This window comes from Strix aluco, chromosome 1 (assembly GCF_031877795.1).
Source record: "Strix aluco isolate bStrAlu1 chromosome 1, bStrAlu1.hap1, whole genome shotgun sequence".
Taxonomy (NCBI): Eukaryota; Metazoa; Chordata; class Aves; order Strigiformes; family Strigidae; genus Strix; species Strix aluco.
The window spans coordinates 6,888,187-7,032,365 of NC_133931.1; the positions used below are offsets into that span (position 1 = coordinate 6,888,187).

The 144,179-nt window shown below is 38.9% G+C and overlaps 1 long non-coding RNA gene across 1 annotated transcript; it reads left to right on the forward strand.

Annotated features, from left to right (window-relative positions):
• The first annotated feature begins 10,647 nt into the window (after positions 1-10,647).
• Positions 10,648-106,166, forward strand: LOC141932643 (uncharacterized). The gene is made up of 3 exons (XR_012625872.1): positions 10,648-10,746; positions 81,365-81,504; positions 106,119-106,166. It is a non-coding gene; the product is annotated as an uncharacterized LOC141932643 (long non-coding RNA).
• Positions 106,167-144,179: the final 38,013 nt, after the last annotated feature.

Below are 144,179 nucleotides of genomic sequence, written 5' to 3' on the forward strand. Positions count from 1 at the left end.
TTCTCCATGTAGAAGAAACTGAAAGATGAAAACAGGCTCTATTTTAAATAAATAAATGTATGAATAAATATACAGCTAGCCTTTTTTTATCTGTTTAAGCAGTATGAGAACTTAAAGATGCCTACAAACCAAATTAGTGAAGTGAAGATATAATTTTGCTCTCAGTAAACCGAGAGTGAGTCTAGGATAATTCTGTTCTTTGTGTACTTCTGCCAAGAAACTGATAATGAATGATAATTTTAAGTAGTTATATAACAGTTGTTATTGGTGGTACAAATAGAAGATTCCTATTATTTTCTTCACATTTCTTTCATCAAAAGCTTTTAAACCAGGAGTCTGATCCAAACTGCATTGCTGTTGGCAGTGATTTGGGATTATAAGAAGATGAGAGCAGCTGTACTGTGTCAGACCATTTAATACTATATCCCATTGTTGACAATGGACCAAAACAAAAGCTTAGAGAACAAAGGTGAAATCACAAAAAGAATAAAGTGACTTACTTTGTCGGAAAACTTCTTGGCTTCCATCAGTTTGTAACTCATTTTTTCCTGTAAGGTGTAGAAAACAGCAGGAGTGTGGCAGAAAGGGCTTACAAGGTGTTCTCATCTCCAGTGAACAGTTTGGGAACTGAGATCATAAGGAAACTGGACAATTTTTCTAGTTCCCAACACAAAGTTGCAGGAACAGAAACTATTAAAGGGGGTGCAGGACTTAGCTTGTAGCAACTGTGAATTTTAATACTAAGAAGATTAAATTGGCTAGTGGGTTGCTTTAAACTCATGTATAAAAATACCAGGTTAGCACAGTTTAAATAGTGTTTGAAGACATCATAAAATTAGCAAATTTTAGGTGAAAATATATATTTTAAACAATAGGAATAAATATAACATTTCAACTGCTTATTCATAGTCACATCCCCAAATGATGAGACTGTTTTGTTGATTTAATCATTAAGAACCAACTCTAAACCACAGATTTCCCACCCCCCATCTCTTTACACAGCAATACACTACCATAGTGGACTACTGAATATTTTCTTTGGCAGCTTTGTCTAAATAATTCTTCCTTGTAATTTTTCTGGTGATAAATATGAAGGAGAATAGTCTAAATAAAAAAACCATCATGATCCTTATTAAATAGCTGTAGTTTTTGCACCATAGATTTTTGAAATTAAGTTTCCTAAAATGTTGTTAATATTTATGTCAGAAATACATTATCACATTGTTTCAACTGTTAATCCTTTGTCTTTCATCCAGAGAATTGTAAATGATAATAAAAAGCCAGATAATAGTTTATGCAAACATTTTGCTTTTTAAATTAATTTAGTTAAGTCAAAATAGTATTTTTTCTTTTTTAGGAAGTGTTGAAATAACTCCCCTTGTTCTTTGGGGGAAAAAAAAATAGTTGATACTTATGTTAGAAACTGCCTCTTCAAAGAGGCCTAATGAAATTTATACCTCATGCATGGAGCTATAATCAAAAATAAAAACTTACTTTACTCCATGTCAAAGTTTGGATGTAAAGTAATATACATGCACTATGGATGCAGATCAGTGATATGAGGAGAGGCTTCCTCTTTGAAAAGAGAAAGCTAAGTGAAGATCTTGTGCTTTGTTTTCATCTACCTAATGGAAGTGTAAAGAAAAAAAGAATGGAACATTCTCAGAAGAGCAGTGACAGGACAGGAGGCAATAAGAGGCCACAAGATCTGTTTTGAGCAGGAAGTTGGACTAGCTAACCTCTTTTAACCTACATTATTGTGAGATTCTTTTAAATGGGGAGTAAATTTGTTTAGAGACACCCTATAATTCTCTAGTATCTGAAGCAAAGAAGTTTTGTTCAGTATGCAGAGAAAACAAAACCAGAAAAAAACACAGATTAAAGTCCTAAATGTGTGTAAAGAAATCACAAGTTTCTGACAATAACTGCCAAAACAAAACCCAGGGGACTTATCTCCTGGCACAGAACACTCTCAGTCATGTCTCCTGTGATAAAAAGGAGAGATAAAATGCCTCACCAATACTTATTCACACTTCTCTAAAGAGTTTTTGTTTTTTAATTTTTGTGTGAAGAAAATGTTAAGAAAAAAATCTTTCTGAAAGACCTGCATGTTAGAATGTAGAAATATCAGTTCTTACGGAAAAATGACTGTAAACTGATCTTGACTTCTCTTGCCTTTTTTTTTTTTTGTTGTGGGGGGAGGTCAGTATTGCAGTATTTTAATGAAACAGATGAGATTTTGCTTCTCTTAGACTTTCCAACCTCCCTCTTTGTGGATCAATATCAGCCTAGCTATTAAACTGTCATTTTAAGTTTTCTATGGGTATGCTGCAATGGTGGTGTTGAGGTCAATCAGCAAAGAAAAATTAGGTCCCAGTTTTCCCTGCTGCCCATAATCATTTCATAATCCAAACTACTGTGGTGATTCTCTAAAAGAAAAAGGTCTGAAATGCACTCCTACCACCATAGAGCTGATTTCTCCAAAGCTGGAAAATATATGGAATATATGGAAGCATTCATTACAATATTTGATATTAATAGTCTTTGGGACAAAATGCACTGGTTTTTTATTCAACCACCTCAAGCTTATGTTCCTCTGAAAGATAATTACAATGCATCTCCCTTTCTGAAAAGTGCCCAGGAATCTTTCGTTGCTCATGACCTAGGCATAAACAGAAGACAAGGTACACACATGGGAATCTTTTTTTTATCTTTTTTGTTTATTTGTGTGGCGTATAAGACCCCAATCATATGAAATGTTGAGTGCCTTCAACTTCTGTTGACCTTAGAATGAGATGATGTCACACATCACTTTATCACCTCTAAAGACCAGGGATTTGGGGGAGAGCATTGTGAGAGTTTCAGAACCCCTGGTAGGAGATCAACAGCACCTGAAAATTTTTAACATCTCTTCTGCTCTTGCAATTAAAATGCTAAAACCTGTTCCATACAGAAACTGTTTCTATATTAGTGACCAATTAGGAATAAAAAGAATGGGAAAAAGGAGAAGATGGTACTTTGGCATATGATAATTTATTCATGGTTAGAAGCTGATGGAACCACATTAGGGGAAAATATATTTTTAAAATGAACAGGAGAGGGATTATTTTACCATCGACTGATTCACATATATCCTTGAAGTCTGCCTTGTTAGCTGTGAGGAATTGCAGAATTTCAATATTCAGTATTAAAACACTTCACTGAGGTATCTTCATGAATGTAAACAAATACAGAAAAGAAGGTGCATTTGCCTAACTTAGAAGAACTGGAAGCCCTCTAAGAATGTCAATGTTGTATCTATTTACAATAGATTTACACATCATACAAAAGATTCAGCCAGATGGAATCATACTTACTAATACAGACAGACCTATCATTTTCATGGATATAATTGTACCCCAGATGTATCCAAGCATATCCTACGAAATCTTCCCATTATATTCTTGGGGCATATGCTCATCAATAAAGAGAGAAAACAATTGAGGATGTTTACATTGAAAGGAAGAAAAGTTACTTTCCACAGTTCATGCTGAGGCCTTGGTTCTTACTTTTTCATCCTGTAGGAAATAGAAGAGTCCCTACCCAGGCATAACAATTTATGTGATTTTATATTCTGCCAGACAATCTCTTATTCTGTGATCATTTGAATAGGCCCAGAAGAAAACTTTTCTTAAAAGAAATTATCATGGCAAAAGGTTTTGTTTTCCCTTTGGATTATATTCTAGCTTTGAAGAAAAAGATATAAATGTATTTATGGAGAAAAAAAAATATACAGCTCAGCATAAAGCTTAGGAAAACTCTCATGTAAATCAATGACATAATTCCCAATGGATGAAGCGCTGTCCTCACTAACAGTGATTGGAACTTGGGCACTGAAATAAAAAATGCCACAGTTTCACATTCAAACATCAGTGATGCAAACCAAGGACTCAGAGGGTAATTCTTTGTTTTCTTCTTTTTCCAGAGAGTGCTCACGCTATGAACTACTCACTGCTTTGGTGTACAAAACTATGCTACAATCCACAGGCAAAAATAAATATCTCATTCTACAGTTTTAAAAGATGTTCATCAGAGAACACTACAGGAATTGGTCTTCTAGCTTTACATAGGATCAGCGGCCTTACAGAAGCTGACCTATTTAACCCCAATAGCACAGAGACCAGGTCACTGAATTGTTTTGGTTCTGCCTGCAAAGATTTGTCCTGTCTTCCTGAGGAGGTTTTGCACTGGGACATAGCAGTGAAGTAGCTCAGGATGATCATCAAAAAGCAGGAACTGCGTGACTTATAGGGCAACTTCACAGGGGAGTAGATGCTTCTGTGAACAGGCTGGAACTTGCATGTGATTTTTTAAGTTAAATTTTGCTTAATAATTAGTAGCTTTGTCCCAGAGGGCCCTAATACAAGGGTTGACCATCTTATGCCCCATGTTTTTCCTTGTTGCTTCAAACAATGTGGCACTCCCAAGTGCCCTCAGTTCAACACCAGTGACATGTACAAATTGCTCAATGGTTAAAGCATTCTCTGGGGACACGTGGGTGTAGGGTTTGAGACCCTTTCAGCCTAAAAATGGAATTGTATTTCATCCTTCCACACAACCCAAATGACTGTTCAAACCATTAATGTCTTCTGTGGCAGGATGAAGTCTGTTTTTGTTCTGGAAAATTGTTCTGGAAATAGCAGAAGGATACATTGGCCCTCAGGAGGACAATCCTGTGCTAACTTTGCTTCAGTTTGAGATATCAGTTTTGGACTGGGTGATTTATGTGCCTTTGGGAGAGGAACATCAGTTTAAAATCATCTCTGGCATCAGTGTTTCCCACTACCTTGCTCCATGCTTCTCTATCCTCAGGGCCTGACTGTCTGGGTTGACATTTTTTTTCCTCCAAATCTCCGCACAGAAACAGCCAGGTTAACTGTTGCAATGGTCTCCAGGCAGGTCCAGAGGCCAAAAGCCACCTAGGCTATGCAGGTCCTATCTTCTGTGATCTTTATTTCTTTATTGCATCTAGCCTTAAGGTTTAGTTCATTAGGATGTGCTGACCTAGTCAGTCTGAGATGTCTGACATAGTACAAACCTCTGTATGAATAAGGAGTGAAAGAAGAATTTTATACCACAGATTGTCTTCATTTAAATAGCCAGCAGAGATGCAAAGCTTTTTTTTTAACTTGAAGACATTTTTGTCATTTAGTTTGCCTCCATTCTTAAAAGTAAATAATAGTCTCTCACTGCCACAACAACAGGAATGTGACTGACTGCTGCTCATTTTGTATTGCCCCCCTGTGATATATGCACGACCTGCATTCCCTGCTAGAGCTTGGTGATTTTTATAGCTAGTTTTAACATAAAAAACTATTGTGCTAAAGAGTATGGATGATATGACATTTGAAAAGCCTCTTGAGAGAAAAACAGCAAAGTGGATAGCACTGAAAAATCATTCTGAACCTGAGATAATTTGAGCAGCTCTGCACCAGTGTTGTTCCACTGCTATCAGTGACAGGTGCTTCAGACAGCACGTTTGCTAAGTATCCAAATATATCAATGGTTGTCTCTCTCCAGAGAGACAGTCTTATCTCTGCTAAGGCTGACCTGTGGAAAGGTTATTCAGAGAAAATCATCAAGAATTATATCCTGCTGGCCACCATCACACCTCTGGTGAGAATGCCAGAGAGGATTAAGAGATCTGGATGAGCTAAAAAAGCAGCAGCCCGATCCCCTCTCAGCAGATTCTGTCCCAGCACTGGCACCTGCATTACCCCATCTTTGTCCTCATCTTAATGAAAAAGGTGACAGACTTGTGGGATGCAAGCAGTTTGAAGCATCATTGGCTTGTGTCCTTGGTGGAGATGAGGCTAAAGATGCTTGGGTTGCAACACAAGCTTCCCGTGAGAGTTTGTGCAAGGGCCACTTCCCTGCCTATTTACTCCACTCTGTCTTTCTCTTTCCTGAACAGATAATTTGTGAGACAATGTCTCTTGTGCTGCCTTCCCCTGGAGGTCTAATAAACAGCACATACACCTCCAAGAGTGCAGGGACCAGAGGGGTTCTTCTCTCCCAAACACGTGTCATTTTTTGTACTTAAAGAGTACATGACACTGCAGGAACATTCGTGTGAGCAGGAGGGAGGCAGAGAGATTTCTTTAACAAGAGCAGCTATTTTGAACTTTGCTGTAAAGAACACTAAATAACATATAATTTTATAGTTTTGGGTGTCCAATAGATACGGAGTGATCTTTTTTCTCCATCTGTGAAGACAGGAATTAGGCAGTGAAATGGAGGGATAGAATTTAGTAACCAGCACTTCAGAGATGCTCAGGATACTTTTACTTAGAATATAGAAACTATTCCATGAAAAAGAGGTGAATAGCTCTTCTAGTAGCTATATAGTATATGTCCATGTCATAACGTGTCAGCTCTGTTATTCCTGTAATAATGTATAGCAGGGAGACAATACAAAACAGCTAAGGGGTAGGAACTTCTTAAGCCACATCCACTGCCTGATCAGAGAATGTAAGATCATAGGTACTTAAATAGTATTCAACTCACTAACCCACTTGAGTATCAGTTTAAAAACATTGAAGTAGAAGTTTTGTTTCTGTATTCATTAACTCCAGAAAAGAGAGACACACTGAACTTACAATCGATGTTATCTGTGTGAAAGCCAGCATCCTTAAATAAATGAAGAAGAATAATTTAAGCAATTGGAGTGAAGTTTCTGACTACTTTTCTATTAAGGAGTCATTCAAGAAGCATTATTTTTGGCAATCATGTTGCCAAATAACCTCTACTCTTTAACACTCATTCTTCTCTCCGCTCTACCTCTTCCTTGTCCTGATCTACATTGCAATCGGGATCTAAAACACACCTAGCCAAATAACTTTGCAGACAAATAAGTTGATTTTTAACTTGAATGAGTCTTCCAACTATGTTCACGCTTCCTGCATTGGGGTGTACACATCCACATGCAGGTACTGAAAAGAGATTGAGTTGCTAGTAAGTAGATCAAATGGAGGGGAGAGAGGTAAACAGACATGATTTGAGCTGCTGAAACAAATGATCCTCTAAATATGTCTTAAGGTTCATAACAATACATTAATATAAAAAAAATAAAATATATAACACTATCTACAATATTGGACTTGACAACCTCCAATATTAGCAAATGTCAAAGGGTAGCTGATGGCTGTGTAGACCTTCTTCTGGTTTGTATTACTTGCTTGACATATTTAAGTATTCTAAATTTCTGACATTTCAAAATATTTTGATTTCTGAGGCATTAATTCAGTCTTTGTCTCTTTTATATGCTCTCATTACCCTAAAAATCCATCTTGTTTTATAGACTGTGATAATGATTTTATGTGTGAGAGGGAAAGCAGAGACAGTGACAGGAAAGGGAGGAAGAAGCAACAATTTTTTACTGAATCTTTTAAATATTTTTCATTTTCTTCTTATGCCTATAGTCAGCTTCACAAGCTGGTCCACTAAGATAAAGTATGTTGTCCCTTATTGATTCAAGTACCACCTTAATTTCTGTCTGTACACTGGTTCAAGTGTAAGCAAAAACTTTATAGCTATTTACATTAGTGTTTACAAGATGTGACAAACACACAAATACCTACCAGCAGAGCCATAGACTATAAGCTTGCAGTAAGTATATAATGAGAAGGAAGAGTTGTTCCCTGATGCACTGATGTTAGTTTCAGAGAGACTTAATGAGACATACACCTGCCAAACACTGATGTGCAAGTTAAAGAAAATGGGGACTGTTTAAATTTCCTCCATGAAAATGTTCAGACTGCCTTGCTCATTGCTCATGTATAAATGTGTGCAGAAAAAAGGTGGAGGAGGATGTTTACAGAGTTATTTGATCCAGATCTGTTGCAGTGTTGAGGAATAGGACATGTTTTTTCCTCTGCAAATTGGCATCTCGGAGTCTCCTTCAAACAAAACAACTTTACATTCATCATTCTAGCATTCATTGGAAACTAGTTTCATGCTCAGCCAGATGAATTTCCTTTAGAGCTCTTCATTACTATTTGTTTCTTTTGATCATCTGTCAGTCTCAGTTATTAAATAAGGTAATAGATTTTATCACTGGGGTTCTAGTTATCAAAATCAGCAGGGCTGTAGTAATAATTAAGGGGAACAATACCACTGATGCATAGAAAGTTCTTTATCTCAAAACTGACAACCCCTTTGCACATCCCCAGTTGTAGCGTATCAATTTATTATTCTTTTTCACTATGGGGCATTGAGTCCAAGGACCATGGAAAAAATGCTTTCTTAATAGCACATGCACAATTTGACATTAGGGTTTTATTCTACCAGACAAGCTAATGGGTCATATAAGTGTCAGAGACATTACCATTTACAGTTATCCCTAACAGCTTGCTTAACACAGCACATTTTCAAAAGACATACCATTCCACTTCACAGGGAGCCTTATGCATGACAATCTGCAGCAAAAGTTATCATCTAATTAAACAAAGGTAAAATAGTCTTGATGATCCTGATAAACTGCTTGATTCAACTGCCTAAATTTAGGTCTCTAGCATAATTTTAAACATCTTATTGCACCATTCTTGGCCTCCTGCTGCAGGTTTTCTGCAAGCCCTCTGTCACATCTGCCAGTTTCTGCAGATGTCTCAAGTATTCAATACAGCAGCTGTCTTAACCCCTAATGGCTATGTTAAGATATAACTTAATGTTACTTGCCTTATAGACTGTTTTTTATTGCTGTACAGAAGATTCATGGTCTAATAACTTGAGGATAGTGTTAACATTGGTTTTCAGAGGTCAGAGGTGGAACACTGAGAGTCAGGTCCTGAGTAAACCAGCAAGGTCTGATTGTTCTGGCCAGCCTGAAAACATCTTCTTTTATAATCCTCCTCCACCAAGTCTTTCTCCTCCCTTCCGGCCTAGGGATTTAGCTGCTTGTGTTCAGGGTCAGCCTTCATATGATGCAGCTGTGCAACCCTAGAGAAAACTTTGTTTAAAACAACTAAGCTGTGAGAAAGCCCTATGGGAAGCCTTATCCAGGGCCTTCACTCATGCTTGTACCCTCTGCCCTGTTCAGAAGCTGCATTTGAGCTCCAACCCTTGCCCTTGGTCTTTGCCTGAGCTACACGGCAGCTATGACCATGCCTGGTCTTGTACCTTGCAGATCCTGACTTGCTGGCTTGAATTCAGACCTGACTCATCATTAGAACTAATGTAGTGACTGTTGCTCTGTGCTGCCCCTGGTTACTGTCACCAGATCTGCTCTGCTATTCTGGTTTAGGTGCTGTGGGACTGTACCCTTGTCTGCAAGAAGACTGTCCTGCCTGCCTGGCTGTCACCTCTGGCTCATGGCTCCCCTTCACCAGCAGAACATCCCACTTTCACTGCTCTCTGACACTAAGGATAAAGGACTTGTCTATTAAAGGCTACAGAAACCATCTAATGTCTGTCACTACCTCCTACTGCAGATTACAACAATGTATTTGCAGAACAGGCTCATGAAAGTCCTTATATCTATTAAGAAAACACAATTATTTGGGATCCTGCCATGTCTGTGCACTCTTCCTTATTTTCCTATTGCTACATGGCAAGCATAAACATGCCAGTAGGATTCAAATTAAACAATGTTAAAATATCAAGCAGTGATCTAGTGATATTTTTTCTGAAACTGAACTTGGGACTTCTTGTGACACCTTATGTTTTGCTATTCCTCTGCACACACTCACATGAGGGAAGGAAATATCACAAAGTCAAAACCTAATCCTAAAGAAAAAGGTGGGCCACTGCCAGTGCCTGACAGTGATCATGAAAAGAGACATGGTGAAGCCTAGAAAGGAGATTGACAGACCTTGGCCACTGAAAATGTAGGTCTCTTCCAACTGAACTATTCTATTCTATTCTAAAATGCACTGACTACCTTTGTTTAATAAAATCTGCATTACTGAAATGACCATTTGACCAATTGACAACGTTTGACAGAATGACTTTAACATATTATTTACATATATAAAGGCAGTTGGATTGTGCAGCAGATAGCATTACTTTCCCTGTCTGAAGATGTTAGACAATTCTATCTGCCTCCTGTCAACTCCTGAGGCAAAGGAAAGCAGTAATTTCACTTTCAGCAATGACAAGAGAAACAGCCAGGATTGGGGTAAGTCTTTTCCCTGACAATTCTGCAGTAAAATGGCAGCTATTTGTGCATTTACAAATCAAATTGAATGCCCATTATACAAGTTGCAAGTGCTCATGCCACATGTTAGCAAGGTGAAAATCCACCCCCCATAAATGCAAGTGTAATTCCTGTGTCTTTCATTCCTTCTATTACTGTGCTCTGGGAGTGACTGAGCTGCTCACTTGAGAGGAAAAATGGAAGGAAGGAGGGGGGGAAAAGGACTGGATTGGTGGATGATTATCACCCTTCACTGACAGATTATTTCTACTTAGGTCACTGAGGTGTGTACTCTCAGACAATCCCTATTCTCTGAGCAAGCACAAACAAAAAGAAATGCAGGGAACAAGGATCTGGGAATAATATGGGAGCTGCAAACTATCAGAACAACTTGCTACACTTCTTAGATGAGACACAGTAGATCTCTGAAGGTACACAAGCAGCTGACTCTTATGTGAGAGAGCCAAACGGAAGGACATTTCTCTGCTCACCCTAACAAGACAAGGTCTCTTATTTCAAACACAGAACTCACTGGAGTGACACTGACCTAGAACAGCCAAATTTTGTCTTCATGGGTACGTACCATAGCTTTTTACTTTCTGGGTTTACTAAGTTAAATATTCCAAAAGGATGTTAATGAGGTTTTCTGGTGGGTTTTTTTTTGACTCTTGATGAACCATATGTTCATCTTGTTATGACCATAACAAGACTTTTATAAACTGTCCAGGCTAACTCTATAAACACCTGATTATTTGATGGGCTGTGGATGAAAAAGCTTTGTGCTCAGCATCACTCACTGGACTAGAGAAATGCCATGACTTTATGTTCTATAACCTTACAGCCATATGCAGCACCTTTTCAAAGGCACATATGCATTCCACAGTAATCCACAGTCAACACAAGGAATAACTTCTCTCAGCACAGAGTTTTCTGTTTATGTTTGCCTTGGCTGAATCAAGGCTGCAAGCCTTATGCTAGAAAATGCATTCTTTGGGCCAGACCCCAGGGTTAAATTACACAGTGTTTAATCCAGGGTGTAGTCATCCTCTATGCACCTGACACAGTCATACTGGATAAGACTGGACATACAGATCAGTTGAACCAGGTCTTGGGCAGTTGTCTGGCAGGGATTTTTCCAGAGGATTATTTCCAACATGACATATGCTAAATGGCTAAAAGCAGTAAAAGGTCAGCAGGCCTGTCCTAAAAATATTGGCAGTCGAACTATTCAGAGAGACAGTGAGGGATCTTCAGTTAATTCCTTGGTATTTTTAAGGCCAAAGCCATGTGCAGCAGGAGACATTCCCTTTGTAATACCCAAGAGCTGACTGTCTACAAGGGAAGAGAGCAGCATTAACCACCGCCTGTTCTGAAATGTCAGTGGACACTGCCACAGAAATGGAGAGACATATAAGTAACAGGGTAATTTCTCAACAAATAAGTTCACATAACATCCCTCCAGCTCAGGATCAAAAGGAGGAGACCTTATGATACACTGGTGTTCATGTGAAGTCACTACTGCTTATTGTCAGGATTAGAGCTGCTACCGAGACATGCTCTTGGGAAAGAAACACTGTGAGGAGCCAGTGAAAATTCCTCTGAGTTTGGAGAGTTTAACCCAATGATCCTATTGCTATTCTTCCTTCCAGAGTGCACTCTGCCATCACTTACAAGGCTAATGCTTTAGATTCTGATGCTTACATCAGGGAATCTTGAAGCATTTTACAAGCATTAGTGGACTGAGTTTCACTCCACCCAAAGCAAGGCTAGTAAGTGGCATTAATTACAGTCATATTTGGTTGCTATCTCTCCATGATAGAAATGATGTCATTTTAGATGGCTTAAAGCCCTAAGCACATTTATGATGCTGTGATTCTACAAATGGGGGAAACAAGATGGATATGCTTGCCCTGAACTGCTCCTTAAGTCACTGGCAAGAGTGGGAACAGGGTGCAACCTGACACACCGCCAAGCTCTGAACTGCCTCTTTCTGTAAGTGACCACTTGCCACAAAGCAAGTACATTTTCTGTGTGATCTGAGAACACCGTTCAGTAAAAGAAAGGGAAAAAAGCAAACAACTTATGAATACCTGGGCACCTAGTTTAGATCTGCTGTTTGGCACATTTCAGGTGCTGGAACTCAGAGCTAAGACTGATTTCTGCTTTTGGACTACACAGTTTTCCTGGTCCATAGTATTGTCTCTGAAAAGTGTCAAAACCATTTTTTGACTGGAGATTTAGTGGTTGGAGTATACATGGCAATTTCAGCCTTACAAAGCCACTCATAAGCATGCTCCGAAAATAAATACAGTGTCATATGTTTTTTTATGAGCAAATGGATTTCATGAGAGCTTGGATCTCACTGGAATATCTTTTCTTACTCCTGTTGCAAAGTCTTATTCACATTTTGCCTTTAAAAATCTACTTTCTCTATAGCTACTTATTTCTGGTATGTTACCAGATTGTAAAACAAAACAGCTTTCATTACCTATCCTTCAAATTCTTTTAAACTCCTATTATCTAGCCTGAGAAGTCAGTAAAATTGTTGATTTCATCTCCTGGGGAATTTGGTTATTGCCGAGTTGTGTTTTAGATTTCTTTCCTTCTTTCTGTCTTCGAATAACTAGAACATGATTTAACAAGATTAAAATCAATGAATGCCTGTTTAGAGACCAATGCTTATTAGAGTAGGTGTCATCTGTCTTTCAGCTGAAAGTTTTGTATGTGAACTTCTGTGAATACCCCTAAGATGTTAACATCTGCACAGAATGATTCTGTGAGAGCTTTATATTTTTCCTTATTTCTTTTTCCATCTGCCTGATGCTGGAATCTGGTTCTCAGCTGACAGAAGGGGGAAGCAAGTGAGAATGAATGTCAGTCTGACAAGAATTATATCACTCTGTGCTAAGAGAAACCTCCTTGGTCTGCACTGGTGTCCCTACAGTCTTGAGCAATCTATCACATACTATACATCTGGAAAGAACTGAATCATGCAGGAGTGATGGAGACCCCTGTAACCTTTCTGACAGTATCAAAGATTATCTCCTTATTTTCAGTGTCCCCATCCCTCTTCTGTCTCTCCTCACTACTGCATTCCCAAATCACACTTTCAAGAAGTCAGCCCAAGGCAGTTGGGTCTATGCTGTCATTTGAGGCAAGGGCCTACCCTGCCATTACTCCAGTCACATAGTTCATACACAGACATGCTCACAGATCCTGTTTCACATCATTTCTGGGGAAGAAGCTCAAATCCCAGACCAGTGGCTCAGTGCAAGACCAGACTCCTCTTACTGACTTTTGAGAGGCATAGGCATAGGCAGGGCAGAGACCTGGGACTTGTCCCAAATGCAACTTTTGAAATCATCACTTTCCTTCCAAAGAAAGGTTACTTGGGACCTGCAACTTAGTTGGCACTTCAGCCAAAAATGTAAATAGCAAATAAGACCTAAAGGAGCTGAACTCTATACTTAGGTCTACATTCACAGTTCATATTCTTGTTGCCATACTCTGCAACACCAAGCTCCTACTCACTGCTGAATGACCTATCATGTCTGTGCTTTCACTGGAGTGGCCTTTCATGGCTGGGAGAAGCTGTGTGCAAAGCCAAACCTTTTCTTCTTCTTTCTCTAAAAGTTACAAAATACACAAGAAGAGACAGGTCACTGGTGTGCTGAGATCATCGGTTATCATATTTCATTGTCTCTTGATATGACTTAATCTGGCAATATGCCTTGTCTCACCAGCTTTCTGTATAAAATGATTTGCACAACACCTCTCCTGTGTGTTTCCTGATTCCAGCGTTAATTCCAAAGATTTACTTCAGTAGTAATTATAAAAATTTGTTTCTAAAAATTTGTTTCATTTCTGTATTCTCTCTTGACTGATTATTCAAAGAATTTGTCAAAGCTGGGCTGTCAATGGAGACATATTTATACCTCTGTGTGTGTTCACTCCATCTTATAAAGGAGCTACTGAAGTTTCTTCACACAATCACAGGCTGTCTAATGTGGGAAGGCACCTCTGGAGATCACCTAGTCCAACCTCCTGCTCAAAGCGGAGTCAACTAGAGCAGGTTGTTCAGGGCCATATCCAGTTGGGTTTTTAATATCTCCAAGGACAGAGACTCAAGAACTTCTCTGGGTAACCTTTTCTTGTGCTCAGTCACCCTCATGGTGGGGGTAGGGGGAGGGAGAAGAAAGTGTTTCTTCTTCTGTTTAAATGGAATTTTTTTGTGTTTCAGTTTGTAACCCTTGCCTATTGTGAGAGGAGAGGAGAGGAGAGGAGAGGAGAGGAGAGGAGAGGAGAGGAGAGGAGAGGAGAGGAGAGGAGAGGAGAGGAGAGGAGAGGAGAGGAGAGGAGAGGAGAGGAGAGGAGAGGAGAGGAGAGGAGAGGAGAGGAGAGGAGAGGAGAGGAGAGGAGAGGAGAGGAGAGGAGAGGAGAGGAGAGGAGAGGAGAGGAGAGGAGAGGAGAGGAGAGGAGGGGAGGGGAGGAGAGGGGAGGAGAGGGGAGGAGAGGAGAGGGGAGGAGAGGGGAGGGGAGCATAATCTAACGAGTTAAGACATATTACACTAATGATCAGAGTAGCTGTTTAGATCATCCGGTAGCAGAAAGTAAATTTGCTGGTATCTCATGTTCAGGCTGTCCGTTAAGGCTATTTTCCATTATTGTTTCGTCTTCTCTAACAAACATTATACCTTATTAAAGAAATATTAATATTTTCCTGCCCATGTAGTTTGTGATGCTGACCAAACTGTAAATATTAGATAGTGAATTCATTTATTATAGAGGTTCTCTTCCATTTTCACTCTTTTACTTGGTAGGTAAGGTACACAGGATTTTAGAACTGCTCTGCTACTTTGCTCTCAGGTAGTTCTGGTTTGCATTCTTTTATTTCCATTTAAAACAACCTTTTCCTGAGCTGTTTCAGTAAAAAGCCAGAGGGGTTTATTCATCCCCATCAAATTACATTTATTTAAAATTTGAGCATAAAGAAAATACAAGCATAAATAGGGACCAAGCTGTCAACTTGACTCATCATTTACAGTTAACAGGATTAACTGGGTATACCAACCAATGTGAAAAACATCTCCGAGTACTGCCACAGGATAAATGGACATATTTTAGTACGACAACCTTCTCTCTTCTCGCCTCACTCTCTTTAAATATGCATATTATTTTTTCTGCTTAATGAATTAATATAGTACTTCTTAAGAACTGTCTCAGGCTAGGCACAGAGTATTTTGTTGCTTACATGTTTCTATGATAGTATGGTGAAAGATTCTGGTATAGATAAGGGAAGACTGAGTCCTAACTACACTATGCTCAGACTTTCTTCATGGAAGAAAGTCATGACTATGAATGAAATATAGGCAGTGGAACTCATCCACAAATTTATTTCATGTAGGCCATCAGACACCCTTGAGATGATAAGAACTTCTGAGTACCACTCACCTGTGGTAAGTTTGGCAGTTATTGGGGTAAAAGGAATTGAGGGAGTTGAAATCAGTTATTTGTACTCTTATTTACTGGTAACAAAGTATTATGTCTATATTATATCTATAAATAGATACTATATTTCAGAGGATACATTTTTACTTCAAATTAAGTATCTTGTTGAAATCAACAGATGATGTTCTATGATTTTAATGGGATTTGGCACCAAACTAGACCATTTTTAACATGCATGGTGCTCTGACATAGCTGTCAACAAATACAGTTACGTGCACGACTGTTTGACTTTGTGCACTGTTGTTACTTTTTTTACTTCAAATATTTCTGTAAAAAAGTGTGGGGTTCACCCCAAAAGTCTATTCTAGCATAGTGTCCTTCTCTCTGAAAATGGTCTGTAGCAGGTTTTTAAGGAGGAAAAACAGAAAATAAGAGAAATAGAAAGTAGGGAGTTAGTTCTTGCAGTGAAAGAGAGATTTTGCAAATATGCAGACTAACAGAGCCCTTATACACTCCTCAACATCTGATAGTCTTCCTTGTTCCCTGACAGTCTCAGTCAGGTCTGTACTATACAACCTGTGCTATATTTAAAGGACATACCAATATGACAGTGTATGGGTACTTTCAAAGCCAGCAAAAATAAGCCCAAAGTATTGTTGCATAAAATACCATCCATTAGCCAATGCCGTTGATTACAGGTGTTTCATATTTCTGAAGAAAAGCCTAAACAAGGCCATACTGGGTTTTATTCTCTGCTTCAGAGACTTAGTCAGAATTTTAATACAATTGCATCTGTGCACAAGGGTTGACAATATATCTTTCTCCTATGATAAAAAATCAAAACAATTTCCTTTTCTTTTAATTAAAAAATCACAACTAGCCTGAGTGCTTAGCCATATTTAATCACTGTGTTCCTTATTAGGACAGCAAATGACAGAATGTTTGTCGCCAGATGGAGGAATTATGATGATATTCCTTCAAGTTCTCCCCACACTGTCTCAATGCCTCCTTTGAGGAGCTAATGTTTTTCATGACTTACGACCTTGAATCTAGACATTCCTCTACAGACTGAATCAGTAACGTATATTCTTTCCCTTTGTTGGCTTCCTATATCTAGGAGCACAGATGTCTCTCATTCTGCACCTGGGCAGTAAGTAGGGATGTACCCATTACCTGAAAAGAAAAGAATGCAGAAAGTCTGGAAGCCATAAAACGAGCTGTTAAATATCAGAAAACACAGATTGTCAAATGGAAGCCTTTCATGAGAACATTTTAGTTTTAGTGTCAGAATATGAAATCGCTGAATGAGGGAAAATGCCAGAGGTGAAATATGTATGGGACTTACACAGTCTCACGGGCTATGGTCTGAAATCCCTCCTCTCCTGATTCAGACCAATGAATTCCCACATTCACATGCTGTGCTGCCATTTGGAGGTACCTTGACAGGATGGAGAGCTGGACTGATGGGAACATTATAAATTTCAACAAAGGAAAAAGCCAAGTCCTGCTCCTGGGGAGGAATAATCCAATGCAACAATACCTACTGAGGGCTGACCAGCTGTAAAGCAGCTTTGCAGAAAAGGTTTCACACAATCCAGCAATGTGCCCATAGTAATAAAAGTGCCCAACAGTCTCCTGGGCTGCATTAGGAATAGCATTGTCAACAAGTCAAGGTACTGATAAGACCTATCAGGAGAGCTGAGTCCAGTTGTGGACTCCAAAGTGCAAGAGACACATGGACGTACTGGAGAGAATACAGTGAAAGTGCAAAAAGGATGAAGGGACTGGAGATCTCTCCTATGAGGAAAGGCTGAGAGAGTTGGGGTTGTTCAGCCTGGAGAAAAGAAGACTTCGGGGGGATCTTATTAATATGGATTAATATTTGAAGGGAGGGTGCAAAGAGGATGGAGTTAGGCTCTTTTTAGTTGTGCCTAGTGACAGGACAGGAAGCAATGGGCACAAACTGAAACACAGGAGGTTCTTTTTTAAAATGAGGAAACACTTTTTTACTGTGAGGGTGACTGAACACTGGCAAAGGTTGTCCAGGGAGGTTGTGGCCTATCCATCCTTGGAGATATTAAAACATTATCTGGACACAGTCCCGAGCAACTGACTGTAGGCGGTCCTGCTTGAGCAGGGAAGTTGGACCAGGTGACCTCCAGAGGTCCCTTCCAACATGAGTGATACTATGCAACTTCATCACTGTAAAGAACAGGAGGTTTTTTTCCCATTCATTATCTTAAGTATTTTCATTTAACAAGAAAGTTTTTCTTGTAACAGCTTGGTAAGGATATAGTATATCTTCTGGGTGTCATTATGTACATTCAGCTCATATTTTGATTCACAAATAAATGTTTGATCATCACATGTTTTTTTCCTGAAAAGTATGAACCTGGATATTCCTGCAGAAAAGGTTGTTTCCTTTCTGTTCCTTCTTACTGTGTTGACAATCTTGTAGACTTTGCTGAACCCCGACTAGGCACTTACTACATTCTGCAGCGACATCCTGCCTTACCGTTGGAAAGATCTTCTTCTCTTGCAGAGATATAGCTCTTTTTAAAAGAGAGTATCTTGCCATAAGAGGTTTTGCAATACAGACAAAATTTCATGTTCAAGAAAGCAGCAGGTTTAAAAGTAAATAGTTACAGGACTTAGCAACAAATCCATGAGGCCGCTTTTAAGAAGCAATGATAAGCACTGGGAACAGTGACAAATTAGAGAGCTGACTCTGAAATAACAAGAGGAACCAGACAGAGTCTTGTTGCTGGAGGAAACTGGTGAGATTAGTCAGCTATATCAACTATGGTTACATTGGTGAGAAAGAAAAGGTGTCTGCATTTACAAAAATCATCTGGATTTTTGGACATCATTAAGCTTATGGAACCCTTAGGATTTGCTCATCATTTATAATCACTTACAACAGGAACTGACAAGTCTTTCTCTGATTTCAAGAGATTATATTAATATTAACATCCTAACACTGAAGAAGTTTTATATTAAGTGATAAATTTAATCCCAATACTTAATGATGTTTTATATGAAGTGATAAATTTAAAGAAAGAAGTGTTAACGGACATTGTAAAGTCTTCAAGGACATTTTATTGGATGCACAAGAAGCCATGATTTCATAAACACAGACAATCTATCATTACACAAAAAAAGTCTTGATTAAAAGAAGAGGTGAAAATTACTATTCTAGTTTAATATGCAATATGATATGGAAAAGTAACCGCTTGAACATAATGAATTCTAATAGAAAATTTAAAGCAGGAAGCTGATAAAGAAAGCGAAACAATCACTGAAGTTTAAATGGCCAAGTAAAAATCATGGGTCATGGCCCAGTAAGTAGGCATATTACAATGAAGGTGAGCTCCTAAGTGATATATGCATCCACCGTTACATTTGAATGGAAGTATAAGAGATAGGGATGCACAACAAGGAAAAAAGTGTAGTATGTATTTTTGCTTTGCATGATGCTGTGAATAAAACAGAGAGCATAGCATTTCTAACAAAGGTGGTTATAAGCAGGATTTGCTGAAAATCAACATTTTCAAATCCAGAAACTTATTTATTCTAAGATCTATTTTAAGGAGCTTCCTGAACAAGAAACAGTATTAAATAAATAAATAAATGAATGAACAAACAAACAAATTAATAAATTGGAGTCATGCAACTTCTTGACTGAAAGACCACCAGCTTAGTTTATATTTTTAAGTAGGACAGAGAGATCTTGCAAAAACTGAAAACTGCTTACTTAGCTTAACTTCAAACCCAGGGAAAATAGTGTAATGATAAAATGGTTATCCAATACACAAAGGAGCAAAACCCATGATTACTGGCTATGCATGTGGCTCATCAAATAAGCCTGTCATTTTCCTGATGATAGTATAACTGCCGAAAATATTTTCTATGAAAATCCAAGAATAATGAGACTGTTTTATATACCAAGAGTAAAAGAATTGGGTTTGGTTCACCTGGGGGGAGAAAAAAAAAGCATTCAGGTTACAAATATGTCTGGAACTGAATATCACTATATCTGGGAATAAATATCAAGATGACAGAAGAACTATTTAAGATAAAGGAGAATCATGGGACGAGAAAGCATTATTGTAATTAATAAACTCAGGCTAGAATTTAGAAGAAGGCTTTTAATCATAACAGTAATGAAGCTGTGATACACCAGGCTAATTGTCATAGTCAGGCAAACATACTTGTTTGTTTATAGAACAGTCTATAAAATATATTACATAACATCGTCATTTGTGATAAAATAAAACTGTGTTCAATGACACGGAATGTCTCTTCCCATTCTATGCTTCTATTATTCATCCATCTGACCAAGATGAACATATTGATGTAGCACACTTGAATTTCTGCACAGCATTTCAGAAAGTACTACACAATATTTTACTTTCCATGGAACAAATAAAACATCAAATGGATTAACATCACTTACTGTAGCAGCTGTTAAAGGGAGTCATCCATGAACTGAAAAACTCTCCTGGTTTGAGTGAGTGGTGGGTTTTTTTCATAGCAGGGGAGGGGGCTACAGCGGTGACCCCCTGTGAGAAGTTTCTTGAAGCTCCCCCAGCTCCAAGTTGGATCCCCCCTTTGCACCAAGGCTGAGCCAATTAACTGTGCCTATGCAGTAACATATTTAAGAAGGGGAACCTGGGAGGAATTGTGGGAGTTGTGAGAAGTTTCAAGGAGAACATCTGTGAGAACACTGAGGTCAGTGGAAAAAAGGAGGAGAAGGGGGGAAAGAGGGAGGAGGTGCACCGGAGCAGAGACTCCCCTGTATCCCATGGTGAGAGGACAGGGCCACCCCCCACCACCCATGGGGGTCTATGGCGGAGCAGATGCCGATTTGCGGCCTGTGGGGGGCCCCACGCCAGGACAGGTGACTGCACCCGAAGAAGGCCAGGACCCTGTGGGAAGAAGGCCCCACTGTTGTAGTTTGGTGCTGTGAGGATTGCAATACGCAGGGTGACCCACACGCCTGTGGGAGTGACTCATGTTGGAGTTGGTTTGTGGAGGACTGTCTCCTGTGAGAGGGGACTGCGCTGGAGCAGGCAAGGAATGCCAGAAGTTCCAACCCCGCCCCGAGGTGGAAGAAGCAGCGGAACTGACCGCACCCCCTATTCCCTGACCCCTGCACTGCTGGTGGGGAGGAGGTAGAGATATCGGGAGCAAAGCTGCGCCTGGGGAGAAGGGAGGGATGGGGGAAGGTGTTTTCAAGATGTGGTAATGCTTCTCATGGCCCTACTCTGTCCATTAAGTGTTGTTGTTAGTGTCTGTATTAAATTTATGTTCTTTTTTCCTTCCCCTAATGAGTTTGGTTTTTGCGTATGCCTTAAAAAGGATGACATCATCCCTCCCTGATCTTATCTCAATTTTCTGGGTCCCTTTGCTTCCCTCCTTCTCAGCGCTGAGGGGGAAGGGGTGAGTGGGTGGCTGCATGGTGTTCAGTTGCCCTCTGAGCTCAAACCATGACACCAATTTACAATGCTTATAGTAAAGATCTCAATGATTATATAAAATAGTTACAGATAAATCTTGAAGACAATAAAAAAATAGATGAGATGATAGGTAAATAATGAAGAAGACATACTTCTTCAACACAATATTCTAAAGTATCTTAAAATTGTTTCCCAATAATCAACTGCTCAGTAACATGTACAAGAGCAGAAAATTCATGCTGAACTGACTTGATGAGGGACCTTACAGTGGAAGGTAGTAAATCAGAGAAAAAAACCCTTTTGTTCAACAATAGAATATCATCTCAACATGCTAGCAGTGAAGTGCTGCAACAGAAAGGACTAAAATCATCTTCATAAGTAGAAAAAACAGGACTGTCAAACAAATATGAAGAAATTGTCTTTTCTCTGTATACAGTGCTGTGGTTCAGACTTTTAAAGGATGCAGAAAAATAGTGGTGCAAGAAGGAAGATGGCAGGAGGACAGCAAAAATGCTCTACGGATCATATTTTATGTTGAAAAGCTTTAGGAGCTCAGTCTATTCAGCTTATTAAAGAAATTGAGTTTAGCACTGCATCTAATAATGAGGTGAGTGCAGAGAAAAATTCAGAACAGGATTCAGCGAACAGTGAGACCAGTTTAAGTTTCTTACATCCCTGTGTTGAAAAAAAACAAACCAAAACAAAACAGAAATTAAGAAGCACAGATTCCAAGCAATTAGAGTAATCAAGCACTGTAATAGTTTACAAAGAAAGACAGTGAGGTCAGAGGGACTAGTGCTAGTAGAGGTTTGAATACACGGATGTACATTACACAGTTGTGTACATTGATACAAGGTTTTACCGCCAGGTTGTCCTCAGTTAACTGGAGCTCTGTGAGACCCTGATGCACACTGAAGTCCCTCCTTGTACTTTGCACGAAAATGATCCATATTGTATAATTTTCTTATGAAATTTTATTCCACTACAATATAAACCTGATATTGATATATTCCCAAGGCAAATATTTCTTATAAACCTGCTTTTCTAGGTTCCCTTTATTTTAATGGCTATAAATTAATAGTCTGTGATTCATTACTGAAGGAAACCTTGAACACAAATTAACTGCAAGCCTACTTTTTCTGGTTTTTTTTCTCTATCTAGACAATTAACTCAGATGTAGGTATCTGCAGTTTCTATGTCTAAAGGTGATTAAGATGTATCCCATTCCAGGGAATTAATCTTTCTTTCTGGGTCTACATCTGGGTACAGAGGACAAAAACACAACTATTGTGGGATTGCAGTTGGAGAATTTTGTGGATTTAAGGCATGCAAAATTAAATTCCAGGACTTCTGCAGGAATTTAGAATATGCAAGGGGAAACTCACACCCAGCAGTTAAAAGCAGCTTCCATATTTAGGCTGAGGTGCTGTTGGGAGCTACGTGGGGTATTACAGTATATGTTATCAGTGGGTAAAAGCTTGAGACTAGTTCTTAATTTCTGAACTTTATAGCCTTTTGAAGAAGGTTAGATATCTTTCTATACATTTGATGATATAATCTCAGTTCTGAAAGATAAAATACCTATTACTTTGTACTCAGGAGTCAGAGTCAATGGTCCTGTTGGATACTTGCAGTCTCTGCTTCTTCTCTTTCCCTTATTGATCCTTATAGAAGTTTTACATTTTGTTGGTATCCTCATATCTCTTACAGTTTGGGTTTAAAACAATGACCATAAGCGTTTTTGTGTTTCCATTGGTAACTGACAGAAGTCAAGAAGAAATCCACATTATGCAAAATAAATTATATTAGATTAATTAGTTGTTCAGGGATTTTTTTGGTTGGTTGGTTGGTTTTGTTTTTTCTAACATCAAACGGAGAGGTTATGTATCCTATAAGTAGTCAGAAAATTTCCTTCAAATTGTTCATTTATCTATAAATAAATATAATAATAGTAAAGATTTGCAACTAGGGAGGTATTTTCCACACATTAAACTAACAGGGACTCTGAGATTTTCTTGCTTTGAGCTGTCACATCCCGCTCAGATGAGGGAGACAAGTGACTCAGATTCATAAATCCCCAACAGAGTGGACAACGGTGAGACAAGTCTCAAAATCCAAACATTTATTAACTTCCCACAATGTACTAATTGGATACATAACTGGCTAAGTATATAATGAGTTGTGGCAAGCAATACAGCATGCCTTGCATTGCTTAATGGTAGTGAAGGAAAAGGGGAAAAAGGAAAGGAGGGAGATGGAGAGAATAGAGGAATAGAGGTCACCGGTCTGGGTTCCTGCATCAATCCCGCCAGCGACGGTTGCGGGAGGCATCCGTCTTCTTCGCTTCACTTCACTCTCTGGGCCCCCCCTTGCCTTTCCTCCACCTTGATTTATACCCACTTTCCTTGGGTCTGTCCCCTAGGTTGACCCGCATACCTACATATCCCATGTCTGGGGAGGGGTAAGGTGTTTCATGGGATGATGTAATTAGCATGATCTTGTTAGTCTTCATTAGCATATTCAGGGGTGTTAACTTTAAGATGCATTCCGTGGATAATGAAGCAAAGGTCATTCACCGGACAGATGGCCCTTGAAATCTGACCAGGTGCACCAGAGCAGAACTGTCCTGTCTCCACAGGGCTCCCCCCTCCAGCTACATCCTGTGTTACTGGGGCAGTCTTATCAGCTTTGATCTCCACACTATCCACCCCGTGACTATAGTTTTGTCACTTGCAAGTGTTTGAGAGATTCCTTATCTCGGAGGGCCTCCAACCCCCTGGCTAACTTTTATCTCTTTCTGAGGCTGTTTTTCTCAGTCCGTGTTTCTCTCAATCCTGTTTTTACAAGTTGTCTCTCACATGGGCAAAGAGCTACTTTTTTTTATATCTGTCCTGCAAACCCTTCATCATACATGAGGGCCTAGTTTCTCCTTTTCGCTGTCTGTATTATGTCATGGACAAGAAAGACTAAATAACAACCTGTAGTGTAACTGGATACTTGGGTTTATTTAAGAAGCAAGGAGGCAGAAGTTTTGCCCTACTTGATAATCTAACTCGCTCACTCTCCCCTGCAGTGTTATGCTCACCAGGTCTTAACTCCCCTCCCCTGCAAGGAGATTACTGCTGGTCCATGATGCTCAGGCAGAAAGTCATATTGGTCCAAGCAGCGCTGCTGCTTGCAATCACCAGTCACGGACGCTACTGGCCAAGGTCCCTGGGCACACTCAATGTCTCATCTCCACATATCTTCTCCATCTCCCAGACCTCCTCCCACTTCTAGGATGTTTCCTTCAACCAGAACCTTCACCTTCTTACTGCTGGATACCGTCTTTCTTTTTCCCCCCTTCTTTTCAGAAACACATCTTTTTGGCACCACTTCTTCTTTCCAGATGCTAAACACCTTGTTTTCTGAGTCTAAAGAGTCTAAGAGCAAATCACAACATGTGATTAGTCTCCTCATTGGTGGTTCTTTCTCATGTCCCAGCAAGTTTGGGACAATATTGACATTTGAACTTTCAAGAAGCTTTCAAGAGGAAAACTGAACTAGAAGATGTTGGATGTCAGAACTCAAAAGTTTCTTGATGAGTGAAATCAGACTAAATGATGAAAATTACCTCAAAATCCGTGTATCTATGAGCATACCAGATGTTATCTCACCAGGTAACTTTCTTTTGAGATGCAAGGTCTCAGAATAAGCAGCAGAAAATCACATGAATCTCTGCTATTTAATCGCAACATTGTTTCCCACAACAATGATAATTATTTAATTTCTTATTATCTATTATCAACTCCAGATTTTTAAACATTATTATCTGATTGTGTTTTCTCTCCTTTTTAAAATTCTTTAAGTTTATTAACTTGCTTTTTCCCAATGTAAATGCAATGTTATTTCCTTTGCCTTCTTGCTTCTTCTTGGTGAGCTTTTATATTCTTTTTTTGCCTTACTGATGTTTCCAAGATCTTTGTGTTGCATTTTTCATAAGTTCCTGTAACATCATCTTTGCATAATCACTGGAGTTTCTACAAAAGAACTCTAGCATATCAGCACTCCTCTAATCATGTTCTTGTTATGTTGAAATTGATCATTATGCAGTTTTCGTGTCTCCTTTGGATGGTTTTCCACACAAAATTATGTTTATATAAGCTGATTTTCAATAAAAGGTCCCATTAGAGAATCATGGATTTAGAGAATAGTTGAAGTTGCAACAGGCCGTTAAAGATCATCCGGTCCAGCCACCAACAGTGGACACAGCACACTAGATCTGTCTCACTACACCAGAGGGACAATATCATCTCCCTTGACCTTCAGCAAGGGCAAACTATGCCTGACTAATCTAGTGGCCTTCTACAATGGAGTGACTGCATCAGTGAACAAAGGAAGAAGTACTGATGTCATCTACCTGCATTCCTGTAAGGCCTTTGGTACAACCCCCCCCAACATTCTTGCTAGTAAATTGGAGAAATAAGGGTTTGATGGGTGGAGTCTTAGCTGGATAATGAATTCGCTGTATGACTGTGTCCAGAGTTACACTCAATGGCTCAATGTCCAAGCGGAAACCACTAATGAGTTGTGTCCCTCAAGGGTCCGTACTGGAACCAAAACTATTTAATAACTTCATCCACAACATAAACAATGGGATTGAGTGAAGTTGTAAACTGAAGGAGGGTGGATTTAGGTTAGATATAAGGAAGAAATTTTTTATGATGAGGGAGATGAGACACTAGAACAGGTTGCCCAGAGAAGCTGTGAATGCCCCATCATTCGAAGTGTTCAGGGTCAGATTCAAAACCAGGGTTTTGAGCAACTTTGTCTAGTGAAAGAAGTCCCTGTCCATGCCAAGGATGTTGGAACTAGATGATCTTTAAAGGTCCTTTCCAACCAAAACTATTCTATGATTCTATGACTTACTGGCAATGCTGTTCCTAATACAGACCAGGAGGTAGCTGGCCTTCATTGCTGCAGGGCACACTGATGAATTACACATGTAACATGATGTCCACCAGGACTCCCAGGTCCTCTTCTGCAAAGCTGCTTTCAAGCTGCTTAGTCCTCAACCTGTACTGGTGCATGGGGTTATTCCTCCTCAGGGGCAGGACTTTGCACTTACCATTGTTGAGCTTCATGAGCTTCCTGTCAGCTCATTTCTTCAGCCTATTCAGGTTCCTCTCAATGGTAGCACAACCCTCTGGTGTGTCAGCCACTCCTTCCAGTTTTGTATCATCTGCAGACTTGGTGAGGATGCGCTCTGATTATGATCTTAAACAGTATTGGTTCCAGTACAGATCCCTGGGGTACCTCACTAGTAACTGGCCTCCAGTTCAACTGTGTGCAGCTGATCACAACCCAAGAGTTCACCTCTCTTTCAGTCCATCTCACTATCCATTTCTCTTGTTCTTATTTCATAGTTTATCTAAGGCTGTTATGAGTGATTTTATCAAAAGCCTTGCTGAAATCAAGATAAATGACATTTACTACTCTCCCCTTGCCCACAAGACAGATGCCTTGTAGAAATGTATCAGGTTGGTCAGCCATAGTTTTACCCTCATAAATCTGTATTAACTACTCCCAATCACTTTCTTCCCTACACATATTTGGAAATGGTTTCCAGCAGGATTTGCTCCATCATCTTGCAAGATATTGAGATAAAGCTGACCACTCCATTTCTCCAGATCCTCCTTGCTATTCTGCAAGACAGGTGTGATATTTGTTTTCTTCCAATCCTCAGGAACCTCCCCTGATCATAATGACCTTTAAAGACAATCAAGAGTGGACTTGCCATATCATTGACTGTCTCCCTCTCTGTGTTAATTAGTATACAAGCACTTCAGATGGGTCCCCAGTCATGGAGATTTCCCTGAAAAGGTATGAGAGCTTCCCCCACATTGATGTCCTGTAGGAACTTCATTATTGGTGTGCATATTCTTCAGTGGGGACCCTTCAACCTTGTTATTGTTTTAAATGTCTCTCTATTCCACATGACACTGCACGTTTTGCTTTCTAACTCAGTCCACTCCTTCCTCACTTCTTTGTGGATTATCATCTCCCTTATCCCATTATATAAAATAAATTTGGATCAACTCATTCTACTCTCCATAGCAATTTAGTCTTTACTGCTTTACTTAGTGCAGTTTATGAAGCATACTACAAACATAATACAGGAGCTCTTGAAATACTCCAGCAAATATGGCATTACTGTGTGAAGTGGAGGCAAAATGTTTGATTTTTTCTTATAGGGCTGTTCTCCTTAGAGCTTGCACATGTTGTCATCACATACAGTTGTTGTAGTGGGCAAAATGAATTAGCCATTATATACATATGTTTTTAATTCCCCAGAATGATGATATTCCAGATAAAACACTCTGCTGACAAAGCCAAGTAAGTACTCACCTGAAATTCCAGTCATTGCAATGTAGGAACATGAAAATAATGTTGTGGCAATGTAACATTTTTTCAGAATCCTTTCAACGACCATTGTAAAGTTTACCCAAAAGTGTCCTATAAAAGTCGTAAATGTTTTTTCAGATAAACCAGTGCTTACAGCTCTGTTGATGTTGGGGGTGAGGGGACACATATCTACTTAGTTAGTTAGTTATTTTTACTACCACCCATAAAATAAATAATGAATTGTGCATCAAGAAGCCTGGAAGAAAAATAATAACACAATCTTTGCAGGAGAGTTTTTGTGTTTATTGGTTCTTTCAGTTGTGCTGGGGAAGGAAGAAATAAACATGTCAGGTTTCATCAGAAAGTCTGCACTTAATCTTAAAAAACACACAGTACAACACTCAACATATCAAATCCACTGGAATTTTATTTCATAATCTTCAACTTTTACAGAAACAACTACTTTATTGTTCTTTTGTTCTGATATGAATTGACATAGCTGTTTGGAAAGGGTCTTGTGCATTTAATGGATACCCAACAGGTCTGATGTAAGCAGACTTCCATAACATTTGCTACAAACTTGGTGCCATTTACATCAAATCCAGCTTTATTACTGCCTCAAATTGTTTTATGTACTCTTAGCTTTATTGTTATTCAACTTTCCCATGTGTTCAGTTGAATCTGCAACTTGTGCAGTGGTGGACAATGATAGGATCTGGGAAGTTACAAGAAGGAATTTTAAGGCTAACATTTCTTTTAAGGAACACAATACAGGGCAGACTGATGTTGATCACTTTCTAACCATCCAAAACGAATTTCCCATCCATTTCAGAAATGGGTTTTTATTATCAACTCGTCATCAGTCCTTGCTGACACATGTGTCAAGCCTTACCATGCAAGCAATGTCAATACTGTCAGTAGGACCTCTTATATCTCTAAAGTTGGGCATGGGATTAAACCCTTTAGTTACCCAAATGATGCTTTTCTTCCAGATTTCATTAATAATAAGCACTATGAAGTGGTATACAGAAAAAAAAAAACGATTTAACTTCAGCTTATTCCTAGGTCTTCTTGCTTCCATTAACCTCAGCAAGGCTTAATTACTGTTGGTAATACACATTTCTGCAAGAGCACACTTTGTTCTCATGAATCTGAATGCTCTTTCAAAGGAGGCCTATATAATTATTTCTGCTTTACAGCTGTCAAAGCTAAAATATAAGAAAGGGAAAGCAATTTGTAAAATCACAGTGCAGCAGTGTCTGTCCAGGTCAAGCCATGTGTTCTAATATCAGGCCAGTGTGCCCATCATGTAGGATGTCTTCCCTTTTGGGAGATTTTCCTTTAATCTCCAGTGGCCTGCCCCCATTCAAGAATGCATCCATGGGGCATAGCTTATAAAACATTATAATAATAACTGGAATATCACAATTTGTAAAGAGAAATCTGATTAAAATGCTTGTATGTAAGAAATGTATGTTTCAGTATATTTTAATAAAAGATATCTTAGTCCTTTTGCTTCTTACTATAAAGAGAGCACAGAATTGTGTTTATTAAGCAAAGTCTGCTCCAATTTTGTGGTTTTACAGCCAGCTGAATCAATCTATAATAGGAACTCACTCCAAAAGGGCTATTCCTGCTCTCTCTCTTCCTTATACAAGCATACCAGCCCTGTCTTTTATGTAGTTCCAGTGATAATACTCCTGTGAAATCACTAACTCACAACTGATCCAAAAACCAATTTTTTTGTTGTGTCTTTTTCTGGGTTATCTTTCAATCAGATCAGCAAATTTGGCCAACTCATTTGATATTATGAGATAGGCAGAATCTAATAATTGAACTGTCCCCTGAATTTCCTGCCTGCTTATTCTTGTATTCTCCATCAAAGACCAACAAGGATCTTCTTTTGGTGAGGAATTGTATGGAGGTAGGAAGAGAGGCTGTTGTGAATTCTCCGCCCACTTGCAGGATGACCCATCAGTCTGTAGGAGAGGCTCACTTCACTTTCACTGAATGACACAACACACAGATACAAGCATACACAAAGGCTAGTCAAGAAATATGTATTAAACCACCACTTAAGTAGCAAAACAACTGATCACAGAGCAAAACCAACAATTGCATAAAGAACTGCACTGTGTGGAAGTGATGCTTTCTGCTGGGCACTTAACACAAATGAAAAGGATGGAGATAGGATTCTGACAGATTACTCTTTCTGCATCAAAGGGCATTACTTTCAAGTTCAGATGCTCTGGTATGTTATTATCCTACAAACCAACCCTTTTCACTAAACTTTCCACATGTTGCTTTCTGCTCATGAAAAGATAATGATTACAAAGGCACACTGCAGTTACACAGACAGCATTAGAACCAATTAGGCAAAAACATACTTGTTATCATCTCTTGAATAAGGATTTCACCATCAAAAGGATTTGTAGTTTTCAGTAGAAGAAAATATTGATCTGTCGCTTCAGCGTGCTCCAAACAAAGGGAAAGAGCTACAGACAGAAACATCTGATCAGGCAAATAACCTTTTTGTAGCAACAGAATACTGTATCTGTATTTGGTTCTTTTGTTCTTAGACCTGTGCTATTAGATGCCACTACCACATCCTGATGTAATTTTATCTGTAATTTTCTGTTATATAACCATGATTTTATAGTGTGTTATTTAGTATATATTTATACCGATACAAATTCATCTGCTTTTGCAAACTCTTGACATAAATATTTTTTTAGAGTAGCAGGAGGGTTCTTTTTATACAATTCTCTTGGATAAATACACAGCTTGAAGATTTCAAAGTTGTCTTACTGTGATAAAATAAGAACTACTGTAATCTGTGATTTTTCAGATGATGCTAAGAATGATGCACACCTCTGTCCATCTAACACCTTCATTCAGGCTTCTCAATCTCATATTTTTTATCTGGATATAGAAAAAATATCACAATCCTGATGGATTTTTATCCCATGAGACAGGACAGTGTTCTTATCGCATGTCTACTGATGAGTAACTGAGGAACAAAAAGACTGAAAGGAAGATCTGAAAATAAGATATTTGGTATTCTGTGACATTTTCAAAGATGTCCATGTCTTATTTAAATCACTAGGCACATCTTTACAGCTGTAGGTGTTCGATACCTTTAAACATCTTTTCCTAAAAGGTTTGTCCGAAGTCACAAAAAAGTCTGCAGAGGTACAAGAAATTTAATCTAGGACTCATAAATGTCAAGTTACTGTTTCATAAATAGGACCAACCTTCCCAGTAAGAACAGTCAGAAAGTGAGAACAGTTGTGTCAGCTGAAGATCTGTTTGTATTGAAGAGATGCCCCAAAGGTGACTTAACACAATGCTCTGATATTATACTCTTCTTTGTAACCTCAGTGATTCAAAGTCAAGTTGGCTGTATGCAGCATCTTCCAGACAGATTGAGTCTTTTGCTAACCCCCTTCAGAGACAGCCCTCCAGACACAGTGGTCAATGTTAGTATTAATACATAGAGATTGTGCCCTAAGGGATGTTTCATATATAACCCTAAATCTGTGATTGAAAGCTCAAAGACAGACATAGTGGTTAACTGCATCATCATAGAATGGTTTGGGTTGGAAGGGACCTTTAAAGATCATCTAGTCCAACTTCTCTGCCATGGACAGGGACATATTTCACTATATGAAATTGCTTAAAGCCCCATCTATCCTGACCTTGAATGACTTTCAATGATGGAGCATCCACAACTTCTCTGGGCAACCTGTTCCAGTATCTCACCAACCTCATTGTAAAAACTATCTTCCTTATATTTAATCTAAATCTATCCTCTTTCATTCTAAACTTTTGTCCCTTGTCATATCACTACAGACTGTGGAAGAAGTCTCTCTCCATCTTTCTTATAAGCCCCCTTTAAGTATTGAAAGGCTGCAATAAATTTTCCATGTAGCCTTCTCTTCTCCAGGCTGAATAACCCCAACTCTTAGCCTTATTCACAGGAGAGGTGTTCCAGACCCCTGATCATTTTTGTGGCCTCCTCTAGACCTGCTCCAGCAGGTCCATGTCTTTCTGTGCTGGGAACCCCAGAGCTGGATGCAGTACTCCAGGTGGGGTGTCACCAGAGCAGAGAGGGAGAATCACCTCCCTGAACCTGCAGGCCACACTTCTCTTTATGCAGCCCAGGATACTTTTGACTTTCTGATCTCAGTTTCAGCTCATGTCCAACTTTTTAACTATCAGTACCCTCAAGTCCTTCTCCACAGGTCTGCTCTCAATTAATTCATCACCCAGCCTGAGCTGATACTGCTCAACCAAGGTGCAGAACCTTGTAATTGGCCTTATTGAACATTGTGAAGTTCACATGTACCCACTCTTTAAACCTGTCAAGCTACCTCTGGATGATATCCCTTCCCAAGTGGATCAACTGCACCACTCAGCTTGGTGTTATCAGCAAAGTTGTTGAAAGTCCGCTCAATCCCACTTCCGTCACTGATGAAGATAGTAAACAGTACTGGTCCTAATATGGACACCATTTATCACTGATTTCTATCCGGACATAGAGATGCTGACTACAACTCTTTGACTATGAGCATTCAGCCAATTCCTTATCCACCTAACAGTCCATCAATCAAATCTGTATCTCTTCAATTAGAAGCAAGAATGTTGTGGAGGACCATATCAAAGGATTTACAGAAGTCCAGGTAGATGACATCTGTAGCTCCTCTGTTACTCACCAACTCACTCTGTCATAGAAAGCCCACCAGATTAGTCAGGCACAATTTGCCCTTGGTGAAGCCATGTTGGCTGTCTCTAAACACCTCCCTGTCATCCATATGCCTTGACATAACTTCCAGGAGGATCTGTTTCATGATCTTACCAGTCACAGAGGTAAGGCTGACTGATTGGTAGTTCTCAGGGTCCTCCTTTTTACCTTTTTTTAAAAAATGGACATGATATTTCCCTTTTTCCAGTCACTGGGTGACTTCACCTGACTGCCATGACTTTGAAATATGATGGAGAGTGGCTTGACAACTACATCTGCCAGTGCCCTCAGGACCCTGGGATGCATCTCACTGGATCTCAGGGATTTATGTATATTCAGGTTTCTCAGGTGGTCAAACCTGATCTCCTATGATGGGTGTAACTTCATTCTCCCAGTCCCTGACTTAAGGTCCATTCACTTGAGAGGTGTGGAAGGAGCAATTGCCAGTGAAAAATGAGGTAAAAAATTTGTTGAGTACCTCATCCTTTTCCATGTCAGTTGTCACCAGATTCCCCGTCTCATTTATCCCGAGGGTACAATTTATTTTTTCTTCCTTTCCTGACTAATGTACCTGTAGAAGTCCTTCTTATTATTCTGCTTCACATCCCTTACCAAATTTAACTCCAGCCTTACCTATCCTGATCCCATCCTTACACTCACAGACATTATCCCATATTCTTCCCAGAATGCATGTCCCTACTTCCACTGCCTCTTCATTTCCCTCTTGTGTTTCAGTTTGACCAGGAGGTCCTTACTTGACCATGCTGGTCTCCTGCCTTCCTTACCCTATTTCTTGAACTTGGGAATTAAGAGTTCTTGTGCTTTAAGGAAAATGTCTTTAAATAGATGCCAGCTCTATTCTGCTCCTTTATCCCTGAAGGCAGTTTTCCAGGGAGACCCATCCACTAGTTCTTTAAACAACAAAAAGTTCACTTTCCTAAGTTTCAGAGTCACATCATACTTGTTGCTTGGCCTATATCCCTTGAGATCATGAATTCCATGAGGGCATGATCTCTCCACTATCATAATGAGATACAGTGGGCTTAGGAAAGCAAATCTTGTTTGTGGCTGTTCTAGAGAAGTTTCTGATAAATATGAACTCAGATATAATTATACAAAACACCCAGAGAGATTATTCTGATGAAGAGCAGTACATTAATTAATTACATTACGTTAGGGAAGTATTGGATGTGATTTCTGCCTTCGGGACAAAATGTTCATGCAATCTCTTGCAATCAGACACATTAACAAAAGTTCACATAAAGACTAAATGTCACATTATAGGAGAAGACAATTCTTCTGGGAAAAAGCTGGGCACAATTCTTTTTGACTCTGTCACTGGCTTAGAAACATCCCAGGAATCCTTTCTTGCATACATTTTATCTCCGTCAGCCAAGAAGGGGTAATCTCACCCCTGAATTCAAGCTCTTCTCAGGATCAACATAACGTACCATTATTTTAAATACCGTTCAGGAGCACAGGTTTGTGGGGATAGGCAGTGCAGCATGATGTGGAGACACATATTATTTATACTGATGGCTAGCACAAAGCCGTATGACAAAACCTTTGCCATTCACATGATCAAATGGCTTAAACTATGAGGCCAGTTTAATCCTATTATGCATGGTATATCCTCTGCCCTCTAAAAACATTTACACATTTAATTTCAGTCTGCTTTTCCAGGCTCCTGGTAAGTTCTTTCTAGAGTTGCTGATGTGCTTTATAACTTGTAGTTGTCATTCCTTCTAAAAAGACTGTATATATATTTTCTTAATCTTAAACAAGTTATAAGATGCTTTTTTTTTTTTTTTTTCCATTTTTTTGTGTGCCTTGAAAACTGGTAAAAGACTTCACTAATGAAATTTCATAAAGGTCTTGCAGAACAGCATAATTGTATCTCTCCTCAGAACTGCAGTACTTCATTAATAGATACAAAGCATGGGAATGACCTTTCTTGTCCAAATGTTGTCAAACTTTTTGATCACATTCTAATAAATTGTTGTATGAAAATCCAAGCGATCACTGAGCTCTGTTTACTGAGACATATCCCATACATGAAATAAACTGGAAGGGAAAACCAGACACACTACAGAAAAACAATAGTCTGAATTCACCTTGGGAAGCACAAAAAAAACCCCTTACGCAGGTAAGCATTCCTTCATTTGTGTCCTTAATGAGACAATAAAAGATCTAGAAGAGAAACAAACAACTGCATACAAAAACTGAAGGATAGCAGGAAAACAGTGTAATAAATAGTGTCACCAAATGTACTCTTATTTCCTAAGTTTAAAATATTTATTTATGTTTTGCTTTCAGTTCTTATTTTCTCAGACATACTTCACCAGTACCTCAGATGAAGGTAATAATAATTCTTTCACATTGAGGATTACAATTTGTCACTCCTCCTAGGCCAAGTGAAACTTTAACATTTTCTAAGGACTAAATTGTCATCTATGAATTCTTTATTTTCCCATTACTAAGCGTGTTGATTTTGTGTGTTGCAGGGTTTTTGTAAGAGGTGGGGGGCTACAGAAGTGATTCCTATGAGAAGCTTCTTGAAGATCCCTCAGCATCAAGTCAGATCTGCCTATGGCCAAGGCTAAGCCAATTAGCAACAGTGGCTGCACCTCTGTGATAATATATTTAAGAAGGGGAATTTGAGAGGAGTTAGAGTTGTGAGGGAGATGCCTATGCAAACACCGTGGAAGAAAGTGGAAGAAAGGAGGAGGGGGTAGGGAGAGAGGTGTGCCAGTGCAGAGACTGCCCTGCAGCCTGTGGTGAGGGGGCAGGCTGTCCCCCTGAAGCCCACGGAGGTCCATGGTGGAGCAGATCTCCACCTGCAGCCCATGAAGGACACCATGCTGGAGCAGGTGGATGCCCAAAGGAGGCCAGGACGCTGAGGGAAGCTTGTCACAGAACAGTCTACTGCGGGAAGGAATGCAGCCCACGGCAGGGACCCACGCTGGAGCAGTGTGTGAAGAGCTGCAGCCCTGTGGGAAGGGCTCACATGAGAGAAGTTCGTGGAGTACTGTCTCCTGTGAACTCACGCTGGAGCAGGGGAAGAGTGTGAGGAGTCCTCCCCTTGAGGAGGAAGGAGCAGCAGAGACAATGGATGATGAACAGACCGCAACCCCCATCCCCTGCCCCCCTGCACTGCTCAGGGTGAAGGACGTAGAGAAATCGGGAACAAAGCTGAGCCTGGGAAGAAAGGAGGGGTGGGGGAAGATATTTTTAAGATGTGATTGTATTTCTCACTGTCCTACTCTGATTGATTGGTAAAGTAGTGGTGGTGGTGTTCAAATTAAATTGATGTTCTTTTTTCCCAAACTGAATCTGTCTTTTGCCTGTGACCATGATGGGTGAATCATCCCTCACTGTCCTTGTCTCAATTCTCAAGCCTTTTGTTTTATTTTCTCCTCCCTGTCCCTGAGGGGGAAGGAGTGAGTAAGCAAGTGGCTGCATGGTGCTCAGTTGCCCTCTGAGATTAAACCCTGACACTAAATTGGATAGATTTTTTTTCTTTTTTTTTTTTTTTTTTCATTTACATGTTTATTTCTCATCTGCTGTTTCTTCATCAGGGAGGGAAAGAGCACTTTCCATATTTCATGTCAATGTGTCGGCATTCTGCTCTGTACTTGTGCTTCAGATATGTGTCTTGTGACAAATGCATGGACCACTTGGAGGAAAAAAGAAGACAAAATAGAAACTTTTTCCCAAGCATAGAGCAGTGCTTGAAAATGGGACATGTTCTAAGGACTCAGTGAAGCCTGATAGGGACTTTGTTTCAGCAAAATGCAGTGAAACCTTGTCATGTTAGTGCAGTACTCACATGGACAATGCCCTAAGAGGAAAGATTTATTGGTTCAGTCACCATCTCCTGTTTATGTACCCATAGCATTTTAAGGGAACAAGTTAACACCTCCTCCCAGTATTTCACAGTGCTACGTGGGCATGGTGACACACTCAAAGTCAGCATGGAGTTCTTCCCTCATGATATATACTGTCTGGAGACAGGCAGAAGGAACTGTGATTGTTTTAAAGTTGTCACTAAACATCTGCTGTTACAGAGAATCACTTATAATCAGTTGAGATGAACAGTTACTTGTCCACAAACACAATTTTTATTTTTTTTCTCCATTGAGTTCACAAAAGTCCCTAAAGATGAGGATATGTTGAAGCATGCACAGCAATAAAGATTTTAAATGTACTAAAATACAAAAATGTCTGAATCCAGCATTTTGGCTCAGTCTGTATATCAATGAGAAACACTGGCCAAACTCATTCACACCAGATTCCAGTTACAGCCTCTGACTTACTGTTATCATGCAAGCAAAGATGAAGCTAAATCTTGTAAAAAGCAATGTACAGTTCCAGTTATTTCCTCATCCCAAAAGAAAAACCTGGAGTATCAGTATGCAACCAATGTATTTTGAAAAACTGGTTATTATATAAAAACATCCTGGCTGCATCCAGTGTTTTCATGCACAATCTTTCTTGTTAACTAATAATGAATTTAACTATATATTAAATGAAAAATACATCCAGGTGCCCCTATCCTTTTCTGGGTCTCTATTTATAAGTGATAAAAATGTTCTCAAGTGTTCTCTTTGGCTTAAAGTACTAAAATGTTCTTACAGTATGTAGTTTAAATGAAATGAGGCAATAATTAAATAAGTGCCAGTGAGACTGCAAACAAAACAATGTTTGGGACAGTTGGTACCACCTTTGCTTGCATGGTATGATAACAATATCTTCTTCAACTAAAAAAAAACCAAAAAGGCAAGGCCAAAGCTTCCAAACAAAACACTTCAACTACTGATGGACTGAGCATCAGCTTGTTACTAATTGGTTGTCTGTTCCACACAGCCACAGAAAGATATTTTGTGTGCCAATATGACACTTTTCAGGGGAAAAAAAGTCCTAAACCAATTTAAAAGCTGAATGTTCTGCTGTGCAACCTATATTTTGAGATGTTTCCAACACCTCCCATAAAAAACAGCACCTTCTCTTGGCAAATGTTCAGTAAAATGAAGTGATGATCTCTGTCTATTTAGAGCAGGAGGGAAAGGATGTGCAATGAAAGGGGGAGGGATATAACAGATACAAAACAAGCAGGAAAATTCTGGTTGCCTGGTACAAGGCTTAGACTGCACAGTGAAAAGTTTGTGCACTTTAATACATAAACCCATATATTTATTTCTGTATTCCCTTTATATTGAAAATAATGCTGTTGCTTAGGTAGTGCCAAAGTAATGGATAATATGAAAATAATCCAATGCAAACTTCATTCTGCCCTTAAGAATCTGATCTGAAGTGACAAAGGATAATATCTGTCTGCTTTTCCATTTTAGACCGTCCATGCAGCAAATCAACAATTAGCCCTTAATAACAACAGTTGAGTTTCTTTGGGAGCTACAGACAGATGACATGTTCACTCTGATTCTGGAACTACTCCACTCCTCTCATCCCTTCAGCCCTATACTGTGTCCAATCTTCAATAGGTGGTAGCACATAGATAAACCATGCTGTTCTCCAGTAGTCCTGATTTTGTCTTGTCCTGTAAGAAGGAAATGACATTAGACCTTGTACTGGGTCTGGCTGGGATGGAGTTAATTTTCTTTATAGCAGCCCCTGCGGTGCTCTGTTTTTGATTTGTAGCTAAAACAGTGTTGATGACACGCTGGCGTTTTGGATATTGCTGAACGGTGCTTGCACAATGGCAAGGCTTTCTCTTTTTCCCACTCTGTCCCCCCAGTGAGTAGGCTGGAGGTGGGCAAGAGACTGGGGAGGGAACACAGCTTGGACAGCTGACCTGAACTGGCCAAAGGTCTATTCTGTACCATATGATGTCATGCTCAGCAATGAAAACTGGGGTAGAGGAAGAGGGGAAGACGGGGGTGGATGGTGGGCACTTGATTTCCAAGGTGGCTGTTTCTCAGAGAGAGGCTGGGCATGGGTCTGATGGTGGGAGGTGATGAGTGATTGCTTTTACATCACTTTTTATATCACTTTACTTTTTCTTTCTTTCTCTCTCTCTTTTTTTTTTTTTTTTTTAAAAATCTTTTCTTCACTTATTAAAGTGTCATTATCTCGACCCACAAGTTTTCTCACTTTTGTTCTTAATCTCGCCCCCATCCTGTGGGGAGGTGGGAGGGAGAGGGGAGTGAGCAAGTGGCTGTGTGGGTGCCTGGCAGCTGGCCAAGGCCAACCCACAGCAGACCTATACTTCAGAGAAGTGTAGATTCACAATTCAAATGGAAATCAAAATAGTCAAATTCCCCACAGCCACGGGACAGTGTGAAGAGATTGCATCATACTGAGAAACATGAAGGCATACAGGGTCATGTGAGCAGTGTGAAACCATTGATCAACCTTGTATGACTTATTTCAGCAAGTCATTTTCTTAGTGAAGGTGTTTGTTGAGACTTTGTCTTTATGATTCCAGTCCAAAGTTCATTAAAGTTAGTGGAAATCTTCCAGTTACTATCTATCTTGCTACCTTAAATTAATGTCTTACAGTACCAATACCTCTTTCGTCTCAGACAGAGGCAAGAAGCTGTGAAATAATGGAGCCACAAGGACCTTCCTCCTGTGCTGGACTGTGACTAATTATCAGAGGAAAATTGTGTAGCCAGGCTAGGTAGTGGTCAAAATGGTGGAGTCAAAGGTCTGAATTTGTCATAAACTTCCTCTGCAGTTTAATTAGATTTGTGAAGTTTGTGGGACACTAATCATGCAAGCAGGTACATCCACAGCACACAAAGGCATTCTGCAGAGTAAAGAGATGAAGTGTTATGAAATGAGCACTAATGGAAGATACTGGGCAACTCAGATACAGGCAGGATAGCAGAAGACCCTTTATGTTTGCATTTAGAGCCAAGGTATGTTCTGTGAAGATGCCAATAACTGCATTTTCTGAAATCTTTTCAGAGCCTGTGAAGCGAACTGAGGACAAGACATCTTATCCCAATGTAAACATCTGAAATAAATCCAATGCACTGTACATATTCCTGTCTGTGAATGTCCAACAGGCAGACTAACTGAAATGTGGAAACATACGTTGTGTAAGTCTAGTTAGGGAAAATTAATTCAGCCCTGGGGCTCAATTCAGTTGCCCACACAGAGGCACTTAGTGCCATTTGCTGTGCCTGAAGGGATCCGAAAAGTCTAGATTCAGCTGTCACTCCTGAAAGTCATGGGTTCATATTGACTAGTACTATTTGGATGTCTCAGATAGATACCCGAGCACACTTCAGATTACACTAGGTGCCTATGTTTAAGCAACTGAATTGAGACCTGAGAGCCTCTAAATCCACTGACATCCGTGGAAGGACTACTTCAATCAAACTCTGTGGCAATGGGATATGGCTCCAAAATTATCTGTCTTGATACAATCACTACCCAACTTCCTGACCACATCATCCAGCACACACACATAATAGAGTGCCTTTAAATGGAAATGGTGCCCAAGGGAGTACAAATGACTAAAGCTTTCTGTCAGTTCAGACTTTCTTTGGAAATCTCTCAAATCAGAAAACAGCCAGTGATACCAAGCCCCCATTGTTCCTGCTGGTTTCATAGTGTTAAAATAATCCTTCTAGATTAAAATCAGCAACTCAGCTTTTTATTTGTAACATAGTGTTTCATATATGGCATTAGAAAATAGGAATTGGCTAACTTTAACTGAAACATAAGGTGAGGGATTTCAATTATCTTACTTCCATGCTTGCAGCAATATTTAGAAATCTGTTGTATATTGCACTTACACATAGCAAGTATAATTTGAATAAATCTGTTCCCATAATTAACATACTTTAATTAGAGCAGGATGTCATATCAGTTGCTTTTTTTGCACTATGGCATAAAAGTCTATATTTAATCTTCCTATTGTTAACTATAGCTAGTCTGTAATTATTTATGTCTATAAAACCTAGCATTGTGATGGGGAAATTTAAGAAAATCAAGTTATCTGAGTTCAGAAAATAGTAATTTGTTTTACATGAAAGGAAGAAAATCATGAAATTAAGATGCACAAGAAGATCAGATCACTGCAGCTCTATTGATTTTAATGGAGCTTTACTGTTTTACAGGAGTGGATCTGAACCTTCATGTTTTGTAGTAAGACTAACACAGTGGCATACAACACATGCCTCTAATTATATATTGACATTCCACAAAAAGAATATCATTACAGAGGAATTAATCACTATGTAGAGAAATGCAAAAATCTCGTATCTGCAGATACAGCCAGAGATGTTAGGGTCACAGAGAGGTTTCTTTTATATAGCGACTTTATACATTGCTGTAGAGAGTTTTATTCTGTACCTAAAATCAGTATTAGTTATGGATAGATGTGACTGGCAGATAATTACAACTGTATACTTGAAAACTATACAATATTTCATGCTTAGGTGCAAATATATTGATACTCTACCGGGCTTAGATGATTTTTATAAAGGAAGACTCTGCCTGAGTTAACACCTTGTTTCTGGGATGTGATGGATCATGGATGGTCCAGATTCCTTGTCTCCCATGTACCCAAACTTGGCACCTGTTAGTTTAGAACAAGGTGTGGAGGTGATTGCTCCAGTCTGTCACAAAGCCATAACAGCACCTCTGGCAGAGGTGGAGGCCCCAGAGGTTGAAGGGACTCCCAGATCCTTGCCTAGACATAACCTGTAAGAACCAGCACGACTTTTCAAGCAGAGACTTGTGGACTGAATCTGGCAATCCAAAGTGGCTGTTGTACAATTCTGGCCCATTCTTTCTTTCCACCTTCAATGGAGAACCTGGTACTGCATTCGCTGTGTGATACAGAGAGAGGAACTGATAATTATAAGGACATGGTGACCCTTCTGCAATGTAGCATCAGGGACAGGAATCCAGATGTTCTCCAAAACAGGCTTGTGCGTGGTACCTTATGATTACAAGGGGTCTGTTATACCCATATTTTCTCTAGACCACCTCAGCTGCAAAGTGTACCATCAGCTCTGACCCAAAAGAGTGTCTCCCCAGGACACCTGCTTGTCTAGAGCAACGTTAATCTGTGCTGCAGCCCTGGGAGTGCACAGGAGAAGTTTGATACATCACTGCCTGCAAAGGGGAGAGGGCACAATTACTCCTATATACACGGGAGCACACTCTGCAGTTTAGAGTGCCATTTACTCTGTTCACACTTTTAGAATATCAATACCTTCCCTTGTAAAACTAAAACAAGAAAACATCTGAGGTGCTCTGAATGAAACTGATCCTAAGTCATTTAAAAGGTACGCTACTCAACTGCATACTCCACATCCATGCCAGATCTATTAAAGTAAAAGACAGCTTACAAACAGGCAACACAAAGTTAATTCTGTGATTATCTAGTGCAAAAACTCAAATGCAACAGTATTTCTCCTAGTAAAACTACACCAATAACTCCACAGAACTGCTGTTTTAAAAAAGAAAGCCTATGATCATGTGCCTAAAAGAATTTAGACATGTAATTGCTTCCTTAGACTTATTTTGTACTATGAAAGTGATTGCAAAGCAGACTCTAAGAAAATGTAGGTCTTGATCTCTCTCTGATTGCTAACCCCCTTAAGAATCTGGTGCAGCTGTCTGACTGAGAAATCACTATTTAATTCTAGCAGAAGGATATTTTCCCTCCCTTTGGTCAAAGGTGTCAATGTACCACAATGAAAAACATATGAACTATTAATCTTTCATTTATGCTCTCAGTGTGACTGCCTGGATAATACATTACATTTTTTTCTTTTTAATACCATTTCCAATTGATAAGCTATTACCTTTCTTCCAATGTGACTGGACCTATATGATTCTGTTTATTTCTCTTTGGGACAGAGTAGAGATAAAAGAGATCTATGGCGGACCAGATAAAATATCCTTTTACTGCCAGGAGTGACGAATTCCTCTGAATTATCATTTCTGCTGAAATGAGGTATGATTGCAAACCTTCTAAGTAAACAAGATAAAGACAGTATTAAAAGCAAAACACCTGTTCAGAGAACAAAAGATTCTTCTATGAACCTTTATTTCTTTCTTATTTTAGGGTGTTTGTTATATTGGATATTTCTGCAACTATACAGTGATATTCCCTGAACACACTTGGATGCAAATATCAAAGGTTCAAGCTATGTATAAGAGACTCTATATTCAATCTCTTTGAAACAATAGTGAAATGCCAGATTTATTAGGAATGTAGTCATAAGTAGCAGAAGGGGAAAGCCCTTGAAGGTATTTAACCAGACATACATGAACATGAAGATTAAAGTTCACAGTGAAGTTGCAAAGAAACATGAGCCTGCTCTGCTGCTTAGCAAAAGCAGGCACATTTCCTAAAGTAATTGCACAGATATTCCCCTAGCTATAGTCACAGAAACCTTATGTTTTAAACTTGGATTAGGAACACCAGTTAACAAAAGTAGTATCACTATATTTCTCTACACATTCCTCAGTTTTTTCACACTTGCTGTTGTCACCTAGAATTCTGTCATCACCTGGAGGAAAAAAAAAAAAAAAAGAAATCTTCAGTCTTTAGGTTTTTAGTAACAGAATTATATTAATGTTACTCTTCTACTGCAGAGTGGCAAAGCTAATGGCATTCCCCCATTGGCTTATCTCACATATTCATAGAAACCTGAGACAGGGAAGACATAGTAGGAAATATACTTAATTCCCCTGACAATGAAGAATTGTTCTCCAAAGTATATTTTCTGCTCTGGACAGAAAAAAAAAAAAAACAAACACAAAAACAAAAACAAACAAACAAAAACACTGAATGCTTTGGTGTTTCCACCATTTCTCTTAGGAATTCATTGTAGCTTTCTTTTAAAAGTGTTTTCTCTTGATCTGTATTTCTTAATATTCAGTCTAAACTTTTTCCTCTTTCTTTTTTTTAAAAAATCTTTTGATTGCTCTGACTTTCTCTGTAGTATCTAAACATTTGCAAATTGGATCAATGCTTTGACTGTAGAGATAATTTCTCTGAAAATGGCAATTCAAAACAAAATCTCTCTCTGTCTTTCTTCACTCCCCAGCCCTCCATTTATCATGAGTTGTAAGAAAGCACATGTCTTAGAGGTGTTCTTTCTCCCCTTTCTATGTCTGGTTGACATGGATAATATCACACATTATTGTAGTGTATTTGGTATTAGAAGTAATCTTGCCCTTATTTTCCTGTCTTCTTGGGTAGGTATTTGAAGTGGTATAAAATGTTGACCAAAAGTAAGAGCTCCAAGGACATCATTAAGCTGGCAGCAGAGTCCATGTGTATGTCTTCCAACGCACACAAGTGTGGGAAAGTGATGCTTTGGCTGCTGGGTCAGGAAACGATTATCACAATGGAATGGGAGGAGAGGGGTTATCTGTTCTCTGCTCACAGTGACCGTATCTCTGATTTTAGTTACTAAAGTAGATGAGAGATTCCTAAGTGAAACTTCTCTCCAAATACCCTAAGATGGATCTTAACTCCAAGACAAAGGTGGCAAATTTAATTTCATATCTTTTAGCACACAATAAAAGAGGCAGATCTGGTTCATCATGAGCAGTTACTAAGGTTCAGCTGGTAAATGATCAACACTTTCTTGTGTGTCAAAGCCCCTGCAAACTCCCAAAGGCAGGGAGATGGGAAAAGTTTCCCTTTTGCAATGGCCTGCTCTGGGGATGAACTACATGTTTCCCTTGCTCATGCTGTGTCAACTGTGCTTTTCCCTCATGCTCATCTGAACTCTTCAACTTCATGCTACTTCCTCTGTGGAGCTCTTGCTCTGACCAGCTGACATGATGCTCATGTCAGCATCAGCTTGTCAGCCCCTCCATCTCTTTTGAAAGTAGATAGATATGTATCCTGGAGGTAGATAAGTAACATGAGATATGGAAATCTTCTGTTTCTTACTCAGTGTCATGAATCTTAGATACACCGCTGTACCTATCATCTAGTAAAAATAGGTATGAACTGCTTTGGAATTAGCTGGCCTGTGACCCAAGCAGACTGGACCGAACATCAGAGAAAATGGTGTGACATTTGGGAATGGACAGGCTAAATGGTTGCTTCTGTCTTACCAAGCTAGTTTCTCATTAACTTGGATGTGTCTACACTGCACAGAAATAACAGCAGCAGCTGCCACATTCACATATCCTACAGCATGGTAGAGAATGAGGATATCTAATAACTCTGCATGTTGATTCTCTTCTATGAAAAAGCAAATGCAGTTTTCAGGGTCTTAGATGCTGCTCTTTGGCATAATGATGACTGCATGTAGATAACAGACAGTAACTCCAAAGCCTTAAAAGGCAACCCAGTGGGATGTTCTTCAAAGTTAGGGGGAGGAAGGGGGGACATTCTGTTGTTTTAACCTACAGAAGGTGACAGCAAAGCCCTCTGAGGATATCTTAATGTGAATTCAGCAGGGAGAAGACTTTTTTCTAAAAGAAAGAACATTTTCTTGGCGTTCTTGGAACAAAACAAAATACGTGGGGGAAACTGTGACTGCCAAGAGTGATCAAATCACCCTGCTTTCAGAGACAAGCAAACTGTTTCTGACAAAGCTTCAGGAAGAGTGCACTGGAACTCAGAAGTACCCCAAGCCTGATGGCTAAATTTCCTACCACATCTCTGCCAAGCAGACTTTCGCAGTCAAATGAATAATAGAGGAGGATAAGAATTTAGAGATGTGATGTATCAGAACAGTGTGAATTTTAGAGATGCTTAAACACTCATACTCTGAATATGAGCTGCTCTGATGACTGCTTGAATGCTACTGGAAACCAGTACCCACAAAGTCACCACAGAGAGTCTAATCCATGCCCACCCATAATATTGCGGTGAGAAAAAGTTACTGAGAGAGGCAGAGAACATTTGCGTGATCCTGATTAAATTTCTATCCTGCGTGGGTCAGACTTGGTTGTCATAGCAGAGATGCCAACAAAAAAGTCAAACATCTGCAGGTTCAGGTTTTCAAAATCATAAGCGTATTGCAAAGATCATTTCCCCATCACATTAAGACATGAAGACTTCATGCCACTAGAAATGAGCAAAGTTTTGGAAACAAAAAACTTTTCAGAAACTTCCCCAGCCTTGTTGCAGTCTTTTTTTTTTTTAAGTTTCAGAACTTATTAGAACTCATTTTTCTCCTGGTACGGAATCAAAAAGAACATTTTTCACTTTTGTAGTATTTGTGGTTGTACACAGAAAAACTCTTACAATGACTGTTGAATTATTTGTTACATAAAAATGGGGTTCACCACACTTAACTTCACTGGACTGAGATGATTTAAACCAGTCCTCTAGGCTCCTTCTACTCTGATTAGCTTATAAAAGCTATTCAGAGAGATGTTTATATTCAGTAAGATGAAATACTTTTTGGGTCTGACTAGTGAAAAAGCCTAGGTAAGTTGCATGAGGCAGTTATCTAATGTCAAAATGAAGTTATTCAGGTGAAATGTAGACTTTCTGAAGGATGTGAATGCTAATGGTACAGAGCTGGTACTGCATGAGCAATATCTTGCAAGCAGTATTAGCTCAGACACATCACGAAGCTGGTAAATCAGTACCAGTTTTGTGACCTGAAATAGTACATTTGTACGTCAACACACTTGATATGCCAGTTTATTGATGGAAATCTTATGGGTCTTTAACACATCACTTCACTATGTAGTGTAGACGTGTTAAGAGATCAGATCTGTTATATATAAAAATTTAACTTAATGTAAAATATTTATATAGATATGAGTAGATCCCAAGCACTGCAGGCTCAGCTCCCTTTGAACTCAGTGGTTGCTTGAGAGAATATAGGACAGTATATATTACATAAAATGAGGAAGGGATAAAATCTGAATCTCGCTGTGTGGAATTGCCGTACCTGAGAGCAGATAAGAATGACAGCACCAGCCCCTTCCTCCCATTTCTCCACGCAGATGATGGTTCTGCATCGGGGACTTGTTTGAAACTGTGTGGTGAAAGCAGCAAAGCTTCCTCTGCACATTCTTCATGTATGGGATGGATGAGATATTTCATTTCATACATCATTTACTGTTTGCTGCAGTTATTTCACAAAGACCTATTTTGACTTTGCTAGAAATGTGAGAAAGAGTTTCCAAGTTTGGAAATTTCTGCAAACAAGCTGAACTGCAACTCCAACCGATGTGAGTCATCAGAAACCCATTGACTTCAATAGTGTGGTATATTTATGTTATTTGTCTACGGAGTGTAGTTCTGAACTCACTGAAGCTGTGTTAACATGGTAGGAGTGAGATTGGGAATAAGACTATTTTTTTCTACCTGGAACTGAATTTCATAGAATTATATTTTACATTCTGTATTTTAACCAGTATAATCTTATCAGTGAACATTTTCACACCTTTCTACTGCTTTTGTACGTCTCTGTGAAATCTTGTCTCACCAACTCAGTAACATAGTCCTTCAAAAACTTGGTGTAAATTATCTGCTATGTGGAGCAAGAGAGAGGACAGTTATATGCAGGAGGTTAAACTTAGTACAGTTACTGATCAGCAACTTTCAGAAGCCATTTAGGATCAGGATATCATTAATAAACAGTACTTTTTTGTATCCATTCCCAAAATGGACTTATGTTTGAGACAAAAATAAATATTCAATATGTTCTTCCTTTTCCTCTGTTATCCTTTTTATTTGAATTACAGGAAAAAAAGCCTACAGTTCACAAAGTATATGAGAGATTAATTCCTTTCATATCCTTGGGAAGGGATAAGGGAAGAAAGTAGTACCTGTTAGTCTGGTCTATCCACTCATGTACCATACAAATAATTTCCTGGGAAAGTGTTTTTACCTCTTCTTTCCCTGGTAAACAGCCATATAAAAATATTGGAGGAGGTGTTTAGATTGCAAATGTCTTAAAATGAAAATAAATTGGGATATTTATTGATATCAACATTGAAAATTAATTTACAGCAATGGTCTGAAAGATCTGCATGATGTGACTTGCTGTATGTTAGCAAGTCACTGGTCTTGATACCTGATGTGGCATTTCCCCTTTTTGGTTCTTAAGTATGAAACTTCTAAATTTACTTTAACATCTGAAAGTAATGACAATTTTAAAAATAACCTGACAGTTTCCCTTTCACCCCCGTTCTTCAGACTAAAGCTGTTTGAGAGAGAGAAAAAAAAAAAAAATTGTGTATTTTTCTGGAGCAGGAAAAAATCCCAAACCAGTTTAATTCTCATGATGAACCTTGTTACATTCTTCCTACACTCATTATTTTGAAGAGGAAGCTGCAAAAATAAAAGGCTGGACAGTCAATCTCCAAATCTCTTCAAGCATGATTATGTATGTATTTACAAGCAAGCAATGCTGCATGAACCAGAAAACAGTAAGCGCGTTGTAAATCCTCCATCTGCCTGGGCTTGAAATAAGGACATTGCAGAGCTCATCTGCAGATGGATGTTGCTATTTAATGTGATTTTCAACAAACCATTCATTAAATTCATAACTGCACCTGATACCCGTTAATGTGTTCCTGCTTACAAGTTCTCTCAAAATAAGCTGTTCCACAATTTATGGAAGATTTACACACCCGATGATAACAAACTGCAAGAAATGGAGGATTGATGATGTAGGGGGGACATTTACTGTAGATTTCTGAAACCATGGTGAATAGTTGATGATATATTTAAAAACCAAAATAGAATGGATGTCCAATCTTCTAAGTAGCTTTGACCTTCCCCTTTCAAAAAAACTTTGATGTTGGTCCAGGAATATGCAGATAACAAGGAAAGTGGAAAAAAAATGCATTCTCTAAATAGCACTCTAATTTCAGGAACCTGAAAAAGGCTGGTCTGACCTGTTGTATGTAAGGAATTAGAATACTGATCAGCAAAAGAGTACTTCCAGGGGAGTGTACAAATCTCAGTACTTTCAGCTTTCAAATTTCAACAGATCTTTTCTCATTTCAGGTGGTTTTAATTACCTTAACACTATTTTCAGATTAGACATTGAATAAAATTAAAACTGGAACTTAACTTTTGGGTTTTTACTAAATATCTTGTTAAATCCACAGTAAGCCAACTACTAAAATGCTAATATGTACACTGATAAAGTGAAGACATATTAAAAAAAAATAATCTTATTTCATCTCACCTTTGTGAATGTTTGGACACAACTAAATAAAACATTGGAGTTTATTATACACTTAAAGTTTTGAAGTGTTGGAATCAAAGTAAATAATAAAAAAAAAGTCTGAAAGTAAAGGATCAAACAATATAAATTCTGTCATCCCTGTTGTGTTTAAAGATTTCATCTCACTCTTCATTTGTATATAGCTTTTCTGCACATTGACAAGAGCATGAGTATAGACTATCACAATTGAGAAATCCCTGCCTTTGAGATTTATCATTTCAAGTGTATAAACATCAGACATTTTCAGGTCATTGAGCTGATATAATGTTTCAACATATATTGCCTATGAATAATCACTGTGCAAAAACTCATATCACACCTTGTATAACATGAGAGAATTGTCCACATGAAGTGATACTTTCTTGGACTTCTGTCTTTGACATTTCCACCTGTGTATAGTTTTCCTCTTCCTTCTCAGCTGAAATTTCTCTGTGTTTTACCAACTGTAGTCACATGATTGTCACTGATAAATAAGTGAATTCTCCCCAGTGCATAACCAAAGTTCTGGTTTTTTCACCTTCTCTGTAAGGGTCATTTTGCTCATCTCCTTAAAGAGCCTGCTGACAGACCAAAAATATTGCAGAATTTGGCTGCCTTAAATGGTGAGTGGCAGCAATCCTCAGTGCACAATGTTATTACCTTGATCCCATACCTACTGACCATTGATGTGATAAACCCAGTAACTGTCTCTTTTTTACAAAATTACTGAAGCTGTACTTGTGTCTGAGATCCATATAACTTGAAATCACATAGTGAAGTCACATGGCTGTGCCACATTTGAGCACAGATCTTCCAGTAATGCTAATCTGACACTTCTTTCTTTTAATTTCTGTTCCTCTGCCTTTCTATTCCTGTCTATACTGCCCACAGTCAGAGAAAAGTTCAGGAGAATATAGGATAGACATTCCTAGAAGCACGCTGGAATCACAGTATGGACAACTGTAGAGTCTATGGGCTGTTGTCTGATGTCCCTCAAAGGGAATGCTAAATATCAGAAAAGCTAAGTGACTTCGCAACAGAAGTACTACTGTAAGTTGTTCTACCTGTGCTCCTATGGTATTGACACCCAATCATACACAATCTAGTATCTCTTTAATCCTAATGTGGCTTCAAAATTAGCAGATGAATATCAAAATTATGATTATCTTCTCAGAAATATGTGCTAACAATTGCAATTTATTAGTTGTGGTCAGTTTTGCATGCGCTTAATCTGGATAGTTATATCACTCTAGACCTCCTCAGTGCAGGAAGAAAGGATCTACAAAGGGTCATATTCATAAGCCAAGGAGACCTAGTTGAATACCTGACCTAGGAGATATCAGTGTGTGAGAACACAGTTTGATCTCTACTGACTTTGCTGAGTAGATGACAGCAATGAAAATTTCTGATTCTTGTGTCTCAGGGCTTTACCGAAGTCCTTATTTTTGTCAAGGTCAGTAAAAGCGCAGACACCTTTTTAGTGAAGAGTTTAAGGTTTCTTGGTTTATGATTATTCTTATATTGTCTTATCATTATGGTAATGATTCCTTATCATTATTCTTTTGACAGCTATCCTTCGTAACAGAATATTGGAACGGGGAAGATCTTGTACCTTCCCAAGGAGACCACAATCTGTAAAACTGCTTAGTAAAGAGCTGTCCACAAAGCATTAAACCAGCAGATTTAAACTTAAGGCTTTCATTCAGCACACCCAAAGACCATTTACCTGAGATGCCTAATTTACAAGCCTGTCTGCTCTAGTCTCCTTATTAAAGTTATCAACCCCAGCAGCTGCTTGGCTTTCTCCATAGACTAGAGGAGAGCTCAGGGTGTCTGTTCTCAGGTCAGATGACACAGTTAAATGCCTGAGAAATATCCAAAGGTGCTAGTGACACCACTTATCTCAGATTCTTACATAATCCCCTTTAGGCGTCAGGGCTTCCTTGGCTGTAGCTGATTCATATCTCACTAGGAGTTTGTCCTGGTGGGTGGCTGTGGGGACATTTTGTTCTTTGTGCCTTCCTTCCTTCCTCCTCCCCCTCCCCATCACACTTGAATTCTCTGGCAATTCAGCTGCGATATCTCTTCGTAGTGACATCTTCCCAGGGACAGAACATGCTGTACATATTTGCAATGTATTTAATAGAAATCAACGTTCACCCATATCATTACAGCAGTTCTGGGAGCAGGCTTTAAACAAAATGCTGAATCCCAAATATACAAACCTGCTTCACCCCGTGGCTTTTGCATTACAAATTCTTCCAGCAGCTGTGAGAAAAAGAGATAAGATCAGATTCTGTCACTTGCACCAGATTTCTCTTGCCCTTCAAATTGAAAATTCCAGTCATAAATAGGTGTGGATTCATATGTGAATATGAATTTCTATACAAATGCATCTAATGCAGCTCCCCCTTTATCAAGATGCCAAAACCACAAGTAGGTTGAGGGATCATACTTCTAGGAATATTTTCTTTCCAAAAGACATTGCTTATGTGATAGATGATGCTCAGAAAGGTTTATTATTTTGTGTTATCCTGTGGCACTCATAATATGATTTTCTTCTTGCTAGTGTAAAAGTATGAGGCACAGAAAACTGAAAAGGTGCTCCAGGTCCTTGCAAAAATCATTACTCAGACTGAAACCATCACTTACACAGACTTCATCACTGCTGCTGGCATGATTATATCCTCCTAAAATAGTGCTTAGAGACCTCCAACTGAAGGCAAGTCTTTATTATGGTAAATGCTGGACACACTTACAACACAAATTCATCCATAAAAGAGTTTATAATCTAATTGATAGGAGATTGTCAGAAAAATGAGTGAAAAGTCATGTTACGATACAGAAGGTAGATAAACAACAAAAACACAGTGCAAAATAAAAGAAAGGTGCTCTAAACACAACAGAGACAAAATGTGTGTGTCAGAGTGTGCTCTAAAGATTGCTGAGAATGGATTACTCCAGCTCCTCTATTTTAGGAGCTATTTTCTTTAGATGCCTAATACCCTGCTGCTACCTGACACTAAGTCACCACTTTTTGGGCAGAGCTGAGCATCTAGGCACCTACCTAAAGCCATCTGGAAATTCAAGTGCCTAAATCACCTAAGGTCTCATTTTGCTAGGCTTGCTCAGGTCACAGCTCCCACATTGCTGCCACACTCAGCACAGGATCCAGCAATGCATGCAACTTTGGGCGAGATCTGCTGGTCAGGGAGCAGCAAGGTCTGGCTGCTCCCTTAGGGACATGGAGCTGAGAGCCAGAGGTGTCCCTGACACATGCAATGCCCTCACCCATGGGGTGCATCCTGCCAGGTGCTGGTAACAGGGTCCAACAGCAGTGGCAGACACAGCAAGTGATGAACCAAGTCTGAGAACGACCCAGTGAGCACAGACAGGAGCTAAAGGAGATGGAGCCAGAAACAGGAATGGCAACAAGGCTAAAACAGAGGTCCAAAGGTACATCCAATGTACTAGGACAAAGGAAGGACTAGAGATGATTTACAAAGCACACACAAGGAACCTATGCAGGAGACAAGCTGCCTACTGCGTAGATTCAATGTCCATGAAGGATGCAGGGCCACAGGCAAGGCTGCAAAGAGGTGGACTGACAATATAAGAAAATCCAACGACTGGGTGACCAGGCCTAAGCTTAAACAGTATGCCTGGTCCCAAGGGCAGATGGTGCAGGTGATGGTTCCAGGAAAGGTTGGTCAAGGCCATTGAGTGCTATTACTGTACTTAGTGTGCATTTGAGGTTAGGAACCCAGACAACCAAGGTTTCTTTTATATTCAGTAAAGATGAGTGATTGTTTCTTAATTAAGCTGAATCATCACCTTCTAGAGGTACTAATTCTCTCCAGAAAGTTAATCCTAAATTCCTAAAACCCAGAACCTGAGATTTATGCTGTCTTTTACATAACAGCCCAGTAGTTACAGTATTCTTCAGGAACTGGTAGACCTGGGGTATTAATTGGAATGGATATAAGATATCCATATTAAAAGACTACTCTAACCAATAGTTTATGCACTACTGGGAGTTGTAGGAGCTACTGACATCAGATCTAAGATGCTCATAAGAGGTGAAGCTCAGAGGAGCTTGATTTCAACAATATGACTCAAATGTTCTATTTGGAGGACATGTCTGCTCTCCTTTCTGATTGATAGGCCATGGCAGAACAGCAGAGAAGGAGGGTTTACATTTGTCTTGTTCTGGCTACTGCATTTGAGGTTAAGTGGGATGTTTTCACATGGAGGAATGTTGTACCTTCCCAGTATGTAATCATGGCTGGAACTCAGAGGTAACAGAAAGATGTTTTCATAGATGACCATGTAGTTTGTTGTAGTTCAGTAGGTCCTTGGAAGTCTTAGCTTGAGACCAAGACTTAAAAAAGAACCAGTCTCCCAAAGACATGTGACAGGAAGGAGACTTGTGTGTGATTCTTTCACTTTTTGATGTCTGACAAGGGAAATTTGAATTTCTTTATTTTTTATGAATCACATTTTCCTTTGTTTTCAGATAAAACAGAACTTCACAGATCAGAATCTTGGTTTGTCCTCTTGGTATGCTCTTCTTAGAAAGACAATCAAAGCCTCTCCACACAGGGTTTTGGTTATTGTGGGGTTTTGCCCCAAATGCAGACTAAACCTCTTTTCCCCTTCTCCTTCACTTCTTCTTTCTGTCCTCCTGTGAAACAGTGCTACAGCTCAGGCATGGATATCCTACTCAAACATTCCTGTAGTCTCCTTCCGCCTTTACCCCAGTCTGGGCTTTAGGTGTTCTATAATGGAAGTTAGATATCTAAATACCTTTGTGGATCTCCACAGAGATGTCTTAAATTCCCTACATATATCAGGGTCTGATGTCTCTTTTGCATAAAAGCATATTCTTTTCTGGGAATCTAAGGCAATTTTTCCTTTATTTTCTGCTGTTATTATAGGCAACTGAAGAAAACATGTTTCAAAAGCTAACACTCCCTGTCATTTATTTCAAAAATACTGTATTTCAGCCACCTATTAGTCTGAAGAAAAATGTAGGCATTAGTGGCTTGTTTTTGTTCTAAATCAGTTATTTAATATACAGCTGCACTGTAGCATGTTTATCGGAATTTAGTGCCAAGTCTGAAATTACTTCAGCTTATACAGCAGGAGTCTACTCTTGTTTACACCAGTTTACTCCAGTATAACTATGTTCATTAGAGTGGAGTTGCTCCTGACTTGCACCTGGACAAACGAGACAAGGATTAGGCTGGGATGCTTATTGCTACGTTTTACTACAATTGCCTTCCAATCCTTGCACTAAGTCTATGTTTAATAGTATTCTCTTTGATTAAGATTAAGTCATGGATGCAAATTAAACATTAGCCATCAGACCCATTTGCAAAACATGTTAAAGAATTTATGAAACTGTTTTCTATACAGAAAACAATGTGTTAGAAATAGTGTCTTTTATTTACTGCTCTAATGGGTTAGTTCCCTTCTAATTGTTATTCTTTCCTGGATCTAACTACGTAATTGTTGCAACTCTTTGTTGGAGGACAAATGGTAGAGGGTGGGAGGAAAGAGTGGGAAAAGGAAACTATATAAATTAAAAAGTATACTACTTCCTCCTCTCTCCATTAGAGGCTTGTAGACGGTCTTCCCCTTAGGGAATTCAGCTTAGAGGTGCTGCCTATACCTGTATCTAACTCGAGCATGCATAGGACCAGCAGATGCTTGGCTATGCCCATGTGAATAAAACAGGTTGGCCTTTGGAATACTGCCTATTGGGAATGGAAACCGGCAAAATTTAATTTCTTAGTATAGACAGAGGTTAAAATTGCTGACAGCACTAAAAGCTGTAGTTCCCTTCTACATCTTTACTCTCAAGGGTGTGAGATGAAGTTTTTGCCTCTAGCAACAAAGCTTCCCATGAAACTACACTAGTAAGAGAAGGGAATCTAGGTAGTGGGATTTAGAGATAGCCCTGAAATTTGCATCCCACAAGTTATCCTTATTTCTGCCTTTTTCAAAGGGCCTGACCCTTTCATACCACACCAAACATTGCACCCTGAGGATCATGCAGCTGTAATCCTCACATTTTTGGACAGAACAGATATCCCAAAGCCTGCACCAGGTAATTCTGTGTGGAAAAGAATCCAAATCATGTTTAGTTAAATTTTTCCAGCTATTTTTTTTACATAAAGGGGAAAAATGGTTTTCAGGTTTAGTTTTAATTTTTTGTTAATAACCACACTTTCTCAATATAGAACAAGAAATGGTAGCTGGGTTTTTTGTTTCTTTGTTGTTTGTTTTTAATATGACCATTTTCAAATAGAGATAACTATTTTTTCTGTAATTTCCAAATTGAAAACATTGGGAGGTACATCCCACCGGATTGGAATAATTTTCTTTCTTTATTTTCCAGTAAGGTTCCAGTTCTAGAACTTGTGACATTTTAAGTAAAGAGTGGAGAATAGAATCTGTTAGAAAAGTTATAATCTTCAATTATTTAGGCCTAAATTTTCAAATGTTAATCCCAAATACATGCAATGGAATATGAAAGGGAGATACGTGAATGGTAGGACCAAAGAGGGGAAGGAAATATAAAGTAAGGCATAGAGAAAATATTTTACCTATCTATATGACATCAGTGACATCAGGTGTAGAACTTCAGCCTGTTCAATTACAGGGAGGTTTATCTTTTTGGTTTGGTTTTGGGTTTTTTTGGGGTTTTTGTATTTTGTTTGGAATTTTTTTGTGAAAATACATTCTGTAAATTCCAAAAGTCTCTTCCAAACCCTTGTGCAAGTGTTTTAAAATCAGTTGGAAAGAGACACTGTAAGCCACCTCAAAGATAGTCTAGAAACACAAAGAAAACAATGGACAAAAGGAAATTCTAAAGGAAAAGACTGCACTGAAAATAAAAATAAATTTAAATTGGCTGTGTGAATTTTCCAGGCTGTCAGAGGACAACCTTATGGCAGAAATGTTCTCACATTCTTTCAGAAACATTCTTTCAGAAATCTCAAACTGTGATGTTGCCATGTGCTATACCTCTGAGCAGCACAACTGGACAAGTCTTTCTAAAAATGGGAGAAGCAAATTCACGGAACTGAGAAGGTACCACTGTTATTTTGATGGACATCTTGGATATCTCATGCTATATACCAAGACTAAGGCAAGTTATGCTACACCACTGTCAAAACAGGAAAAAAACGACATGGCTGTGTTAAGGTTTGTTCTTGAAATCATACAAGACGATTAGTTGCTTAGTCTTGTGACTTTTGCAGAAAACTAAAACTTATCAAAGACTGAGATGTAAGCCAGTTTACAAGCTCATAGTTTTCCTTCAGAAGCTTTATCTTCAAAGCACAAAGTTATAGCTGCCCACAAGGACTGAAATAGTTAAAACATGTCTTTTCAGCTTTGTTTCTCATTGGTTGCAAATGGGTAGCTGATAACCCTCATTGCTGGTGCTAATCTGACTGCTACCCTGTAGATTTCTTGTTTCAGCTACCACCTGGTCTGGCCTGTTTAACACCCATAGTAAAATCCCACCTCATCACACTTGTACCAGTGACTCCACATGGTCTTTTGCAAAAAGATGCAAGCTCATTGCAGTCACTGTTTGAGAGGTGTGTTATGTTAAATTGGGCAAATGGCTTTCAACACAGATGCACTGCTTCCAACTTCTTTGAAGCATACCACAAACTCACATCTGCCTGCAAAAATCTGTGTAGCAATGACCTAAGTGCCGTATGACCAAGCCTTGTCTTGCCATTGCCTTTCAGATTTAGCTGGAAATCTTGAAAAGATGGAGAACCTGCCATTCCTCTCAATACTTTGTTTCTTGTGCTAATCATCTTTATTATGATTTTCTGATTGATTTCTCATTTGCATTTGTTTGGATTTCACTTCCAACAATTGCTCCTTGTTATGTCTTTCTTTGCCACATGGAAGACTACTTAAGTACTTTCTATTTCCTCCCTCTGGAGGTATTTATGAACCTTAATCAAGTTGCTTCTCAGTTTTCTTTTTTTTTTTTTTTTGATAAATGAAACAGATTGCACTCATTAGATTTGTTTGTTTTGTCCAACTGTTGTTTTTATCATAAATTAGACTTGTAAACTTTCTAGGATACTGACCATCTTTTGGAAATATTTGTGCATGGTATCTAGCACAGCAAAGCCTGAATTCCAAATGGAGACCTTGTGTTTTATGACAAGTTATTAGTATCATTTCAGTAAAGCTGCTGTTGAAATCCTTTTTTCCTTGGAATGTATGGCAGTGTGTGTGTCAAATTTTCTCCTTCACCTTATTTTTCTTAATCCTACAATTTCACTGCATTATGTCTTGTGATAAAAGCGCTTCCATCACAGCCAACTATGAGAGTTTTTGGAATGGACTGCATATTAACTCAAGCTCAGTTCAATTCAGTGAAATAAAGTCTATTAACTGATGATGGTTTCGATTTCTCACGGATTCCATTCTTAACTCATTTAAATCATTCATACTTCTCCAGGTGTAAAGTGCATTTGTTATAATTTAATCACTCTCCATCATAGTTTTGAGGAAATTAATTTCATAAAGACATTTTTCACCTGTTAAAGGGTATATTTTTAAAATATCCTTCTATAAGTCTTCATTGGATATATGCATATGTTTTTATATCTCTATATAAGCTGTTGACTACATGAACAGGAAGTGGTTAATGTTTCAGAGTGGTGCTGTGGAGATGGCATTTTCTGACCTTTAGTTGGTCATTCTATAACTAGAGATAAACCTGTGAATTGTGCACCTGGGAAAACTCATACAGTAGGGAACAAAGAACAAATTACGAGGGCCATACTCTCAGTAGATGTAAATTTACTTCTTCATATAAATGGCACCATCTCTATACCACCTGAGAATTTGGAAGAAATTACTAAATGTTTGCTGGACAGCTTTTTAAGATCTTCTCATTGCCTTTTAAAATCACATAAGACTAAGACTCCTGCAAAAGACTAACCCTAAATCATATGCAGCAATGATTAGAGTCTCAGGGGAGATCTGTGAAGTGAAATTAATCTGTGAATTAGCCTTTGTGCAATTTAAAGTCAAATACATTAACTGACTCAGAATTATATGGGTAAAATTTGCTTGTGTTAAGAAAAACACTGTGCTACTGTGCCTTACAGTCTGACTTCAGCATTTATGGAAACAGGAGACAACTGGTAGGAAAGGAAAAACTCTAAATGTCTTTACGTTTCCAGAAATGACTGGAAGTTTCTCTGTTTGTCTATGCGACCTAGGACACCAAAGAGATTAGGGTGAGGGCCTGGATCTTCATGAAAACTCAGTCTTTTTAAGATAAAAGTTTTGTCAGCACTTAAGGGATCAAAAACATTTGTCACTATAGCTCTTCTGCTCCACCAACCCACATATTTTGTGGGTAACAAGTAAGGAGAGAGCTCAGCTGCCTGTATGGGGGTATCATTCTTTTCAGGAGGAGTTACATTACCAGCATGTAAGCAGGGTCAGATTTCTGGCAAACTAGAAAGAAAACAAAAACAGAATATGGAAATGTTTTTAGGCTGATCTTTAAAGTTATTTTATTAGGTTAGTCAGACCAACCATGATTAAAAATAGAAAGAGTATAAAGGAAATGATCAAGATGATGTTACAGCAAAGCATAATTGTGCTGCTGAGAGAAAGCCTTTGAGTGAACTGCAGAAGCAATTGAAATCTTTGGTTCAGCTAGTATACCATATACTGACTGGTGCTTATGGTTTCAGTCTAATAAAATAAAATTTACTGTGTTATTACTTTACTTTTTCCTTGTAGAAGTTTTGTCTGAAAGGGTATTTATATTTTTTCTTTTTTTCAGTGAGTTATGCATTGCTTTGGAGTGAAGGGACATAAAATAAAAGTGACACTTTCATAAATGTTCTCTTTTAAAATTTTTAAAACTAGAGCACGGAATAGTAATATTTAAGATAACACTCTGTGTGTAATGACACAGTTGCCGGGTCATGTAGACAAGTGCATCTTCCTTACTCTCAGTCTTCTGCAATTATGTAGGCATATCTTTCTAAACCATTTAAATAAAATTTTATTGTGAATTTAGTGATTGTGACATGAATGTAATGAATTCTGAAAGCTTAATCTGAATAAACATGCAAGTTTAATGAATTTGTATACTCATCCAGACTGTGAGCACTAAGAGAAACCATACATCCCTAAACAAAAGATACACATTTTCCAGCAAATCTATTTTTATAACCAGAGTTGGGTATTTGGGGGTGAGTTGCTAGTTCTGTACTGATTTCTTCTTCAATTTTTGACTGTCTCTATGTGATTCAGTTCCTCTCATATTAATTAGTTGCAATGGTTATATTTTAAGTTACTCTTTATTCACTACAAAGCAAACACCATTTAGTAGTGCACTAAATGTAACCTTGCCCCCTCCCTCTCTTCCTGTCCCCCTCTCCCCTCTATTTAATATTGCCCTTTCTCTCTTTTTAATTTGTTTTTCAAGCCCTTTCAAGCAGACAGTATCTTGGACTCTATATTTATAGAGTGCCTAATGGAATGGCCTCTCAGTTCCTCTAAAGTTTCTGTAATAAAAGTGTTATTAAAATGCACAATTGTGTCCTCTCAGTTGTATGGCATACAGACCTCATTTCCTCCTGCTTCCAAAGCTGACTGACCAGGAGGAATAAACATATTTGCTTCAGCCTATTTGTCTCTTCTTTATGGCACCCAAACCTTCACATGAAACACTGAAACAAATGAAACTCTGGTTTCCAATGGCTTCGTGTACTCTGGTTGCACTTACTGGCTTTTATAAAGATGCCTGACTGATTCTTTGGGACATTCAAACTGTCTGACTTGTTGCTGCCAAATAAAGGTTGAGCTCCCATGTTCTTCCCAATGGCATATTCCAAACACCTTTTTCATAAAATTTCCAGGAGCTAGTATCTTTGGAGTCTGTGTCCTTTTAACAAGTCTCATTTCATTTGGATGGTAGATTCCAAGAATATTTTGGAGGGAGATAAGAGTCACAGACAAGATGCACATATATCTCATACATATTATTCTCAGAGCACCATACTGATAACCATGCAGCCACTGACCCGCTAGTTCTGACAGTTCAATGAGTGGACCTTGCACAGTTTTACCCAGACCAGAGCCCCATATTTTTTCATTGTGCATTTTCTCTCATTGTTCATAGTTTTCAGATTGGGATGGAGATTCTGGAGATATTTTTACATTTTGCTTTCAAATCGAGGTTCTGAAGCCATGCATCTATTTTGGTCCACAGCTACATATAAGTACCCAAACTGGCAAAATTCCAATTACTTTTCTCTTTTGCAATTTATTAAAACAAATATTTATATTCTTAAAGCTTTGCAAGGAAACAAAGTATAAGAAAGTGTTAGAATTTGCCTGCCGCCTTCATGTTATGTCTGTAACTAGGCCATCCCTCTGTTTTTGTTGTCTTATAGGAGAGACTGTTGTCTGTCTGTTAGTCATGGGATGACGGTAATTTATAATTTTTAATACTCCTTTCAAATTGTGCCCTCTGATTCTCAGATATCTAAGAATTTGCATCAATGCTTTTATTATTCTCTCTGCAGAACATTTCTATTAGTTTAAGGACCCTAGTAAGACCTCAGTAGTTAACTGCAAAAAATTGCAACTGAAACAGACAGAGGCGATAGCTAGCCAGTCTAAGCCATGCTGTGCCAAATGCATCACACCCTAGAAACTAAGTAATCCTAGACCAGGCCTGAAATTCAATACAAAACAAATATGCAATGGAAAACTATAAACTCAAGTTATAAAAACTGCATGATTTACAGGACTCCATTTGACCCTGTTAGAACCCCTAAACTGATAGGTGATGGGAAAGGAGGAGAATGTCCTCTAAACTACATACACAGGTTAACAAACGGGAAACAATAAAGGAAGATGTAGAGTAACACTGGCTGCTTCTTCATACTAAGGATGAATTCTGCTGTGCTGTATAATTTCTTAGGCCATATGTAGTTTCTTCCTGCTTGTTTAAAAGACCTGTCAGTTAATGATTCAAAATACTAAGGACACAGTAATTAATGGGTGTCTCCGATCCTTTGATTAATTATATAGCAAAAATGATCAATCAGTGCTGAGTCTATGACTCTTGTTATTCTCCATTTTGCTTTCCTGAGAAAATGCAGAGGAAATGTTATCACTTTCTCATGGCTTTTCATTAACTTTTCTTTTCTGCATCAAAACTTAGTGGTGCACAATTGCATCAACTTGAAACAGCTTTCTGGAGCTAAGGGTTATCCTTTAGAACTATTCCTAAGAAATCATTTCAGTAGACGTCTGCAGGTCTGGCTAGAAACATAGGCACTAAATTTCCGAAACTGGAATTTAAGATTTGTCAGCTCTATGAGATAGGGTTCAGCTCTAGATGATCTGGCCATTAAATCACTCATATGAACAGAGGGCCTCCAGCCTAATAGTAGATACTGAAACCAGGTCTACGTTGTTCAAATGGATATAAAGGAAAAAAATCCTGTAAGGACATGTAAGTAGAAATGATGATGAAATTAAAAATAAAATAATATAAAATTTATAGGATAAGCATTCTGTGAAATACTTCACTGCTGAATTTATTTGTAGTCTTAATTAAGCCCCATTAAAATGACATTTGAGCCCCTAAGAAAGTAAATGAAACTTATTTCTTTGATATTTGGGCTAGTTTTTGTTTAGTTAACAGCATTGTGGAGGCAAAGGAGAATGACCTGAACCTGAATGTAGAGATATACTCAGGATCCTGATAATAAATTTGCAGTACATTGCACTGTGAGATACTGAGGTACCCTTTCTTGTTCTAATCACAGAAGTTGGCTATCAGTAGTCTGGCCCCTTAGCAGCTTGCAAGCAGATCTATAACATCTTGCAAGTTCCTTCAGAGTTAATTATTGAAAAATTATAGGTTATTTTGAGTTTTCAGTGTTCCTGGATTTGTAGTGTGCACATTCTACCACACTCCAAGAAATTCTTTGATAGAAATTATTTTAAAAATCTTATTCAAAAATTTGAAATAATTATTTTTATTCTCAAGTAAAAAAAAAAAAAAGGTAACTGTAAAGAAGGTTTTAGTTTCCTTATATGTGATGCATAAATGTCAGTTTGCAATAGTTTCTAGGATACCAGTTATATATGTGAAAGATTCATTACCATAAATGAGAGAGAGCAGTCTTCTTTAAAGCCCACATACATACAAATGTCCAAGCACCAACATCTACCAGTTTGATTTGTTTTGTGACAAACTGGATTATCCCTTAGGATAATCACTGTCCCTCCTATAAATTAAGTATATTTTAATAAAACATTCCAATACTGACATTTGAAATAGCCACCTTAAAAAACAAAACAAAACAAAACAAAAAATGTATGGGTGTTTTTATAATGTTATTTCTATATTTAATCTTCTGGTAAGTATGCATACCACTAATACATCCTTGAGCTAACATGAATTCTTGAAGCACTTAGGCATGAAGATCATAGGATAACTCCGGTGTGAAGGAACCTCAGGAGATCCCTAGCTCAAACTCCTTCTCAAGGAGGGTCAGTTACAGGGTCAGATCAGGTTTCTTAGGGCTCTACTCCATCTGGTCTTGAAAAACCTTCAAGGATGGAGATAACACAACCTCCCTAGACCACCTGCTCTACTGTCTGAGTTTCTCAAGGAAAAAATTTTCTCCTCATATCCAATCTGAATGGTTTTTTTTCAACTTATGCCCACTGTCTCTCACCCTTCCACCATACACCACTATAAAGAGCCTCCCCACAGTGTACTGGAGACTGCTGCCAGACCCCCTCAATGCCACCTCTTCTTCAGGCTGAACAAGCACTTGGTCCTCAGACTCTGCTCACAGGTTGTGTTCAAGCCCCAAGCATCTTGGTGGCCTCTGCTGAGCTTCCTGCAGTTTACTGATGTTAGATCAAAGATTCTGGAAGTCAAATTTCCACTGACCTCAAAAGGGCTGCAGTTGGATCACTCCCTGTGTGAATATTTTCTTTTGGACTATTTTGCTACAGATAGATTACCCTGAAGTCATTTTTCAGGGTTAGGAGTACAGACTATACATGTTACTGTCCAAATCATGAAAGAAGGCAGAATCACAAAAGAGTGGTTCGGAAGTTCACTCAGACAAAAGCAGTGCATTCAAAGGAGGTAAAGGGACGTTTTTGTTCATGGTGGTATTTTTTGTATTCTTGCAATATCATGTTCCATATTCACAAATGCATGAAGATTTTTCACTCATCTGCTCCCCAGCAAGTATTTTTCTGGCCCTCCAAATTATCTGTGTGAATCAGTAGCATAATCCAGAGCTTTTTGTGCTGACAGATAAAAAATCCTGCAGTTTACACCGTGCCTGCCTTCAACAGCAAAGCCACATATTCCTTTGTGTGGAAAGAGTAATCACTGTAAAGGTAAAGTGTATGCAATTTCCTAATGCCAAATTCTATATAGAGAAAAATACTACTTTGCTTTGTGCTTTTCAGCTAGCTGAGGCCCTCTCATATGACAGGCCATAATCAATAAACCATGTGCCAGTTGTTCTGATTCTGTATGTCAGGTCACATCTCTCCATTTCAGTTTCCAGTTTCTTACGGAGTATTCACTTGTATTCTACTGTCATAACTTTCCACCTCCTTAGCATCAATTTAAAAGCTGTTATTTTTAGGCCGTAGAAATTGCAACCCACCTGCCCCGCTCTCCTCAAAAAACTACACCACTGGCCATATTCAAAGCAGGGACATGGCAAGAGGTCAGTCCTCTGCCTGAACACCAGTCACTGTGATATACCAAGGAGGCCAAATCCTCCATGTCCACACCTTGTCCATAGTGAGCAAAGAGATGACATGATGACAACTTGTCAAGTAATAAAGATTGTAGAATTTCAATAAAAGGTCCTTATGTTGGCAAGATGTTTATTTATTTCTGTCTTCCATAATCTCAATCACACAGCTTGACATCTCTAGTCTTGCTAAGGAAATTCCTGATTTGTCAAGCTTCACGATGCAGACTGGTTAGACGGCCAGAGTGGGAATTCTCAGAATTATTTTATGTATCAGAAAACTGGACTGTGTGAATCACTCCAGCCTGACCTCGCATTCCGCAGGTTGCTCCAAAATAATAAGTCAAGACCATTTAAATCCCTCCAAGGGCCTGCTCTATGTGCTCTACTCTTTCCTTTCTTGTCTCCAGAGTTCCCGAAGTAACTTCAGGAAATGTCTGTCTCCTCTCTACTCAATTCCCTTGGTAAAGGAGGGATGCTAGTAATTGCTTATAAATTCCCTTGGTAAAGGAGGGATGCTAGTAATTGCTTACAGCTTAGTGGTGTTTTGAGTACTGGTTAATATTTTTGTGTTTTCAGATCATAAAGACATACACATATAGCCAGATACTGCAGTTTTTAAATATTGTAACCAGGGACTTTGAAATTAGTGGCATATTTATAAACAACACTTTTCACCGTGAATGAACATTCAGACAGCAAAAAAACTTGGAGGAAAGCCTTTTTCTGGATCCTTCAAGGACTGTCCTTAAAATAACGTTCTCAACTGGTGAGTTACATGAACACGTTTACCTCCAGTGCCCTTAAGTGACTATGATGATTTAACTTTCAGCTCGAAAACTTGGGATATTTGTGGCCATCTGGCTATTTCTTCCCTTTTTCTTTATCCTATTTATTTGTTTGGATTTCGAGGGGTTGTTTTTTTCTTTTTATTCCCTCTGTACAGTTTAGAGCTCACTTTATATACAGCCTGTCTGCCTCCATCTCTTCACCCTCCTCTTCTATACTGCATCACATCCTTCTTCAAACTCAGTTTTCCTGCCCTGGGTTTAACTACAGGCTTCCATCAGTCAAGAAATTGAGTTTTGTAGCTCCAGCAACTACCACAGTTGGCTCAGCTCTTAATGTTTGGCTTTTTTGATGTGTCCTATTAAGCAGAAAGAAATGGTACATTTATTTTTTGAATGGTTATAAACAAGAGGTTATTTTTTTCTTTTTTTTTTTTTTTCCCTCTTGAAATCTGTTCCTTTAGGGCATATAAGATTCTTTTTAATGTCACAAAGCGATGTATGTGTGCTCATAGTAAAGGTATTTTGCTCTTATTTTACCACAGGTTGTTTTCTAGGTTTTTTTTAATAAAATAAAATAAAATAAAATAAAATAAAATAAAATAAAATAAAATAAAATAAAATAAAATAAAATAAAATAAAATAAAATAAAATAAAATAAAATAAAATAAAATAAAATAAAATAAAATAAATAAAAAAATAGCCAGAATAGATTGGGAAAAGGGGGTTAGCGCAAAATGGAAATTCCCTAAAGAAGTGTTCCTCTATCTTCCAGAAACATTATTTTACATGCCTACACAATATAAAGAGCCTGTGGAGGTGTGGACATGTTTCTTGCCATAAGATGTCAAACTCATTTTCCCTAAATTAAGGGAATTTATTTAAGCATTGAAATATAGTGCCTTTTGAGATAATTTAGGAAATCCAAGACCCCTACATGATCCTGGCCAGTGTGACACTGCATTTAGAGCAGATCCACATTATTCTGAAACAGCAGCTGGTGGTCACATGAGATATCTCTAAAACACAAAAATGACACTAGATGCTACTGTGGGAACATAAATTTCTGCCCATCAGTTAACCTTGAATGTGTCTTTATGTAAGTTTGCCATCCTGACTCCCATTACATTTGAGGGATATCCAGAAGTTTAGTTAATACAGTAATTGCAACTTAGGACGAGATCCTCTGGATAAAAAGATGTATTTCAGAAGAATCCTCAATTTCATTGTCTCTGCTGGCCAGGGTGCTGTTCACTCTAAAGTAAATTACTATGACTTTTTTCTCATGAAATTACTACACCGTGAACTTTCAAATTTAATCATTTGGCTCCCACCTAGACTGAGGCTACAGTTGATGAAAGCTTCCCAAATGTATGTGAAGTGTGACTGTTGATAGGCATTGTTCAGGGAAAAGAAAATACCAAGGAGTTGTTGAGCAAAGAAATGAAGGAAAAGGGGTTTTCAATGAAAAATCTTATAACTTCTTATGGTCTTTGTTTTGTTTCTTTTGACACGCCTACATTTTCTGCCTTATCCTGTTTTCCTGCTCAGCTGATCATCAAAACAAAGATGCAGAACAGGACCGTTCTGCACTACCTTGCAGTATGTACTTGCTCAATCCTTCACAGATTATTTAGCAGTGCAGGAGTTCCCCACCTACTTGAGACTGTTGCTTGTTTTATGCTGTAAAACCGCTCAGACTGAAGAATGTTCCTCTCAAGCTCTTACTAGCTGTAGGGGTGGAAAGAAGGGGCTTCGTTCAGCTGAGGAGAATTTCCTGTGCCTACCTTTGACAGGTCTCTGTCTTTTTCTCTTTCTTTTTTCCTAAAAAATTTCAGGAAAATCTCTATATCACATGTGTATGCTTACTGTGTAAATCTTTTTATTGTTGTTAAAGCCATTACTTACTCTCTTCAGCACAAAAGCTAATCAAACAAGTGAACAAAAAACCTTTTTTTGTTTAGGTGCTAACAGTAAAAAGCAAAATATATTAAGTACTGAATCCTCTTCTTCATAAAAAAATCTTCCCATATGATGAGCACCCTGAAGCTGTGAAGATTAAAAATGCAGACTGGGTGACCTGAAACTCTTTTAATTATAGCTGAAGAGCTGCAGGCAGACATAAACATCTTCAAGCCAAATAGGGTAATTTATAACATTAAGGTTACATCTATGAAATACAAACATTTTTTCTTTTTTTTTCCTAGCAGATATACCCAGATACTTCACATTTTGTGTTGCATGAAAGAAAAATAATTTCAGTTTTATTTACCACTTTTAGATTTAAAAAAAGATAGGGCTACATCTTGCCATTGTGGTATGCATGCAAAGTACATAACAGTCCTCAGAGTATAACACAGTATTGAATTAATATGATACAGGCAATTGTACAGAGGCAGCAGACAGCAAAGCCCAAATTTTTAGGACTCTATCAGTTCACTTGATAGGAAAGCTATGATTTTGCTAGCAGTGGTCACTGTGTGGCTCATTCTGTAATGTACAGACTCATCTGAAGGCAACGGCATTTATGATAAAAGAAGCTAGTGACCAGTATGGGTGAAAAAATTTCTGATGGCATTGTTTTCTACCAGAAGATTTGAATTGTACTGTCAAAATGTAATAATTTAAATATGCTAAATTATTCTAAAGAATTGCTAGAAGTTAAAATAATAAAAACAATATGCTATGTTATAACATGAAAAGTTAAAACTGTGAATTTGATATCTAGTATTTGAAGCTTACCAAAAGGCAACTTTGTGTACTGTTTGAGATGAAGTACTCAGAATCATAAGATAAAAGCAAAATATTGCAACATAAATTCCTCCCTGGAAGTCTTCAACCTGGGTTGGATGCAGCTTTGAGCAACCTGGGCTAGTGGAAGGTGTCCCTGCCCATGGCAGGGGTGTTGGGACTAGATGATCTTTAAGGTCTCTTCCAACAGAAACCATTCTATGAAATGTTTCAAGTATTAGATCTCACTCTTTAATCAGAATCATATTCTTAAGTAACTAAAAGGGCCTTAAAGGCCATGATTCAGCTGAAACAATAGAAGGCAAATGTTGTTTTCAGGGACTCTTCATTAGTTTTCTGTTTTGAAGATCCAGCAGGTGATTCTTTAAGGGGAAGTTTTTTTAGAAAATTTGTACTTAACAATTGCTGAACATATGGCTCTTTTTTGACTTGTTCCCCTTCTTGTCCAAATTACTAGATGCCTCTGAAATATAGATCCTCACATTTGAAGAAGCATGGTTCATTTCTAACATTAGATGCTTAGAGTAATTTGGGACAGTGCAATGTCTTACACTAGTTACACTGTCTGCATTAGGTCTGGCCTTCAACTGTGATATAATCAACTTCAGATGACTTTTTTTTCTTTCTTCTGTGACCTTCCATTACACAAAAATGAATCAGTAACCTCCCTTACATTTCTATTCATCCTGTAAACAAAAGGCTGTAGAATGTCTCTTTTTGCAGAATAAGTAAGAGGGATTTGTCACTGATGAGCATTAAATTCTAAATCACTTTTTGCCATTCACATGATCTGAAAACAACATAATCTGAGATCACTGTAATGTTCCAGAATTGCAAAATATTCTCTGTGAAATGTCCTCTTCATATTCTCTTTTTCACTAACACAAATCAAAACTTTACAATGGAGAGTACTTTATTGTTCTATATTTAAAACTACTATAAGACAGAGATCTCATTTGTCCATGCAAATGACCAAACCATAAACTGATCTATGTCCCATTAATATTTCTGAAATGGCAAAAGAAAAAAAAAAAAAAACAGTAATATAGCTGGCGTTAAACCTGGAAATGAAGGAAAAATTTTTTAATTAGCAGTTATGAAACAGCTCAAAGATATTTAATAAAAACAAAACAAACAAAAAAACAAACAAAAAAAACCAAACCAAAACAAAAACAAACAAAAAACACCCAAAAAACCAACCAAACAAAAAAAACCCCAAAGAAACCAAACAAAAAAAACCCCCAACAATTGAATACCATAGTGGCTAAGTTTTGAACAGCAGACTCCTAGCGAGTAATTCAGAACTCTCTGAAGAACTTCTGACATCTGTGTGAAAACCAAAATACCTCTGAGAGTCTACTCGGAAATATCTTTATTCTGAGAGAGACGATACAACAGGCAAGCCAACGTGAAACACAGCCAAATGACTGAGGTCTGAAAGCTTAAACTTTCTGGAACTTACACACCTGCAACTAAAACTTACTCTAATACCTGCAGCACAAACCCCCTAGGTATATATCAGCAACAGTTCTTCCAAAGGACTGAGAAAATTTCACTCCTCTCCCTAAAACACATCAGCAAGCAGCAGTACCATTGTTCAACTTTATGTCAGTCTATCTTGATTTTTTCTCTCAAGCTCTGTCTTCCCTATTTCCCTGGATATAGGCAAGTAAGCCTTACCATATTAACAAGACTCACTTCAATATCTTTTTTTTTGTTTTAACTTGCAGGATAGCACATGGGAAAATGCCACCATAAAGCACCCTGAAGAGTAAACAGGGCAGTGCAATCTTCCAGCATCCAAAGACAATGACATCTGATTCTCATTCTATAAAATTGCAATATACCATATTTCACACTTGCAACTTAGGTTACCTAAAGACATCCTAAAATATTATTCATCTTCCAGGCTGAGCACTAGAAATGTATGCTCAGCATTATTCTCACCAAGGAAAGCTACAAAACTATTTTAATAAGGACAGCTTATTTACAGACAACCTGGGTTTTTTTAGTAAGTTCCCACATCTTATTTATTCTAACTGTGTTGGTATAATCTAATCAGCGCTATGCTTCAAAATGTTTAATTTCAGTTGGTAGCTCAATATGTTCTGTAACTCAAAACACCTTCTCTGATTTACATATTGTCAGCAAAAGGCCCATATGTGTATTTACACGGTCTGCAAGACTGAGCCTGCAACCTAGATGTTGATATATTTCCCCAATAAGTAGAAGACCTGCCTTCAGTGAGCAATTCAGTCTTACCACTTAGTCCAGTACCCTTATTGTTTATGCTGTTTCTAACTGTACTAGGTGCCTGTAGTGTTGATTGTGTATAATGTAACCTGGCAACATACACTGACTAGCAATAGCCTCTGAACCTGCCTTGTGAGATAGACTACTGTGAGAAACACTTGTGGGGTCAGAAAAAGAGTGAATAAGAAAGAACCTGACTCTGCAGTTTAGTGTTTAGACAGAAAATCTGGGACAGGGCAGAGCAGGTTTCCAGTCAGGCATGAGTCTAAGTCCCATTAGAACTTAAGTGCCTTATTCAATCCAAACCTTAATTAGAAACTGTCCTTACCAAATGTCAAAATGTTCCTTTTCTCTTCATAAAACATTAATGACCACTAGAGATAGAGAAAATGGGCATCATAATTCCCCTCTGTCAAAGTATCAGGACTCCAGTCCACATGGTTTCCTCTGTTCTAGCATGCAGGGGGACTTGCATACAGAGCTCAAACAAGGTAAATACAGTCTCTGCTTTTTTTTTTTTTTTAATAATGCTGAACACCACTTCTGAGTTACAGTGAGAAGTCTCAAATACTAGAAAAGGAAATGGTACTACATGCACCAAACACAATAAAAATAACTAGTTCCCATGAGGCTCTCTCTGAACCTTATGAATTGCTTGTGGAAATAATATTAAGCACCTCTACCTCTATAAACATGGCCTTAGTTACAAGCAATTTTACTGTAATAACAATGTCAAGAAAAGCCACTGTGATTTCATAAAATAGCTTTGCTGCTATTAATGTGTTAACCTTTTTTTTTTTTTTTTTTTTTTTAAACATTATAGCCTTGAAGGCATAAGAAGTAGTAACTTTTTCAAAAGGGCAAAAGTTGCTGAAGGACTTCACTTCTGTTGAATTCATGCATCATGCTCCATGCATTAGACCCTCAACTGGTCTAAACTGAAACAGCTCCTTTCAAATTATTTAGTCTGGCTAATTATCTGGCTTGTATGGTTAAAATTTTTAAAACCACCCACTAATGTGGGTAACTCACCACCATTCTCACTGACTAGCAGGAGCTGCAGTTAGTTGCCGCTCCAAACAATAAAGCTTTATAAATAGTTTAATATTGAATACCGAAGTGCAGGAACAATGAAAATCAGTGAATACTTTTTGAAAACTTGACCTATTTGATTCAGTGACAACCTCCAGAGATGATTTCTATGTAATATAAAAGACAGTGATCAGTTTTCCCATGGGGTGAATAACATATTAAATTGTTTTAACCATCTTAAATGTGACCAAAAAAATAATCAAGAGAAAACTGCCCTTTATAGTGAGGTAACACTATTCCCCCCACCTCCTTTGAATTAGGGAAAGAGGAAGTTTTTAAAGCAGTTATAATCGAAGGTCTTTTAAATATAGACCTGAACACCTTTTTTTTCAGAGCATAAATTTTTCACCAACAATGTTAAAACCGCTTTGATAATTTGACTTTGATTCATGGAATAATTTCATTCAGGGGTAGGGAGAGAACAAAAACACAGTTCCCAGCTGAATTTACAAAAAAACTGGAGTGGACATTTTTTCTGTTTTATTCAGTGGCCAAATGAGTGCTGACCAGCCTGTGAGGGACCAGTCCTAGTTCTCTGTAAATGGTTTGGTGCTCTTCTCCCATTACTCCTAAGAAAAATGCTCCAACCACCCTGTTTTTGTTTATGTTTCCAGTACTTTCTCTTGAAGCTGTACTCCTTTGCATGAAATACTGTCTGAAAAAGGGACTGAGATCTAGGCAGTTCATCCCTCAGGATGGTGTCTTGACCACCAACATACACTGCAGAATGAACAGTAAAATAGTCATACAAAGCCTTACAGCTCTGACAGGAAAGAGTGAAAGGCACCTTTCTTAGACATCTCTAGCTTATGGGTCTGGGGTCTGTTGAGGACAGCACTATACAAGTCCTCTGTCTGAACCTACAGAAGTGTTTGAAACAAGCTTTCTTGTGTCCTCACAAAACCTTCTGAAGTGTCTGACTGTCCCTCAATCTCACCTAATAACTCCGTCCCATTTGCAATGAAATATTTAAATCCTAATTGAGTCAGAAACTTATGCAACAGATTCATCATCACTTGAGATCATGAGGTTGACTTCCCTTCTAGAACAAATGAGTGGAGAACTGGATTTCTCACTTTCTTAAAAAAATGTCTTAAGAAGAACATCATGGGCCACCACTGGCACATTACAGAGTCAACTTTTTCTTCTCCTGATTTTTACTATGAATGTTCATCTATGAATTATTTTAGTTCAACTATGAACTATTTTACTTTCAGCTGTACAGAATATTTTCCCTCATTCAACTATTACGTATTTGGCAGGAAAACACATATTCATGCATGCATACATGCACTTCAGTTTGGATGGCATGAACTTTTTTTGTTTATTTGGTTTTGACTCAACACTGAAATGATAGAGTAATCTATTCAATATCCCACTGAAATTAGCCTTTTCAAATTAAGGAGACATAGCTAATTAAAACAAAAAGTTTTGTTAAATATAATTTGATGTATTAGGATCTTTTTTTGACCTTTGATTATTCAGGATGTTCTCAACAGATGAATGCCTGGCTCCTTTGAGAGACACTTAAAACCTGAAATTGAAAACCATAGCTGGCTCTGACTCTCTTCTGGCAAAAGGACACATTCAGTCATTTGTGCAGGAAACGGTCCTTTGCTTGGCTGGTCCTCAGGCTGTGAAGTGAACTCCAGCAGGATCCTGGGCCTGTCACAAGCATCACTATTACCATTCCTCGCTGAAAGAGCACAACTTGCCATCTCTGACAAGCATGTAGACCAGAGGGCACCTCAAAACAACAATTAGGAAAAAAATAAAATTAAAACAAAAATAAAAAATTAAACAAAAATGAAAAAAAAGCCTGACTGAAAGAAGAGACTACACAAAGAATTTTTCCCCCTGGATAAGATTGCAGTGGAACTAACTCCACGTAACAGATGTTTGTTATGGCACTTAATGTACTATGGGAAGGTACTCAAATGCCTGTGCCTTTGCACAACAATTGTAAAATATTTCTTGTCATGCTTGGAGACTTAATAGTATTAAAAAGTCAGAGCTATCCAATGCAACAAACCAGCCTGGTCTGATTTTTGACAACTTGTTATTTCATATGGTGCAAATAATCATAAAATCAAATGGCATCTACTTATAATTTTATAGCAATTGCTTCTATAGCACTTGCCAGTTTTTCCATAGTAACTTCATGTATAATTAGTACGTAGTCTTCAGGCATAAATAGCTCTCTAATTAGTCTGTAATCTGTAATTATAATGTGCTTACAGACTAGTTATTTGCTTATTTGGACTTTATTGGTAAAATAAAATACCTTCCTGATAAAACATTTGAAGGAGAATTATGTAGATTTTGCGTTTGGAGATCATTCTTAGAGACATCAGGAGAAAGAAAAGAGGATGTAATACAGTTATTGAAATTAGAAATTGTTTATTATTTACTACATTTTTATGACAATGCATGATAAAAGAGGAGATGTAGATTAAGAAACAAAATCCACTGAAAGGTTTACTGAAATCATACAAAAGTAAGCAGACACTTTTCAATTTCTTAATAACAAGGAGCTCTGGGATGAGAAACAGCAAGCAAGAGTATCAATACAGTGTTTTCTTTCAGCTGTTTCTTTTGGGGTCTGGCCTTTTCTTGCCTTGCCTTCCCTTTCCTCTTTCCTTTCCCCTTCCCCTTCGCCTTTCCCCCTTCCCTTCCCTTCCCTTCCCTTCCCTTCCCTTCCCTTCCCTTCCCTTCCCTTCCCTTCCCTTCCCTTCCCTTCCCTTCCCTTCCCTTCCCTTCCCTTCCCTTCCCTTCCCTTCCCTTCCCTTCCCTTCCCTTCCCTTCCCTTCCCTTCCCTTCCCTTCCCTTCCCTTCCCTTCCCTTCCCTTCCCGTCCCTTCCCTTTTTCAGTGAACCATAAAACCAAAAAGAATAATGCTAGTTGATAATCAGATAAACATCCCACTGGCAAGAAATGCATGAGCTACTGGATCTCAGGAGAAGAAAACCTCAGGTGACTGGATTTACTCAAAGATTTCTTACCTCATATAACAGTAAATCTTGGATAAGATAGCTAGTACATTATATTCCAGGAGGACAGTTTTGTGGCAGCTTTAAAATTTTGATATTACAGTAGTTCTAAAACACTTTCAACTCCCTAAGATTTTTTTTTTTTTTTTTTAGAACTTTTCTGAGGTATTTTCAGAGTATGCAACACGAATAATGCTACTTTTTAGCATGTTGCTTAACATGTTTGCCTGTATTTCTGCCATGATGCAGTCACAAATATTGCTAAATCCGCACCTTTACCGCTTTTAGTGGTAGAATCTGATTACCACGCATTGATACAGAGAGGAAAATACCATTATTCTCAATCTGGTGAAAACCCATTACAAGAGATACTATTTGACCTGGAAATGGTCCATAGTTTGAAACTCGTGAGGTTTCAACATTCCTTTAACATCAACTGACTGATTTGCCAGATTATTTTCCTTCCTTCTCACAAGAAATGTATCAGATTGATAGAACAAGAAGAAAGATAAAATAAGTAGTATGGATAAAATAATTCCCTTAATTTTAAATAGAAAATCAGAAATAAAAGCAAAGCTGGAATACAGGTTGAAAGATAATGAATAATTCTTTATATCAAGTTAACTCCAGAATCTGATGTGCCTGTGAATGGGTGTGAAGTATTAGGTTCATGCTCCCCAGGGAGGTGAAAGAATTTCTTGATAGGGAGAATTTCACTAGTAAAGCTAGGTTCTATGCTAGAAGATCCAGACAATTAACAAGTTTAAAAAGGCACATGAAATAAAACAGCTCTGGAATTGGAATCACTGTGAAAAAAAGTCTTACTTTTTTCCTCATTTCACAAAATAGCTGAGGTTGAAAGGCACCTCTGGAGATCATCTAGCCTAACTCCTATGCCCAAAGCAGGATCTGCCAGCACAGGTTTCTCAGAGCCACATCTACTTGGGTTTTTAATACCTCCAAGGATAAAGACTCCAAAGCGTCTTTGGGCAACCTCTGCTAGTGTTTGATCACCCTCACAGTAAAAGCTTTTTCTTACATTTAAATGGAATATCTTGTATTTCAGTTCGTCCATTGCCTCATCCTGTCACTGTGCACCATTGAGAAGAGTATGGTCCTTTTTGTCTCCCTTCAGTCCCCTTATCAGATTCAACTCCAGATGAGTTTTGGCTTTCCTAATCCCATTCTTACATGCTTGAATAGTCTCTTTATTTTGTTCTTGGGTAATAGCCTCTTTCCACATCTTGTACGTTTCCATTTTGTGTTTGAGTTTTGCTGGAAACAACTTCTTCATCTGTGCAAGCTTCCTCACACTTTTGTTTGATTTTCTGCTTGTCAGGATGGTCCAGTCTAGAGCTTGAAGGATGTGATCCTTGAAAATCAACCGGCTCTCCTGGGTCTGATTCTCTTCAAGGTTGTTTCCAATGGAATTCTTCCAAGCAGATCTTTACAGTGGTCAGAGTCTGCTTTCCTGAAGTTCAGGTCACAGTCCTGTTTTTTTTACTAGCTTTCTCCTCTCCAGATGCTGAACTCAACTATCTCATGATCTCTGTTAGCAAGTGTGAGGTCCAGCAGTGTCTCCCCTCAGCAGTTCCTTGATCATCTGTATCAAGAATCACTATCTGTATCATGAATACACTCCAGAAAACCTTCTTGATTTGTTATGCTCTGGTGTATTGATCTATGAACGAATATTGGGGTAGCTGAAGTCCCCCATGAGGACCAGAACCTGCACACATGAAACTTCTTCCAGTCATTTGGAAGATTAAATTGATGGAATGTAGTACAAAAACAAATGAACAACATACTAAACTGTAGTACATATCATACTGGCATGAAATATGAAATAATTGAGGTATTTTTGTTAACTTACCTAAAAATCTTACTTTAAAAAAATCCATTATGTGGAAAATTACTGGTTGTTATAATTGGGTTTGATCTCAAAATGAGTTAAAAAATCTGAATTTCAGTTCTGATCTTGTCATTACATTTTTAAAAGGCTGCAGAATTTTATTTTGAATATGCTACTTTATACTGTAGTATAAACACACAAATAAAAAAAGAACATTTTGATAATAATGAAAAAATGTTCTATATTGTGGGTGGTAATAGAACAATTCAACATTAAATATTTTATTTTCTTTCATTCAATGTCATTAAAGAAACAGATATGCTTATATAGATCATTTGGATTTTATTAAATATGAACTTTTCAGAAAAAAAATAATTACTTTCCTTTTGAAAAGAAAATGTCCATTTGTATTCAGTAACAATTGTATAAAAGTTTAATTATGGTGACCAACACTGTCACTGTATCTATTCATAGTGGTCAGATAATTTTGGCCCACTGACCAAAAACCACAGTTAAGATAAGGAAGAGAAAACAGAAGGCAAGCAATTTTAGGTTCTTGTGCAGTATTCACAGACTGCATGGATGAATGTGGTATGAATGTCAAATAGAGGATGATTGTACTCCCTCATGAAGTTGCACACAGGCATTAATTCCCCGTTGTTATACCGCATGACATGCACTAGGATTGTCTGACTCATGAAGAAGACAGAGTCAAATCAGCAATTCTTTCTGTCTGCCTGATGAAACTATAGTTAATGTCTCAAACATCCAGTAAAGAACTTTGGTAAAGGAGATGGTGTCTGTGGACACGCTGGGGTTGTGCAGGCAATGGCAGGAAGATGTGGCAAGAGGAGGGGGTCCTATGGAGGTGGGACCACACTTTTCTGTGGCTGAACCTCCCTATCTTGAGTGACTACATAAAGAGCCTATAGAGAAGCCGTTTTCACAACACATGAGCTGGGAAGAAAGGTCAGATAACAGTCACACCTACAAGGAGGGGGAAGTAACTGCCAATGACCCCCCCAGGCCCACTGAGACATTTCCAGAAGAATCTGAAGGTACAGACTACACATTCCAAAGCAAAGAGAATTCTAGAAGCATAGAATGTGCATGATGCCTAATTAGCCCAATGAGTCCAAGTGTCTGCCTAGAGGAGGGGCAAGGTATTGTAAAAGGATACAAGTCAAAGCCCCTGGTGGCTGCACCCCTCCGGAACTGGACCCCTAGTCTGGCTGGACCAACGCTGGAACCAAGACTGGTGAAATCTTTCTTTTTTGTCTTTCTCTCTCCTTTGCTGCCTCTCTAACTCTCTTTTCTTCTCTTTATCTCCTTTTCTCTCTCATTCCCTATCCCTGTATCCCTGCGTATAAGGCAATGATTGTCTGGGCATATTTAAGTTTTCGGCTTGTTGGTGTATGTTATGGGATCTGCCACTTGTTGGCGTATGTTGTAAGGGTTGTGGTTTATATGACGTTTGCTGCTTGTTGCAGAGATTGCAAGGCTTACTGACAAAGTTTCACGCCAATATCCGTTGTGAGCAAATAAAAATAGCATTTTGTGAATTGAAGAATCCCTGGTGTCATTTCACCTTAATCCTGACCTGGGAACCCGTGACTCTGAGTCGTTGTCCTGAGAAACTGGGACTTGACATGCCCTCAAATTCTTCTTTCAAAAACATCCCTGCATGCAACACTGCAATCTGTCTGTGTTTCCAAGAAGTAAGGGTTAGCACAAATAAAAGCTAAGAGGACAAAATACCATTTAGGGGTAAAGGGAAGTTGCTACAAATATACTTGAAATTGCTAATGTTACAGGGATCTGTAAAGTAGGATATTCAGTTTTAACATTAACCATCACTTGTGTTTTACTAGCTTTTATTTTTCCCGTATTTTACTGCAATGTATATAATTTCATTTATACTTTTTTCCTAACTACCCTCTGTAGTCATTACCCACTTGTAAGATGTTTTGAAACCTGTAACTCCTTGCCTATTGGAGATAAGACAGGCCTTGGACAGTCTGAAAAACTCCCTGAGTGCATCCCTGATAGCAGAAATCTAAAAAACAAGTGTCTAAGAAGATGTCAGTGTCAAGATAAGAGACTGGAAACTGGTCTAAACTAACCCCTTTGGAACAAACAGGAGCTGAAGGACAGATGAGGTAACCTTATGACCATATATGGACATGAGAAACCTAAAGTTCAACTCCCAGACAGTGTGAGGAAGACTATGTGGACTACTAAGGAGGGGAGAAGACCATCACTCTATTTTTACTACTCATGTTCAGACTATGTAAATGAATTCTGAGAACCCATTAGCATAAGACTGCCTTTTCTAGGAAATCTGATGAATATGTATGTGTTTTGTGTATATTAGTCAGAGTGTTTTGTTAGTAAGTGCGGCACTCATGGTGGAGTGATCCCCAGTGCTGCCCAGCGCTGCTAATAAAGAATACCTGCTTGACAGTTATACTCAATTCTGACTGTTGAGTGAAGCTCTTTGTTTTAGGGGTAAATTCATAGAATCAAAGAATCATAGAATGGTTTGGGTTAAAAGGGACCTTAAAGATCATTTAGTTCCAATCCCCCTGCCATGGGCAGGGACACCTTCCACTTGACCAGGTTGCTCAAAGCCCCGTCCAACCTGGCCTTCAACACTTCCAGGGAGGGGCCATCCACCACATCTCTGGGCAACCTGTTCCAGTGTCTCACCACCCTCATAGTAAAGAATTTCTTCGTTATATCTAATCTAAATCTACCCTCTTTCAGTTTAAGGCCATTACCCCTTGTCCTATTACTACATGCCCTTGCAAAAAGTCCCTCTCCATCTTCCCTGCAGGCCCTATTTAAGTACTGGAAGGTTGCTTGAAGGTCTCCCAGGAGCCTTCTCTTCTCCAAGCTGAACAACCCCAACTGTCTCAACCTGTCCTTATATGGGAGGTGCTCTTCATGACCCTCCTCTGGACCTGTTTGAGCAGGTCCATGTGCTTCTTATGCTGAGGGCCTCAGAGCTGGACACAGTACTCCAGGTGGTTTCTCACAAGAGCGGAGTAGAGGGAGAGAATCACCTCCTTCAACCTGCTGGCCACACTTCTCCTGATACAGCCCAGGATGCAGTTGGTTTTCTGGGCTGTGAGAGCACATTGCTGGCTCATAGTCAGTTTTCCATCCACTAATATCCCAAGTTCTTGTTGTCAGGGCTGCTCTCAATCCATTCTATGCCCAGCCTGTATTTTTCCATGAGATTGCCCTAACCTACATGCAGGACCATGCACTTGGCCTTGTTGAATGTCATGAGGTTTGCATGGGCCCACCTCTCAAGCCTGTAAGATCCTCTGGATGGCATCCCTTCCCTCCAGCATGTTGACTGCACCAGACAGGGTGCACTCAATCCCACTGTCCATGTTGCCAACAAAAATGTTAAACAGCAGTGGTCCCAATACTGGCCCCTGAGGAACGCCAGTCGTTACTGGTCTCCACTCCGACATCAAGCTATTGACCACAACTCTTTGAGTGCAACCATCCAGGCAATTCCTTATCCAATGAGTGGTCCATCCATCAAATCCATGTCTCTCCAGTATAGAGACAAGGATGCTGTGTGGGACAGTGTTAAATGCTTTGCACAAGTCCATATAGGTGATGTCAGTTTTTCTTCCCTTATCCACCAATGCTGTAACCTCATTGTGGAAGGCCACTGGATTTGTCAGGCATGATTTGCCATTAGTAAAGCTATGTTGGCTGTCACAAATCACCTCCACATTTTCTATGCGCCTTAACATAGTTTCCAGGAGGATCCACTCCATGATCTTGCCAGGCACAGAGGTGAGACTGACTGGCCTGTAGTTGCCCGGGGCTTCCATTTTCCCTTTTTTAAAATGTGGGTTGTATTTCCCCTTTTACAGTCAGTGGGAACTTTACCAGACTGCCATTTCTCAAATATGATGGATAGTGGCTTAGCCACTTCATCCACCACTTCCCTCAGGACCCGCGGAAGCATCTCGTCAGGTACCATGGACTTGTGTTCCCTCAGGTTTCTTAGATGGTCTTGAACCTAATCTTCTCCTACAGTGGATGGCTCTTACTTCTCCCAGTCCCTGTCTTTGCCTTCTGTGTCTTGGGTGGTGTGACTGGACTCCTTGCTGGTGAAGACTGAAGAAAAAAAGTCCTCAGCCTTCTCCATGTCCCATGTAACCAGGCCTCCCTTTTCTTTCTGGAGAAGGCCCACATTGTCCCTAGTCTTCCTTTTATCACCAATGTACCTTTAGAAGCTTTTCTTGTTGCCCTTGATATCCCTGGCCAGATTTAATTCTATCAGGGTTTTGGCATTCTTAACCTAATTCTTATCTGGCAAAAAGAGAGGGGAAAATAGAAAAAAAAGAAAAAGTCATCCTAATATTTATCTAAGACAGCTCTTAAGACTTCAGGTAAAATCTTCCTTAGGATCCAACACTAAAGGTCTTTGTCCTCCATCTTTGTTGAGCTAACATAAAGACACTTTACAGATTTCAGAATCTCCAAAACAAACAGCCCTGAAATAAGGAGTCTTGAAAAGTCCAATTTCTTTGCTACATGCATCACTTGTGTAGATGATTTCCATTAAAATGCAATTAAATAAGCAACTAGACCTTTTTAATTTCCAAAGTTCAAGAGATTTAGGTTTCAGGGCAGCCTCACACTGATTTTCACATCTCAACTCATCAGAAGAGCCTGAACAAAGCACCTTATGGATGAAAACAGACTGAAAAAACCACCTTCCCAGGCTTACTAGAGCTGAGCTACTGGACAGCTAGAAATAAAAAAAAATTTAAGATATGGATGATGAGGAGGTAAGCAAGAGCTTCTTCAAGTTAGGATGTTCAAACAGCATATGAACCAACTGTGAGATGTCACAGATTACTGATTATGTTTATGTTTTATAATTAGTTTATCAATGTATTAAACACTGAGTGGACAACAATGAGAGATCAGTCTTCCTCACTCTTAGAAGAGTTACATACACACCAGGCTTTACATTTCAACCTCTAAGTCAATGAAAATTTATGTGAATGTTTCTTTGCTATGGTCCAGCTTGGAGGCTTAGAGGAAATACTGGTCTCAGTTTGTCTTAAAATATCACATTGAAAATCGCTGAAGGAGTTCAGGTATCCATGAATCTGGAGATCATGGGACAGGACAGGGCAGATGTCTTGGTACTTATTCCAACTCATGCAGCACAGTAAGGGTACCACAAAGAGAACAAGTCCAATGTAACAAGTCCAATGGGTCTGAAAACTCTTGCTTTCATTGTGTTGTCTGGACAGCTTTTCTATGCTTTCATTTGAATGTTCTTCTGTGGCAGGGCAAATAGATAAGATTATGGAAGTTTAATGTTTTGTTGGAGAGGCAGGACCACTTCTAGGGATTTCATATAAATACAAAGCTACCAGAGTATTTAATTTTTCAGGCTCCTTGGATTAACCTTCATCACACCATCAATTGTTTAGTCCACAACTCATTCTCTATCCACACAAGGTTTGCTTTTTCAGAGATGTATCTTTCATTTCTAGAAGTGAGAACCTTGTTTGTTATGAAAAGCAGTAGCTGTCATACTTTCCAAAAGAAAAAAGGAAAATCTGATTTATAATGAACCTCATGTGATACTATGAAAAAGAAAAAAAAAAAAAAAAGGAGTCAAGGGCAGGCTTTCATACATCATCTGTATGAAGAAAAAAATAAATTCAAAATTCACGCAAGTGAGTTAAAAAGCTGCCAGCTCATTTAAACCTCCAACATCTTAGATCAGTTCTGCAAGCGAATCACAGTAGACTAGCAGGCTGCTATTTGCTCCATCCTTAAATGTTATTTAAAGCTGCCTACGACCAGAGCTCCAACTCTCAGAGATTTAAAAGAAGGAGCATGAAACAGCTGTTCATTCTTCCATTTCCAAGAAACACATTTCAGATGATCCATGCTTTCATTTAAAGTTTAAAGTCCTAGAATAAATACGCCTTGTAGGCTAACCAAAAGTTAATTTGCTATCAGTTGCCAAGGCAGCCACTTGCCAATGCTCCCAGTTTTAGCAAAATGCTGGGCAGAAACTGTAGCAAAAATAAGGGGGAAGTAGAACTGGGATTCATGAATAGCATTACCTCAGAGAAAAGCACCATTTCTGAACAGACCCTGGTACTAATCCATCAGTAAGAAACAGAGGAGTTCTAAAAACACCTTGGAATTACATTTATATGCAATTGTGTGGAACAAATCTAATTATATTCACAATTATAACACTTATTTTTAGCAGCAACAAACTGCTAAAATGCATAATGTAAAACACAGCACAAGGAGTGAGAAGTGAATTCAAAGACTACAGGAAAAAAAGCTTGATCTGAAGTTAAAAATGCAGAGAAGGAAGAAAATTATGAATTTCAAAACATTGTTTGGAGGGAGGTTCTTTGTTTTGGGTGGCTTTTTTACCTTTTTTTTTTTGTTTATTTTCATCACCAGGTTTGTGAATTATTTCGCTCAGTGAAAGAAAATTTTCCCTACAACAAGGAGGGGTTGTATCACTGAAGGAAGAGTTATACCGCACAGTTGGATGAGAAAATAAGACCACAAGAAAAAGAGAAAAACCTGTCGAGTCACTGGTAAGGAACACGTGACCAGGAGGCATCACAAAAGGAAGTTAGCACAGGTTTTGCCATGCTTGAAAAACACATGCTGCTTTGTCACAAAACATGGGTTTTATCTGACCTAAGAGCTGATGTAACCTAGTGCTGCTGACTTTGTATTTAAGAGATGGGAACTCCAAAGGCACCTTGCTTGCTTTAGGCACCTGTTAAAGGATGCTATTATTATTTTCAAAATATTTCTGTAGTTTCATTAACTCTAGAAGGAGCCTATGGAATTTGCTTACACTGAAAGCTTAAATTTTAAGCATCTATAATTAATTGAATAAAATCTTACCTTTTGCATGTACTGAGGAACAAATCTATTGAGAACTGAACTTGCAGAAGAGCATAGAATCATAGAATCACAGAATCATTCAGGTTGGAAAAGACCCTTGGGATCATCGAGTCCAACCATCAGCCCTACTCTGCAAAGTTCTCCCCTACACCATATCCCCCAACATCTCATCCAAACGACCCTTAAACACATCCAGGGATGGTGACTCCACCACCTCCCTGGGCAGCCTATTCCACTCTCTAACCACTCTTTCTGTGAAGAATTTTTTCCTAATATCCAGTCTAAACCTCCCCTGTTGGAGTTTAAAGCCGTTCCCCCTTGTTCTGTCACTAATCACCTGTGAGAAGAGACCAGAACCAACCTCTCTACAATGTCCTGTCAGGTAGTTGTATAGAGTGATGAGGTCTCCCCTCAGCCTTCTCTTCCTGAAACTGAACAGTCCCAGCTCCCTCAATCTCTCCTCATAGGATTTGTTCTCCAGGCCCTTCACCAGCTTCGTTGCCCTCCTCTGCACTTGCTCCAGCACCTCGATATCTCTCTTGTATTGAGGTGCCCAAACCTAGACACAATACTCAAGGTGTGGCCTCACCAGTGCAGAACACAGCGGGATTATTACCTCCCTACTTCTGCTGGTCACACTATTTCTAATACAAGCCAGGATGCCGTTGGCTTTCTTGGCCACCTGGGCACACTGCTGGCTCATGTTCAGCTGCTTGTCAATTAGAACCCCCAGATCCTTCTCTTCCAGACAGCTCTCCAGCCACACCTCCCCAAGCCTGTAGCGATGCATGGGGTTGTTGTGGCCCAAGTGCAGGACCTGGCACTTGGCCTTGTTGAAGCTCATCCTGTTAACGTTGGCCCACCGATCCAATCTATCCAAGTCTCTCTGTAGTGCTTCCCTATCTTCATGCAGATCGACACTCCCGCTTAACTTGGTGTCATCTGCGAATTTACTGATAATGCACTCTATGTCCTTATCAAGATCATCAATAAAGATGTTGAACAGAAATGGTCCCAACACCGAGCCCTGAGGAACACCACTTGTGACCGGCCACCAACTGGATTTAGCTCCATTGACCACCACTCTCTGGGACCGTCCATCCAGCCAGTGCTTGACCCAGCAGACCGTTTGTTCATCCAGGCCACGGGCAGCCAGTTTTTCTATGAGAATTCTATGGGGAACTGTGTCGAATGATTTTCGAAAATCCAGGTAGATAATATCCACAGCTTTTCCCTCATCCAATAGTTGGGTCATTTTGTCATAGAAGGAGATCAGGTTTGTCAGGCAGGACCCACCTTTCATAAACCTATGCTGACTAGGCCTGATCCCCTGATTGTCCAGTATATGACTTTTAATGGACATAATATGATTTTGGCACTCGAGATGACCTGCTCCATGACCTTGCCTGGCACCGAGGACAGACTGACAGGTCTATAGTCTCCTGGATCCTCCTTTCTGACTTTCTTGTAGATGGGTGTCACATTTGCCACCCTCCAGTCCAATGGGACATCCCCAGTTAGCCATGATTTCAGGTAAATCATGGAAAGCGGCTTGGCGAGCACATCTGCCAACTCTTTGAAAGGTGTAACCCATCCTGTCCCACACACTTGTGTGCATCCAAGTGGTGTAGCAGGTCTCTGACCACCTCCTCTTCAACTGTGCATGAGGTAAAGTAGCTGCCTGAACTATTCCAGCTATATGTCAGCTGGTTGTATCCTTCCACAGCCATGTTTAAGCATTCATGTTATCCTAACATTGCTTACTACTCAGTACCTTCTACAGCAAGCAATGATATCTGTAATATTTTGGAAGGCTCTTAGGAAGGCCACAAGGGAGAGAGAATTAATTTCTTTCATGATCTTGATAACATGGTGTGGTGGTTTGACCTTGGCTAAATGCCAGGTACCCACCAAGTCGCTTTATCACTTCCCCCCCTTTCCCCTTTTTTTCTCAATAGGGCAAAGAAGGGAAAGAAAATAAGATAGGAAAACAAAACAACCCTTGTGTGTAAAACAACAGCAGTTTTAGTATAAGCAAAGCGAAGCAAAGGTCCGCGCGCGGAAGCAAAAAAAAAGAAAACAGATTTATTCTCTACTTCCCATGAACAGGCGATGTCGGGCCTTCTCAGGAAGCAGGGCTCCAATACGCATAGTGGTTGCCTCGGAGGACCAAGGGTGACCCCACCCCCTTCCTCCTTTCTCCCCGCTTTATACTCGAGCAGACGTCATATGGTATGGAATATCCCTTTGGTCAGTTCGGGTCAGCTGTCCTGGTTGTGTCCCCTCCCAAGATCTTGCCCACCCCGTCCCACTGCGGGGAGGAAAATGTCAGAAAGAGCCTTGGTGCTGTGTAAGCACTACTCAGCAGTAGCCACAACACCAGTGTGCTATCGACACCCTGCCAGCTCCCAACATAAAACACAGCACCATGAGGGCTGCTACAGGGGAAAACCAATTCTGGCTCAGCCAGACCCAGTACACATGGAAAGTCCTGTTTTATGAATAGTACTTATGCCCTGTCCAACCCCTCTAAATTCTTGTGCTCTGAGGGGCATGGAGGGACTTCTTGCTTGTCACATCAAACTTAGCCTCTTCATATCCTGGCAGCCAATATATGCTTCAATGCAAATCCAAAACCACAGGGTATTATCTCTGACAAAACCTTCTAATCCAGGAGTTCTTGCATCTATAGCAGAAAGTAATTTAAACCTGACAGAGTGCCTGCAACACATCAACAAAACATGGTTTACAATTAGTTGTTGATTTCCATGGTGGTTTCTCAGGCTCTAAGACCATAACCCTATCATGGAAATGCTACCTAAGAAAACCTCTGAGACCCAAAGTAACTCCACACACCATGGTTGCTGGCAGTCCCTGAATGTGAGAGGGCAATCTGTATGTATGCGGCTCTCTGGGTCACTTCCAAAGTACAAAGTACAACTTGGAAACAGATGTTCCCATTGGCAACATTATGAAATCCTCAGCAGCCAAGTGAGTGGCACCTTTGCCTGAACTTGTGGAGATAACAAGTCCACATTGAGAAAACAAAGCCTCCTGCCACAGTTACCATAACACCTGATGTGATGTCACCCCTACAAAAACAAGTTTATCCAACTGTACAGAGCAGGACCAAAGACATCTGCACTAGTGTAACGAATTAAAGTATGTTTGAAAGAACAGGTATTTTAATTTTTGTCTACAATGGCTATTCAATCCTTGCAAAACTTCCTCATTTCCCCCTTCCTGTTTGATTCCCGAGGAGCGATTGAAGGAGCTGGGACTGTTCAGTTTGAGGAGGAGAAGGCTGAGGGGAGACCTCATCACTCTCTACAACTACCTGAAAGGACATTGTAGAGAGGTTGGTGCTGATCTCTTCTCACAGGTGATTAGTGACAGAACAAGGGGGAACGGCTTTAAACTCTAACAGGGGAGGTTTAGACTGGATATTAGGAAAAAATTCTTCACAGAAAGAGTGGTTAGAGAGTGGAATAGGCTGCCCAGGGAGGTGGTGGAGTCACCATCCCTGGATGTGTTTAAGGGTCGTTTGGATGAGATGTTGGGGGATATGGTGTAGGGGAGAACTTTGCAGAGTAGGGCTGATGGCTGGACTCGATGATCCCAAGGGTCTTTTCCAACCTGAATGATTCTATGATTCACATAGAAAATGGCATTTCTGACAGACACGGAAACACTGGTTGAAAAGGACATCAAGATTCTGCTCCACAGTTGTTCTTTGATATGTAAGTTTGCAGGAGTAAATATGCACTTTGCAGTACTGCTGAGATAATACTTGACCGACTGAGAAAAATAAGGTAGACTTAGCTTATTATTCAGTGTAAATAAAGGTAGCACATTCTGAATCTGTGCAAGTCTCAGATTAATAAAATGCTTGTAGTAGCATAGACAGTAAAGAAAAAAGAGATGGGATGTTGCAAGGGTGAATGAATTGTGGTTCATGAACATTTTGTGTGTAGCTCCTGACCAGGATAAGACATCATGACCTGTTGGCAGTAATAGCATGAGGTCTTCTGGGTAAAAAGGAGGAGATCAGCTAGATAAAGGCTGTTGAAGGCAAAAGGAGTTGAAAACCCTGGCAATTGATGGTGTATTCAACTTCACAAGAAAGCAGTGAGAGTATCTACTTCCTCTAAGCCAATGTCACCCTCCCTTTAGTGGAGTGAAGTGTATCATAGATCTTATAAAGATCTTGGTATGTGACTCTGATTCTGTCAGGATGGTTACAAATGACACACAGCATAGACTCCCAACATGCTTGAAGCTAACCTGTAATATAAAGTTAGCACTGTTGAGGATACGTGTGATTCTTCAGCCAGTTCTCCAGACAGTTTAAGTCCAAAAAGTTGAAGCAGTAGCTGAATTTATAAAATAAAACTGAACGTAAAGCACCAAAATAGTAGTTAGGAAGTAAAAACGAGGTGGTTACCAAGCATATTTTACACAGATTCTACTCCATTTCAAAAGTTACAGCTTCTGAAGATCTATAATTGAGCAATTATGAAAGAGAGAAAAGAATGATCATTTGAGTGTAAGTGTTACAGAACAATGATAGGCCATTAATTGAAACACTAATTACCTTTCGTAAGTGTTTTATGAGGCAGACAGCTTCTAACATAGTGCTAGAAGCAACACTCAGGGCATTATTTCCATCAAAGCTTTTTGGATGAACTGCACTATTGTTTGTAGTTTATCTAACCTTAAACAGTGTGCAAATTTGGATACATTTTTCTGTGGAGCAATCTCTCATTTTTATCTTGCATTTACTTCTCAATGCAGAAACTGTTTCCTACCTCTGCTACTCACAATTCTTGGAAGTTTACTCTGACTGTAGTGTTGTTATGAATACGGAACTTTAGCTGGACTAGAAAAAGGTAGCCTAGGTGAGCCTACTCACGTAAACATACCTACTGAAAAGAGTGAGCCTAGTCTCATGAATAAGTGTTTGCCAGTATTCCCCGTGGAGGTTCCAGAACTGGTCCAATGAAGGCAAAAAGACCTCCTGAAGATAATTACTGATATTTAATGACAATAACATTAGGAGACTCAAGACGCTGGAATTAAATGTCTCCCTTGCAGATGAAATAACATATGGATATGATTAATAGTGTTTATAAAAGCAACTTCATAAAAAAGAATTTATTTGGCATTTCAAAGATTATTTTTTTAACTGTGTATGCTTCTTTATGATAGAAATAAATGATACATGTTCATTATAAATGAACTTACACATTTAACTCATGAATTGTCTCTTTGTTTCTGCTAATACACATTGCTCTCTTCGAGACTGGGAAGTTTGGCAAGCAGTAGTCTTGACATCTGACTTATTATTACATTTTTGGTGGTCTTTGTCCCAAGGCCTTTAATGTTGAACCCAAGTTTGGCTCATATGAAATCTGTTTCTTGGAACCATAAAGATGGACAGATGCTTTGGACCCCTTATTTGCCTATAAGGTTTTCTGTGCATATATATGCAAATTAGTGTTCTTAGTGTAACTATTATGAAGTTCTAGCATTGTTTAGAATTACATTTTCTTTATTCTTAACAACTACTTGTTATTTTGAATAATCATATAAAAATACCACTTATGATTATATTTTACTCTGCTGACATTAGGGACTGCAAATCTGGTGAACCTGGTCTGGGAAGCTCTGTGCCTTAAGGACTGGTCCAAAAAACATAGTGATTTTACAGAGGAATAGTCATCATATATTGCTTGATAAATATCCAAGGTCTCACACAGGACAAATACTTAGTCTCATAGATAGGTAATGACTGAGGAGCTAGCAGGGGTATTAATAACATCTGACTGTGGAACTAGCTAGAGGAATAATTTCTTCTTAGCACAGTGTTTATTCTTTAAGTGGAAGTTGCATACACACCTCATAAACCAGATGCACTGCTGTGGAATTAAAAAGCGGTTTATATCAAGAATGCTTGGCAGTAAGGCGATACTGGAGAAGATCCTGATATGACCTATAATGGTGCCAGGAACAGCATTGCTATGGTATTTACCCATACACCACTTTTAAGAGAACAGTGAGATAAGGATATGGCATAATTTTCTTTGATTGAGGGAGTTGACACACACGTTACACACACCCCATAATCTACAAATGTGTTTTACAGGCTCAGTGGCAAGTGTTGAAGGTCTCAGGACTCACCTAGCAAAATAAATGAGCAAGAAAGGACCTGAGGCTGGCCTAGCAACAAATTTGTTTCACCTGATTTGAACCTAATTTATTGATAACACAACCAGACTGAGACAGTTGTAAAGACTCGCAACAAGTAGGAGAGAAACAGAAGTGGAAAAGAAGGTACTGATCTAACATGGCCAAGGAGCAGACACAGGACTCAGTGAACATCACCAGAACGTGAACTCCTCCACAAAAATATGGAAGATGAACTTGAACCCTAACTTTGCTTATTTGTAGTAGACACAGGGTTGCTTTAACATATTTATGGCTGTTCATCACAAAATCAAACCTTGGATGTCTAATATGTCACTCTGTGTTTTGAAGGCGGTTTGCAGTAAGTCAGACTACCTATTAGTAAATTCATTCTTCCCACCTTCTTTATAAAACAACTGGAGAGGGAGCAGAAAATATTCACCCAATTGGCAGGTCTGATTGGTGAGCTATCCTCTTTTACTATTTTTTTTTTCTGTTTCATTTTTTACCAATAATAATAGTTACTGAATTTTTTACAGGAGTGCTTAAGGAGGTTAGATCTAGACCACTAAACATGTTTAAGCATGGTAATGTTTACCTTCTAAGGACCCTAAGCTCTAGTGGTGTGCTGAGCTGCACCACACCATAGTAATGGGGTAAACAGATTTAAAGGGGGTTGACTCTGGACTCATCTTATGAGCCATCCTATTAGAGCCAAGGCAAGACAACCTTTCATAGAGAAAAATGTGTGAGAAAACAATCTCAAATTACAGTAGTGTTAAAAATGACAAAATTTAAGTGATGATCTACTAAACTTGTTAAAAGGGTATTTCTATGAGAAAACAACGCTTTAAAAGAGGCAAAGTTGTAGACATGCTTGAGGAAAATATTTTGATCACAGTGAAAGAAGAGGATTTGGTGGCTTCCTTACAGAGATACGCTGTGGGTAATCTGATAATTCGTAGAGTTTAGCACTATCTGAATTGCAGATTTGGATTCTGAAAATAAAATAACTCAGAACACATTTTTTCATTGTTTTAATTGGAAATATGAGAAAAAAATCCTAACACCAAGGCTGTTTTCTCAAACTGATATTTCTCATTACCTCATGTTTTTGAATCATTGGAACACTCTGGTGATGGAATTTGTTCTGCATTTATGATGTGGAATCTCACCTCCTGGATGTGAAATAGTATCAGAAATAGCGTGGCCAGCAGGGACAGGGAAGGGATCTTGCCCCTGTACTCGGCACTGGTGAGGCCACACCTTGATTACTGTGTTCAGTTTTGGGCCCCTCACTACAAAAACGACATTGAATGACTCAAGCGTGTCCAAAGAAGGACAACGAAGCTGGTGAAGGGTCTGGAGCACATGTCCTAGGAGGAGCGGCTGAGGGAACTGGGGTTGTTTAGTCTGGAGAAGAGGAGGCTGAGGGGAGACCTCATTGCCCTCTACAGCTACCTGAAAGGAGGGTGCAGAGAGCTGGGGATGAGCCTCTTTAACCAAGTAACAAGTGATAGGACAAGAGGTAATGGCCTCAAGTTGTGCCAGGGAAGGTTTAGACTAGATGTTAGGAAACATTTCTTTACAGAACAGGTTGTTAGGCGTTGGAATGGTCTGCCCAGGGAGGTGGTGGAGTCCCCATCCCTGGAGGTGTTTAAGAGTAAAGTTGACTTAGAGCTTAGGGATATGGTGTAGTTGGGATCTGTCAGTGCTAGGTTAACGGTTGGACTAGATGATCTTCAAGGTCCTTTCCAACCTAGATGATTCTGTGATTCTACGTGGAACATAACTTCATTCTAGGAGAGGATCAAGCATATTCTGGTATACTGAATGGTTTCTTAATGAGGAAAAAAAAAAAAAAGAAAAAAACCAGCAAAATTAACATTTCATCTTTGAAAAGTGAGTTTTCCATTGAAGAACTTCTCAAATGATCACCAGACCCACAAGGTGTTTTAACCATAGAGGTTGTCCTTATGTGCTACTTGACTGCAGCACAGATAACAGGCCCTGTCCCAATGGGTATAGCATTTATTACCTCGGCATTTATTAATCTGCTTAAGCAAGCAGAATAAAACAATCATCTTTTCATTGACATCAGTGAACTCTGATAAGTCCTCAAGATCATCTGTGTTGTAAACTTCTTCACATAGGTTTGATTCCTTGATCTGCCTAAGGTTACCATTAGGCAAAGAGTCTTTTCTACGCATTCAGAGTGCAGAAGAAGAGATTCCTTGGCCTGCACTCTCTAGTCAATCAAAAAGAAATCTTGACAGGTCCCATGAAGACCAGCAAATCAGATGCTGTTGAATCAAATACTCCTAAAGCGTTATACAATCTTCTGACAACATGAGCTTGATAAACACAAAAAGCCCTAGAAGAATAGTGTATGTAGATGGTTAAATTCCAGATTCTGGCATCTCATCTCCGCTCTCACCAAGGAAACATCTTAATGGCCACTGGCTCTGATGAGCTGGTGCTCACACAACAGGAGGTGAGAGAAAGGGAGAGAAAAAAAGCACAATGAATCAAGCACCTCATCAGTAACAGGAGGCAGACAGAGCCAAGGTGTGACATATATCGCAGTTCTGCTTTTGCAAATTGCTTTGCTAATTAGTAGTCAAACTAAAATAACAGATTCTATGAGTTTTACCACACTTCCCCATAATACACACATCCTCATAATACAGTTGTATTGTGCTTCTCCAGTGTCCTACTGAGATGAATGGGAAAAGCCAATCCCACTGTACTAATTTAAAACACAGGGAAATGCTTGACGCAAGGATTACAGCCAAATAAATCTGTGCTGTGTCAGGGTCAATAGGAGAGGGAGGTATGTGAGACTGGGAGAGAAAAGGATATAAGACAAAGAGAGAAAAGAGAATCATAGATTCAGAGACTACAAAACCCTATTGTGATCCAGTCTGACCCATGTAACACAGGTGATAAAATTTTACCTGGTAGTTCCTGAATCAAACTCAAGAGCTTGAAGCTGAACTACCAAAGATAGCTGAACTATCCTTTAGAGATATAATCAGTCTTGAAAGAATTGAAGTGAGGGAGAACTTATCTCAACTCTTGGTTAAAGCAAGGGAGAGCAGAAAAACAAAAAAGGAAGAGAAATAGCCCTGCAGTGTAGGAACACTGAAGAACTTCCATCAAAACATGGATCTCCTGAAAAAAGTGGTTTGGAGCCAGACTTCTCTCAGTGAAAGGCTAACAGGAAATGAGCACAAATTGAAATACAATTAATTCTGTTTAAGAAAACACATTTTTACTGTGAGGATAGTTGAATTAGTTGAATACTAGAACTAACCAGCCCAGAGAAGCTGTGGCATTTTCATCCTTGGAGATATTCAAAACTGGACTGTATGTGGCCACAAGCAACCTGTTCTAGCTGACCCTGCTTTGAACAGGGGATTGGACTGGACAATCTCCAGAGGTCCATTACCACCTTAATAATATTGTGATTCTTTGAGTGAAAGGATATCTAGTTTGTGAAGGTATCAGGTTAATGTTTATTCAGCATAAAAGCAAAGACAATAGACAGAAAAAAATAATAAATCACACCTAGATACACCAGCTGACCCAATCAGGAGACAACACGGTCTCATGGTCTCAGATCAGAGGTTGAGAGGCTATACTGGGTTTAGGTGGCAAGGTTTTGGTAGCGCACAGCTGCAGGGGTGGCTTCTGTGAGAAGACATCAGGAACTGACCCCATATCAGACAGACACAGTTCCACCCAGCTCTAAGACAGACCTGCTACAGTCCCATCAGTGATGTTGGTGGTGCCTCTGAGATAACATTGAATCACAGAATCATCTAGGTTAGAAAAGACCTTAAAGATCACCTAGTCCAACCATTAACCTAACACTGACCGTTCTAACCGTTCTCAACTACACAACATATTTAAGAAGGAGGCAAAAATGTTGTGCAGCAGCTGTGAAATAGAAGCGATAAAATATGAGAAACAGCCATGCAGATACCAAAGTCAGTGGAGGAGAGGAGGAGGTGCTCCAGGAGTTGGAGCAGAGATTCCCCTGCAGCCTGTGGTGCAGCCCATGGTGAGGCAGAATGTGGCCCTGCACCCATGGAGGTCCATGGTGGAGAAGATCTCCACCTGCAGCCCGTGGGGGACCCCACACTGTAGCAGGGGGATGTGCCCTGAAGGAAGTTGCAGCCTATGGAAGGAGACCCACGCTGGAGCAAGTTTTCTGGCAGGAATTGTAGTCCATGGGGGACTCATGCTTGAGCAGTCTGTTCCTGAAGGACTATGTTGTGGAAGGGACACACACTGGAGCAGCTCTTGAACTGCAGCCTGTGGGAAGGACCCACACTGGAGAAGTTCATGAAGGACTGTATAGCTTAGGAAGGATCCCCATGCGGAAGCAGGGGAAAAGTGTGAGGAGGAAGGAGTAGCAGAGACAAGGTGCTATGAACCAACCACAACCCCTGTTTCCCATCTGCTGCACTGCTTTGAGGGGAAAGACATAGAATAGTCTGGAGTGAAGTTGAGCTTGGGAAGAAGCGGGAGTGATCAACAACATGATATACTTTTGTTTGGTTGTTTTTTTTTTTTCTCATTATCCTACTCTGTTATTAATAGGCAATAAATTAAATTAATCTTCTCTAAATCAAGTCTGTTTTGGCCATGACAGTAACTGATGAATGATTTCCCTGTCCTTATCTTGACCTACAAGTTTTTTGATCTTGTTCTCTCTCCCTGTTCTGCTGAGGAGGGGGAGTGAGAGAGCAGCTTGGTGGGCACCTGGCAGCCAGCCAAGGTGAACAAAGCACAGGGACTATTGAGGGAACCACTCAAGGTATTGAGAGGGTTCAACCAGCACCTCATGGGCTTTAATGTCCACCAGATTTGGCTTCCCTTAGCAGTAGGTGTGCACCTCTGAATTCGGAATAGCTACCTGAACATGTTTGTCTTAGCAGTTCCCTGGTTGCTTTGTATATACTTGAGCTATAGCTTATGCTCCAGCTTTTTCAAAAACAATATGTTTGAATGCACTGCAGTCAAGCACAACAATGGTAAGAGTATGGAACAAATGCAGCAAAGTCTTTTTCTGGAGCTCATCAAAATATTTGCAAGTATAAAACATGTAGCATCAAATCAACCCATTCTGGGGGTGCTCAGCAGAGCACAACCTATTTTCTTTTAATGTGTGTTGGTATCAGCAGATATATGGCACAATGAAGAGCTGCAAAGATATACTCAACCTAGCTCTGCAAGATGGAAGCCACTTTATTTATCCACAAATTTTATCAATCACATTTATTCTGGGCTGACACACTTCAGTAAGAAGGCTGGAACCCCTTCTTCTAGGCTTTCTTGTGAAGAGGTCATCTTGCTGCCTCAGTATTGTTTGCAATCACCCACACAGGCACCATGTTGTCACATATCTAGTCTGTATATATACTATTCACCCTCATCTTCAAAAGTTTTGAAGGAGGAAACCACGTAGATATATTATATTCCCTCACACAAGATCACTAACAGTTTCTATGGTTCCTAGAACACAGCAGCCAGTGATTTAGCTTCTGTCCCAGCAGTGCAGAGAACAGCATATTTTCATTGTTGCATGCTCCTCCTGTGCTCATTTTTCCTCTCTTGAAGGACAGTTGGTCTTGAAGGGCGATTGTTTATGTAGCTTTTGTTTTTGCAAGGTGGCTGACTTGTTTCTCTTCTTCACATAAAGCCCACTTCTTTGTGTATCATTCTTCTGAAGAAAAGTTTTGTTATTCATCAAAACAACAAACTAGTCTTCTACTAATGTCAAAACCATGAAAGAATTCCTTTGTGAGCTTCAGGTTTAAGCTCCTTTTTTCTTTTCTCTCTATAAGTCTTTTACTCTTTCCTGCATAGAAGTTTATTCAAGACTGTGCTATTTCTTAGTCTGGTGGTCAGAGTGGGACCCTATGAGTTGTTTGTAACTCAATTCTCTTACTTTCCAAATAAGTGGTTCAATCACTGTTCTCTAAACAGAGGCACCCAGGGGTTTGTTTGCTTCTTTTTACTAGCTGGACCTAGCACAGTGGTTTTCCATTTCTTGATTTGTGGAATTCTGTGTCTGAGAGCCTTATAACCTGCAAGAGAAAAGTGACCTATCAGACTTGTGTTCTCTTTACAGGCACTGACATTTCTGCTTATGAAAGGTATAGCATTCTACACATCAGAAACAATTAAAACCAACTTATTTAAACAGCTCCTTCACCAGCATGTAAAACCAATGAGTTTTCCTCCAGAAATACCCAAGTTCTTTATACTGTCAAAGGCAAGAGTAAATGCAGAGTCTGCCAGAAGAATTTTGCTGGACCACATGCCCACTGTCCAGACATTGTGATGTTCTTTAACTTGAGCCCCGAAAATAATATTTTGAATAATACCTCAGAGAGAGGAAATTTTAGTGCTTAAAAGTATGTGACAACAGACTTTGATGCCTCACAGAATGAGTTGCAGTTCAGGTGCTATAGCAACCACATTCTTTTGTGAGTCTTGTTCCCTCTCCTTTCCACAGTGATGCCAGAATGGAACTGGAATGGTAGACTTCTTCACTTACACCTCAGGGAGAGCCTGTAAGATGAGTGACTGCACAAAACCAGAACAATGCTTGTGCTTTGCGAATAGTATGAACTCTGTTCATTTTGATAACTTTACAAGAATATACTTTCAGTTTTAAGGAAAAAAAATAAAAGCTTACAAGGTCTCATAAATCACAGACCAAGAGAATGGCTTTGCCTCTCACAGACAGATGTTCTTTATACATAAGCCCATCTCTTTGAAATAGGACAGGGAGAGAAAGAAGGATTGGCTTTTACATGATGTCTTGACTGTTCTTCATTACGGCATCTTCAGGGACCTGCTTCACCTGCTAATCAGAATTACATAACATTAGGGATGTATATAGGCAGCATCTTTTTCACTCCTCTAGCCATGTATAGACATGGAAAAGGGTTACCATCCTCCTCTGTCATGATTTGACCTGCTAGTCTTGCACAGTGCTAAAACTGAAGTGTTTATTGGTCCTTGTTAGCACAATATTGGAGCACCTAATAAAGTTAATGGTTTCTGTCTCCAAAACAGGAATGAAACAGAACAGAGCCATTAACTGGTGACTAGGAACAGAGCACAACAGCTTGCCCGGCATTGTATTGGAAGTCTGCTCAAGAGCAGAGCCTGGAGTCAGACCCTCAGCCAGCTGTTTGGCAGATACCTGGAAAGAAATTAAGCAGCATTTTTGAAAGATAGGGTCAAAAAATCTGTTCCAAATCACGCTCCTCAAAATCTGTGACCATAGTTACAAAGTCTAGGTCTGAGTGTCCGATATCATTCAGAAATCCTCAGTAGGCTGGGAACCATTGCAAAAAAAAAGTAATCTGTTGAAATAAGTCATCATAAGCAATGACAGTATAAGGTAACAGGTTAGATTTTGGTGCTCTATGTGTCTGCTGCACTTGGACGGACTGTGTCTCAGGTATTCAAAGGACAAAAAAAGATATGTTCTGGATTTAAATGACCATTATTCAAGTCACTAGTACAGTGAGTGTTTTATGCATAATTTTTTAAGTGACTGTAATCACTAAATGAATTAGGCTATAATGGAATTACAATCCTTTAAACAAAGAGGGGGAGAGGGCATCCTTCTTTAAAAGCCTGGGAAGGAAATTAAAGGTTGCTTATTCAAGAATAACAGCACCTAGAGAGAAAATAACGAGAATTAGATCCATTGTAATAAAGTATCTCTGAAATGTTCATTAAGCCAACTATGTTTTCACTCTTGTTTATTTTCTTTAATTTCTAAATTGACCTCTTTTCATGATCAGGCAGGAGCTTTTTAAAAAATCTATTAACCGAATAAATAATACCATATAGGAACTTTTTAATTCCATCTGTCCAAATCAGTTTAAATTCAACAGTATTCCTCAGAATGCCTAAATGTACATGTGAATGTTTTATAAGATATCATAGTGGACAGTGTATGTATAAAAAAAAGGCTGCCTTTGCTGGACTGAGTCATGAATGTTCTTTTGGTTTTGTTGTGCTTCTGAGAACCAGGAAAGGTAAGTGGGTTTTGTTGTTGCTGTTGTTTTTTCCTCATTTTGTTTATCAGGTGTTTTTGGGAGCTGACCAATTACAGTTGCAGCTGTACATGAATTTAAAGAGTCTATAAAAAGTTCTTCTGCTGCCTTCCTGATACATTGCACCTGATATATAATAGTTTATAAGCCTAGTTCCAGTCTCACATGCTGCCTATATTTCTGCTGTAAGGAACCCTCTGAATTCATATGTTCTCCTGCATTGACGCTGCTCAGTGAAAACAACTATTTGTTTATTTTCGAACTCATGAGGTCTCACTCTGGCCACAGTCCCCCAGTGTTTCACTGTCTTTGATGCACTGGTCCTCACAGCCAAGGAGTCAGAATGAGTTGAGTCCAATTAACAATATTTCTTCTTATATTGGAAACTAAACTTAAACTATTATTGTGAAGTTTAGTTGGACTCAAATGGGAATTGAATTAAGATGTTTCTAATTACAGTTGATTCGGAAGCAGAACTTCTACTGAATTGGAAACCTTACTAGTTCAACTATTTGCCCTTGACACTTTTAGAACCGGAAAGTGCTGGAATTGCTGTTTTAATCAGAAATGACAAAAATAATAAGTAGCCTACTCAGGGCAATACTAAAAATCTGCAGAATAAAATCTTTTTTTTACATGCACTATAAATGCTTATAAAACTGAAATTTTTTCTTTCTCAAAAAGATCTGAAACTCATCCTCAGATAAACTGTCTGATGTGACTAAACAGAATTTTGCCCAGCAATGGTAGTCCCAGTTGGATGCTTCACACTTTTCATATATTTGCTTCAAAATAAATAATGATACATGGATAGACATTGAAATCAATTACAGTAGAGCTGATAAAATAACATGCTTTATGTTTCTACAGGAAATTTTAACTGTTTTGTGGTTTTCTTTTCAATAAATTTTTGGATTAGGGTTAAGGAGGGAAATTTAAATCAAATCCAGAACTAATTCTTTTTTTCCCCTTCTTTCCTTTCTCTGAGACTGTTTATGTGAGAAAAGAATTTGCCTCAGATTTGTTATTATAAAAACTCTAAGTTTTAAATGGCAACTATCCTGTGAAAGTAATTTTTACTGTCATTGAACATGGCTGTCATTGATTTCACAGAGCAGTGGATACAAACCTTGTATTTTCAATTAGTGAAGGCTGTGGAGATGGGACTACAGTAGAATTATAGAATGGTTTGGTTTAGAAGGGACCTTAACAACCATCTAGTTCCAACCCCCCTGCCATGGGCAGGGACACCTTCCACTGGACCAGGTTGCTCAAAGCCCCGTCCAACCTGGTCTTGAACACTGCCAGGGAGGGGGCAGCCACAGATTCTTTGGGCAACCTGTGCCAGTGCCTCACCACCCTCGCAGTAAAGAATTTCTTCCTCACATCTAATCTAAGTCTACCCTCTTTCCATTTAAAACTGTTACCTCTCATTCTATCACTACGCTCCCTGATAAAGAGTCCCTCCCCATATTTCCTGTAGGTCCCATTCAAGTACTGGAAGGTTCCTATAAGGTCTCTCTCGAGCATTCTCTTCTCCAGGCTGAACAACCCCAACTCTCTCAGCCTGTCCTCATAAGGGAGGTGCTCTGGTCCAGTCCCTTGATCATCTTCATGGCCTCCTCTGGACCTGCTTGAGCAGATCCATGTGCTTCTTATGTTGGGGGTCCCAAAGCTGAACACAGCACTGCAGGTGGGGTCTCATGAGAGAGGAGTAGAGGGGGAGAATCACCTCCCTCAACCTGCTCGTCACACTTCTCTTGATTCAGTCCAGGATACAGTTGGCTTTCTGGGCCGTGAGTGCACATTGCTGGCTCATATTTAGTTTTCTGTCCACCAATACCCCCAAGGTCTTCTCCTCAGGGCTGCTCTCAATCTCTTCTATGCCCAGCCTGTATCTGAGCTTGGGATTGCCCCAACCCATGTGCAGGACTTTGTACTTGGCCTTGTTGAACTTCATGAGGTTCACACAGGCCCCCCTCTCCAGCCTGTCCAGGTCCCTCTGGATGACATATCCCTTCCCTCCAGTGTGTTGACCGCACCACACAGCTTGGTGTCATCGGCAAACATGCTGAGGGTGCACTCGATCCCACTGTCCATGTCACCAACACAGATGTTAAACAGCGCCAGTTCCAATACCGACCCCTGAGGAATGCCACTTGGTTACTGCTCTCCACCTGGACATCGAGACATTGACTGCAACCCTTTGAGTGTGACCATTGAGTGGTCCACCTGTCAATATCCACTTCTCTCCAATTGAGAGATAAAGGTGTCATGCGGGACAGTGTCAAATGCTTTGCACAGGTCCAAGTAGATGACATCAGTAAAGATAAAGGAGTTTAAGTGGTCAAAAAAGCTCTTTTTCCCAGCAAACTGAAATTTCTTAATGTAACCAATTAGTACAATATATACCCATCTATCTAGATATCTATGTAGTACAAAGATATCTATGTAGGTAAATTCTGGAAATATGTGCTGGCAAAATGTGTTATTTTAAAAATGAGATATGAAGTGTTATTCTTGTCAGTTAAGGTCATTGATTTTCTTTGATTTGCAGTAATGCAATTGGAATGATAGTTTCATCCATATATCAATTATTTTCTAAGTCCATTCCATTTCCATTGTGGGTTTGCATCTGTCTTTTCATTAAAAATAAGCCAAACAACAGTGCTGCTCAGGGGAGAGTGTCTCATCAACTGAGCTTCACAATTTTTTCTCTCATAATTTTTTGTGCATTATTGTTGTTCTTTTAATTTGCTTTAGATTTTTCCCCTAACAAAAATTTCCCAGTGTATTGGGTTTGCATGGCAAGATTTTGGTAGTAGGGGAGCTATAGGTATGGCTTCTGTGAGAAGCTGCTAGAAGCTTCCTGTATGTTCACTAGAGCCAATGTCAGACATCTCCAAGATGGACCCACCACTGGCCAAGGTTGAGTCCATCAGCAACAGTGGTAGCACCTCTGGGATAATGTAGTTAAGAAGAGGGAGAAAAAAACCCTGCCCAATGGCAACTGCAAACAAAGAAAGCATTAAGACTGTGTGAGAGAAACAACTCTGCAGACACCAAGGTCAGTGAAGAAGGAGGGGCAGGAGGTGCTCCAGGCACCAGAGCAGAGATTCCCCTGCAGCCCGTGGTGCAGCCCATGGTGAGGCAGCTGTGCCCTGCACCCATGGAGGTCCATGGTGGAGCAGATCTCCACCTGCAGCCCGTGGGGGACCCCACAGGGGAGCGGGGGGATGCCCGAAGGAGGCTGTGACCCCATGGGAAGCCACACTGAGCAGGCTCCTGGCAGGACCTGTGGCCCCATGGAGAGTGGAGCCCACGCTGGAGCAGGTTTTCTGGCAGGACTTGTGACCCCGTGGGGGACCCACGGTGGAGCAGTCTGTGCCTGAAGGACTGCACCCTGTGGGAGGGACACACACTGGAGAAGTACTGCAGCCTATGGGAAGGTCTCATGTTGGAGAAGTTCATGGAGGACTGTCTCCAGTGGGAGGGACCCCACCCTGGAGCAGAGGAAGAGTGTGAGGAGTCCTCCTCCTGAGGAGGAAGGAGTGATAGAGACAACATATGATAAACTAACTGCAACCCTCATTCCTCATCCCCCTGAACTGCTGGAGGAGTTAGAGAATTCAGGAGTAAAGATAAAAAAACCTGGGAAGAAAGGAGATGTGGGGGAAGGTGTTTAAAGATTTGGTTTTATTTTCTCATTACCTTACTCTGATTCTGATTGACAAGAAATTAATTTTCTCAAGTTGAATCTGTTTTGCCCATGATGGTAATTGGTGAGTGATCCCTCTGTCCTTATCTCGACCTATATTTTCTCTCCCCTATCCAGCTGAGGAGGGGGAGTAATAGAAGAGCTTTGGTGAGCACCTGGAATCCAGCCAGGGTCAATCCACCACAATAAGATAGTGTTAGAAGAATCCTCATATTAGATTTTTGTCTGGGTCTTTGAAGTCAAATGCAGTCTGATGTTTACCTCTAAGTCAGATTTATATTTACCTCTTACACACATGTTTTTTCCCTGCTGTTTCTCAAATATCATTTCTTGCCTTTTCTCCATTCAAGAGGTGTGCATGTGTATGAGTGAGACAAGCTATTAGTCTGATCTACAAAGACTGTTACATCTGGAGGAAAAAAAAAACAAAAAAACCCCAAAAAAAACCAGTTTCATTTGTTCTGGGTGACTTTCTGTTAGTTTCCTTGAACACATTAACACTGGTTCTCTTGGAATGGACTTAGGCATTCCCTTTAACTGTGTTGTTACCAAACAAATTGTTTTCAATAAGTTTAAGAGAGTCCTGTTAGGAAGAAGAGGAGCACACAAAATAAAATAAAAAAACATACAAAAAAACTCCCCACAACAAAAACCTGTGCTTAAGTTACTGTATTTTCATCTTTAGAAGGCTGACAGATATTTCACCTAATCATTTAACAAACTGCCTTCATAACAGTTCTGTGTAACGGGGATGAGCTGAGGGTGCTGTGGGAGTCTTAAATCACATTTTCATTGCTTTAGTCAGTCTGAATTGGTGCCCAGATGTTATTAGAGTCTAGTTCTTTGTGTGTTACAAACAAAGATTAGAGCTGTGCAAAACTCAACCTTCACAGCATTTATACAAAGATTTTCTTTACTTTCCTTATTTGTGGATTCTCTACTTTCCCAGATTTACTTTCTGTCTGACATTTCAGTTAGGGAACAAGTGGTAGGATAATCACTATAGTATCTGGGAAAAAGGACCCTTTCACTCCCTTAGGGGTCAACAGTGTACTCAAGACTATAAATAGAGAAACTGTAGGCACCAGAGAGGACTGAACCAAGTCCCATGCATTTCAGCTAAGGAAATGACATGGCCACAGAGAACCTGTAGATGATTGTATCATTTTTTATGGACATCTAAGAGAGAAAGATATGATCACATTTCCCAGGCCTATTACATCTATTTGGAAATTTTCAGTAGAGACTGGGTGGGGTTTTTCTTTTTCAAGAAAGTTTTGGTTTTCAGAAATTGTGTTTTTATTGGTCAGAAGTGTGACTTTCCTTCAAAAATCCCAACTTTTCATCAAAGCATACCCAGATCATCTTACCTGAAAGAATTCTGGGGGGGAAAAAAAAAAAAAAGAAAACTGTCCTAGGAGGAGAAGGAGAGGCTGACAGATAATGAAATATTTTCCTCAAAAGATTAAGGGAAAAAAATCCACCACCTTCCTGTTCTTACTTGCCTCTTGTTCACACATAGGAGTACAACTCCCAGCTCATTCTCTCTCCATACCCCAGGACCTCATTTATTTCCAGCAGTGCCCTGTGGACGGTCACCAGCTTTGGCACTCCTCCATCCAATGCAAAGCTCAGTGGATTGGCCTGATTTGTGTCTGCTCAGACTCACCTGGTTCTGAGTGAAGTAAACCCACAGTAGGAGAAAGAGAGTGTGAATTTATATCACAGATATCATTTCAGATACTTGCAAGTCCCTTCTTCAAAGAATCATGTTAGAAGTGCACTCTCCAGGTCCTGCCTATAAAAGTGTCTTTGACAAAACCCTTCATATTCCCCTCACCTGATGGATAGTATCTCATCTAATGGGAGAGAATAAATTTGGGAGGTCTGGGGAGACTGTATATATTAGTGCTATATGACACCTTTATTTTTATCTAGATCTGAAGAAAAGAGAGACAGCAATATCCTTTGATGTAATACTGTCAAGATTTAGGGAAAGAAATTTATAAAAAACTAAAATTTGTTGAAGCAAGGAGCCTCTGTTTGATATATGTTTATGGAACACCTACTATGATGAGTTGCCTGTCTGCTGCTTAAGATCTTGCATTCTTGTGATTTTAATAACAGTTAATTGTAATAATTTGTACTTTATCTGAAAAGTGAGATGCCTGGGTGTGGTGAGTTGACCTTGGCTGGACAACAAGCCACTCTATCACTCCCCTCCTCAGCAGGACAGAGGGGGAGGAAATAAGATGGAAAAAAAAGCAACTTGTGGATCAAGATGAATGCAGTTTTAGTAAAGTAAATACAAAGGTTGTGTGTGGAAACAAAGGAAAACAAAAGATTTATTATCTACTTCTCATCAGCAGGCGATCTCCGGCCCCTTCCCAGGAAACAGGGTTTCAGTACATATAGCAGTTGCTCTGGAAGACAAACTTTGTAAATAACAAATGTCCCCCTTCCTCCTCCTTTCTCTTAGCTTCTATTGCTGAGTAGATGTCGTATGCTATGGAATATCCTTTTGGTCAGTTTGGGTCAGCTGTCCTGGTTATGTCCCCTCCCAAGATCCTGTCCATCCCCAGCCTAATGGTGAGGGGGGAGTGTTAGAGAGACAGCCTTCATGCTGTGCCAGCACTGCTCAGCAGTAGCCAAAACACTGGTGTGTTATCAACACCTTTCTAGATACCAATACAGAGCACAGTGCTATGAGGGCTGCTGTGGGGTAAAATTAACTCCATCTCAGTCAAACCCAATACACTTATCATATGCATGAGTTTCTGCTTTCACCTTTCAAAATTATTTATAGTAGAGCTGTGCATTTTCCCATGAAGTTCATGAGTGCCATGCATTTCAAACCCACAAGTTGGCTGCTTTGAGACCTTTAGCTTCTATGTCTCATTTTGATCAGAGGCAGGTGTCTGTAGAAACAACACCCAGCTTTGCAGCTCAATTGCCTTAAGGCTGATTAATCCAGAAGGAGTGCAGACAGCTAAATACCTTATTTACCAACTTCACTGCTGACTGAATGTAAGTCCATGATGTCATAAAAAAAAGATGTTACTTTACATAGTGTTACAGTTTTGCAATATGCAGACAAACAGTGATATAGTAAAATAATAAAATACCATTTTACTTCCTTGGAATGCAGAGCAGTGATTTACATATTTCTGTTTATAAAAATAATATTGAGGGAATAAAAAAAACAAAACAAAGAAACTTTAAAATGTTTCAGGGATGTTCAAAGATGTCAAAGATATCCCTATTGGTGGATAAGGAATTGGCTGGATGGTCACACTCAAAGGGTTGCAGTCAATGGCTTGATGTCAAAGTGGAGAGCAGTTACCAAGTGGCATTCCTCAGGGGTCAGTATTGGAACCGGCGCTGTTTAACATCTGTGTTGGTGACATGGACAGTGGGATCGAGTGCACCCTCAGCAAGTTTGCTGATGACACCAAGCTGTGTGGTGCGGTCAACACACTGGAGGGAAGGGATGTGCCATCCAGAGGGACCTGGACAGGCTGGAGAGGGGGGCCTGTGTGAACCTCATGAAGTTCAACAAGGCCAAGTACAAAGTCCTGCACATGGGTTGGGGCAATCCCAAGCTCAGATACAGGCTGGGCATAGAAGAGATTGAGAGCAGCCCTGAGGAGAAGACCTTGGGGGTATTGGTGGACAGAAAACTAAATATGAGCCAGCAATGTGCACTCACGGCCCAGAAAGCCAACTGTATCCTGGACTGAATCAAGAGAAGTGTGACGAGCAGGTTGAGGGAGGTGATTCTCCCCCTCTACTCCTCTCTCATGAGACCCCACCTGCAGTGCTGTGTTCAGCTCTGGGACCCCCAACATAAGAAGCACATGGATCTGCTCAAGCAGGTCCAGAGGAGGCCATGAAGATGATCAAGGGACTGGACCAGAGCACCTCCCTTATGAGGACAGGCTGAGAGAGTTGGGGTTGTTCAGCCTGGAGAAGAGAATGCTCGAGGGAGACCTTATAGGAACCTTCCAGTACTTGAATGGGGCCTACAGGAAATATGGGGAGGGACTTTTTATTAGGGAGCATAATGATAGGATGAGGGGCAACAGTTTTAAATGGAAAGAGGGTAGATTTATATTAGATATAAGGAAGAAATTCTTTACTGTGAGTGTGGTGGGAAATTGGAACAAGTTGCCCTGAGAAGCTGTGGCTGCTCCCTCCCTGGCAGTGTTCAAGACCAGGTTGGACCAGGCTTTGAGCAACCTGGTCTAGTGGAAGGTGTCCCTGCCCATGGCAGGGGGGTTGGAACTAGATGGTTGTTAAGGTCCCTTCTAAACCAAACCATTCTATAGTTCTATGAGTCTATGATTCTCTGCTTCTATGATTCTATGATTCTGTGATCAGAAAGCAACTAAATTCTCCTAATCATGTGGGCTTTTAGAGCTCAATTAACTACAAGGACAAGATTGGTAGCTATGTAAGATGTAAAGCTATAACTAAGCTTCCTCATGTAACATACCATTTCCCAAATGCTCCTGAAATATAGCCATTAAAACATTACTCAGACATAACCACTAAAACCCCAATAATCGCACTCCATGAACCTGTTTTCATTGGTGCTGCTCTTTCAGGAAGAACAACTGACATTTGTTTCTTTCAACTCTTACTACTACAATTTGGACAGCATTTCCTTGGAAATATCTTCTTTCTTTGAAAACCATAGACATTTATTTTAACTTCGAAGGTGTAAGCAGCACCCATATTGAGATTTTTCTTAAAATCAGGTGATTATGTGGTCTCTTAATCACTTCCTCTTTGACTTCTCTGAAATGTGTTAAAGGCTTGAATTCCTGCTTTCCCCTATTGTCCTCCTATTTCATTTTCTTATAATTATTACCAAGCAGTGTTTTAACCTTTACAGTAAAACAAAATTTAGGAATATATACTCTCTAGTCTGTGCAATAATAATGTGAGAAGCTGTCCCACGTAGAAACAGCAAATTTTTTCTCCTTTTTCACTCTCGCTCATCTCACTGTCAGCACAGACTGTTCTACCCATGTATTTGCTGGTGTGTGGTAGGTAGCTGCCCCAATGTTTGATTAAATATTGTTGTAGTAAAGTTGAGAATTCCTCAGAAATAAATTGTGAGCATCTAGCTGAAACAAAGTCACCAGGTAACCTGAAGGAAATGTGTTTTACAAATCCCTTCAAATTGCTTTTTCTACATCAGATTGTTGTCATGCATATTACTTCTAGCCATGAAGAGCAATCATCAGCCACTGCAGAATATGTAGCTTTTTTGTATCTGCATTTATCTTTCTCCAAGACCTCGTCATTCAGTTCCAGGTCTGACATGTTATAGTTTCTGACAAAGCCAGTAGTTATTTCTGGAGTCAGATGATTACTTTCCAGTTCTATGTCTTTATATTAAGCTGATGGCCAAGAATATCTTCTTGAAATCATATTAATATTTGTGTTAATGATATAATTTCATTACTACCTTTTTGCCATAGGACACAGCTATTCTTCAGTTTCCTGAATTAGAAAGTTCTGAATTGCTTTTTGGTTATTTAATGTAACCATCTCTAAAGTTTGTAATTATTTAGCAAATGGAATTTTGTTTCTGGAGCTGTTAGCTGTTCTGGGCAAGGCATCCAATGGTGACACAGAAATAATTTCCCCCTTAAATATTTGCTTGTGCATAAGTAGAACCAGGTCTGTACACATATATATAGTTACTTCTAAAATTTAATACAGTATCATTTATGTATTCTGGCCACTATCAGCAATGAAATGGCTACATCTGTCCTCAGTAGCTTCACCGGTCATTTATGATATGTAATGAAGATTTTTTTTTTCCCCCTGAAGAGATACTAGAGAAATTAAATTAAAAAAAAAAAATCTTTATGGACTTTTTTTCCTTTTTTTTCCTCTTTTTTCTATTGCGAAGTAGTTCTTTCTCAGCTGCTGGTGCTGAAACCCACTTCCTATTTTGGGGGCGTTAAAATCAAACTGATTGATGATGATACATATAACTGGAATGAATCTTCCATCACATAACCAAAAATAGTACTAGCACCAAGATATTTGGCAGTGATTATACATTCCTAAAAGACGACTTTTTTTTTAATGGATTTATCTGTTTTATGACCACGATGCCCCAAGTAAAAATTTTGACTATTAAAAAAAAAAAAACAACTTTCCTATATTTTAGAACTACATCCTTGCAACTTTTTTTGGAACTTCTTGATTTTACAAATGTTCTTCAAAATTCTTTCTGATTTATTCAAAAAGCCATTTTAACTTATCCATTATGGTTTTTCAGCTATTACTCTTTGGATCACAGTGGATTCAATGGCTATACCTTAGGGTTCTCATCATACCTAAAGAACCTCATCAATTTATGGATGTGTTTTGATCTGTGCTTCAGTATGTCTTCCAGGTAAGCTTGGGAGGTGTCTGTTCTCTGCTAGCTTGAACAATAAGTTTTGTGGTTTAGATATTTCATATTGACCTGTTTATGAGCAGTCTCATGGTGGTTTGGGATTTTTTTCATCATAGATAGAAATTCCCCCAGAATTACAGAACAGTGTGAAGTAATTGCTTTACATTGCAATACAGTACTTTACGTAACTGGTCAGAGGCTCTGCTACTAGATAGTGCTGTTGACCCCCAAAAACCTGCCTGGACAGAAGCCAGGCAAGAAACTGAGGAAAAGGAAAGTCCTTGTAACAAGTGGTGCATTACTTTCTTTTAAGATATCATAAACTAGACTGGAACAGTTTGAAAACTGCAGTGTGTAGGAGGAAAGGTGGAGCAGGATCCATTGCCCACAGTAGACCACACAGCTCCTCTGTCAAGATGTCAGAGGGAAAAGAAAGATGTCAGAGAGGGAAAGAAAGAGGGAAGGAAGGAAGGAAGGAAGGAAGGAAGGAAGGAAGGAAGGAAGGAAGGAAGGAAGGAAGGAAGGAAGGAAGGAAGGAAGGAAGGAAGGAAGGAAGGAAGGAAGGAAGGAAGGAAGGAAGGAAGGAAGGAAGGAAGGAAGGAAGGAAGGAAGGAAGGAAGGAAATTAAGAGAAAAAGATGTTAAGGCAGGAAGGAAAACCTGAAAGGCTAGAGGGCATGCAGGAAGGGAAGAAAGCAGGAAGGAAAAGTTTTGTCCTGGAAATGATAAGAAGGAGTTTACAAGAGCATGGTGACACCTTGCCAAGGTATCTACACACTTCTTACAACCTCACAGTTGTCTACAAGTCAGTGCCGTGAGCCTCCTGTGTAAAGAAATTAACTAGAAATTTAATTTAGTATAATCTCAATTAGATTAATTCTTGTCCTGTAATATTTTTTTTTTTGTTGTTTGGGGGTTGAAGAGCATACAGATTTTCATCCATTCAGCTTTGTGTCTGATGATCAAATATTCCATGGATACATCCTTAGCTGGCAGGAACCTTAGGAAATGTGCAAGACATTCATACAAGTTAGGTGTCTTTTTGTATTTTTCGAAGATCCACAGAGAGAACAAAGTATTATTGCAGATTATTATGGTAAACTTGCACCTATCAAGTGCAAGTTAATATACGTGCGAGTACAATGTTCTACCACCATGCTTTTGCACAACCATCAGTTGATACGTTGTACAGCTCTGCAATATGACCTTGTTTAAATAAGAATTTGCTAGTCACATGTTTTGAGCAGCTGGGACAATAAAGGGATGTGTTCTCATACATTTGGTGAATCGACAGTGATGTTTATGTACATACAGGCATGCCTAAAGACATGTGTAAAGAAAAGGATCCATAAAAAATTGAATTATTTATTCTTTGCCTTTCATTTAGTTTTAACATTTCAAAATGAACCTCCCCAGTAAGAAAGCAACACTATATCTTGTTCTGGGTTGACAGATCATACCTTTTCTTAATTAGCTCATAGTAAATTATCATCTACTCCCTTGACAATATTCAACAAACCTTTTCATGTAATATTAATAAAACCTGCATTTATGGACACTGGGATTGGTCTGAAAACACTACACAAACAAGACAACAAATGAAAAAAGGCTACATATCCAGGAAATTAATCACAAAGAATAATTTAGTCAGTTACTGTCAAATGGGTTTAAGCAAAAGCCAGAAGGAAAGGCTAATCTAATGATTAAGAAATTGATCTGTGATTATATTTCTATCTCTGGCAAAGGTGTCCTCTCTGCCCTCATTTGACCACAAAGAATTTAATTTCTCTGTCTTCAGACTGTAAAATAGGATGATGTTGTCTTTTCTGATTTTCAGTTCTTTGGTGTTATGTCCTGCTTTAACTTGTTTTTCTTGAGGCTTTTAGGTGTAATTTAAGTAAGCAATCTTGCTCTAGTCGTCCTCCAACTGCCACATCATCTACCAGTCCTTCTCTGTTCACAAAGAGGAGATCCAGCAGGGCACCTTCTCTGGTCGGTTCTCTCACCAGCTGTGTCAGGAAATTGTCTCCCACACATTCCAGGAATCTCCGGGACTAGTCCCGCTCTGCTGTGTCGTATTTCCAGCAGATGTCTGGGAAGTTAAAGTCTCCCACAAGAATTTTCTCCTATAGTGAAGTGCCTATAGAATATTTCACCCACCTCTCTGTCCTAGTTGGGTGGCCTAGAGGGGAAGGGAAGGGAAGGGAAGGGAAGGGAAGGGAAGGGAAGGGAAGGGAAGGGAAGGGAAGGGAAGGGAAGGGAAGGGAAGGGAAGGGAAGGGAAGGGAAGGGAAGGGAAGGGAAGGGAAGGGAAGGGAAGGGAAGGGAAGGGAAGGGAAGGGAAGGGAAGGGAAGGGAAGGGAAGGGAAGGGAAGGGAAGGGAAGGGAAGGGAAGGGAAGGGAAGGGAAGGGAAGGGAAGGGAAGGGAAGGGAAGGGAAGGGAAGGGAAGAATTATTCCTCTATAGGCCAGTCATAACTCCGGTACTTGACAATTTCACCTGACATGAAAGACATTTAGTACTTCTATTTAACAAATGTTTGATCCAAATGACACCACTGCAAGTGGTTTTATTTGTCAAAAGCCAATATGTTTCTAAGACAAGAACTCAATAAAACTAGAATTTCTAACAGTTGAACCCTATAAATAGACATCCTGGTTGTGTGTCTTTGCACTGTGTTTCTGAAAATGCTACAGCAAATTAATCTGTTGTTATGGTGCCAAAAGCCTTTCTTACTCAGCAAGAGGCAGCTTAAATCATGAATGTTTTTTTCTGGGACACCTAAATGCTGAAGAGAACAATGGAGATCAGAGGTGTTTAAGGACAGGTGTAATTCTTTTGTAGACTATTAATCCTGTCTTCAACCAAAATTAAAATTGACTCTATGTTGAACTCCTAATCTCAGTTCATGTTTAAACTGGAAAACCTGAGTGAGAAACAAATTACAAGAGTAATCTGTGGAAAGACTCATGCATGACTGCTCTGATGAAGCAGGTTTCTCTAGGCAGCCTGAGGAAACTAAAACAAACTAGATTCCAAAGAGATTGGAGGCCCTTAGAAACACTCTTTCACCTCTCTGCACTCACTTGCCTGGGGGAAGAACCCATTGCTTCATAAAGATTCATCAAAGCTCCTCAGATTCTTAGCTCCACAATACTACCATTATACACTGCTTGTGTATGAACCCATATGGATTGCCAAGTGCAATCAACTGTCTGTCCCATGTTGTGACTAGTTTTTATCTCCTCCTACTTTCCACTGTCACCTCTCCTCACTTTACATGGACTTACTTGGAGCTGCAGTGTGGTCCTTCCCTTTTTTGTCCAAGGGAACAAAAGATTTGCCCCAGCCTACCCTGTAAGGAGGAATAAAGCTGGAATACAGCAACGTCAAATTCATCAAAACAAATGGACCTATCATTCATGTGTTATAGACAATGTTTTAAGAGAAGGCAGGAGGATCTCAGAAAGTTCAAAGGACTGATCAAATCACATGGATTTAATCTCTTTTGGAAGCGTGACTTGCTAGCATCTGATCCTGACTGGCTCAAGCAGTGGAGTTCACAAGGCAAGGTTCACTCTGGCTGTCTCACAGCTTGGCTTTGAATTCTCTTGCCTTCTTTCTGTCTGCTGATCCATTTCTCTGAACCCAAAGTTGTTTCATGGGATAGCTTTTAATGTCACTTTGAAATTATTTTCACATGTTTAGAGGCCACAAGTTTAATTTTCCACTATATGGAATTTGATTAATTTCATAGTCCTTCTAGTAAAATACTTTTTTTCCTTCGTGTTTTTAACCCAAAACGAAGTATACCCTGCTTTTCTTCCCCTGTAAAAAACACTGATTTCTTTCTCCTTGTCTTTCCTATATCTTCTTAGAAGAAAATCATATGATATACATGGTCAGGGTAGAAGGCTGTAGAGCATTTTACATAGTTATGGACTACAACAAGACATCTATTTCCCTGGCAGGGGACATTGTTCATTTTTTTCTCCCTTGGTCTTCTGGGACTAAGTCCAAGCATAAGCACTGCCTCTTGCTCTTGATAAGAAGACATAGCTGTGATCCACCTGTTACAAAAACCCCTGTCTCTATGTTCTTGTCACCTGTGTATCAAGTGTAAGATACTGCCCTTCTTGCTTTATGAAATCTTTGTTTCCTGCTGTCTCACTCAAAATAATCCTCCATCTTGGCAAAATCCATTTTTGTGCCATTCTCTTTTATTTCCTGGTTGTTAGGAGTTTTTGTGAGGGTAGATTTTTCCCTTAGAAATGACTGAGATATTTTTTTATACCCTTATATGCTGCAGTCCTTCTCACTATTACATTTCACAAAGACATAGACAAGTAGTCATGACACAGAAAGTAGAATATGAATTATGCTAATGCATCATATTGCTATGCAAAGTAAAGCCATGTGGTTGTTAAAGATACTGGACTCAAAGTAAGATGTCAAGAGGGAATTCTACAAAAAGACACAGACATTCCTCTGGGTTCGTTGGAAACTTCCAGCCTTCCCCTTCAACTTTGCTTTCGGTGGCAGCTATTTTGCAGAAATAAAGTGTTCAGACTGAATTGGTGAAAGAACCTTCCCATAAATAACTTCTGAGCAAAGGAGGCCAAGGGAACTCTCCTAATTGAAAAAAAAAAAAAAAAATACCCCTGACCTGTTGGACAAATAGGACTGAAATGAACTCAGATTGTAGAGCCAGCTAAGCCCAGAAAACATTGGTCATGATCAAGTGGGATGCTATTGTAATCAACAGTGTCAAAAGCAGCATTCAGATCAAATATTAAAACACTCCAACATCCAGAGTCAGAGTGCATTAATAAACCATTACAAAAATGAAGGTGAGAACACTTTCTGTGCTGGGAGTGAACACAAAACCAAGCTGAGATTTATCAGAAATACCCTTTTCCAGTAAGCAGTGAATGACTTCACCAGGCATTCTGCCTTCAAGACTTAAGGTTACAGCCAACTCTGTTCTCAACAGTCCCAAAACCAATGAATTCTGCCAGGGGATGTTCAAATCAAAGTTTTCCACTGCCCTTGTTTGTAAGCTGAAGACTAGCTGGGAAACTCAGATTCATTGCTAAATGAATCCGAACTCCAGGTGTGCCATGATCCTGAGAAGCTGCTATTAATATTTTTTTCAATGAAAAATATCAGTATGAACTAGATTGAGATCACTGAATGCTTCCCCTTGGCTTATTTCTGTTCATTACATTAAACTGGAGTTTTTATAACCTATTAAATGGCAGCAGATACTGCAGAAATACATGCAGACATATACAGACAAATATATACACAGATTTTATGAGAAAGACAAAAGGAGATTTTCAATTCTTTATCAGCTTTGAATGTTATTTGAAGGTAATTATGTGCCATATCAATAAAGTTTAGCAGTAACAAAATAAGAAATAGTGTTGTATTAATCCATTCACCAGCAGTAGCTCTAAACTTGAAGAGAATGTTTAAAACATCAAAGTGGGATAAGGTCAATGGGTCAAGCTACAAATTGCAAATTTCTGATACATCTTCAGTATGTTTTATAAGGTGGCCTTTGTGCAGTTTGATACCAAATGTGCTCATTATCAGGAAGTTATAAGCAGAATTTGCCTGGTAAAGGTTGAAAGGTTGAGTTTCAGAAGCTTTATGCTGCAAGCATTTTTTTAGCTTCTGCATTTCTCTGCATACCTGGAAGGACTACTACCAATGCATAACATTTTCAAAAGATAAGAACAATGACAAAGTCAAGCACTGCTTCGCCAATAAGTAAATTACTCTTGAAAAATGATGCAGCTGTAGGACACTTGTACTCCTTAGAGTGTGAAGAATCAACCTATATCCTCGTCAAAGGATCATTTTGGCTCATCATTAGAGTTGACATAGGCCAACAGGCTAAAGGTATCTATTGTCTGGTTGTTGTTGAGTTGACAGATCAAGCCAGAGAAATGCAGGGAAACTTATTTATTCATTTGGTGTCTGCAAAAGGAAAATCTATCTGAAAAAACTGTTTCCTTGTGTCTTTGTTTATATATTAATATCATTGTATGAAAATATTCCCAGAATCAATACAAATCCTAAGGACATTCCTGTGAAACAAGATTGGGTAAAGAGAGTGAGAAATCACCAACTGTTTTGTTTTCTTGGCCTGCAAATGCCCGACCACTGACAGTGTTTTGAATTCAGAGAGAAATGGATAAGTTGCTGCCTCTTCTCCTCATTCACCTAGGAGACACCATTTCTGTCTGAAGAACCACCCGTGGCAATTCTTTCTTAATTTTCTGGGCTACCTCCAGGTATGCTACCTGTCCTGCTATAACTAGTCTACACGGGCTCACTCCACAGTATATACTAGAGTTTAAACCTAATCTGGTGAGATCTCTGGTACTCATATATTCAAATCTACTCATATTTTAAAGCAAGATCATACAAGGATTTTTATTCAGCAGACTGTAGTCGTGTTAACTCTGGAACAAAGTGTTTTTGTAATGTGCTACAGTTATTACACAAATGGCGTGGCATTTGTTTTATGTTCCTTTAAAATGGTAAGACATCTATTTGTAAGTGATTAGGCTTGATGTGGCAAAGCCAAAGTGACATTCTTTGGCTTTTGATACTTGAGAGAGCTAATAATTTCCTGCAATAGTTTTTCCCTTTTTATCTTGCAGCAAGGCCTAGTTCTCAGAGAATTCAAAGATGTGCATCATCAAAACTGCTGAGCATAGTCCTGTTTTCTCTCACTAATGCTAGAAGGGCTACATCAGATTCAATTCAAAAAGTCAGACCAGTTTCTTCACAAGTGTGAACAAACATGTTTAAATTTAAACATGCTTAAGAACATGCCTAAATTTATACTTAAATTTGTCATTATTCTCCAAAAGATTAAACTCTAGCAGGTATTTTTATTATACTGTCATGTTTTCTTGAATCAGCTTTTAAAGACCAATTTGTTAGAGAAGTTAGTTGAAGAGTAATTTCTGGTAAATACCAATAGTAGAATATCTTCTGTCAATAGTAGGAGATATTCAGTACATTTATAGGCCTTGTGTTTTCAACATCCTTAGAAGCATTTTTAGAACTAATAGTAACAGTAACAGTAATTAATAATAATAGTAATAGTAATAGTAATGGTAACAGTAATAGTAATAGTAAAGTCTATTTTAATCTTACATTAGCATTTTGATGCAGGATGTTTAATACAAGTCACAGTGAGACTAAAAGGGAAACACTCAATTCAGATACCTAGTTCCAGAAGAATCACTCTGTACCAGGCATGTCAACTTTTCCCGTCTTTTAAATCCATTGCTAATTCTGTGAGATTACATAAATTAGACTTTCCTTAATTGGCAGTTGCAAAGTAGTCTCCCTAGGAACCTTTCATCTAACAGAAGATTTAAAATTCCATTAATAGCAATGGCAGCACTGTAGCTAAAAGAAGGTAGGTTTGTCTGATGTTTTGTCTAAAACAGTCAGGGTAATTGATGGTGAGAGAGAGAGAGGGGGTGAGAGAGAGAGAGAAAGAACACCCATTATCTCAGTGATTGATATAGGCCTTTTTCTAATTACATCAGCCCTTTCCAGTGGAGACAGGTCATGGTACTTATAGATCTGCAGCTACAGGTTTAAAAGTATTTGACAAATAACCATAATTTAAAATACAATTATTAAAAAAGATAAGATGGATGCTGTACAACTTTTTCTGCACATGTAGGACAGCAAAGGAAGAATGGAAACTTTTCCACAGTTGTGAATATGACAGGATTATATTTGGAGCTCTCTTTCACCAACATTACAAAGGGGGAGCTACTATTTTAAAATTGAAAGGATTTCACCAGAACTATGTGAGATGATCTAAATAATAAGAACGTAAAGATAAATTGAATGTAAGTCCTTAGTCTTTATTACAGGTTATTGCAAGGCAAGGCAAGGTTCCTAGGCATATAGACTTACAGTTATAACTCCACAGAGTGAATGCAAAACTACATCAAACCAAACATTTCATCAAGGTCAACACAACTGACGTAATGAACAAAAAAATGTAACCTTGCAAAGGGTGGAGACTGATATTCAGAAATGTTATGATCTCTTATATGTCAGATCTCTGTATTCAGAATCTGAAATAAAGGATCTCTCAAAAGCTTGGCTATTACTGAAGGTAGTTACAAAACTGTCTTTGGTTCCAACAGTCCTCTTCCCTTGAATTCCTCATAACTATTATTTAAATAAAAATGGAAAGAGAGTTAAATGATTTCACAAGCTGATGAACACACATAACTCTATGGGTTATGGTCTATGAACCCTTTGAACAGCCCATGAAGTGAATAATAGATGACACAAATGAGAACATAGCCTGCAAGAGAGTAACATCTCCCACTACTGGCATGTTCTTTATTTCTGGTTTTCCAGTTTGGGCTCACTCTTCAAGTTAGGCATGAATCAATTTGGGGGAGGAAAGGATTTTCCAGGGAACTATTAATCATTCCCAACCAGAAAAGACCAAAATGGCTGGAGCTGCTCAATTTAAGGGAGAATAGACTGGATGGAGACTATGTAAAGAATTTGAAATGTCTGTTGCTACAAAAGGTTGCTAAAAAAGAAAGAAAAAACCTGGTGTCTATGCCTATGGTGAATAAAAAAGAAGCAGTGAAGTTAAACTGAAGAGGAAATGATTCAGGAATGGGCACCAGGAAAGGTTTCAAGAGGGGTGTAAAATGCTGAAACAAATTCCCTGAGGATGTTGTGGAGTTATCCTTAAACATCTTAAAGAACAATTTTGACAACATCTGTCAGGAATAGCACTTGTACAGTTCATCCCACCCTAGGGTACAAGGAGGAACGTGACAAATTATTGAGTTCCTTTCTTAGACTTATTTTTATTAATAAAATAGGCAAAATACTTCATAGAATAAGATTATTTAACTTTAAACTTCATAAGCTAAAATTCAAATGATCATGGTTATTACTTAAGTTCACTGACAGGATCTCTCAGAGTTTTCATAGAAATTTCCAGTTATGTTGCTCTTACAGATATGTTTAAAGAAGATAGAAACATCAAATACAGTAGATAAGCAAAGGTCATTCGTTTGCTGTGTTCTTCCTGTTAGAAATGAATATTTTATTCTTAACTCTAAATGTTTTGGTTTTCAAGAACAAACACCAATAGAAAGCTTATTTAAAGCATATTATTTATTTTGTCTTTGGGGAAAAAAACCCCACAATTCTCTCTTCCCCTTAATCCCTTTTCCATATTATTTTGTCCTTAAGCAACATGAGGGTATTATAGCTTGGTCAATTTTGGTTTTGTGTGTCTGGGTATTTTTGTATAGAAATTGAAAAATATAAATGAAGATCCCGAAAACTTTTCCCAATAAATGTTATCTAAGAAGTATTTCCTCATGGAAACATTTTCCAGCTCTAATAGTTATTATTCCCATATAAAGGACATTCAAACATTCTGGTATGTTGTGCACATTGTAAAAACTCATAAAAATGCACAGCTCAAAGTGACTTTCTAAAGTAAAAGGAATAAACGTTTATTGGCCATGTTATGATTTTAGTTCATCAGTGTATCTAAATGTGAATATGGTATAGAACTCAGGATGAAATTTATTGATTTGTCTTTCATCTTAAGTGACAATTTAAAAGTGGACTGTGCTCACTCTTAAGATCAACCCCCTAGTCTACACTGCGCCTTTTTAAGACAGCTGGGGTATCTCATGTTCAGGATGCTGTGAAAGGCTCATGGAAGACCATACCCTTCTGGTGCCACAGCTGAAGGCCAAAAAAGATATTCTGGAGTTCTTAAAATGTGAATTGCACTTGAATTTCTCAATCATCCTTTAGGAAACTATGTTTCTTTTCAGTTCTCTCTGTCCTATATACAACACAAAGCTGTCACTGAAGTTTTATCAGCTGATCTTTTTCTTGCATCACTGAACACATAGTGGAATTCATAAAGTGGACGAACTACAGCCCACAGACTGATATTTTACAGCTAATTTTTAAGTGACAGCTTGGCAGTGTCTTACTTTGTAGACATAGACAGATCCTCAAATCTCAAGGCTGAAATAGTTCCTCTTTGCAATTAATCATCAGGAATGAGACGGACTTCAAATTCCACCACTTATTTTAGGTGAATAGTGAGATCAGACCAGCACATACCAGAAAGAATACATTGTTCATCCTTGGTGAGAAAGGCAGGTGACAGAAGATACACACTTTCCGTAGAGAAATTGCCCACAAAACAACCTGCCCAATTCTGCTGTTGGCATATATGACAATGAACTCCTCCCATCTATTGCAAAGAATCAAATCCAAACTTGCTGTTTAGGTTTAGGGTCTATTAGGTATTTTTTAATTTGTTTAAACGACTCAGTCTACACACAGAATGGTCACTATCACGTTTTACTGTAGCTTGTTCCAGGAAACTATGAGCTATCTAAAGATCTAAATGATAGTGAAGGGGAACCTTAGCAGTGGTTCAATGCACCCTCTTGCCTCTATACTTGGACTTTCCCCTTCTGAGAGAGAAAAAATATAACAGACAAACTGGAAGGAATTTAGGAGGAAAACAAGTAATTAAAGCAGTACCATATATGGAGATTTGTGGAATGAAAGTTCAAAGACAAATAAAATTGAACCCAGGGCCATAATAATTTGAATCTGCCTGCTTAAAATCAGAGGACCCATACCACATCTATCATGTGAAAGAGCAGGATTTTAAAAAAACATAGGTTTCCCATGACGTCCATTAAATTCGTGGTTTTGTTTAGGTTTTTTTAAATGTAGGATTAAATGTTCAGAAAGAGGATAAATGAAGACTAAGAAGCATTCGTAAGAGCATAGCCAAAACTATCATCTTAGTAATGAGAAAGCAGAATTATTTAATTCAGGATGAAGAGCAGGGGGAAAAAAAAAAGATTTTTAAAAAGTCTGTTCTGTTCATTCATTTGTTTTCCAAAGAAAATTATGTAAACATCATTATTGAAGCATTTAAAGCTGTTTAGGAAGAAAGATTTAAGTAGTATATTTTTGAAAGAAAATGAAGTATCCTTCACATTAAACTCTCATTTTGATGTAGATCTTGCCAGGGTCAAATGATTACATTGGTACAACTTGGAGAGAACAAATGTTAAAAGCAATGAAGCAGAAGTACTTGAAGGAACATGATGTTTTTATTGCCCAAGTATGTTCACACAGTGGCTCTCTGCTTTTGAAAATCTGGACTTCCCACTTGATTCACGTATCAATTATGAATGATTTTTGGCCTTTCGTGACTCAGAGGATGATGTCCTAAACATGTATCAGAGCTTCCTAAGCAGGATCAGGGCCAACTTCCTTCACTCACATGGAATTATGGACTTGTGTGTGAAATTATAATGCTTGCAAATATGAGTTGTGCTTATGACAATTCCTAGCATTTTAGTGTATCATTTTAATCCTTTTAAAAAGCTTTCACATTTCTTTCTCTATTAGACATATGCCACACTTCGTCCATCTCCAAAGAGGATTATAAATATATAAATCAATCCATAGAATGCTATCCCAGACAGAGAGCTCTGAATTTTTTATTCTGTCTCTATGCACTTTGTCACACTGGGATTCCTACAGTTCAGGAGGAGGAATTAATAGGATTTCTACCAGTTGCACTTGTTTGCAACTCATTTTTAGAAAAATAACCAGCCTTGACCCAAGACTGACCCTGAAACAGACCAGAAAAAAAGAAAAAAAAAAAAAAAAGAAAAAAGAGTAGTGGAGTTAAGACTAAGCTGATACTGTACAACTGACACAATGCAGCACAAACAAAATAAAAACTTAGACCAAGCCTTTGTCTCAGCTGTGACACATCTATCATGTAACTTGAGACATTCAAAGCATCTGGACGAAACCCTTAACCTGGTTTGGTTTTACCTGTTTCAGTGTTCTTTAGAATACAATAGACATTTAAAAACAAATGTGCAGCTTTATGCAGCATGTTTCATTGCAGTAATTCAGAGCAATATTCATAAGTGGAGATCTCAAGAGTTACCACCTACACCATTTTTGTCATTGTGTTACTCATGGAATACTGACAGCAGAGGGTGGTCCATATATAAATATGAACATATTTATACATGTGAAAAAAAAAAAAAGAATCAAACAGTAGCAACTCAGACCTATTTTTCTTTTCTGATGGCTAAAAAAATCTTGTGAATACCATCCCTGTGAATGAACACAGTGCACAAAATGGTCCAAAAACTTTTAGTTCTATAATTGATAAGTTAAAGATAAATCTATTTTTAGGTGGTTAGGTGGTTTTTTGAATTGGGAAGAAGAGAAGAGAAGAGAAGAGAAGAGAAGAGAAGAGAAGAGAAGAGAAGAGAAGAGAAGAGAAGAGAAGAGAAGAGAAGAGAAGAGAAGAGAAGAGAAGAGAAGAGAAGAGAAGAGAAGAGAAGAGAAGAGAAGAGAAGAGAAGAGAAGAGAAGAGAAGAGAAGAGAAGAGAAGAGAAGAGAAGAGAAGAGAAGAGAAGAGAAGAGAAGAGAAGAGAAGAGAAGAGAAGAGAAGAGAAGAGGGAAATTATGATCTAGCTTGAAGTATCAACATAATAAAAGAAAACAAAATTGAACTTGGATTCAGGGATCATGAACTCAGGTTGTCCCAAGGGCTACCAACTATCACCATTGCTTAGGGAACTGTATTATTTTTTGGTGTATTATTTTTTATCTGGCCAGTCTGCTTTAAGAGAGTATGCAAAGCATTCTTGTCTGTTGTGTTGTTTGACAAAGAAAAACTCCTAAATCCTCTAGCGTTTGCTGTTTATGCAACTGCTTTGCTCTGGTCAGTAGCTTCTCATAGATATTATTATTTTAAAAATAATTTCCATTTCGTTCCTTTTAAAAAGAAGGGAGATCTGTTCTTGGTGTCTGTGGGATGAAGTATAAGTTACATGTCCACATATTCATTCCCAAAATGCTTAGTATTTAAGGACTGAAAAAAGTATTAGTACTTAAGGGAAAAGGACACTTTCTCAGAGGAGGGCCTTAGGTGTGAATATGAAGCCTACCTTCCAAAAAAACTATTTGACTGCTTGACTAGAGATTTTGCTGTTAGCTTTATCTCTAAAAATTTTACTCTCTCTACTTGAAATTGGGTACTTCAAAGATTAGGTGATTCAACAGGGAAATTGTTGACAAAGGCAAAAAGAATAAGAAAAACTGGCTATCAAATGAGTACAGAATATTGTTCTTTAATTGAAAAGGGCTCCCCATGTTGCTTTTCATGCATATCCATCTATAACCGGGAAGATATTTAAATGTATCAAGGTGATTTGGAGCAGGGGACTCTATTTAAGATCACCTGTGCTTAATTGGCAAACAAATTATCCTCTGAAAATAAACCATCAGAGCTATTTTGTATTAAACTGTATTACTACACTGCATCAGACAATTTACTTTTCAAATTGGTAACCTCTGTCAAAATCGGTCTGATTTTTACGTATCTTGTTAAAGTTTCAAAATTCAAAAGTTTGAATACCTAGAAAGATCAGTCAGTAATTTTGCTTCTTTTTACATCAGAATAAGTATGTTACTCTTTAAAATTCATTGTATAACCAAAAAAGAAAGTATCAGGAATGCAGCCTGGCAAGATGGTGCTACTTGATCTCATTCCTCCTTTAAATGACTATCATGTGAAAGACAGGAATGACAACACAAAATAAAGAACTTCTATTTTATTTACTGAATAGACACAACAATGTAACTTCAAAAGCACCTTTGAAAAGGCTAAAATATTCATTGGATTTGGATATAGATTCTGATTTTCTTTCTGACAGAGTAGCTAGGTGCAAATCCAGCAACTTCAGAGGAGAGGAAATTATATCAGAATGTGGGTCCCAATTCTGCATCAGTCATCTATCATTGACAGATAAACCAGCCATAAGGATTTCTTAAGAAGACTCTCTTCAAGCTCATTTTCAAGAAAAACAGTTCCAATAGAAGCTATTTTTCAACACTTGAAACAAACCTTCATTCTGAGGTGAAAAACATATGATAAAATATTCACAACCAGAAATGTATGTTTGTGTACAGTTGGGCACGAGTGGTGTCCTCCAGGGCTCGGTTTTGGGGCCACTCCTGTTTAACATCTTTATTGATGATCTAGATGAGGGGATCGAGTGCACCCTCAGTAAGTTTGCAGATGACACCAAGTTGGGTGGGAGTGTTGATCTGCTCGAGGGTAGGGAGGCTCTGCAGAGAGATCTGGACAGGCTGGAGCGATGGGCTAAGGCCAACTGTAGGAGTTTCAATAAGGCCAAATGCCAGGTGCTGCACTTGGGCCACAACAACCCCCAGCAGCGCTACAGGCTTGGGGAGGAGTGGCTGGAGAGCTGCCAGTCAGAGAGGGACCTGGGGGTGTTGATTGACAGCCGGCTGAACAGGAGCCAGCAGTGTGCCCAGGTGGCCAAGAAGGCCAATGGCATCCTGGCTTGTATCAGCAATAGCGTGGCCAGCAGGGACAGGGAAGTGATCTCACTCCTGTACTCAGCACTGGTAAGGCCGCACCTCAATTACTGTGTTCAGTTTTGGGCCCCTCACTACAAAAAGGACATTGAATTACTCGAGCGTGTCCAGAGAAGGGCAACGAAGCTGGTGAAGGGTCTGGAGCACATGTCGTACGAGGAGCGGCTGAGGGAACTGGGGTTGTTTAGTCTGGAGAAGAGGAGGCTGAGGGGAGATCTCATCGCCCTCTACAACTACCTGAAAGGAGGTTGCAGAGAGCTGGGGATGAGTCTCTTTAACGACATAATAAGCAATAGGACAAGAGGTAATGGCCTCAAGTTGTGCCAGGGAAGGTTCAGACTAGATATTAGGAAGTATTTCTTTACAGAGCTGGTTCTTGGACGTTGGAATGGGCTGCCCAGGGAGGTGGTGGAGTCCCCATCCCTGGAGGTGTTCAAGAGGTGGGTTGACATAGCACTTAGGGATATGATTTAGTTGGGATCTGTCAATGTTAGGTTAACGGTCAGACTAGGTGATCTTCAAGGTCCTTTCCAACCTAGATGATTCTGTGTTTCTGTGATTCTGTAAGACTAGTTTAATGTGAATATATAAATGTATATGTGTGTGTATATATATCCTTTAATCATTATTATAACTGTTCAGACTTTCTTAACAGAGGACAGGAACCAAACTAGGAAATGAGATTCACAATATCTTGTGAAATCTGGCTTCTGTCTAGAAAAGTCCATAAAATTTCAAACAAGTGGAATTGAACAAGATCCAGAAGTGTGAACTGTCAAAATGCATTGATCCACTCCCCTCTGAAGAAGCCAGTACTTTTTTCAGTACCTCTATGACTTGTTTAAAAATGTTTACCTTTCTAGTACTTCCTTTCAAATCTCTAGTTTTGGTGACCCAGAAGGTAGGAACATTTTCAAGAGCTTTCTGTGCTCCCAGATCTCCATTTTCCTACTCATCCATCATCTTTTTAATTAAAAAACCCTCAAGGAATGTTAAAGGAACCTCTAGTCCCCATCATAAAAGTTTAGACCAGGTAAAAGACAAACTACCTCTTCAAAACACTTATTGCATGAATAAGAAGAGGCAACGTTTTTTCAGCTCTGCAAGAATATTCAACCTGTTCTGTGCCGGACACAGCCAGTCCCAGCCAGCTCCAACGGCCCCAGCACAGGACACAGCTGAGCCCCTCAGCCAAGCTGGGGGCGCCCGGGGGAAACCAGGTTTCAGCAAGGGCCAAAGGCGGCCCAGGCAGAGGAGGAGGAAGCCAAGGAGGGAGCAGCAGCAGAGGGACCCGAGGCCGGAGGACGAGGAGGGCAGGAGGTGCTGCAGGCCCGGAGCAGGGATCCCCTGCAGCCCTGGAGAGACCCCGCGGGAGCAGAGACCCACCCTGCAGCCCGGGGAGGGCCCCACGCCGCAGCGGGGGGATATTTCCTGCAGGAGCTGCGGCCGTGGAGAGCCCAGGCGGGAGCAGGTTGTCCCTGAAGGACTGCAGCCCGGGGAAGGGCCCGGCTGGAGCAGGGACACGGGGCAGGAGGGAGGAGTGGCCCAGAGGGCTGCGAGGGACCCACCGCAACTCCCAGCCCCAACTTTTCTAGATTTTCCTGGGTTCTTTCTAATTTATATATAGTTGAGTAAGGGGAAATAAGTGCCATTTATGCAGTAATATAGAGGGGCTTATTCATAGATACTCTCCACTACTGCTGTTTAGCGGCTGACAAGGATGCATGCCTTGCTAAGGGGGACAGTTTGCTTTCATGGAAGCAATTAGTCATATTCCATGACCCTAATTATGCCTAGGATCATGATCATATTCATGCAATATTCAGATTAGACAAAAGATATAAGAAGTGATTCTCTACTAAGTTACTGTTCTTTAGGTCCAGTAAGTGTCTTCTAATTAACACTTGTCTCAGTGAAAGAAAAATGAAGTCCGTACTTATGCATCTACCTAGATTAGTTTAGATTTGCTTAGATTAGGGGAAATTGTCTAATGCATATGTAAGAGCTATGAGTAGAGGGCCATAGTATTACTAACATATTGCTGTTAATAAATCCTCTTCTATACTTAAACAAATTAAACTCTCATCAGCTGGTACATAATAGTTCCATTGTCATTGACTTAAAAAGTAAAATGACCTGATAGCAAGAAGACACTTTCACTACTGTCATTACCTGCTATCGAAAAATGTGTGTTACTTGTAGGCAGTAGAGGGTTCCACTTGCAATTAAATTAGCACTAGTGGACATTTCACCCACATTCAGGGAGAACACTGGAGAGGGGGGAACATACAGATTCTAATTTATCGCAAGCTACTGGTTCTTTTTGAAAGAGACAGGTTTAAGCTATTCTTGTCCATTTTCTGAAACCCACAGGAGCTTGAAAATTATCTGATCATCTAACTGAATGATTTATAACTCCCTTTTGGATCCACACAAGGATTTGCCCCCAACAATTAATCTTTCTGGATATAATTGGAGTTAAAATTAAAACTAAATTATTCCTCAATTCATTGGGATGAACTTGGCATGGACTTCTGTAACAGCTTCAGGTAGCATACCCATTAACAATGGCACATGATACTATGTTTGGCTGGCCAAAAATGAAAATGAGGGAGGGAAAATTAACAAAAATAACAGCATTCTATCGAGTCATCAATACCTTCCAGCTGCTCAGTTCTATGGTAGCAAATTGCTGCAGTAGCAATTATCTGATATTGGTAAATGAAGCTATTCTTGAGCCCCAGTGGTATAAAACAGTGTAATGCAAAAAAAGTCACTAACGAAAGTAAATTTCTGCTCCCCATTCAAACCTAAGACAGAATCAATGTCCCTAGTAAGGCTTAGAATGGATTAGCAGAGAGCCAGACCTGTTCACAGACCACAGGAGACCCTTTTGGGTACAGAAGGAAAAAGCTTTTTTTGGCCAATGGCCTGACTTCACATTTACAGAGAATAAGCACAAAGTGTAAGTCTTTTCTTGAAAACCATTAGACCCCTTGGGTGCTTTGCAAACAAGATTTCACAGCAAAAAGCACAAACCAGCGTGGCAGGGTTAACACTTAAAACAGTCTCTTTGAAAGCGGGACTGCTTTTCTTCCCACGGCAATACCCTGTGAGGAAATCCACCCCAAAGTTTCATTGACAAATTTTACTGCTTAGCTTGCTAAGTTTCATTTGCCTTTTTTTCTTCCTCTGGGGGATTTTTTAACTCAAGACACCATAGACAGAATCCGTTTGCCAAAATGTGCGCATTCAGTGACATTTCAGATGCATGAAACATCCCTCCTGACCCCTGGCTGAAGCTCCAGAAAGACACAGGCATCCTAGAGATCTGTTATCACAGTTAGTGGTCTCAGGCAGATATTTTTAGGATTGAAGTTACTAATGTTCACGTTTCAGCCATGTCAGTCAGAATATTTATGACAGAATATTATTTAGCAGAGGAAAATTTCTAGAGGAATGTTAATTCCCAAATAGACAAGTGTGCTAGCATTTACATTGAAACACTACTTCCCTCATTTTACTCACTAGTGAAATGGAGTTAAACTTCCCCATATTCTGCAGGATAAATTCCTTAATGTCAGTGAGCTCCTGGGATCTGTAAGAACCAGAGGTATACTGGTATAGTTTCAGCTTGCTTTATTCAGACTGGTTCCTGACTGGTCCGTAATGGTTTGTTATAGGAATGTTGTACTACACCATTCAGTGCCAGCTGGGATAACTCTGAATAAGCTGTTACATCTGTGTAGGAAAACGTGACATGGGTCAGAAATACTAGTCTTAGCTCTGGAAGCTGTAGAGCTATTCCCTCTGTATATCATCCAATGTTATCAGAAGGGATTTTTGTAGAAAACATAGGGGTGTCTGTCCAGTGCTGCACTGTATGTTGTAGTGTTATGCTGAAAGACCCATATGCCATCACTTGGAAGTAGAGCAGAGCATTCTTTGCAGCACTAGCATCATTACCATGTGGTAGATATACTAAGTTTTTTTATTCCATTTCTGCTGCTTTCATTGTTTGGATTTGTAGTTTTGTTGCTCTTCCCTCCCTCCCCACCCCTTACCCTGCATATTCAGAAACCCCACTGGGTTTCAGATGTGCCATAATCTCTTTTTTCTTCAGTCGTGCATTTCAGTACAGAATACCATCCAGGAGGAATAGACTGCTGAATGAACCTGCTGTTGACATTATATCTTCTGCTTCATGACAAGACAACACAAACTCCTGCTGTGTAGTTTGAGCTACATCCCAGTCCTGAAGAATAGAAACTTCAGATATAAGCGTACTAGAGATGAAGGACTTCAGCTTTACAATAAATTTTCACATCAATTTTGGTCAATCTTCATGAAGTTCAATTATTATCAGTGAGTACTGTATTTCTAGAAGCATGAGAGGATTACAGGCCCATAACAATGGGAGCAGGACCCAACTTGTATAATAAATAAGGACATTAATAACCAAAGGCTTCTTTGAGACTGAGACTCATGAGTCTGCTTTATGAATACAAATGGCTAATCCTGAAAATATGGAGGTATCCTTATGAATATTTTCTTACTAGTAACCTCTCTGTGGACAAGACTTCTGTCTCACAGAACCTATCACCATTAGAACAGCTCTCCTTCTATGCTCTCCATCATAAAACACATTGAAAACTAAATGGGAGTATGGTTGTTCTTTTACCCAAAGAAATATGGTGCTGCCAGAGAGCTGAAAGGCAGCAGCAGTGGAAGCTTCTGCTGGTTTGCTGTGTATTATAATATGTATGTTATCAATAAATAGGGCAGTCTGTAGCATTGTCAGTAGGACATTCATAAAACAGTCATAAACATGAAATAATTACTCCTGCATCACAGGGCTCAGACACCCAGACGAAGCTCCCTTTCCATTACTTCACGTGCTGAACATGTTCGTAATAAGAAGAAGCCACATAGAGGTAGCTGCAAAGAAAGTAAAATAGACTAGTATTCCTACCTTCTTGTAAGAGTGGAGAATGATAAGGCAAGTTTTAAGAGTCAACTCTGCAAAACAGATTTGTGCAAACTGTGTCCAGATCAGTATATAAATTATTTGTTCCATGTCACACGTGAAATTTCAGATGGACTTGGTAAGGAAGTTTAGCTCTGTTGAAGGTGTTATTTGGTCCCTTAAAGAGCACTGGAGCATTTTGGTTCCCTTTGTCATACTTGCTGCCTGTTGTCATCTAAGAAGATAAATGGAGCAGGTTGGCTTTACTGAAAGTTAGTTTTCTGGAGAGGGCAGTACTAGAAATGGCCATCAGAGGTCAGAAGATAATCCTTGATCCTCAACACGCCTGAGAAAAGGTGATCCTTATCAAATCCTGAGTAGATTTCAAATTGGAAAAGCTTCTGAGGTAAATAAGATGTACCTTTTCTGAGGAGAGAAAATGAACTGAGGAAGAATCTACCTATATCTGTTGCGATTTAGGTGTTTTTCCCCTTTTACTGCTCTAACAATGAAGGATTATAGCAAAGCTTTACCAAATAATGAAGACATATGACATAAGGGAATGAAAACTGCTCAAATTGTCAACACATTTTGTTTTGCTGCTCAGTATAAATCTTTTCTTTGCAGATGCAGATGTTATTCATTATGTTGTAGATAAATTCAGAAATGTGGTTTACACTGATTTAGCATTGTACTTAATTGGTTTTAAATCTAATGCACTGCAATAAGCCTTAAGTGCTACTTTGCTGTGAAATTTAAAAGTGAGCAGTACTGTAATTTTGCTTTGGTAGGATTTCTCTGGAAGCAAATACACTTCATTTCAACAGTCTCTCACTGGGAATAAAACAACAAAAAATCCCCTTAAAAAGTAGCTTTCTTAAATTACCTCAGTTTCTAAAAGCTCACATTTGAGGACTGCATTATTTGTGGGGTTTAGGTCTGTGAGACAGGTACAATAGCAAATCTGGAATCATGGCATTTAGCATTTCGCTCCTGATAATGCAAAAAAGCATCAGACTATCAGCAAGTGACAGCTGGTGTGCCAGAGCAACAGGTGTCTTAGAAGCACAAAGGAAAGCAATACAAAATAATGCTGATGTTTTGCAGACCCGAACACCATACCCATATCTTCTGCTGCCTAGACCTGGACTGTAAATGCAAGACTACTCTTGTCTACAATAATATATAGTCTCTAATTGAGAGCAAATATATTTTTTTCAGGTTGGATTTTTGTGCTATCACCCCTTCTACCCACAGAATATACTTTCCATACCCCTGAATTCTCAAGGATATTTATTTTAACTACTATTTTTCAGAGGATAACTGTCCTAAATATGTGTCATATAGCTACCAAATATACTAATAAGGCAATCCAACTACAGCTCTGCATCTGTCTTCCTGAAATTCTCAGAAGAGAGTATTCTCTCACATCCCAGTCTTCTCACCTCATCCTCCAATCTGATCTTATTTGCCAGCTTGCTCATATCCATTTTCTCCAGTCTGCGTCACTGTTTGTATCTGCCTCCCTCACTTTCCAACATTATTCCTAGCTGCTGCTATCAAAACGCAGATAAAGTCATATTCAGTAACAGCACAGTTCATCACAGTCACATATTAGAAGCAGTGATTATTCAAGAACAGGAAAACACATAGTTTAAACTTTTTAGTTCATGACTGTGAGTTAATGAGCAACACCTAAGTAAAAGTGATCAGCTACTGACCTCTGTTAGTGTGCATTTTGAACATATATTATTGATCATCTATGTTACAAAAAGGTATATGCTGATTAGAGGCAAATGTTAACAATGAACTCTATGATTACTAAAAATTATTTTCTTGGGAGCATTATAGGCCTTTTGTAAATATGCTTTTTTTACATGATATCCCACAAAAGAGGTATAAAAATTTTGAGCTGTTTTGCAAAAGGGTCACTTTTTCCTTCAGTGAAAATACCTAGCATTCTTGGATTTGATAAGGGATTTCTAATGGTACTTTGCAAAGTAATCCTAAGGGAATATTGACATTAGCAGTTCATTGATACAAGATTAAGTACTTAAAGCAAAGGCACAAAACAGGGTGTGTATCAGTTTCAACCACAGGCTTTTTCCATGACAACATCCGTGCCTTTGCAACATATCTCAGTGCCTTTCTTCTCTTCAAATTTTTCCATGCCATCTCTAAATCAGTTGGGAAATATCTGAGAGAAGAGACAACTTATCCTTGTTCTACCCTTAGGACAATCTCAGAAAAATCGTGTTCCTTTAGCAATGACAACTCCATTTTCTTAATTCCCAGAGAAAATACTGTGGGTGGTACCTCTTGGGCAGCATATATTAGAGATGTTAACCTATTAAGAGTAATTAGGGTACTTCACATCTCTGTGAGTTACAGCTCTTGTTTGTCACATCTTCAGCAGATGTTGCTGCATTGGTTATATTCAGCACAACAGTAGGAACACAATACTTTTTATTAAATGAAAGCTGATATTTAAGACGTTATTATGAGCTGGAATTTTCCATATGATACGGTAAATTTTTTTAGTCTTATCATAACATGAAGGTATATATGATTTGTTAGCTTACATTAAGCCAGTATTCTTCAGTGTTTGCTTGTTATCATTGAAGAGATTTACATGGTAGTGTTATTTAGACAGTTTGATTATTTGCTCCCTTTTCTTTTTTTCTCTGTAGTATCAGTGCAACAGCAAATGAGACATATAAGACTAGTCAGACACAGTATTATAGGGACTACATAGGGAAATATATACTTGAGCATGCTCTGAATTTTAGGGTATCCTTGAGATTCCCCTCTCCAATAACACAACTGGTTCCCTCTAAAATTAGCCGAAAATGCACTCCTGTGGGAAGGCAGTATGTGTGTGTCTAGAGAATATACCCTCAAACCCATCAATGTTTGTCATAAAATGTCTTGAACATAACCCATGTTTTGGAGACCCACTACTGCAAACAAAGAACAGATCATCAGATGAACTCTTCCAGAATGAATGATTATACCTCAGATATATAGAAGCATAAGAAATAAGTATCAAAATGTCTTTTTATTCCAGGAGGAACTCATACTACTAGCTTTCTTAATGCCAGTAGGAATTTTGCCATTGGCTTCAGTGGAATCAGGATTTAAAGCTCGGACTTTAGGTTAAAGTTCCCCTCAGCTGTTAGTAGTTCTGAAATTCTGTGGTCTACATTTTCTTTTCTTCGGGTCCATTAGGATCATCTGTGACAAACGTGCTGAATCCTCAGTAAATCGTGTTTAAAGAAAAGGATGTTGTTGAACTGATCATTTACAATGATCAAAGTTTTTAGAAACAGGACACTCTGTAGCCAAGCTTTCCAGCTTTGTGAAATATACTCATTTTGTGGAGGGGACCTAATCTTATTTGGATTTTTATGTCTTGCAGTGATTTGAAATGCATGTATATACATTTAATGGAATATGTTGGATACTAATTCCAGACACAGTAACTCATGTTAATATGCAATATACCTATCATTAGTTCTTGATATAGAATGGAAATAGTTTACTAACATTTTCTTACAAAATCATCAAAATGTACTATGCTGATTAATCACATTTGCACTTTGATATGTTCCTTTTACTTGTTTTTACAGTATAGTGCCTTCACTGCTATTCTTACAAAGAATACCGTAGCAAGATGTCTACATCTTTCTGCCAACAAGCACTTTAAAGATGACACAGGTACAGTCTGATAGATGTAAAGAAGATATTTTCAGAGGATAATGCAGATTTTCTTAAGCTCCAGAAAATCTAATTGTTAAAGAATTTGGTAAAAACAAATAAAATAATATTCATGACTAAAAATGTATGGTTATTTTTTCTAACAGAAATTACCATAGGGCAAATAATCATTATCATTTCAGATTTGGGTTGGGAAGAGTGAAAGGAAGACACTTTTTAAAGAAAGACAGGTTTTCGTGAGCAAAAAAACTTTAACGAAGAGCAAAAAAACCTTGACAAATCTACCTCAGTTCAACTGCATTTTTCTTCTCTTGAAGACTTTAATGAACCTGGGGCAGCCAGTCAACAGAAACTTGGTGCAAAACCTATCTCACTCATCCGTGCATCAGCCTGTAAGTGCTGGTGGGGCTAAGCCAAGCACCTAGCTATCAGTAAAATGACAGCTTCACTCATGAGTTTCCAGGATTGATTGTGGCCTCAAAGTTGCTTCTGCTTCAGACCTGGTCAGCAGTGAGCACAAAAACATGATTCCCAAAGCACAATTTATTGTCTGGTTATTCTTGCCAAAAAAATAGAGCAGAAAGAAGTTTTAAACTTTCCTTATATATGGAATGCAAAAACTCTCCTGATGATAAATGAGATCACTGCTGTGGTAGTCAGCTTTTTCTTTCTTTTTCTTTTCTTTTCTTTTCTTTTCTTTTCTTTTCTTTTCTTTTCTTTTCTTTTCTTTTCTTTTCTTTTCTTTTCTTTTCTTTTCTTTTCTTTTCTTTTCTTTTCTTTTCTTTTCTTTTCTTTTCTTTTCTTTTCTTTTCTTTTCTTTTCTTTTCTTTTCTTTTCTTTTCTTTTCTTTTCTTTTCTTTTCTTTTCTTTTCTCTTTCATATCCTGGAAGTGCAAGAAACTCCTTCAAATGTTCAATAGCTATTTATGATTTTAACCTGTTATATACCCAGCCTGGAGCAAAAGTCATACTCCTAGATTACAGTAACAGGTAAATAATCAACTAATGGTGGAGTGCAACTCACACAGCATATTACTTTAGTTTTTGAGCAGTCACAGTAAAATCGATGAACTTACTCTCAGAGTAAATTACAATTCAGTGTAATGGCATATGGCCCATAATGTCTTGGAAAAGTTAATCAACATAATCAAAATTCCTCTCTCAGCAGGAGTATCATTTGTCACATGATAGAAAATATGGGAGGTCTCTGCAATTACAGAATAAGTACCTTAAACTATTTTTATCAACAGACATAACTTTTATCAACCCCCCAATTCCTCACTCTCTATTCCAAAAAGTTCTTTGTTAAAAAGAAGTGTAAAAATTTGGATTTCTACCAATATGCAACTGGATCAGACATTCAAACTCATTTCTTATAATATGCCCAATTTTATCTTTCAAAATTTTCTCCTTCAAAGGTGTATAATTACAATAGCTAACATAACACTCATGCTAATTTATACCATAAACACAGATGATCTGTCATAGAGCAATTTTTGCATAACACTTCTTAGAGAAACTCCTAAACTATTAAAAAAAGTGTGAGTTACACATGCCCACTTGCTTAAAATAGACTGTGTAAAAATTAATGTGCTTTAGCTAGTAGAGTGGAACATTACTGTCTATTATTTAGAATGCAATCCTGGTTAGAGGCAACCTCTAGAAAGTATATGGAAGAGGAACTGTTGTCAGGTTTGTTAATCGGGAGCTTAACTGTGTTGTCTGAAAAACAAGATACTTGAGAAAATGAGCACAGTGTATTTATATATACGTGGACACATTTTATATATGTGTATATATATGCACATAACTTATATTCATATAGAGCCTCTCTGTCTTCCCCTAGTAATTACATCACAAACTTCCTAATGAATATACTAAATTTCTTTGTATAAATACTCTGAATTTTAAATATAGAATATGTGTCCACTTTCCACACTCAGTGGCCCCACTGCGTTTGGCCTTTTAGAGCTGCAACACTCCACTCTCATCCTCACACCTCAGAGAATCTGGCTACCCTGTTTTAACATCTGCCTGACTGCTTTGAATTGCAAGAGGGAAGCTGAATGTTTGCTACTCATGCACAGTAAGACTCCTGTCCATCTGTATGTGAATTCTCAGAGAAACACGACATAACATCTGATGACACCTCTCTGCCTTCTTTAGGGCATTGCAAATACAAGTGCACTGTGCTATACGTGCTTTTCTTTTTATCTTCTGAAAGAGATCAATCTTTAATCAAACAATCATTCACAGAGGTGAATGCTGAAGCCTCCACTCAAACTCTGTTCAGGAAGTTTCCTATATCTACCCTTTACCCATACCTTATCAAGTTACTGTTGAAGTTGACTGAAAGGATTATATAAATCATGTGTTTGATCCATGTGTTTTGTCTTTCACTAGGAAACTGCAAAGAAAAAGGAGAATGAATACTTTCACGGAAAGGGACAACCTCTGTAAAGAACAAGTCATCACAGACGGTTAGATTGAACAGCATTTAGGCACCAAACCCCACACAGCACAGTCAGTATTCTTTACTTATAACACTAACAGGGAATTATGTGCCTATGTAGGAAAGTAGATGCCTAGACACATTCAAGAGTCAGTGAAATTCAACTGATATTTGAAGGAAATAGGATTGAGAATTAAAAATAAATAGCGAGCTATGCCTTCAGAACACGACACTCGTGGCTATATTCCTCCTATTTTTGACAATGAAAAATAACGTGGCCAGCAGGGACAGGGAAGGGATCTTACCCCTGTACTCGGCACTGGTGAGGCTGCACCTCGATGACTGTGTTCAGTTTTGGGCCCCTCACTACAAAAAGGACATTGAATTACTTGAGCGTGTCCAGAGAAGGGCAACGAAGCTGGTGAAGGGTCCAGAGCACATGTCGTACGAGGAGCGGCTGAGGGAACTGGGGTTGTTTAGTCTGGAGAAGAGGAGGCTGAGGGGAGACCTCATCGCCCTCTACAACTACCTGAAAGGAGGTTGCAGAGAGCTGGGGATGAGTCTCTTGAACCAAGTAATAAGCGATAGAAGAAGAGGTAATGACCTCAAGTTGCACCAGGGAAGGTTTAGATCTAGATATTAGCAAGCATTTCTTTACAGAATGGGTCGTTAGGCATTAGAATGGGCTGCCCAGGGAGGTGGTGGAGTCCCCATCCCTGGAGGTGTTTAAGAGTAGGGTTGACATAGCGCTGAGGGACATGGTGTAGTTGGGAACTGTTAATGTTGGGTTGATGGTTGGACTAGATGATCTTCAAGGTCTTGTCCAACCTAGACAATTCTGTGATTCTGTGATTCTGTGACAACAGGTTTGTGTTTTGGGCTCCTGCCTTTTGACCAAAGAGTATTCATTCTCATATCTGGAAGTCTGATTTATAAATTGCTAAGATGGGATACAGTTGACTGGCTAAATGTGGATGCCTACAGTTTAGTATTCTGTAAGTCCCTTTTGAATTCCTTTTTACTCAGAGGAGATCTGGTCAATAAAGACAATGTTGTTTGTGGTATAAATCATCCTATATTAAAGTAAACACTAGTATTTTGTCAGAGGAATCGCACGCTTAACTCACTGAGTACAAGGACTAGAGTTGCCCATATACAGACATGTATCTTCAAAATATCCTCCTGACCTCCATCTGCCACTCCAGAATGTCCTGTATCATATGTGCCAACACAAACATTTCAGGCACCCTCGAGAACTCCCAAGTGACACCAGGTATGACACTTGCCAGCCCTGTCACTGGTATTCCAAGTACTCTGGTAGACATGTTCTTTTTGACAACTGAATCGAGTCCTAAAATGGAATTTATTTCACCTGACTTTAAGCATGTACAAGCAGGTGTTCAAATCCCAACTGGTTATCTAGACACACATAATAGTCAAGAGAGCCTGACTTTCCCTGACACACTTTGGTAGTGGCCAGGAAGGAATGTTCATGTAAATAAGCAACAGGAACTGAACTGAAGGGGAAAGCAATTGTATAGTTTGTGATATTTCACAAATATAGTCTCAAAACAAAACAAATGATTATAATATTTGCTTGTACTTCACATCTGAGAAGACTGTGATTGAACTGGGCATAAAATTGTGTACATTTAAAATTCATGCAATGCCGTCAAGGTCCTGAAGACGGAGAGATCAAGGGGCAGACATTTTTGTCTATTGCATTATTTAACTCACACTTTATACTACGCAAAACAGTTTTCCCTTCATCTTGCTGGAACCTGCAGCCCCTTTGCTAGGGCCGCCTGACACATGCCATGTTAATGCAACAGCGAAGCCACAGCAGCATGGTAGAACACCACTCTTCACCAAATTTCATTCATCCCTGAAACATACATAAATAATATGGAGAATGACAGTGTGTTGGAAAGCATGCCACCAGCAACAAAGACAGTACTTAGGAAAGTACTTTGAAAAGATAAGTTAAATTCCTAGGGGAGGGGAGACAACTAATTTAAGGCATGCAAATGTTAGGCGACTCTGTTGCTGAAGTATAAGCTTATGGTGATTTAGATTGAAGTGGCTAGCACTTGGAATATATTAATCTCCCTCTTCATTGATAATAATCTTACAATGAATGTCTGATTTTTAGATGATTTAAGTTTTATGGTCAACTTCTGCCATAAATCACAAAAGATTGCTTTATGCTACAGTCAGAAGCTATGTAAACATCACAAAAGTAGTTTGGATTCTGCTAGACCAAAATTAGGTTAAATACAAGTACTTAAGCTTCTGTTAGGCCTTTGGCAGCAGTATAAGCTCATATTTCAGCTTTCTGTGGCCAAGTTTCTTATTTATAGAATGGAGATAAAACTTCATCCATTTGTTAAGCCAGCAGTTTTTTATGGACAAGTGGTAGTAATAAGTGAGATCCTAGACTGTTCCAGTTATTTGAGATACATTAATTTATTGTCAGATTAAATAAAACAAAGTAACAAATCGATATACATTGCATAGGGGCTGAGTAAATTGCTCATGACTTCACTAGCCAAACTTCCTGTTATAAAACAAGGGAGATTCCTGTAATATGCTTAATGTTTCTCTAGTCATCAGTTCCCACCTTGCTTCTGTTCAGCCCCATGCTGTGTTTTCACTTCCCAAATTGCAATATTATTAACACCTAGCTGACTATATTTAGATGTCCTTGTCATGAAGGAATCCAAGCAAAATTAATGTCTGTCAGCTTTCAACTCTTTCCTTGAAAAATTCTCCATCTGTGATGTCTGTTTTCTGTGTCACAGTATCATTCATGTCTTTGTTTTACACTGTCCCACATCTTTGTTTACAAGATTCCTCCCGTGGTAATCAAGAATTTGGCTCAATTTACATGTCTTTGTATTTATATGGGAGGAGTGAGAAAGAAAAACAAAAATAGTAAGAAAGAAGAGAAAAAAGGACAATGCAGTGTGTGACCTCATTATTTAAACAAAACAGAGTTTACTTATACAGAATGATGTACATTTGTTCTCATTCAGGTCCAAATAAATTACTGTTTTCTTAGTCTTCTCTAATGACATTATATGTGTCAATGAGTGGTCTCTTATATATTTGAACAGTGGAAATACAATGAGAACCAATCTCTACAAATTATAGAATTATCAATTGTCATAAAACATAATTTAGTAAATTCAGACCACTTGTGTTTGACTATATTGCTATGCTTTAAGCTCGTACTTTAGCATATTCCTGCACTTGTTTGAAGGGTTAGCCCATAAATTGGAAATGCGAATTTTCCATATGTTTCAATAATAAAGATTTTTAATGTCATGTATGTTTGCTTCTATCACAAGCAGGTGACTTAAAAAAGATTGAGATGTGACCACAGAATCTGTGTCTCTTTAACCAGAACCTTGTAAAAAGAGCTAGACTGCTTTTAAAAACACGAATCCTGCTTTTTCTTCCCCCTGTAATGTAGCTTGAGAAATGCCATGGGTATCTCAAGTGATCTTTGCAAACCTAACAGTGTCACAGACATTACTCTGGTGCCAGTGGGATAACAGTACAGATCCATTATTATTTACTTAGGGGACCACAGTGAGGTGTCTGGGGCCAAGCACTTCTCTACATCTCTCATTTTGTTTTCTGAAGTTTAAAGTAAGGGAGACTGTGTATTGGTGATGAGTATACTAGGAATCACAGTGTGCTTAGCTTTTTCAAATGATAGGTAAGATATGCTCTAGCTGGAAAAAAAAAATCCATAAAAGAGTTAACTGTCAGATGTATAGAGAAATCATTTTGTCTTTTTACAACACACACACACGCACACACAACTTCACTTAAGGAATTAAATACTTGATGGTTCAGGATTAGTAATTTTCCAGTCTCTGTTGTCTCCCTTCATGAAGCTCTTTGGAGACTATACAGTGCCTCTTGCACAAAGTCAGTAATTGCCAGACTTAACTATTTCTTAGTAATTACAGATCAGTCTGTAAGTTCCTGGGGGCAGGGATCAAACACTGTGGCCTTCTCCGGGAAAATGCACAGGAAACACTTGGCTACAGAGATAAATAATAAATACATATTCATAAATAATAAATACTAGTAAATGCCAATGTTGGGGACAGCTATTTATCTTGTGTAAAAACACATATCCTCTTCCAGCTATAGTAGGGTGACATTAGTTTGCACAACAGCAAGAACTTTATCCCAAAAGGAACCCATTTCACCCAGTGAACCTGCTCTACTTAATCACCCACACTGTGTATACAATAGTTGAAGCAGAGTGAATTAATTAGTTTTCTTGATAGGGATATTCAAGACACATATAGACATATGTCAGTCTACATTGCTTGGTACAACAAACATACTTTACTCCCTGGTTCCAATACTACAGAAATATAGCTTTGGATGCCTTAGGTTGGATGTACCCACATGTCAAAGACATCTCCAAATTGCTGCTATGTGATGAGGAACTCACTGGACAACTCTCTGTACATTCTTGAAGATCTCCAAGCATCAAGGGTTCTACATCTAAAGATGTTAAAGGCTGTGCTGCTCAGATGTTTCAGTAATGATGCACGAAAGTGCAGTAGTTATTAATCCTCTGAGCACTGTCAAACAGGTCAAAAAGTCCATTGTCTTTTATGCAGTGTCAGTAACTGGAAGAAAATGTAAGGACTTGAAAGGGATTAAGGGCTCACTTCCTATTAGTTTACCTAACAGCGGAAGACTGTTACTGATCTAGGATATGACAAGAAGAAAGTCTTAAATCCACTTTAAGAAAACAAAAAGAGTGCCCTGCACTCTTCAAAGACTGATTTAAAACATTTTTTAAATTAAAGCAAGTTTCATATGGACTGACACATATATTTCAGATTTCAAACCCAGGCAATTTGAAACAGCTGTGATATTAAACACAAAAATTGGAGTTCATAATGGAATTTCTGACACACAGCATTTCTTTGAATGGCTTGAGGGTCACTGCCATAATAAAGGTATGATTCCTGTCATTTTGAACACTCCTTCCAAATTTCTTTCAACTGGGATTTAGTTCAGGTGGCCTATCTACATTTCCCAAACCATTGTAAGGATTACTGATGCCAAAAAAATTGTGAGCAAGCTCTTCAACTGCTATAAACCAATACTGAATAAATTGTTTTAATGGTACTATGCTAATTTACAGCAGGCAAAGATTTCTTCTTAGGGTAGTGCTGGGAGTTTCTGATGTCTTCATGACTAAATTAGATTGGTCAACATGGTTCTAAATACCTGTGTGTGGGTAACTGAACTTAGCACTGCTAAGTATGGGGCTTTGATAATCACTTATCTATCTGTAAAATAAAATTCACTTGAGAAGTCTTCATTTATGTGTCCTACTTTGTGCAAAACAATTCAGGAAGGTTGTGGGATTGTTAGACAATGGTCTGAGCTGAGCAATAAGAATAATCACAGGCATTGATAATATGAACTGTGAGGAAAGATTGAAAAAATCATGACTGCTTGGTTTAGACGAATGAAGACTGACAGCAGACATAAATACACCTGGAATATAAGAGTTAATATAAAGGACATAACTTTCTGGTTAGGAGGATAAACATTGGACATTAGAAAACTGGTGAAGGGTGGAGATGGTGAAGCACTGAAATACTCTTGTGTAATCATCATTGTTAGAGAGTTTTAAGAGTAGGCTGGACAAAAATGGATCAGGAATGGTATAAGCAAATGGGATCTTGTCCTTCTTTATGTGATTATTTTTTTAAAATTTCTGTGCTGCAACCTCCTTCTCCTACTTTTTCAATTTTCCTTGTCACTTTTAAAATCTGTTTCATTTCCAGAGTTTGCAGTACAGCTGCCATCTTTTCAAGGACACATGGACTCCCTCTAGAATCTAGTAACCAGCCAAAGAGCGATTGCAACATTTTAAGCCATCTGATACACCTTTCCTGAAGCACCAGCATATGAACCTTTTCCTAAACAAGTGCTTTCTTGTCTGCTGTATTGGCTGTCTGTAGAGGCACGGTGTATTTTGTTTCCTCATTGACCTGACATGCACTGTATGCTGGAGTAGTATATGGGCTGTGAGACAACCAGATGTTTTCCATTATTACAGCAGTCACTGAGAAATGGTTTGTTCCTCTCAGTCTAATTTGCCTTAACACAACTATTGGGTTTATGCAGTGGATATTTGTGTCCTTGAAAAGATGGCAGCATAAAAAGCATATGACACTCACAGTGTATATGTCATGTCCCCCCTTTCTTTTTTATTAAGAAAGAAAAGAAAAGGAAGAGAAAGAAGAAGGGGAGGAAAGAAGAAAGGGAGGAAAGAAGAAGGGGAGGAAAGAAGGGTAGGAAAAAAGAAAAATAAAAAGAAAGAAAGAAAAAAGGACAGAAGACAAAAGACAAAACAACTACAGAAAGAAAAATAACCTGTTAGATCAAATTCTCCTCCAGATGTTATGAGACCTACCTTAGAGATACAGACACAAGAAATAGAACAAAAACCATAACATATTTAAAGTAAATTAGCTACTGATTTTTCCTTCCAAATATTCTCAACTATCATAACAAATCACATTCCTTTAGAGTTCTTTATAGTTTGAAATGAAAACACATACAAAGATTTGCTAAATAAAAGAATAGAGAAAAATAGACTATCAAAAAAAGCTTTGGGCTGAAAAAAGTGGATTTCAATAGAACAGAAATTTAAAGCTTATGGTGTAATGGTATCAATTATTTACTGCATAAACCAAAAATAATAAATATTTCAACCCATGTCAACAAAAACACGACAAATAGAAAAGATAATTTTTTTCTTCCTTTGGGACTAACGTGTCAGAGTAATCAAAGAAAACCCATTGTATTGTATGTATTTTTTCACTAGTAGAAAGGTATGTGTATATATATATTTTATTAGTGAAAAAATATGTAGTCTTGATTGTGTTGAGTCAAATGCACAAAAATATCAAATATAGCATTCAGGAATTTGAGGTTTGACCATGTCTTTTATTGAACCCTTGCTGCCTGGCAGCATCAGCTAGACAGCCATTTGTGAGAATACATGACATCAGGAGCAGTTGCCATTTATGGTACACTCCTTTGAAGGGCTGCCTGTAGTTCCTGCCATATCTCCACATCTTATGGAAATATCCTCCCTCATCTCCTTTCAGCACATGGAAAATACTCTTTTAGAAACAGACAGCAGAGGGACATTTATGGCCCTCTAAATGAGTTCTCACCTGGAGGAATGTCCTGCAATCCACCAATCTTATACACCATCATGCTGTAGAGGGGTAATACCATTCTTCAAGTGATTTTTCCTAATTTTTCTTCAGCGTAGATATTCTGAGAGCATTAATTTAATTATATTTTCATGCATAATAATATATCTTTATTGAATCTGAGGGTTGTGGAAGATTTAGTGTTCAGAGTGTAGGAATACACAAAAGAGAGAGAAAGATACATTGGTCAGAAACCTGAATTTAAATGCAAACCTAGAACACATTCTTGGAAGATGTGCCAAAGGATTTTGGAAAGCAGACAGAAATGTGTCCTACTCTGCGAAAGCCGGAAGAATCACAGAATAACAGAGTCGTCTAGGTTGGAAAAGACCTTGAAGATCATCTAGTCCAACCATTAACCTAACACTGACAGTTCTCAACTACACCATGTCCCTCAGCGTTATGTCGACCCTACTCTTAAACACCTCCAGAGATGGGGACTCCACCACCTCCCTGGGCAGCCCATTCCAATGCCTAACAACCTGTTCTGTAAAGAAATACTTCCTAATATCTAGTCTAAACCTTCCCTGGCGCAACTTGAGGTCATTACCTCTTGTCCTATCGCTTATTACTTGGTTAAAGAGGCTCATCCCCAGTTCTCTGCAACCTCCTTTCAAGTAGTTGTAGAGGGCGATGAGGTCTCCCCTCAGCCTCCTCTTCTCCAGACTAAACAACCCCAGTTCCCTCAGCCGCTCCTCGTACGACATGTGCTCTGGACCCTTCACCAGCTTCGTTGTCCTTCTCTGGACACACTCGAGTCATTCAATGTCCTTTTTGTAGTGAGGGGCCCAAAACTGAACACAGTCATCGAGGTGCAGCCTCACCAGTGCCGAGTACAGGGGTAAGATCCCTTCCCTGTCCCTGCTGGCCACGCTATTGCGGATACAAGCCAGGATGCCATTGGCCTTCTTGGCCACCTGGGCACACTGCTGGCTCATGTTCAGCCGGCTGTCAATCAACACCCCCAGGTCCCTCTCTGACTGGTAACTCTCCAGCCACTCCTCCCCAAGCCTGTAGCGCTGCTGGGGGTTGTTGTGGCTGAAGTGCAGCACCCGGCATTTGGCCTTATTGAAACTCATACAGTTCAGAAGAAACAGGCCAAATAGTTAAAAAGCCTCTTCTATCTGTGTTATGGAGGACACACATCCCAACTTCTCATTCAGTTTCTTTTCTGACTGAAAATTAGGCTCCTTAATTTTAATTGCAAACCCTTGCTTTGGTCTCTTGTGACCATGAATTTCATAGGCTAGTCAGACATTTCCTTTAATCAGCTCTAAATTTCTTCTTATCCTCTACCCTCACAGGTTCACCATGCCCTCTAAAATAACAGCTGCAGATACTATTGACCTGAATCCAATATTTATGCAGAGCTCCTGGCAATGAGCCATTTAGCACATCATTTCTCTCAATCCCCAAGAGGCAGGTTTGTGCATTACAGCTGATCTCATACAGTCCCAAATACATGGAGTTGTACCCTTGAGTATCTGTTCTACATGGACATTAAGGTTGAAGATATTTTTTAGATATGTTTTGCTCATTTTTCAAGCAGAACTTTCACTTGCAAAGCAACTTTGATACAGAGTGTTTTGATTCACTTAAGACCAAAATCTGGCCTTTGCAAAAGCTTGTCATCCATACTTAAGAAAACATTACTTATTTATAAGCCACAGAACAAAAAAATGTATTGCAAAAAATCCAATCAACACAAGAATAACAGAAATCCATATCAGAGAAGAGTAGTGTGACAAAGAAGGCTTCTCACACTTCACCACCTAAGCCAGCCTCTGCCTTTGAGTGAAAACTTCACATAATATAGAAGTCTAGACAAGCTATCAGATAAATGCTGTGGTAAAAGTAGCATCACCTCCTTCTGAAGTTCATCAAAAGCCTCCGTGAGAGGTAAACATAATAATAAATATGACTATTAAATTGAAGTGAGAAAGGGGAAAGAGGGTGGACTGAATCCCAGCTAACACAAGGAGGCTAAACAAGCCCAGCTCAATGTCAGCCTACCCAGATGAAGAAACATGTACTAGATGAAAAGACATGTAATGAAGTCATTGACTGTACTTTGCTGGCCAAGCCACAGATCTTATGAAGGTGGAAAGCTAAAAACATCCCACACCAAAGTAACGTATTACATTGCAGAGGAGGTGAATATCAAAGTTGCTTAACAAATGTGTTACACAACAAAAAGAGACATCATTAGGCATCCTTAGAAGGAATGGTGGGATTACAGAGCGTCAAAAATTGAAGGATCAACAGATAATGAATTACAATTATAGGTACCATGATATCTTCACAGACTCCTCTGGGAAAAAACAATTTACAGTGTGCAATAATTCTCATTAAATATAGTTTCATGATTGGATTTGCCATTGCTGCTGCCTCTCCTATATTCCTCTTTCTCTTCTGTACCTGTAAGGTGTGATAATTCACTACTACTACCACACAGCTAAACTTTATTCCTATATGTTCTAAAGAACATTGCTGATGACAAAACATGTTTTATTTAAACCATACTGTTAACAAGTTTATTCAGTGTTGTTTGTATAACCCCCCTGCTAAGCTGTGATGGTATTCTGTGTCCTACCAGTGCTGGAGAAGAAGGCAGTCCTGCCGTGAAAAGTTTGATATCTAAGACACAAGGTAAGAAATTGTTTCCAACAGAGAGAACACAAGAAAATAGTGCAAGAGCATTCATTGCCTCACTATCTAGTCTCCGCATATCAGATTTGTAGCCCTTGACAGTTATGTTGTAGACATCATAGCAAAAGACATTTCAATAATCAGAATAAATTGACTTTGGAACCATTTACAGGGAATCCGCTCCCAGTTTGAAAGTGAAGTCAGTTATATTGTGTTCATTGTGATATGTATGAGCTAAGAAAGAGGTACAAAGAGGGCTGCTTCTTAAGGAATACATTCTTCACAGAAGACCTATGGTTATGACATCTGATTTTGGAGAAGGATGGCAGAAAAATAGTAAGAGGTCTTCATGCCAGAGCATACTGGGGAAACTAGGAAGGACTATTGTGTACTGTCTGAAGACAGAAAGGCTTCTCAGAGGTTAGGAGTCCTGGCTCGCTGTGCTGGGTGAAAAACAGCCTTTAAAGCAGCTTCCTTTGCATAGACAAAAGGAAGAATGATCTTAGTTAGACCATGAAAAGTATACAACAGTTGTGGTGACACATGAATGAAAATCCATCTGATGATGACATTTATCACGCACACAGTGACATTTGGGACAAGTATTCAAATACAAAAAATAAGATGTCTAAGTTGAGATGTTATATCTTGATATAGTTAAATATACCTCTCAGGCTTCACTGACTGTACTAGCTAAATATCTGTTGAGTATAACAGGAGTTTAGACACTTGACTCACATGTAGACACCTGAATTGAAGACACATTTAGATATCTGAGTCTCAAGCTGAATCCCATCCCTGCAGTAGATTTTCAATGAGTGGATATAGGCACCTAGTGTCTTCTTAGATACTCCTGTCTTCCAAACACTGCACCAGAAAGACACAAGTGACTCTGTCTTGACTTGTGTGCATATCTCTCATCCCCACACAATTTTTTTGGATACCCATGAGAGCATCAAATGACACAAGACACAAATGTTTCAGTAACTAAATCCAGTCCCTTATGTCTGGTGTTAAATGCCCACTTCTGGAATGCGATGCATCCAACCCATTTTAGAAGTCTACCTTAAGATGAGTTGAATGACAAATAAACAGGAAATTCAAAATGCAATAACTATATATATAAAAAATATAAAATATTGTTATATTCATATTATAATTTATACGTCTCTTGATTTTCCCAGTGAAATGTCAGCTACTGTTTTATGCAGAATTTAGTCTCTATTGAAAATATTAATTCAGGTTTATTGAATATGTTGTGATGTTGTGAAATATTTTTTTCATTTTCAAAGCAGACATATTTTTCAACCTGCTTCCTAGGAAAATGAAACCTATATGATCAGCCTGTGTGTTATCTGTCTGTCATTCTCTTTTCCTCTCTCCATAAAACCTTAAAAAATTAGTTTTCAATTTCAACCATCTGTGAGAGAGGGAAAAGATCTCAAAGCTATTAAGAACAAAGAAGTTTCATTTAAAAAGCAGATGAATAAAGGAGAGTGATGTAAAATAGTGATCCCACTGTGGAAGTGTCCAGAGTTCTTGGTCAACAACAACATTAAAACACATCAAACAATCCATACCAGCAAAAGGTTACAGAAAAAGCATCAGCTAGAATGGATGCTTTATCAGACACAGGATAACACAGACATGAAACATAGATCCAAAAGACAGCAGCCATCAGAAATCTACTTCCATAATAATTCAGAAACAAAAAAAAAAATATTTGGTAAAGAAGTTAATCTATAAATTACTAAGATAAGCATGGTGGTGTTTGTGATATGGTTATATGCAGAAAAATCTACAGGAGAGAAAAGATTGGGACAGAATCATGGATACTTGGTAAGAATCAGAAAGGAGAATTAGGAATATCTTCCAATGAATGTGCTGTTAAGGAACATTGGAGAGAGACTCGAGACAGAACCACGTTGTAGCCAGAGAAAGCATAATTTTATTTAAAACAAGAAAACTTTGACTTGCACTGATGAAGTATCATTATGTATAAGACAGGAAAATGTTTCTAAACATAAATTATTATTTGCATTTTTGGTTATTTTTTAATTTTTTTTTAAGTTTTCAAAACTTCAGTAGAAATTAACTTTGAGCACTATTGCCAGGGTCTAGATTTAGAAATGGACTTGGAACATCCAGATTGTCTTTCATCACCTCTGTTTTTAAGTCTGAGCTACTCAGCTGGTCAAGACTGTCTCAAAAGCCAATAAAAACCAAACCATCACCAACAACAACAATAAACAAACAAAAAAAACAGTCCAGAAAACAATTCTATGATACTGTCTTAATTTGAAACAAAGTGCCTTCAAGAGAAAGCTTAGACAGCTAGCTGAACAACTAACTTCACATGTCACCTCCAGACTGGAGAT